General features: G+C 39.6%; 11 protein-coding genes and 1 non-coding gene across 23 annotated transcripts in view; 6 read left to right on the forward strand and 6 right to left on the reverse strand.

Annotated features, from left to right (window-relative positions):
- Positions 1-860: 860 nt before the first annotated feature.
- Positions 861-12,104, reverse strand: LOC146686176 (ubiquitin carboxyl-terminal hydrolase 37-like). The gene is made up of 20 exons (XM_085441192.1): positions 12,053-12,104; positions 11,649-11,766; positions 7,819-7,887; positions 7,542-7,719; positions 7,361-7,445; positions 5,734-5,814; positions 5,480-5,535; positions 5,109-5,181; positions 4,915-4,998; positions 4,357-4,412; positions 4,056-4,112; positions 3,824-3,955; positions 3,609-3,732; positions 3,372-3,523; positions 3,167-3,266; positions 2,950-3,026; positions 2,662-2,770; positions 2,099-2,156; positions 1,772-1,929; positions 861-1,685 (listed from the first exon to the last, which is right to left on the reverse strand). Exons 5-20 carry the CDS (start codon positions 7,394-7,396, stop codon positions 1,680-1,682), a joined length of 1,359 nt encoding a protein of 452 aa, XP_085297318.1. The 5' UTR covers positions 7,397-7,445; positions 7,542-7,719; positions 7,819-7,887; positions 11,649-11,766; positions 12,053-12,104; the 3' UTR covers positions 861-1,679.
- A 3-nt stretch (positions 12,105-12,107) lies between these two features.
- Positions 12,108-18,837, forward strand: LOC146686177 (MFS-type transporter SLC18B1-like). Its single transcript, XM_085441193.1, has 14 exons — positions 12,108-12,170; positions 12,372-12,523; positions 13,060-13,155; positions 13,259-13,332; positions 14,291-14,438; positions 14,607-14,763; positions 14,886-15,022; positions 15,115-15,216; positions 15,304-15,395; positions 16,491-16,586; positions 16,704-16,778; positions 16,861-16,954; positions 17,025-17,074; positions 18,124-18,837. Exons 1-14 carry the CDS (start codon positions 12,140-12,142, stop codon positions 18,170-18,172), a joined length of 1,353 nt encoding a protein of 450 aa, XP_085297319.1. The 5' UTR covers positions 12,108-12,139; the 3' UTR covers positions 18,173-18,837.
- A 1,756-nt stretch (positions 18,838-20,593) lies between these two features.
- On the reverse strand, positions 20,594-30,189 carry ahi1 (Abelson helper integration site 1). 3 transcript variants are annotated; one of them, XM_085441770.1, is made up of 27 exons: positions 30,054-30,189; positions 29,657-29,735; positions 28,774-28,892; positions 27,924-28,504; positions 27,746-27,834; positions 27,459-27,645; positions 27,041-27,233; positions 26,862-26,957; positions 26,583-26,768; positions 26,333-26,485; positions 26,070-26,202; positions 25,751-25,874; positions 25,259-25,488; positions 24,566-24,675; positions 24,361-24,479; positions 24,101-24,231; positions 23,857-23,997; positions 23,566-23,759; positions 23,435-23,480; positions 23,297-23,349; positions 22,705-22,822; positions 22,343-22,401; positions 22,160-22,225; positions 21,913-22,075; positions 21,760-21,830; positions 21,104-21,192; positions 20,594-20,990 (listed from the first exon to the last, which is right to left on the reverse strand). In XM_085441770.1, the coding sequence occupies exons 2-27, from the start codon at positions 29,664-29,666 to the stop codon at positions 20,807-20,809; spliced, it is 3,645 nt and encodes a 1,214-aa protein (XP_085297896.1). In that variant the 5' UTR covers positions 29,667-29,735; positions 30,054-30,189; the 3' UTR covers positions 20,594-20,806. The 3 variants fall into 3 exon arrangements, with proteins under 3 accessions (XP_085297896.1, XP_085297897.1, XP_085297899.1); XM_085441771.1 differs by lacking the exon at positions 30,054-30,189 and adding an exon at positions 29,931-30,041; XM_085441773.1 differs by lacking the exons at positions 20,594-20,990; positions 21,104-21,192; positions 21,760-21,830 and having other exon boundaries at positions 21,962-22,050.
- A 699-nt stretch (positions 30,190-30,888) lies between these two features.
- On the forward strand, positions 30,889-36,521 carry LOC146686179 (uncharacterized). Its single transcript, XM_085441665.1, has 13 exons — positions 30,889-31,078; positions 31,291-31,410; positions 32,051-32,170; positions 32,326-32,445; positions 32,723-32,842; positions 34,572-34,780; positions 34,866-34,911; positions 34,992-35,125; positions 35,337-35,468; positions 35,575-35,689; positions 35,785-35,919; positions 36,004-36,129; positions 36,234-36,521. The coding sequence occupies exons 1-13, from the start codon at positions 30,889-30,891 to the stop codon at positions 36,377-36,379; spliced, it is 1,713 nt and encodes a 570-aa protein (XP_085297791.1). The 3' UTR covers positions 36,380-36,521.
- Positions 36,522-36,563: 42 nt separating this feature from the next.
- On the reverse strand, positions 36,564-43,174 carry map7a (microtubule-associated protein 7a). Of its 3 annotated transcripts, XM_085441662.1 has the most exons (16): positions 42,949-43,174; positions 42,418-42,681; positions 41,688-41,783; positions 41,507-41,578; positions 41,225-41,388; positions 41,018-41,117; positions 40,715-40,831; positions 40,345-40,496; positions 40,109-40,242; positions 39,788-40,026; positions 39,525-39,702; positions 39,281-39,449; positions 39,080-39,184; positions 38,234-38,284; positions 37,857-38,085; positions 36,564-37,442 (listed from the first exon to the last, which is right to left on the reverse strand). In XM_085441662.1, exons 2-16 carry the CDS (start codon positions 42,542-42,544, stop codon positions 37,432-37,434), a joined length of 1,944 nt encoding a protein of 647 aa, XP_085297788.1. In that variant the 5' UTR covers positions 42,545-42,681; positions 42,949-43,174; the 3' UTR covers positions 36,564-37,431. The 3 variants fall into 3 exon arrangements, with proteins under 3 accessions (XP_085297788.1, XP_085297789.1, XP_085297787.1); XM_085441663.1 differs by lacking the exon at positions 42,949-43,174 and having other exon boundaries at positions 40,345-40,472; positions 42,418-42,919; XM_085441661.1 differs by lacking the exon at positions 42,949-43,174 and having other exon boundaries at positions 42,418-42,918.
- A 5,849-nt stretch (positions 43,175-49,023) lies between these two features.
- LOC146686181 (otoferlin-like) lies at positions 49,024-66,633 on the forward strand. Its single transcript, XM_085441680.1, has 41 exons — positions 49,024-49,069; positions 49,601-49,727; positions 50,108-50,162; positions 50,251-50,382; positions 50,477-50,539; positions 50,647-50,731; positions 50,821-50,980; positions 51,057-51,243; positions 51,362-51,548; positions 51,682-51,905; positions 52,206-52,314; positions 52,547-52,724; positions 52,865-52,985; positions 53,071-53,171; positions 53,256-53,346; positions 53,437-53,553; positions 53,665-53,817; positions 53,930-54,119; positions 54,831-54,955; positions 55,061-55,195; positions 56,086-56,247; positions 56,338-56,457; positions 56,554-56,715; positions 56,848-57,010; positions 57,098-57,171; positions 57,250-57,276; positions 57,393-57,524; positions 58,825-58,897; positions 59,490-59,608; positions 59,706-59,843; positions 59,955-60,086; positions 60,371-60,498; positions 60,610-60,780; positions 61,622-61,782; positions 62,098-62,240; positions 62,358-62,446; positions 62,595-62,693; positions 62,800-63,041; positions 63,208-63,386; positions 63,631-63,731; positions 66,089-66,633. Exons 1-41 carry the CDS (start codon positions 49,024-49,026, stop codon positions 66,267-66,269), a joined length of 5,382 nt encoding a protein of 1,793 aa, XP_085297806.1. The 3' UTR covers positions 66,270-66,633.
- Positions 66,634-68,845: 2,212 nt separating this feature from the next.
- On the reverse strand, positions 68,846-68,918 carry trnaa-agc (transfer RNA alanine (anticodon AGC)). The gene has a single exon. It is a non-coding gene; the product is annotated as a tRNA-Ala (tRNA).
- Positions 68,919-70,013: 1,095 nt separating this feature from the next.
- LOC146686183 (serine/threonine-protein kinase PAK 2-like) lies at positions 70,014-87,436 on the reverse strand. 5 transcript variants are annotated; one of them, XM_085441166.1, is made up of 15 exons: positions 87,104-87,436; positions 78,667-78,854; positions 78,435-78,538; positions 76,786-76,933; positions 76,674-76,690; positions 76,464-76,574; positions 76,163-76,283; positions 75,995-76,058; positions 75,820-75,868; positions 73,873-73,985; positions 73,661-73,778; positions 73,470-73,569; positions 73,159-73,355; positions 72,025-72,162; positions 70,014-71,867 (listed from the first exon to the last, which is right to left on the reverse strand). In XM_085441166.1, exons 2-15 carry the CDS (start codon positions 78,836-78,838, stop codon positions 71,781-71,783), a joined length of 1,539 nt encoding a protein of 512 aa, XP_085297292.1. In that variant the 5' UTR covers positions 78,839-78,854; positions 87,104-87,436; the 3' UTR covers positions 70,014-71,780. The 5 variants fall into 5 exon arrangements, with proteins under 5 accessions (XP_085297292.1, XP_085297288.1, XP_085297291.1 ...); XM_085441162.1 differs by having other exon boundaries at positions 78,435-78,541; XM_085441165.1 differs by lacking the exon at positions 87,104-87,436 and adding an exon at positions 83,722-83,822 and having other exon boundaries at positions 78,435-78,541.
- A 968-nt stretch (positions 87,437-88,404) lies between these two features.
- Positions 88,405-99,459, forward strand: hltf (helicase-like transcription factor). Of its 2 annotated transcripts, XM_085440892.1 has the most exons (25): positions 88,405-88,523; positions 88,823-89,025; positions 89,157-89,323; positions 89,707-89,849; positions 89,944-90,029; positions 90,239-90,310; positions 90,546-90,737; positions 90,840-90,914; positions 91,008-91,068; positions 91,140-91,194; positions 91,933-92,000; positions 92,106-92,153; positions 92,575-92,685; positions 92,808-92,899; positions 93,014-93,157; positions 93,323-93,455; positions 93,988-94,123; positions 94,701-94,880; positions 95,052-95,167; positions 95,521-95,705; positions 95,822-95,944; positions 96,395-96,507; positions 97,585-97,765; positions 98,644-98,724; positions 98,879-99,459. In XM_085440892.1, exons 2-25 carry the CDS (start codon positions 88,825-88,827, stop codon positions 99,020-99,022), a joined length of 2,907 nt encoding a protein of 968 aa, XP_085297018.1. In that variant the 5' UTR covers positions 88,405-88,523; positions 88,823-88,824; the 3' UTR covers positions 99,023-99,459. The 2 variants fall into 2 exon arrangements, with proteins under 2 accessions (XP_085297018.1, XP_085297019.1); XM_085440893.1 differs by lacking the exons at positions 88,405-88,523; positions 88,823-89,025 and having other exon boundaries at positions 89,277-89,323; positions 89,480-89,849.
- A 376-nt stretch (positions 99,460-99,835) lies between these two features.
- On the reverse strand, positions 99,836-110,738 carry gyg1a (glycogenin 1a). The gene is made up of 7 exons (XM_085440894.1): positions 110,049-110,738; positions 107,166-107,301; positions 106,908-107,082; positions 106,590-106,752; positions 105,244-105,370; positions 103,348-103,582; positions 99,836-102,069 (listed from the first exon to the last, which is right to left on the reverse strand). Exons 1-7 carry the CDS (start codon positions 110,188-110,190, stop codon positions 101,899-101,901), a joined length of 1,149 nt encoding a protein of 382 aa, XP_085297020.1. The 5' UTR covers positions 110,191-110,738; the 3' UTR covers positions 99,836-101,898.
- A 7,241-nt stretch (positions 110,739-117,979) lies between these two features.
- Positions 117,980-126,135, forward strand: pls1 (plastin 1 (I isoform)). Of its 2 annotated transcripts, none has more exons than XM_085441827.1 (16): positions 117,980-118,087; positions 118,394-118,484; positions 119,223-119,383; positions 119,469-119,598; positions 120,490-120,622; positions 121,053-121,134; positions 121,865-122,030; positions 122,512-122,654; positions 122,731-122,826; positions 122,997-123,192; positions 124,206-124,284; positions 124,703-124,817; positions 124,914-125,047; positions 125,180-125,303; positions 125,381-125,514; positions 125,609-126,135. In XM_085441827.1, the coding sequence occupies exons 2-16, from the start codon at positions 118,415-118,417 to the stop codon at positions 125,745-125,747; spliced, it is 1,902 nt and encodes a 633-aa protein (XP_085297953.1). In that variant the 5' UTR covers positions 117,980-118,087; positions 118,394-118,414; the 3' UTR covers positions 125,748-126,135. The 2 variants fall into 2 exon arrangements, with proteins under 2 accessions (XP_085297953.1, XP_085297952.1); XM_085441826.1 differs by having other exon boundaries at positions 118,016-118,076.
- Positions 126,136-127,077: 942 nt separating this feature from the next.
- Positions 127,078-136,978, forward strand: part of atr (ATR checkpoint kinase) — a 17,495-nt gene continuing 7,594 nt past the window's right edge. The window contains exons 1-27 of one of the 2 annotated variants that reach the window (XM_085441242.1): positions 127,078-127,264; positions 127,415-127,506; positions 128,522-128,674; positions 128,799-129,706; positions 129,804-129,946; positions 130,057-130,233; positions 130,438-130,604; positions 130,774-130,926; positions 131,013-131,211; positions 131,325-131,581; positions 131,677-131,873; positions 132,029-132,129; positions 132,389-132,560; positions 132,773-132,928; positions 133,022-133,216; positions 133,328-133,423; positions 133,590-133,679; positions 133,919-134,014; positions 134,119-134,249; positions 134,391-134,534; positions 134,931-135,024; positions 135,137-135,262; positions 135,660-135,866; positions 136,003-136,116; positions 136,226-136,341; positions 136,558-136,678; positions 136,764-136,901. In XM_085441242.1, the coding sequence (XP_085297368.1) occupies positions 127,212-127,264; positions 127,415-127,506; positions 128,522-128,674; positions 128,799-129,706; positions 129,804-129,946; positions 130,057-130,233; positions 130,438-130,604; positions 130,774-130,926; positions 131,013-131,211; positions 131,325-131,581; positions 131,677-131,873; positions 132,029-132,129; positions 132,389-132,560; positions 132,773-132,928; positions 133,022-133,216; positions 133,328-133,423; positions 133,590-133,679; positions 133,919-134,014; positions 134,119-134,249; positions 134,391-134,534; positions 134,931-135,024; positions 135,137-135,262; positions 135,660-135,866; positions 136,003-136,116; positions 136,226-136,341; positions 136,558-136,678; positions 136,764-136,901 (4,596 nt within the window). In that variant the 5' untranslated portion in view covers positions 127,078-127,211. The remainder of the gene's footprint in view (positions 127,265-127,414; positions 127,507-128,521; positions 128,675-128,798; positions 129,707-129,803; positions 129,947-130,056; positions 130,234-130,437; positions 130,605-130,773; positions 130,927-131,012; positions 131,212-131,324; positions 131,582-131,676; positions 131,874-132,028; positions 132,130-132,388; positions 132,561-132,772; positions 132,929-133,021; positions 133,217-133,327; positions 133,424-133,589; positions 133,680-133,918; positions 134,015-134,118; positions 134,250-134,390; positions 134,535-134,930; positions 135,025-135,136; positions 135,263-135,659; positions 135,867-136,002; positions 136,117-136,225; positions 136,342-136,557; positions 136,679-136,763; positions 136,902-136,978) is intronic. The other variant, XM_085441243.1, reaches the window with a different exon arrangement.

Below are 136,978 nucleotides of genomic sequence, written 5' to 3' on the forward strand. Positions count from 1 at the left end.
TAAAACTCTGGAGCGAATAATTGCCTGATTTTACTGGCCAGGAAACTGTTTAAGACTTAGAGCTTTTTATTGTCATTGTGCAGTTTCTTGCACAGTGAAATTGGGTAAGTGGAGAGCATAGAGCCGCTGTATCTGTGCGCACCACCATCTTGCATTTTTTGCATGTTTGGATATGCGCCGATGGTGTGCGTCCAGTGGTGTCAGCTGGTGAACCAGCTGGTCATTCAAAAAGCACCTTTATGCCCCTCACCATTAATGGAGGTCCCATTTGAGCGCTTTGGCATGGACCTCATTTTATCGATGAGAAAAAGAAAGTCTTTAGTTCAGCTGTTGTTAACTGATCTTGACTTTGTTAATTAAACATTGCAAACCTACCTTCAGTGTGTCCTGTACATGAGGCCATTTAGTACACCACAGCACGGTGAGTTTTTTTGAGCTGATGAAGTTCAGCCAAAACAGGAAACTTGCAGCAGGAGACAGTAACTTGTTAAAATGTTATAAAAGGTACAATTAAAGATTTTCACTCTACAGGGTTGTCAATGATCCAAGGATAAATGTCTAATTTGGTCAACATTTTATAAGCCATTTCTGGAGAGACTGCAGTGGAAATGTTGTCACTTTTGGACTTTGCTACCTGCAGCTAAACATTTGCAGCTAAATCATTTATTTAAAAGCAGAAGCTGCAACTGATCGAGGGAATATTTGTCTGAAAACTTAAACTGAACTCCAAGGGTACCATTGCTCCAGCTTACCATCTTTACCTGAGTGAATCAGTTTGTTGAACAATCTAAATGATTCAGAAACTTCTGTGACATCAACTTAACTAAGGCTCATTACAAATTTCACAAAACACTGCTGAATACTTTTAATATTTTTTTATTAGTTATTTTTGTTTTTGTTGTTATTTTGATTTTAATCAAACAAAATAAAATAAAGAATTAAATCATTTCTTTGTTTTTTTTAATTTTATTTATTTTACAAATAAATTAATAATAACAACAAATTAGTGCTGTCAGCGTAAACGTCATTGGGTAAAATGATGTTAACACTGACAGCACTAATTTGTTGTTTCCAGAGAGCAAGCCAAACACTGGTCCAGAAAAGGACGATCTCTAGTAGTGCTGCACTACTAGTAGATTTTGTTTTAACCTCCTAGGACCTGGTGTCCACATATGTAGACATAACATTTTGGGTTGTCTAGACCAAAATACAAAATTTTGCTCTTCAAAAACCTGATATCCACTTATGAGGGAGGACATTACACTGCCACTGTTCAATCGAAATTTAAAATGAATGTCCTCATATGTGGATCTCATTCTTTTGAGAAACAAAAAAAAGATAGTCCGAATTTGATGTCTTTGTTTTTACATTCATCAGGTCCCAATCAACCCAAATGGCACAGAGAAATTAAAAATGCATGCCATGAAAGTTCAGGTCTTAGGAGGTTAAAAATGTCCCTGCTGATGAGACCAGTGAATGTGGGGCGACGGTGGCAAGAAAAAACTCCCTCCTGGAGGAAGAAATCTTGGGAGGACCAGGCTCTCTGGGAGGACCCTTCCTCCTGAGGGCAATACTTACCTATACTTGTCCTCCAGTGTGCGATGGTGGGCTGGGACGACTGCTTTTCCTTCTCAGCATGATGATGACCTTAACTTCCTTCCTTCCTTCCATTTCCTGTTTCAGAACTGAGAACGAAGACAAAACTGGTTAACAAGGTAACAGGACATTTAAAAATTCTCTCACTTCAGGATGAGATGCTGTGTCTTCTTACGTTTCTCTTGTAAAACAGGATGTAGGCCGATTGCTGCTGTTCCTCACAAACTGCAGATCCAGTTGTGTGGAGCACCTGTGCGTCATTATAGGTGAGCCAGCGATCTGATGTAGAGTGCTGACTCTCCTCAGGATGGACAGAACTACAGATGTAGTGTCCTGAAATCACATTAAGACAAATGAATCCAACTTCTGGAAGTCAACTGATTCAAGCAAACAGTGATTTTGACTTAGTGCTTCTTAGAACATCAAAAGCTTTTGTGTGTGAGTCCTTCACTGAAAAGTAGCAAGTTTTCATTTTCTGTTTGTCACAAGTCTGTTGTTTTACCTGACTCTGTGCCTCCATAATGACTGATGCTGCTGACAAGACTATAACAGCCACCACCCTGAGAAGGAACAAATTCAAAGAGTGTTAGTTTCATAAAGTCTCACATCAGTGCCATAATTAAGCTGATTTGCTGAGGCTACGTCCACACTCGTTTTCTCTCCACTTTGACCTCCCGTCCACACTGAGACGGCGTTTTCCTCAAGGAAAACGCAGACTTTCTAAAACGATGACGCATTTTAGTCATGTGATGCAGTCATGTGAGCAATTAAACAAAGATAAACTGAGTGCATTATACAGCAGTTGTTTTGATTGCTCTCAACTTTGACAGCCCTAAAAAAGATTAATATCAGTTTGTACATGCTCCGGATAGCTTTTCTTCAAATTCTGTAATTCTCACTCACTTTTGCGCATGCGCAGGACTGGAACGTAAGCGTTTTCGGCCGTTTCAATGCAGACGCACAATTATTTGAAAATGACTGAAAACGCTAGTGTGGACACGGAGTTTTCAAATCTATCCGGGCTAGTGTGGACGTAGCCTGAGACGTTCTGCAGTCTGTTTTTACCTGATTGGATGACACCACCAAGTCCCTCTGCAGCCTGACGGGGTCATCCACCTTCTTAATGTTGTAGGTTTGTGTAAAGCCAAACCTCTTCAGATGCAAGATCAGGACTCTGGCAGAAAAGAAAAAAAAAACACAAACAAGGTAGAAAATAAGAAGAATGAGTGTCAAACACAAACAGAAGATGGGAGAAAACGACTGCTCAAATATTGTCTCGAAAAACTCTGATATTTGATGCGCCACAGTTTGGAAACCTGGTCAGTCGATCAATTCTGATGTGACCTTACTCACCTTGGCAGTGTATCAAAAGACGACTTCAGTTCTGAGGCCGTCCCTCCACAATCACAGCGAAATTCTATTTCTTGTTCCTGAACAACAGCACAGAGAAAACAGGCTTTATGGTAGAAAGAAATCTCAACATATGCACACACACATACACACAAACACTAACAAAAAAGGTGTGTTAAGATCGCTGACACTACAACTCTATTGGAATTTGTGATCTTACCTTCAAGTATGTCTCTAACATGTTTATAATAGACCTCTCTGGAACAAGGTCAAGAGACAAGCTGGTGAATTCCTCTTGCTGTGTTGATTGGTGACCGCAGCTACACATTTCAGGAGTAACGTAGTTAAAGTAAAGATCAGGTACGTGGAAAAGAGGTATATGAAAATATTGCAACCAGCTCTGCGTTTCTGAAAGACAGGCTTACCTCTTGCATGTCCTCATGTTTTCCATTTTAAAAATGTGATGCTCTTCTACTGGGCAGGTATAACTTTGGCCCAGGAGAGCTGCGTTCCTCTCCAGGTGAGGTGTGAGCCTTTTGACCTCATTGAGGAACAATGTTAGGAATTCATGAGCGTCCTGAAAGAAAAGCAGAGAGATTTAAAACAGTACATCAAAATCAGAAGGTAAAGCAAAAAACGAAATGTCCAAATAGCTGACGCACTTTCTGTGCACTGCCGGTGTATTCAGGAGCTTGACTGCTGAATGCCTTCTTAAAAGCTCTTAGGTGGTGAGCTTTAAGGCCATAATCTGTTGACTCGTGACAGTCCCTGACATCAATAAGCCTTCTGTAGAAAGGAAGGGTAAACAGACATTTCTGCTGTTAGATCTCTTTGTTCTTCAGGTTTTTGAAGAAAGTAGAAGGTTGACGTAGCACACCTTAAGAGCTGAGCTTCTGGATCTGTGCTCCACAAAACCCCCTGACGCCTGATGTCTCTTATGAACTCCTCAATGTTGAGGAGGCTCTGCAGGCAGGAGTTCATGTAGCAGGTGTTTCCGATGTTTGGAAACCTGACACACACGCGCAACGTTTACAGTATCAGTGTAAAATAATTCATTTTCTCCATTTTGACAAAGTGAGCTTTGGTCTTTGTGCACCACGTGTACTCACCCGAAGCGGTCTATAGTCCCAGTTTGACTTTTTATTTTTTTCCCACCACGTGCTACACTGCTCCAAAAAGGTAAAAACACAAACACAAAATTAGGAAAGATGTCAAGATTCTGAGCAGTGTATGTGCATGTATGCATGAGCTTTGAAGTTGAAACATTTTGGAGGACGTCCAAAAGTAGTAAAAAAGATGTAAATACACAAGGTGGAAGAAAAATGCCAATAAAAGGGAAATAAAACAGCTCCAACTAAACCACTGCTATAAATATCTCCAGCAGCATTAAAGAGTGGCGCATTTCTTTACCTCTGATGAGACGTAGAAGGAATTTCCTTCTCTGCCACATTTTGTTTGTGTAATTTCTGTTTAGAAACAAGAAAAGCAACATCAGTAATGGCATAAAACAAACATACCAAGGGAGTCTCTCCATGAAAAGTGTCCAGTTAGAAAATTTGGTATTATTTCATATTATTTATCACTTTAGTGAGCTGTCAGCTCATGAAGCAGATATATAGGAATATCTTTAAATAAAATAAAAACAATTTATTCATGCTTTAAATTGAGTTTTAAAGTTTGTCCTATGAAATACAAAATCCTTCATTTGGTTCTGATCAAAATCCAGTTTTTACAGAAATCATCCATGAAGCTTCATTAAAAGATTCAAAAATGCTTATTTACCATAAAAAATATTTAGAGAAACATCCTGCAAGTCTCTTCAAACTTACCTTTCTGTGAAAAAAAAAAACGTTTAAACATCTTTGAACTTAATTTGAGGACATAGATGTGCTAAATTGCTCTTAATTCTTCGCATTTAACTGTGATGAGTAAATGCTTGATGACAGTGACTCTTTCCATAAAACATACCTTCCAGAATTTAAAAAGAAACCAGCGACACTTTTTTTGTGTCTTCACAGTGTTGCTCTCTGCCTCTGCATCGCTGTCAGTTTGCTGCAGAGGACGAACAAACATAAGTTTATTAAAAACAGTAAAGTCACTTTAAATTAACAAGTGCAATTTAAAGAGAATGTGCATTTCATATGTTTTGTGTAAAAGCAAACCGAGGAACAGCAGAGGTGTCTCCATTTTCTCTTCTTCTTTTGACCATTTTCAGCAACACAAGCATCCGGGATGCTGATGAGGACAAAAGTGTAAATGTTATTTTTCAAAGTGGAAATTTTTAACAAGGAGTACATGCTGAGATTGCAGATAAAAATTAATAACTGTAATGGAACAAAATCATGTATTTTGTACATTTACACTCTACATTTTCAAACGCTAATCTCTGAATCAATATAAATTATAGACAAGACTAGAAGTAGTAAAAAAGATGTAAATACAAAAACACCAATAAAAGGGAAATAAAACAGCTCCAACTAAACCACTGCTATAAATATCTCCAGCAGCATTAAAGAGTGGCGCATTTCTTTACCTCTGATGAGACGTAGAAGGAATTTCCTTCTCTGCCACGTTTTGTTTGTGCGATTTCTGTTTAGAAACAAGAAAACCAACATCAGTAATGGCATAAAACAAAGTATATGGTAAGAAAATACAATATCCTTCATTTGGATTCAAAATTCAGTTTTTACAGAAATCATCCAAGAAGCTTCCTTAAAAGTTTCAAAAATGCTTATTTACCATAAGAAAATATTCAGAGAAATGTGCTGAGAGTCTCTTCAAACTTACCTTTCTGTGAAAAAGAAGTTTAAACATCTTTGGACTTGATGAGATCAGAGCGAAAATCTCCTCAGCTTTGCAAAAGTTCAACTGAAAACAAGCAGTCAAAGGTTGTATATTTATAAACTTTCAGCATAGAACGTTCATACCCTGAACAGCAAACATCAGCATTATGATGTATGGGACTAATTTGCATATTTTGGAATGTATGCTCATTTGAACTGTATGGCACTCGTCTCCAAGCAACTGCTACAAAATACAGGTCAAGTCAAGTGGCTTTTATTGTCATTTTAACCACGTGCAGAGGTACTGTACAGAGTGAAATGAGACAGCGTTCCTCCGAGACCCTGGTGCTATATATGACATATACGGACAAACCCAGGACTACATAAAGTGCAGTGTGCATAAATTGCAAAAATAAACAAGACAAAACAGAGCAAAACTAGACAGAACAGGACGATACAGACACAAGACAATGGAAATGTAAAAAATGCTGCAAAAGTAACTTGGTGTCTGTATGTATGTGTATGAGTGTGAGATACTGCAGATAAGTGCTTGGTAGTGGTGTGTGTGAAGGTGTGCGTGTGCCAGTGCAGTCACGAGTGTTCAGGGGTCTGATGGCTTGTGGGAAGAAACTTTTCCGTAGTTTGGTAGTGAGGGCCCGGATGTTCTGGGACCTCTTTCCAGAAGGCAGCAGGGTGAAGAGTGTGTTTGAAGGCTGTGTGGGGTCCTCCAGCAAGCGGGTGTTATAAGGAGGGGAGAGGGACTCCAATGATCTTCTCAGCTGCTCTCACAATCCGTTGTAGGGTACTGCGATCTAATACGCTGCAGTTACCATACCAGACAGTGATGCAGCTACTTAGGATGCTCTTGTTAGTCCCACTGTAAAAGGTGGTGAGAATGGATGGTGGGAGATGGGCTTTCCTCAGCTTCTGCTTGAAGTAGAGACGCTGCTGGGCCTTCTTGGTTATGGAGCTGGTGTTGAGGGAGCAGGAGAGGTTCTCCGCCAGGTGGACACCAAGAAATCTGGTGCTCTTGACGACCTCCACAGAGGATCCATTCATGTTAAGTGGGCAGTGATCCCACTGTGCTCTGCTGAAGTCAACAATCTCTTTTGTTTTGTCCACGTTCAGAGACAGGTTGTTGACTCTACACCTCTACAGATGGCCCGCAGTGCAACCCTTCAGCTTCCTAGGAGATTCACCTATATACAAATTTAAAGACCTAGGAGACTTACTTCTCGTCACGGAGTTGTAGCATTCACAAGATTTTCAGAAAACTTGAACTCAAGGTCAAGGTCACTGATATTCAAACTGACCCCAGAACTTTAGTAGATGCACCAATGGTATCAATTCAAAATCCTACGCTTCTCGTTCTTGAATTACTGTCTTGACCAAGCTGAGTATACAATTATGAACCAATCATTTTCCATTTTTATTTCACTATCTGTAACTAAGACAAATAAACAGTATTTGGGACACAAGTCACTATTAAAGTGGTTAGTGAGACTCCACATCTGATAACAGTATAACACACTGCTTATTTATGTAAAATTGTCATCAATAAATGTGTTCAAAACAGAAGCTACACTGGCTTTAAAAGTTTTTGTTAACTCTGACTACCTGTCTGCTCTTACCAGTTTCTTTTGCTCTCTGCTGTCTTCATCCTCCATGCAACTCTACAGCTATTGTTAGGGATGACATGATGAAACTGAAGGGTGTCTGGGAACCGAAAAAAGAAAAAAAGAGAGAGACTGGATTAGGCTGCAGCTGGCGTGCCATTCTCTCACTTCAGGATGAGATGCTGTGTCTTCTTACGTTAATCTTGTAAAACAGGATGTAGGCTGAGTGCTGCTTTTCCTCACAAGCTGCAGATCCAGTTGTGTGCAGCACCTGTGCGTCATTATAGGTGAGCCAAGGATCTGATGTAGAGTGTGGACTCTCCTCGGGATGGACAGAATTACAGATGCAGCAGCTGTTTCCGATGTATGGAAACCTAACACACAAACAAAAGTTTACAGTATCAGTGTAAAATAATTCATTTTGTCCAGGTTGAGAAGGTGAACTTTGGTCCTTGTGCACCACGTGTACTCACCTGAAGCCGTCTGTAGTCTGAATTTTATTTTCCATTATTTATCCACCGCCCAAATGTTTCACTACGCTACTGCAAAAAGACAAACAAACACACAATTAGACACTGAGCACTGGATGTGCATGTATGCATGAGCTTTGAAGTTTAAACTTTTTTTTATCATCAACAATTTTTATTTATTTCATTTTAAACTTCAATAACAGAGCTTAAGGATAACTACATAAATAAATAGTTTAAAAACAAACAAACAAAAACAAAACAACAACAAAAAACTAAACAAAACAAAGGGAAGTTATCCTATTCTTTCTTCGCACACCAATTCCCACACCACCACTCTGTCATTACTGCTCTGTTCTTCAAGTTACAGAAAGCCAGCTTGTAAAGGGGGACCAAATACAATCATATTGATGCAATTTGTCTAATAAACCATAAGTCACTTTTTCGTAAGACGCCAACTTAGCCATTGTCTTTAGCCACTCTTCATAGGGAGGGGGGGGTTCTTTTTCCGCCAATGTCTTAGCAGGACCCATTTGGCCGTAGTAAGAGCCAAAATAATCCATCTTTTTGTATAACTGGAAAAATCTACATCAGAAAGTTCTGTGGTTATACCAAGTATGGACAGTTTTGGTGAGATACCAAATCTCCTTTTTAAAACACTGAAAATTACCTCCATTATATTTTCCCACCAATCCCGAAGTGCCGAACAGCTCCATAAGATATGTAAAATCAAAGCATTTTGACCATCACATCTCCAACATTCGTCCGTAGAGGCCAGGTTCCATTTATACAATTGTTGCGGTGTTCGATGCCACCTATGGATTATCTTAAGTTGAATAAATCTACTGCCTGTTTCTTTATACATAGTATTAATATTTTGAAAACATGAATCCCATTCAACTGAAGATATGTCCAATGCCATGTCCTGGGCCCAGTAGCCCTTAACTTTAAGGAGAGGGTCAGCTGACCGTTCTTGCAATAAGTGATAAATTTTAGAGGTAATGCCTTTACCCAAGGGTGATCTTGAGAGCAGGACTTCCACAGGGCTGCTCACAGGACAACTCAAGGGGGTTCCCAGCCACTTTGATAACGAACTATGTATTTGGACATATCTCCAGAATTGATTACGCTGCAACTTATATAACTCTACAATTTTATCAAAGCTTAAAAAACATTTAGTCCCACAGTCAAATAAATCTGATACATTAAGGATGCCTGCTTTACGCCACTGTAACCAGTCAACCGATGTCCCTCCAATTAAAATTCTTTTATTACTCCATAAGGTTGCCGAAGGTGATTTAATAAAGTCCCAGCGACCTGCCCTATGTAATTTAAACCACAATGTCTTTGCAATTATAGGATGGGTAGTTTTATGACTGGTATCAAACAGCTCCCTCCAAGGAGAAATACCGCCATTAACTTCCGTCTCTATATGGGACCAGATGGGTTTAACTGGTGCAGTAGGTAACCAAGCTCTAAGTTGTTTCGCGTTCATCACCCAATAATACCATTGGAAATTAGGCAATGAAAAACCTCCTTGTTTTGCACTCGCTTGAAGTTTCTTAATACTTAAACGATGCGGTGAGCTATCCCCAAATACGTCAAACCATTCACGGACCACCGAAATTCCCACTGTTTAAATAAAGTATGGGGGCAGTGTCCTGACATAGGCATTGCCTCTGATTTATCCCAGTTGACGCGATACCCTGAAAGCAGCGTAAAGCTTTCTATACATTCTAATAGGGCTGGAATTGACTTCCCAGGCTGGGTCATAAGTAACAACATATCATCTGCATATAATAGAGGCTTATGTTGACTATTACCCATCGAAATTTCAAATATATTTACATTATTTCTCAGTTTTTGTGCCAAAGGCTCTATAGCAATTACAAAAAGACCGGGGCTAAGGGGACAACCCTGTCTTGTGGATCTCTGTAAAAGGAATAGGTCTGATATGAGCCCATTCGTCAATACTCGCGTTGAAGGCGAATCATATAATATCTTTATCCACCTAATAAAATTGTCACCAAAACCAAACTTTTATAATGTCTTAAACAGATAATCCCACTCAACACAATCAAAAGCTTTTGCAGCATCCAGCGATAGGGCCACTGTTGGATATACTGAATCATATACATAATTTTGCAAATTAACCAACCGCCTAATATTATCTGAACCATAGCGGTTTGGAACAAAACCAGATTGGTCTGCATGAATTATTTTCACCATTACTACTTTTAATCGACCCGCTAAGACCTTTGCCAAGATTTTTTGGTCAGAATTCAGCAAAGATATGGCGCGGTAACCACTTGGGTCTAAAGGGTCTTTCCCAGTTTTAAGAATAAATGTTATAAGTCCAGAGTGCATTGACTGAGGTAATGAGCCTACTTTGAACGCCTCATTATAAACATCGAGCAACAGGGGACTTAACATATCCTCAAATGCTCTATAGAAATCCAATGGTAACCCATCTAATCCTGGAGCTTTATTAAGTGGCATACTGTTAATTGCACGGGTAATCTCCTCCACTGTAATTGGAGCATCTATAATCTGCTGGTCAGTAGTAGAAAGCTGTGGCAGGTTTAAATCAGTAAAGAATGCTTCGAATTTCTGTTCATCTAAACTCCCTTGTGTAGAATAAAGATTATTGTAAAAGGCCCTGAATCCATCATTTATATGTCTAAAAGAAGTTAAAATAACCCCATCTGATTGTCGTATGCCTGGGATATGGTTCATACTGTCTTTCTGTTTAAGAGGGTATGCTAATAAACAGAGATGGGCAGTAACGCGTTACTTGTAAAGCGTTACTGTAATCCAATTACTTTTCAAGTGACGAGTAAAGTAAGGCATTACCATTGCAAAAACGGTAATTAGATTACCGTTACTTCCCGCAGGAACGCTGCGTTACTACATTACTAAAACCGTGATTTTTTGCGAGAATGTCTCATGACAGTGACGTAAGCAAGTGCGACGTTCGTGACAACAGCTGTGTGCAGATCAACAATGGATGGACTGCAGGAGAGAGTATGAGCGTGTAGCGTTTAAAGCTTGGAAGTACTGACCTTACTTTAAGTTTGATTCCATAAAAAGTGACAAAAACATTAGTGTCCACTGTGCGTGGGAAGAAAACTTCTTTTTACAGCGAAAAAACCCCCTAAACTTCCAAGCAAGCACCGAGTGCGCTACAACGTAACGGGAAATTCACAGAGAAACTCGCGGATTCTTCCACTGACCGCTGCGGCACACCTGCACCAGGGTAAACCTACGCCTACGCCACTCCTGCTTTACAGGTGAAAATAGAGCAAAAGGACCGCTAGTCTTTGACTTTATTTATTTTCTGCTGTGTTTTACTTGCATTTATTTGAAAGACTGAGTGTAAACACACAAAAAATATATATTTTATGTGCTGGAATGTGCAGAAAATAGGTTTAAATAGGTTTAAAACAAATTTCTTCCAGTCAGAGAATGTTGCATATAATTACATTTTTGCTTGATGCATAAAGTTAAAAGATTAAAACTAATAAAACAAGTTTTAAAAAGAGACTTTTCCATTTGATTACATTTTGTATGATGGATTGTAGAAAAAGTAGAATTGGGCTGAAAGATCTATCGCTTTATCACCTATTCAGGTTGTAAATCGTGTTTTTAAAAAGTAACTAAGTAATTATAAGTAATCAGCAAAGTAACGGGATTACTTTTTGGGGGAAGTAATCAGTAATTAGTTACTGATTACTTTTTTCAAGTAACTTGACCAACACTGTCAGTTACACAGCTCCATTGAAGCCATTCACTGGTTAAATACAAATAACTGTGATTAACTGAAAAAAGCCACTTACGGGGCTGAGTGCTCAGAGAAGCCTGTGGGATAAGCTGCTCAGCCAGAGCACCAGTGAGCTTCAGTCGGGAGAGTGGTGACAGGAGAGATGGAGGTGGGAGTGAGGCATTTAATCCTGTCTGTAAAATAAATATAACAACACTTAAGTAACTTGCATAATAATTCAAAATGGCAATAATTTAATAGATTATTGAATTATTTGCTCATGCTAAAGTCAACATAGAAAGACTACATATTTCTACATATATCTGGTTTACTTTAATCTGCCAGACTGCGGAGGGCAGTAATGGGATGGGACTAACTTAGTTATTACTTAGAAGAAGAAGAGGGTTAGTCTGGAAGTGTTGGGTAGTCCATGCTCATGATTGTTTTCACCTAGCGGAGGAGGCTGTCAAAAATATTTACTTGTCAGGATTTATCCTCTGCTCTTTCAGTTGTTCTGTCACCGTCTGTATTTCTCAGCCACTGGATACAGACCCCTGAATATTGAAAATGGATCAACATGCCGATCCTCCGACGAGAGGTTTGTGACCTTTGTACCCTGTGGAAATTAAATTACTGTGTAAAATAAACTGAGAAGTGTTGGCAGATACTCAGCTCAACATAGCTGACCTTTTGACTTTTTTCCATATCTCTGTCAAAAGTTTAACCGCAAACTTTATATCTTTCAACTCAGCGTGGCCTAATCTCATTATTCATGTTTCTCTTCCCGTTTTCTCTTCAGATAACAACACAGATAACAACACCACAGCTGAATCAACAGATCCTCCTCACAGGTTCACAAGAAAAGAGATTCTCACCTTAATATCAGTGGCATCTGTCAACTTTGGCTCTATGATTTGCTACTCAATATTGGGCCCATTTTTTCCCACCGAGGTAAGCTCAAGGAAGCCAGCATCATAGGGTACAAATCACATGTTACAGCACAAGAGGTTAAAGGTTCAAGATAATAAAAACTTTAAAAAACTTAGCTTATGAATGCAGCTTTTGACTGAAGAAATAAAACACGTTCTCTCATACATGCAAGTCATATATCTGCAAACAAATCTTTTCTAGCCAGAGGAAACTGGGAACAAGCATCTCCTTCTACTAAAATGTATTTGTGCTCCCATGTAGTTGTACAGTTCACAGGTTAGACTATTGTTCACCTTAAGAACTCAGTAATGTCTTCTGAAGGGAATGAATGAGTAGTCATGCGCTACCAACAGACATCCTCCCTGAAGGCCAGTGAAGACTGGCTCTTTTGTAATCAGCCGTTCAACTTAAGGTCTGTCATGAGCTAGAAATGCAAATGTTGGAAAAGAGTGGCACAACAAGCTGGCTAGTTAAAAAGACATTATATTATCCTTGCTGTTTTTGTTGTTGTTATATAGATCCCCTAACTTTATCTGTTGTCCTGTTTTAATATTTAGGCAGTGAAGAAAGGAGCCAGTCAGACTGTAGTTGGTCTCATATTTGGGTGTTATGCTGTCTCCAATTTAATTAGTTCATTGATATTGGGAAAATATGTAAGTATACACTTTAACTTCATGCCATATGCATGGCAATTTGGAGCACAGGTGTAACCAAAGAGTCTGTAACAGTGCAACTGACCCATTCTTTGTGTATCAGATTGTCCAGATTGGTGCAAAGTTCATGCTTATTGCAGGACTTTTTGTATCATCGTGCTGCACTATTATATTTGGGTAAGTGATCTGTGTTTCGTGTTAACTATGATAATGATAAAATTGGAAAAAATCCAGAATCTCATTGTGACAAAAGGACCCAACAACTCCAAGGATCATGCTGACGTTCTGTCACTTTATTTGTTTTACACACACCTTTTCAGTGTGCTTTTGGAGTTCGCTTTTCAGCATGACTCAGCGAGTTGCTGCTGCTGCTTCTGCTCTCCGACTCTCCACACAGCGTGCTGCTTAAATAGGGGAGGCATGATTAAACAGTGGTTACCAGCTGTCAGCCATCCTCCCCTGGCACTGCCTCCTGAACCTGCTGCTCTATCCCTCTTCAGTAGCCGAAAAACAAACAGCACCCCCGCCACACTCCCACAAATTTCCTGAAAATACCAAACTAACAATGAATTTATTCATGTAAAAAATAATGTTTTGTGCTAAATAAACAAAATTAAAACAGCTGTGTAGCAGGCAGATTGTGGAAACAAATACAAAACTTGGGAAGTAAGGCGTAAACTCAAAATATAGCTTTAATGTTGCCCACTCATAAGGACACAAAAGGTTCAAGATAAACCATGACAGAAAATATAACAAAGTTCATGGGGAAAGATGATACGACAACACAGAAAGAATAAGACAAGAAAGACAAGACTGGAGGAACAGAATCAAAAGGAGATGAATGAACTTGGAGAACTGAAGGTATATAAAAAAGGAACTTATATGAAGCGTCAGGACATAAACAGGACACATAAAAACAAAGAAATCACAATGTGAATAGAAAGCTAGATTCCATGAATACAGAACCCTAATCCAAACATAACCCATAATACAAAACGAGAAAGAACCCCTCTGGGGCCAAGGCCCAGAGACCATGGCACAATCACCTTTGTTTCAGATCACACGCAGTTCCTCTGAGCTTCTTTATTTCATCTGCATTTCCTTTAATCTTGGCTGGCTCTTGTCTTCTTTGCAGATTTCTTGATCGGGCTCCTGCAGGACCTATATTCATCAGTCTGTGCTTTGTTGTGAGGTCGCTTGATGCTGTCGGCTTTGGCGCTGCTACAATGTCTGCTTTCGCCATCACAGCACAAATATTCCCAAACAATGTGGCAACTGTTTTGGTGAGGGTGGACAAACTTGTCAGACTGGCATGCTGTTTAGACATTAGAATCACGAGAAAACAGAAACTATAGGTTTAAGTTGTTATGTATCTCTCACAAAACAACTGGCTCTTGGCTATGATGTAAGAAATTCCCACAGTATAGTAATCTGGGTCACTACTGTTTTAGGGTATTTTGGAGATTTTTGCAGGACTCGGCCTTATCCTGGGACCACCACTGGGAGGGTGGCTCTACCAGACTTTTGGATACAATGTCCCTTTTTTAAGTCTTGGATGCTTGCTGTTGATTATGGTTCCTTTCAACATTTACGTCCTGCCGTCCATTGGTATGTAACACTTGAGATTTAGGTGTATTGTTTGGGTTTATTATTTAAAAATTGCCATTTTGTGTTTTTTCATTTTTCTCACATTATAACTGAGCTGTAATTTTGTGCTTCCCTCCTCTCAGAGGCAGTCCCATCGAAGGATTCATTCTTTCGACTACTCACCCACGTGAAAACAATCCTGGTTTGCTACGTGGTATTCACTCTCAGTGCAGGTGTGGGCTTTTTGGATGCCACTTTGTCACTGTTTGCTATTAACAGGGTAATGATATCCTTTATGATAAAGTCAGCTTACGTTTCCTAGAGTTTTTGTGCATTCCTTGAACAACTTTTTTTCCTATCCATCATCCTTAGTTTGGTCTCTCAAATGGCTACGTGGGACTAATAATGCTTGGTTTGCCTTTAGTGTATATTCTGGCATCACCGCTGATTGGGTATTTCACAGATAAATATCCTGTATGTATCCAAGAAATCAAAATCATTAAATGTGTATAATTATCTTTTTTCTTTTCTTTTTAAATAAAATTTGATCTTGTGCACCAGGCCACTAGGATCACTTTCTTGGTGACAGGCGGCATCGCTGCTACAATTGGCTTCTGTCTTCTTGGTCCCGCCCCTTTTCTTCACATCCAGAGGTTAGTGTGGGATTCAGGTAAAACTAACACTTCTGTATTTTAAAATGATGGACATTTTAAGAAATATGTCTATCCCCCTCTGAGCCAAGAGTCATATCTAACGTCATTTTTACAATGTCTAATTCCAGGAAATAATTGCACCTGCCAGGTAACAGTCACACTGTGAATAAGTGTCTTAAACCCTTAATATTTTTCACGGGTAGCAGGGAGCGACTCCTGTGGTAGCAAAAAAGAAAGCCCATTGTGAGGAATAAACTCTACTTTAAATGTTATTATATAACACTAAATATTGTGCTAATTACTTTAGGGTCTCAATTTCCAGGTTTAAGTTTAATATTGGTTACATGTCCCAGAGTAACTGGCACCTCGACCAGACACTTTTGGCAGCCATCAACAAGCTTTAGGCATATTTCAAGTTGCATATTTGACCAATATTTTGAAGGCGTTGATTTTGGAGCACGAGCTTCTTTCTAGGTGATTTAAAGCTTGTTTCACCGCAGATGCTGGTGTTTCAGGAGTTTCTAGTTAATGGCATGTTTGAGCCTTGGTTCCTGGGCTGTTCATGAACATCCTAACCAATTTCCTCTCAACTAAAGGTGACAGTTTGGGTCTTCTTCCAGACCTTGGCAAAGTGGTGACATATTTTGATAAGAGACCTTTCCACCTTGTGTAAATCTTCAACTCTCCTTGTTAGATGTCACTGAGTTCCTTGGACTTGCCATTGTTCTGAGTATTGGTCAGTGCTTCTCACCGCTCTCCTTCTGTCACAAATCACCCCCTAAAACTCCTTTCCACCACTCCCTCCTGTCTGTACTCTCTTCTTCATTGTGCATTGCTTTGGATGGTTGAATCCAGGTATTTAAATTCATTCACCTTCACTGCCTCTGCTCTTGGCAACTTCACTATTATGTCTGTCTTCCTATCATTGACACATAGGTCGGTTACTTTGGATGGTTAAGCCCTGGTATTTAAAATCTACACCGCTGCAAGGGGAGTGGGACATGTTGCCTCGACAAGTCATATACTGAATTAATCCCTTTGCCTTAAAAAGCCAAACTTCTGTATCCTTTTTTTTTTTTTTTTTTTTACATTTAGTCAGCTGTGGTTGCTGGTCGTCATGCTTGGTCTAATTGGGCTTTCTCTGGCAATAAGTGTAATCCCCATATTCCCTGAGCTCATTTCATGTGCACAGTGAGTTGCTTCACATAATGCTCAACATTCATGAACTACAGTTTGTTTTTTGTGGGGTTTTTTTCATAAATATGGCTGGATGAAACAAATATTCTACAATTTAGTTTTTCCTCATAGTGAAATAGGATTTGAAGAGGGGCTAAGTACACTTGGAATGGTGTCTGGGTTATATGAAGCAGTGTGGTGCACTGGGTGAGTCCCTAATTTATCTCTTTTCTGGCATTTAGCTTTTTAGTGCCGTGATTTTTGCTCTAATTTTGTGCTCGTTTTTAAGGACGTTTTATGGCCCCATTGTGGGAGGAATTATTGTTCAACAGCTCTGCTTTGAATGGGCTGCTGTAGTTCAAGGAGCGTTGGCATTTTTGGGTGTAAGTATCAGTGGCTGCAGCGTTTAGATATTTTATGTCAATACAATGTTAATGATCACTCTGTCCTCAGGCATTTCTCATCTTCATGTATTCTCTCTGTCAACGGACAAAACGACAAAGGTAGGCCTAAACTTTAAATGAACATAAGTTCTTTCATAGTATTCATTTCGTTTCTCACTATGGGAACGCCTTCTATGTGACCTCATCAGAAGCTGAAATGCCATTACGTTAGCTCTTACAGGCTTTTTAAGTGACGCTCATGTCAGGAGGGGCTAGGGCCTCCCCATATAATAGACTGACATAGTGTCAGATGTCATTCAAAAACTCTTCTCACTTCTTACAGAAGTCTGTCGATAACTGTGCTGTTGGGTTTAAGCTAAACTCTCCACTGTCCTTGCAGCAGATTTTCTGTCCAGGGGCAACCCACTGAACGCAGACTAGAGGCTTCAACCCTCCGCTATACTTTCCCACCAGTGGCCCTCCTGACAGCCCTGTGCTGGGAAGAGAAACATTGACTGGCTGAGATTTTTTTAGCTGCTTTCCAGCCCATCTTGACCTCATCTTCATCCCAAAGGTTATCAGTACATGTTCCCCAATAGTATTGCCTGACTTTTACCAGCTGGCCTCCATGCACATTCCACTAGGGGCCTGGCTACCTTATAGGCTCTAAGGGAGTTTTATCCAGGAGGTGTGTGCAACTCCATGCTGGGCCTCATCTCACACATTTGTTAGGTTTTATAAGCTAGATGTGACAGCGCCTAACCTAGCGCATTCAGTCCTCAGTACAGGTTCTTTGTTCACCAAACAAATGCTTTGAAAAAGAACTTAAGGTTATGTATATAACCCTGGTTCTCCAAGTAGCATGAGTGTCTCACCAGACCATTCTCTCTATAAAAAATGAAAAGGTGGGCTTGTTTTGAATGACATGTGACACTATTTCAGCCTATTATATATGGAGGCCATGGCCCCTCCTGACATAGGCAGGTGGCATTTGAGCTTCTGATGAGGTTCTACAGGAGGCGTTCCCATAGTGGGACACTCATTTGTGCTACTCAGAGGTTATACATGTATAACCTCAAGATCTGTGATTTATTCTAAATAGATTTCTTTTTTTAATGTCTGCAACAACAGCAAAAATTGTACCTCTTTTTTTAACTTTTACATTTCAGGGTCCAAGAAAACAACCAACAAGCAGATGAAAGAACCCCTCTCCTATGATCCTGTGTTCCAGCTCCAAGTTACACAACTTTTTAAACATCTTATCAGTCATTATTTGTTATCAAGCTGATATTGTTTTAATGTTGTGTCTTTTAGTTATTTTTATCTGGTCCTAGGGCATGTGCTATAGTGGGAATTCCCTGAGAGGTATTTTAAGAAAAAAGCTAGATACATTCATGGAGTGGGTCCAGCTGCATTCCCAACGGGTTCCCAGATATATTTGAGCATTTATTTGGGGAGCAACATGCACATTAAAATTTAAACAATAAGTTAGGATCCCATGCAGGTATCCACAAACACCTGCCAAAGTACTTTAAACTGCCTTGTAATAGTTTCTCCAACACTGCCATGATGACTCACACAATAACACCAGCCACCCACAGTTTGGTTAGTAAGAATGAGTTTTTATGGCCAATGGCTTAAAAGTAAAGCAGTGCAAGTTATACAGGTCAATATGAACCTTTCATACTGTGCTAATTCTTCAAACAGGGAATTTATTGCAGATTTCACTGCAGTTAGAAATGTTGAATGTTTTACCTTCTTTTCTGCCTGCATTATAGATTTATTTAACACTGATATTGAGGTTTTTTCACTAATTTTTTGTACATTAGCATTCAAATGTGACAATGTAAGGGACTGCAAAGACTGCTTATTATAAAGATGGAAATAAAACTATAAAGGAATTTGTTTATGTTGTGAAGAAATATATATATATATATATATATATATATATATATATATATTTTAGGGGTGCAACGATACACAAAATTCACGGTTCGGTTCGGTTCGATACTTTGGTGTCACGGTTCGATATTTTTTCGATACAAAAAAAATGTTCATGCCTTCTTAATTTGTCATTTATTAAAATTATAAATATATATTTTAACTCAAAAGTACAATTTTTAAATTTAACCCTAACCCTTGTACGTGTTTTTTATTTTGACAGCGAATGCGCACCTGCGGACCACTTATGTGCAGCCCTGGTTATTTAGCTCGTCATATTGCAGCCACAGAAATTCTTTTGTCCATGAAACCATAAAGCTGCACTTTCTTTTTGCCTTATAGTCTGATTTGTCATAACTTCTCCGTTTTGTGGTAAGCTTTTCTTTGGCTGTCACTTCTTCACCCTGACCTGTCTTATTTGGCTCAGCAGAACTGAAATGCTTTTACACACTCACTCACATAAGCTCAGCGATTCTCTGCGCGATCAACCTCTCACATGTTTAAGCTGCGGGAGATTTCACTTGTCATGTTTGCATAGTAAGCTAACGATTAATAAGACGATGTCAGAGGAATTGGTGCACAAATTATCATCACTCACAGATCAGTGCTGTCGCTCTCTATACACAGTTCGCACGATTGCAAAGTGAAAGCAAAAAAACAAGCGCAAATTCAAACGCGATTTCAATATGTCACATATTGACAGTGGCTCACCGATGCCAATGACATAATTACCCAGCTACATTTCCGAAAGAATGCAAAAGCATTGACATATATTTTTCTTCCTACAATAGCCCGACTGGAAAAATCGCTAGCTCCGGGACGTCGGGCTAGCGATATTGCAAGCCCTGTATCTGATTGAGGAATCACTCATCTTTGGAAAAGAGAGTTTATTACAGAGAAATGTCTCTTTCCAAAATAAAAGCTATACTATCCGCTTCTTCTGGGCTATATTCTCAGCAGCATAAGGAGAATCATGTGCTAACAGCTGTCTAAATGACTCGGCTAAAGTTAGTAGCATGCTTGTTGTTTTTGTCTTTGCACTAGGATGATGTCGGCGTAAATGTGCAGTCATATTCGTTGTGTTCCCACTAGTGCTTTCAGGTTAATCTCGTTGAAATGACCTTAACGCCGCAACACGGCAAATCTCCGTTAACGAGCTACCGCCGATCGCCCCGTGCATGGGGCTAGACGGCCAACACATTAACGAGCTAACTGTGCTAACACACTAGTTCCCACCCATGTAATTGAGCATTGTGTGGCACATCCAACATACTGTTTTACTTTAGTCCATGACTCGCTTACCTTCAGGGTCATACGCCACATGAAAACCAAAATAATTCCAAACACCACATCTGAATGAGGGTGGGGGAGGTGCCCTGCGCTCTTCCTTCTGACGATGCTGTCTGTGTTGAGCGCTCAGTGGATCTGCGCTCGACAGTGCAGCCTAGGCGGAGTAGTCGAAAGCAGATTCACTGAGCGCTCAACACAGACAGCATCGTCAGAAGGAAAGTTGATAAAATAAATTACAAATGTTGTATTGTTCGATACATATGCGTACCGAACCGAAAGCACTGTATCGAACGGTTCAATATCGTTGCACCCCTTATATATATATATATATATATATATACACATCACATATTACATACGTTTACACAGTATTATCTGTTTTCTTACATGGATAAGTTATTCAAAATATTCAATGTACAAAAAATATGTTTATCAGCATTATACAATTACAATATTTTTATAAACATATTTAACAAATTTAATCTGTATTAGGTGCAATATAAACTGTGACTTTTCAAAACTAAAAAAATATTTACAAACAAAAAAAAGTGAAAAATAGATCACAGCTGAAATAAAAATCAGAATAAAGCAGACATACGGTTGCTGTTTGTTTCCATGAGTTTATGGATCAGGCTCAAAGGCACTGTTTGTATTGTCTGTTGGCCTCTTTGGCAGAGGTCGCCCTGCTGATCTGCCTATCCTCCTGGTGCTACTGGTCGACGCTGATGCGTCTGCATCTGAAAACGTGGCTTGAGAGGAAGCTGCAGGGACTCGTGGCTTTTTCACCTTCTTTTTTCTTCTACTTCTATGTGGGAAACGTATTTCACAATCAGCACTTAATATCTCTCCACCACAATACAGCTTCATCAGCCTGTGTAGTTAGGAGTAGTTCGGAGTGAAGCAAAGAGAGCCACTTACCTAGTAACTGCCATCTCAGGTTCTGTGTCGGAAAGCGTCGGCTCGGAAAGAAACCTAAGTTCTCCAGAAGAACTAATGGCAGCAGACACCTTGGAGATACGAGTATAAAGAAAAAAGTGATGGTCCATGGGAACAGGAAAATCACGCATATATCAAACCAGACCACATTTGTGAATTTATGAAATGAAAAGCAATCAAAGTGACACTTGCCCACTGTAGGCTTTAAAATGACTCACGGTTTGTCATAGTTTCGCCAAAATAGCTGCTTACAGCAGAACATGGAAGTTGTAGCTACAGCTAGATTTGCATCAGAAGACTGAAAAATACAGAAACTGATATTTTGTTCCAAATCTCTTATTTTCATGCACAAAAGGTGGAATGACAAAGACCACTGCTGTTCAAAATATTGTTGTAGCTGTAGTATGTAAAAGGAGAACCAGGAACCACAGAGCAATATATTGATATTTTTCAGTCTTCTCTTCTTTTTTGTAACTGACATGAAATCAAGCTGACAATTTTTTTGACAAAAGGCCTACAGTGGGTATAAAAAGATTAATTAATGAGATGTGAACTCCACCCCCACTTCACCTTTTAGCCAAAATACATTAATGAACACGTCCCAGTCAGACGCCACTCTGATTTTTTTGTTCTCTTACCCTAGTAGGTGTTGACCTCTCATCAGGCTCTTTAGACAAAGGCATGTGAGTCCCCTCTTCATTGTAATCCCCTACAACAATAACATGTTTTTATCATTTTTATAAACAATTTTTTAAAAGCATATCTACCACAAGAAAAGATAATCCACCTACTCTGATCTGCTACGTAAGAAGCAAGAAAATATCCCTGCTGCCCATTTTCAAGGCGTCCAAACCACCAGTTCTCGTTGTCTTTGTACAGTACTTGGATGACATCACCACGGCGAATGGTCAATTCATCAGAGCGATTTGCTTTGTAATCATAAAGAGAAACAACCTATGAATGGAACAGAAAGGTAGGACAGTTGAATAAGTGTGAAATAAGGCTGTGGCTGAGCTTTAAATTACACTGGATACTTACTACTTGCTGAACAGGTGCAGAATCAGTTTCCACGTGGATCCCTGAAGAAACGTGGTCAAGAAGAGTCTGACAAGGAAAAAAGGAAATAATTTCATTCTTATAGCAACAAGCAGGCAGACACCACTGCAGTCCTTGCCTATCTCAGCAGCATTAAGATTAATTGGAAACATTACAAAATCTTACCGTCTGTAGTCTAAAAGACGAAGCACCTTTTAGAAAATGACCAACAGGATTGAACCCACCTAAAAGTATAAGAAAAAACATCAAGAATTGAAACTGCAGTAATATTTTATGTATTACCACGATAAATATTGTACATTACTGCAGTAACTGCAATTTGCAGTAGTCACTTCAAGAGATGGGTAACAATTGCCAGCAGTCCATCTGTGTTTCTGTTCATAGCATACATGCTGCACAGTGCTGAAAAGACTTGGCCCAAGTTGTACGTAGCACAGTTATAATCTTCATAATCATTTGAATTCAGTTACACAGCTCCACTGGTTAAATACAAATAACTGTGTGATTAACTGAAAAAAGCCACTTACGGGGCTGAGTGCTCAGAGAAGCCTGTGGGATAAGCTGCTCTGCCAGAGCACCAGTGAGCTTCAGTCTGGAGTGTGGTGACAGGAGAGATGGAGGTGGGAGTGAGGCATTTAATCCTGTCTGTAAATAAAAGAAATAAATAAATACATAACAGCATTAAGGTGCAATAAATCAATTAATGCAATTTTCTGTTTTGTATTATAATAAAAGTAAAATTCACATTTGTGTATTTCATGTAAACCCTCTAATACAATTCTCACTGTCAGGAACACAGATTTAAAATCAAGGTTAAATAGAAATCCATACATTTCTTTGAAATATGAAAACATAAATTAACACAGAGCGGGATTGGCATATTACACAAAGGGGAAAAATGGCTGAGTTTACAATTAAAGTATATAAACCCGGTTCTATGCTGTTTCCCTTGTCAACACATTGAGGGCAACTGAGCAATAAAGCGATTGGAGGCAGATTACAGAAAACAAAATCAATATTGACAGAAAAGACTCATAAAGCTTGTTCACCATCTGTGACCTCAGCAATGCTTCAGTATATAAAGGTGTGTATTTTGATATAGTACTGATAAAAACTCACTGTGCCGACATCTGATGTGAAGCTCCGGCCTGTGTGAGTACTGCTTAATTTATCTGCAAACCAGAAAAATAGGTTAAAATACCAAATCTAATATAGCTAATTATATAAAGTCCTTCTCATCTAAACTGCTTAGAGTACCTTGCTCATAAATGAATCCAGTAGCAGAAGATCTTTGACGTGGTTCCTGAAAAAAATATGTAAAAGAATTTCAGTTAATTTAACTGCACACTTATTTCACTCTACATTTAAAAATTAACATGAGCATTTACCAGAACTGAGTCCAGTTGTTCCTTCACACACTGCATTTTCAGTGCAAGTCTTGTTGCTTGGGCAAACTGATCCATGGCTGCAGAAATAGATGTGTCCTGCAAAGCTAGAGGGTCAGGTGTGTTTAAAACAGTTTTGATATCTTCAGAAGCTGATCTGCTTGCTGCTTTCATACTGTGCACCTCCATCTGGGAAACTAGAAAAAATAAGAGAAAAATAAGGCAGATATGAAGCCGTGCAAGTCTGTACAATACTACTGACTAACTTCTTCTTTTGTCAAACAAAACACAAACCTTTGCGGTCATACAGGTACACGTGGACGGGCTGGCTCTGACCGAAGGCACAGAAAGCTACCATGTTCTCGTAGGGGTGAAATGACACGCCGTGGAGAGCCGTGGGGTAACAAAGCTCTGAATATACTGCAACTTGATCACCTGGGAAAAGAAACGGCTGGAGCAACTATGCAGAATACTGTCAAAAACATTAAGAACCGACTAGTGTCTTTGTTACGGGAAAAAATAAAAATTTCATGCTCACCTGTATCAGTATTCCAGACATACGCCATCCCATCCTCACTGCCAGAAAAGATGAAGTTCCCACATGGTGTAAAAGTACTGTAAATCCTCTCTCTGTAGTTAATGGCTCCAGTGTATTTCTTTACAGCCAGACTTAAAGAGGGAAAGCCAAACACATATTCAAACACACATACAATAATATAATAATCACTCCTCATTTATATGCAGAGTATAATACAATACTTTAATATTTGTCTTTGCTTTATTATAATTTCGTCTTACATTCTCAAATCCATCATCCTCAGCACACTGTCTTTGGCATGTATGAGCAGGCACCGCCCATTCGGATGGAGCTGCAGCATGTTGATGGGGATACCACTGAGATCACTCTCATCAATTTTCTGCCAAAAGAAAACATGGGATTTTAAAATGACCATAAACTAACATTAGCTAAATAAAGTGCAGTGAATAGTATCAATTCTTGTACCCTCTCTATACACCAGTGGCGACATGGCTGCTGCTGTTGCCTGCTGTCATTTACTGAGGTTTTCCACACAATGATGAGGCCCATGTTGTCTCCAGAAAACATTCGTTGACCTATTTACAATGAAAACAACATCAGATATGGCATAAGATATACAAGAGAACAAGCCTCACATTCATTATAAAAGACCAAACACAACACCCCTTCACAGAAAGGCACACATGTTCCTCATAGACACAAAACCAGAATTAGTTGGCTGGCTTTGAGTTTTTCTTTGCTTTAAAAAGAGCAGCTTTCCTTCTCTCTGAACTGGGCCTTGAAGTAAATGACAGTGACCGTAAACAGTCTAAGACAAATTTAAATCTCAGTTACTCTCTCTAATAATGGAAAAAAATAGTCCAAGGCAAGTCAAAGCAAATCAGTCAGTCTGGCATAAAGGTTATACTGGCAGGAATGTTTGGGGAAAAATTGGAGCCAGTGGATTTATAAAAACAGAGCTATACATAAAGTTCACATTAACCACCATTTTATTTACAGCTATTAATAACAAGATTCATTAAAACATATACAAGAGACATCATTCTTTAAGAGACTACATTTACTCTTATCTTGTTCCAAGTTTTCCTAACTCACAGTAGCTGACAACACAAACACACACACATCGGGGACATGTTTCCATAACAGGGCTTACAGTACCTTCGGAGTCAAAGCAAACTGTGTTAATGAAACTGCCGTGACCCTCAAACTCCTGCAGCAGCTGGCCATTCACATCACCGACATCAACTCTCCACACTCGTATCAGGCAGTCGTAGCCCCCAGTTACCACCAGGTTCTGGGCTGTAGGATGGTACCGAGCACTGTACACAAACGATGGATGAGGGAGCACCTTCTGGGCTGTTACTTGAAGCCTCTCTACATTCCACTCCCTGAGGGAAACAATGTAAAAATACAAAAACTATTTTATATAAAGAAAATGCGTTTGCTAGTTTTTAAATCAGAACATTACCAGTATTGTTGAGGCCGTTTCTCAAAAAAGCAATATATTACACACACTACAACTTAGGTAACTTTATTTAGAGCTAAAATATAATAGATTATACAAAAACTGAGTCACTACAAGAAACAGTGAAACCTCATTCACTTCTAATCACTTTTATTTAATCTTACATTGTACAATGACAAAGTTACCTGACAGTTCCATCAGAGGAGGCAGACAAAAGGCTGCAGTCATCTCTGGACCAGCAGAGATCATACACTATTTTGAGGTGACCATTGAAGGCAGCCAAAACCTTGCCAGAGGGAATCTCATACACTGAAATAAAAACAGCATTTTATTTTATTTATTTATTTTTTTACCTGATTTTTTAAAAATATATATGCACAGACAAGGAAGAATCCAGATGTCATCAAAGAGGTGTTTGTGGCATACAAACAGCAAAGAAATTACCTGGTTGGAGTCAACAAAGCATTAGAAGGGGGACTTTTACACCGATGAGATGTGACCTACCTACAACAGGGAACGCATCTTTGTCAGCACAAGCAGCAGCCAGTATGGTTCCAGCGTGAGAAAAGAGTACTGTGAAACAGCCCATCTGACCACCACGAAATGCCAGCATTGGCTTGTTAGGAATTCGACAGATCTGCAACAGTAAAATTCTCTTTAGTTCTTTGACTGCCACTCTTTGCTACTTACCCATGTTCAGGCTAAAAATATGAACATGTATATTTGTATGTAATATTGATAGGAGCAGTTTAAACCCTTCTACAAACCTGACCAGGCAGCCTGCTCCATCTCAAGGTTAGAGGTTTGCTGTCTAGAGGTTGTGTCAGACTTCTCTTGGTGATCTCATTCTGCAGTTCACTATAGGAGGTGCTGCCTCTCTCCTCCTGCAGTGCCATCATAGACCGAATACTAGGGTCCACCTGAAGAACATAACCAGCTCAGCTACAACATACTCCATCCATGTACATATGAAGATTTATTAACCTTCCAACAACTAGACAGTAGCAGCTAACTTACATGCTCAGGGAGTTTAATGCCTTTTACTGTAACATAGAGGGTAGATGCATATTTGGTTCTTGGGTACTTTCTCCACCATTCAACCACCTCAACTGTTTTAGGTTGGCTCTTTGCCCGATGTGGAGGGCAAAAGAGCTGGAGACGAAGTTTACTGTCAATATTCAAGACACCATTTGTGCCAACAAGCTGAAAAATGGAGGGGCATACATATTAACAGGGGAGATTAAAATACAACCAGACTGATCTTTTCTTTCTAAATGATCAGATTAAACACATTACCTTCAGAAATGCCCAGGCAATCTTTCGGAAACCTCGATCATGCTTGTCAACATCAATGTTGGCTCTTGCTTCTTCCATAGTCACAAAATCAAGGATCTTTGCAAAACATTTCAATAAAGGAAATTACTGTCACAAATGTTAAAATATGGTTTATTAACTGTTATTGAAATAACTCTTACTTCAAAGAACAGTATGACTTTGGGGCCTTCGTCATGTTGTTGAACAAAGTAGCCAAAACGTTCATTGAAGATGATCTGCTCCTGCCACTCAGGGACGACTGATTTGTTCTTCTTGAAGTCATAAGGCTGGGTCATGATGGGGAGAACATGGTCAACGTTTTCCTGCTCATAAAATGAGGATACGGGGCGATGACTACAAAAAAGAAAAACAAATTTGAACTGAAGGCAAAATGTGTTATAATTCAAAGGTTTTGGCACAGTTAAGTGGCTTATAAATACAAATATCTATAGATCGTGCCTAAATTTAACTGAAAAACAAGTAACCATGGTCCAATTATTTTAAGGTAAAAATTTCTAAATAAAAAATGTGCCCAGAAATTGAAACACACCACTAAACTTAATAGCAGAAATGTCTCACCAGTCTTCTTTCTTCACATATTGCCCTGTGGCTTCATCAACAACGTGGATCTTCACCATGGGGTGTGAAATCATCAAGTCGGTCTTGAGGCGGTCTGTTCTGTGAATGTACACTCCAAGAACAAGGTTGTCATCAAAAACTGGTTTCTGAGGTGCTTCTGACTCCGCTTCACTCTGGTCTTTGACAACTACAAGGGGAGAAAACAAAATATGAAATGCATCACCATCAACACCTTTCTTCACCTTTAACTGGAACTTGGTGAATCCTGAGAATTATCGTGCAATCACCATGTTTTTTCTTCCTCTTTTTCTTCTTTCCCTTGGATTCTGTTTCATTTTCCACATCAGCATCCAGGTCTGTATCTTCATCTTGATCCCTGGAGGCAAAAAAAGAAGTAGAAAGAAATCAAACACTGTTGCTTTATCACTAAATATAACTCCATAGTACACTAATAGTTATACACACCCTGCATCTGAATCTGTGACTACAGATTTCATCTTTTTCTTTTTCTTCTTCCCCACATCATTACTAAGCGTAACACTTTGTGAGACAGCACTCTCATCTTCTCCTTTGACCCTTGTCCTCCTTGAAGTCCTCTGGTCCTCCTTTACTATCTTTTGCTGGTATTCATGCAATAGGTTATCTTCTGTGTCCTCCTCCTGGCTTGCTTCTTTAACCTCTGTATCACCTTTGCTTTTTCCCTTTTTATTTTTCTGCTTTGGGGCCTTTCCACCTACAGAATCATTTGGATCCAATGGAATTTCAGACTTTGATGCATTTGCATCCTCTTGGATGTGACTTCCGATGTCCTCGGGCATAGGAGGAGAGGGAAGGTCCCTCTTACTTTTTCTTTTAGATTTTGATGTTTTAATCCCCTCTTGGTTTCTATTGTTGTTAAAATTAACCTTCTCTGAAATTTCTCTCTCCCTTCTTTTATTCTTTGTGTAGCGAGGGCTGCCCTCTTCTGGGTCATATGTGTTCTGGAGGATGGTCTCATTGTCTTCTGTGTCCTTCTCAAGGTTGATATTTTTTTTTAGATTCTGAAGCTAAAGAGGAAAAGGTAAAGAGGTGTCAGTACTTACAGTCTTTTTATTTTGTTATTTATTAAAACTTCCGCAATTAAAATATGTCCGACATGTTGTCTGTTTTGGAAGAAGGGCATCATGACAGCCTTGTTTACATAAAATGCAGAATCCACAAGGATTCGGAACTATTCAGAAATAGTTTTAAGACATGTCCTGCAAGTTCTATATGTTTTTGCCAACATATAGAGCATCTGATGTAAAATTATCAATAGAACACAAGAATGACATACCACAATAGTCTCCGGAGTTTCAGTGCTTTTCTTTTTCAACTTTTTCTTCTCAGATTCTGTGTACTTCTTGAAGACTTCATTAAATCTTTCCCGGGTTTTTGCCCGGTCTTCACTCTCACCTATAAAAGGGAACATTTTAAATAGATTACGTGACAATGCAGATTAGACTTTATAACATAAATAAGATTAACTACACGTTGTTGATAACACTTCTGTAGATTGATCAAATCTTTTTGCAAAACTTGTAACTGCATTTTTACGCTACTGCATCACACCAAGTAAGAGAAGTAAGAGTAGCAATGCAACAGACAGGGGGCAAGTGAGGTGAAGAAGAGAGTGCAGGCATGGTGGAGTGGGTGGAGATAAATATGAGAGGAAAGAAGGACACCAACAACATTTTGCAACATTTTAGTGAGACCTAATATGATGTATGGTTTGGAGATGGTGGCACCAAGAAAAAGACAGGAATCTGGGCTGGAGCTGGTGATGGAGTTGAAAATGTTAACAATGTTAAGGGAGTGACCAGAATGGACAGGATTAAAAATGAGTACATCATAGGGACAGCTCAAGTTTAAGAGTTTGGAAACGCTACCGAAGTTAACGAAACAAGACCGAGGGGGTTTGGGCATGTCCAGAGGAGGGGACAGCGGATAGATTGGAAATATGTTAAACATAAAGCTACCAAACAGGAGGAAAAGAGAAAGACTACAGAAAAGATCCGGGAATGTAGTGAAGGAGGAAATGCAGAGGGATAAGGAGAGATGCAGGCAGATGATGTACTGTGGTGACCCCAAATGGGAGCAGCCGATACAAAACGACATTGCTACTTTAATTTAAAGAACCTTCCACCATTGGAGTGAGGAGGGAACAGCAGGAAACGTACCTGCTGGCATTCTCAGACAGCGTGATGTTTCTCTTTCCGAGCGCAAAATGAGAATAATCCAGGACTTAAGACTCTCATTCTAAAAGAAATGCATGACAACGACGTTAAAGTTGCACAACAAAACCTCTACTGGGTTAGCTAGGTTTTGCTAGCCAAGCGTTTAATTATATAGTTTAGCACTCTAGTAAAATAAACCCGTATTAAGTCTCCCATGGTGTTTTTATTTGCTGAAGTCAGAGTATAGGAAAAAGTACAGTTTGTGTGAACCACTAACCTTAGCCACTTTAGCAGCTAGCTTGCTAAATGCTTCTGATAGCTCACTGACTTTACAGGGTTACTACATTTGGTAAGATAATATTTAGGAGCTTCAACGAACAGTCTGAGTATTAAAACAAACCTCGCCCCACAGAAGCAGTCCGTAAAAGTATGTATAAGAAGCAGAAGAGTTGGCCGAGGGTCAGCGCATGTATCTACTCTGCAGTGATTGTCCTGTCCTCCATCTTTAACAACAACGCTTCGACGGTTTCCAAGTCAACAAATCTGAAAAAGAGAGGCGGAGCCGGTCAAACGTAATCTGACGTACATACAAAAACAATAACCAATCAAGCTGAAGACAGAATTTCATAACAGAAATACATTTTCATGTTTTTTCTGTTATGATTAACTTCATTTTCTTCTTATTTTATGTCTACCTCTAAAAGCCTGATGTTTATCTGTCCATAATGTTAAAAATAGAAAAATAAGGTATTGCATTAATACAATTGCCACAAAAGAAGTATCCTATTAATTTATTCAAGTAATGTAATATTTTTACCCGTGTTGCACTTTTTTTGTAAGCTGATATATACTTTACGCAGTTCACATGGAATATCATACAATTCTACATCACAGTCACAAAGGCTTGCACACAAAGACAGAATACAATAAATTTGTAGCCTAGAACAAAAGAAACGCAAACGAAAATACGACCAACTTAATATGAAGGCTGCACAATTCCACAAACTTGCACAGCCACGAAACGCCTAAAATATTTAGATATTAATATTTATTAAGTGTCACAATAAGTTTTACTTTTAAAGTTGTGTCGAGATGCAAAAAAAAAAAAAGCTAGAAGAGCAAGATACTTTCCATAGTCTAAATTTACCTTGCAGTCACGTGACACAGCAGTAGGCGTGTCTACGTGCAGGTTGTGTAAAATAGACAGGTGTGGGGACCTTGTGCAAGATGCAGTCATGGCTTCAGGGTTTTGTAACACCTGCTCGCAGTTGTTGAAGGAATTTGCGGATCACTTGAGGAGCGCTTGGAGAGAGCTGGAGATCAAGATAAAGGAAGCTTTCAGAGAGATTGGACGGTGCAATTGCTTTAGGATTTCATCCGAGAGAAGGACGGCTTTTGATTTGCCTTCCTTACGCCTCAACTGTGGTAGGAAAATTGCAGCCATGCGTATTTTTTTATGGAAATCGCAGTGGAAGAACAAAAACCGAGGCAGTGTGTTATTTGGAAAATTGAAAAGCATCAAAGTAAACGTTTAGACAGCAACTTCTTTAAACTTTCATACTGCATGTGCTATTACTCTTCAAAGTTGTACACAAGTTTATATGATCAATTCAATTAATCTCTTTCCCCCCTCCCAGACAACGAAACTCAACTTCTCAGCCAGGAAAGTCTGCAAACACTGAACAAACTTGCAACCTCAGAAAACACTGATCTACAAATGACTTCAGCCATGTATTATCTACACCTCAGTCATCATCGTGAGTATAAAGATTTCACGTTTTTGTTTCATCTGACAGTATTCCTGATCGCATTGGCTTGCAGATGATCAGCTGTTGTTTGCACTTCAGGTTTCTTCATAGGCCTCTATCAGTTACTGCAGAGATATTTTCTCTAACGGGTGTGACCAGCATGCAAATTTCCAACTGTATTTTTTCCCCAAGGTTGGCAGATAAAACGCCCACTTATGGACCCATGTGTTACAAAGAAGGAAGAATAAGAGGATTTTACTGTGGAATTCACAGTATGCTTTATTATAATCTGCCAACCAAGAGCCCTATCGTGCATATTAGGCTGAGGCTTCTTCTTTCAATACAGCATAGACAGTGTTCTGTAGTATGTAAATGGGTGACCAGGTGTTTTGTGTATAGGTGGCAGTTGACAGATTGCTGTGTTTAGATGCTTGAGATTATAGCACAACTCATGAGGGATATATCTTTTGAATTCATAATCAGCTACAAGTATGTAATTCAAATTTGTAACATTTAGCTTCTCCCAGTAAGACTGACTGACATACAACTACTATAAACTGGTCTCAACTCGAACATTGTTCATTCTGACAGCAAAAAATATGACTTAAGTTTCAAAATGTGTTATTTTTCCCTTGTTTGTGTGTTACAGTGAACTGTCCATTACCAGATGCCTTCATGGAGCCCATCGTGGCTCTACTTTTATCATCTGATCTCGATGTTCAAAAGACTGTCTCTCTCGCCCTTGTAAATCTGTTACTAAAGAATAATGGTAAGAGATAATAATAGTAAGATATTTACATTATTATAATTTTTTTTTAATTAATCCAGAATTTTAGTGATTTTGATAGTATGATTCTAAAAACTCGTGTTCTTTTGGATCAAATGGCTTATTTATCATTTGCCATTCATAAAATTTGATTTCAGTGTGTAAAGAATTGGTGATAGAAATGGGGATGCTGGTGCCCATAATTGAGTTGTTCCGGTCAGGTGATCCCACTGCTCAGTGTCACTCCTGTGCCTGTGTTGCCATGTTGGCCTCCTCAGGTTTGTACAGACCTTAATTTTTAAAGTATTTTTCGACACGGTTTAGAAAGTACAAACACTTAATTTTAAAAACTTATTATGTATTGCAAAATAAATAGCAGGACTTTCAGGATGGCAAGAGAACTGAAGCCTTATGAGAAAAGTAGTTATTTTGTTCCATATGCTTCTTGAAATGACCTCTCCTCTGTCTTGCTGAAATTCTGCTAATTTGTTTTGGGCCACTAGCACTCCAAAATTGTCCCTGCATGCATGGTTGCTATTTCATCTTTCTTTCCAGAGTCAAATCGAGATTCTTTGATGGTTGATGGAATCATACCACTCTTGGCTTTAGCAAAATCTTTTGATCCAAAGGTCCAACGGAATGCAACTTGGGCTCTATTACACCTCACGCAGTCAGGTGGGACCATTTCATTTGAATGTCACTGTGCACTTACAGTTGTGTTTAGAAGTTTAGATACACTCATCATTGGCATCAATGCCATTGTAATTTAGGGATTACTTTGAACTGTTCTTTTTCTAGGAATGATTGTGCAGTATACATGTTTATTGAGTTTAAAAAAAACAAAACAAGGAGTCTGTGCACAGTTTTGAATTTATTTGGGGTTTTGTCTAATCGACCCAGGGTCAAAAGTATAGATACAGGCTCAGATATACACACATCCTTACATTAGTGGAGGTATTAATGTTTTGTTAGATGCCCTTTAGTAAGTTGCACCTCAACCAGATATTTTTAGTAACCATCAACAAGCTTCTGCAATAATTCTGGATGGATATTTTACCAATTCTGCCAAGAGAGGTAGTTGAGTTTTTATTTGTTTGATTTCTTGTGGGGTTTGTTTGTTTGTTCGTTTTTGTTTTTAAATAGGGTTGAGGTTTGGGAAACCCACTCCAGAACCTTAATCTTAGCCTCCTTCATCCTTTCCAAAAACCAGTTTTGATGTGTGTCTTTGAGATCATTGTCCCTTTGGAAGACCCAACTGACTCCAAGTTTCAATCATCAAGTTGTTAATTTTAGGTGAATTTGAAGGTAGTCCTCCCTTCTTTATTATTCCACCCACTTTGTGCCATGTACCAGTACCACTGGAAGCAAAACAGCCCCAGAGTATGGTGATACCACCACCACCATGCTTGACAGTTGAGTTGATAGCCTCACCTTTATTGCTCTAAGCACACCTCTTGTCTTTGTGGTATTCTCTTTCTTGGTCAGCACCCCCTCAGCCCAACTGATGTAAAACTTGCTTCACATGAACAGTGATGCTGACGTTCCTGCGGTTTTCAGGCAGGCTTGAGCCTTGGTGGTTCCTGGGTTGCTGAACCAATTTCTTCTCATCTGAGGGTGATAGTTTAGGTCTTTTTGTTTTCCAGAGATGGGCAAAGTGGTGACAAATCCTAATAACTTGTACTTATGTACAGTTGTTTGAAGTAATGCTCTATAAACCCGCAGTTGACTCCAAGAGACCTTCCTAACTTGTGCAACAGTTCTCATTGTTTGTTCTTCACTGAGTTCCCAGGAGTTTCCATTGTTCTGAGTATTGGTCAGTCCAACATATGCTCTCAAACAAATGCTCCTTATGCAGGCAAAAAGAAACTGAGTTGTAGTCAATCATGATCACTAACAAGGAGTTAATTTGCCATGGCCTTAGGCCTAGAAGCTTGTTGATGGCTACTAAAACCATCTGGTCGATGTGTAACTTAGTAAGGGAAGATGTTTACCCATTACCAGGAAAGCAGCAGGACCAGACCTAAGCATTTCACTGCATATCGTACTGTGTATGACTGTGTACGTGACAAATAAAATTTGAATTTGATTTATTGGGGGTGTAATTATATATTTGAGACTTTATCTATACACTTTTTTTTTTCTTGGTGTGGATTAGAGAACTGCACCCAATTTGTGTGTTTTTTATTTATTTATTTATTTTTTTATATAAATCATTAAAGACGTATGCTGTACAGTCTTTCCACCCTGGAAAAGAACAGTTTAAAGAATTAAAAAGCCAAAATTCCCGTGACATCCATGCCGATGACGAGTGTATGTAAATTTTTAAGCACAACTGTATTTTCCAGAAACTTCTCAATTTCTTCCAGTGTTACATTTCCTTTTATTTTATGTTTTTACTCTTCAGATTGGTCAACAAGGCTGTTATGCCAAGCAGGAGCGATTCCTGTTTTGCTTCTTCTCCTACAGTCCTCAGATTCAGAGGTTCAGTTTTATAGCTGCACTGCTCTTTGCAACATTTCTGCTATCCACGAGCATCACCCAAGATTGCTCAGAATTGGGGGTCACTATTTATCAAGGTCTCTTTTGACTCTTATGTCTTCACCTGTGAAAAAGGTAACTCTGAACATGAGTTATTTTAACTTAGTTTAAAGAAAATATATTTTTAAAGAGGGGGAAAAAAAACCAACTTCCTTTTCAGAATTCAGCCCAAGCGTGCCGGTGCCTGCAGACTCTTTCAAAGAATGGTAATAAAAATGGTATAAAAAGTAAATTCAAAAAAGGTATCATACCTCTGGCAGATGGTGTTTATTACTTTTATGTGTAGTTCTCATTCAGGACCAGCTGATGGAGCTTGACTGCGTGTTGCCTCTGAAGGCGCTGTTAAAAACCTCTACTTCAGTGTGGATTGAATCGGCACTAACGCTACTGTCTACACTGTCGGCACACCCGTCAAACACCGTATGTTAGCCTAAATAAATAATTAACAATAAAGCTGGGAGCAGTCCTGGTTTTATTATACAACTGCTTAGTGGTTGAGTATGGTTTTATTTTTGCATTGTGCCAATATTTATTGAAATTTTACTTTAGTGGCATTCAGTGTCACCTAAAGTAATTGCACAGTTTTTATTTAAATTCTAATATTGACAGTAGTTTTGTAATTTGATTCCAGGACATCCTGGTAAGTGAAGGACTATTGGAGGAAATTGGTCAGGTGCTTCATCATCCCAGATCAAACTCTGTTATAGTCACATACAGCTGCAAGATAATCACCAATCTGTGCACTTCCCACGTTGGTGAGCAGGTACTTGCAGACTACAATTCTTTTTTTCTTTTTGTTTTCCTACCTCTGCTTTATTGATTTGTCCAAGACTGATAAAGTTATCCTAAATCCAACCATTGTAATCTAGGCTGTGATGGAAAGTCTGTGCTTACCAGGACTCCTCTGTGCGCTTGTGTCTAACACCCTGTCAGATGAGACATTGCTTCATGTGACATCATGCTTGCATCACCTGATGGCCTGTGGTGAGAGATCTTGACTTGAAATAATGACTTATTTATTTTGAATGTTTGCGGTGGAAAACTTTTTAATAATCTATTACAATTACTCACTGTTTCAGATGTACTCCGGACAAAATTGTCAGCAACCATAACATCAGAAAAAGTTTCAGGCTTAGTGAAGCTGTCAGAGCAAATCAGAAATTCCCAGCTGGCGTACAACTCTGCAGCTATCATAAGCGAATTAGAAATGACTGGTAATGCAATGTGGCAAGAGAAAAGAATACCTTCCTTTTGTGTTTTTACGCTGGATGTATTAAATGTTTCTGTTTTCATTACAGAAGAGATGATCCGTTTGTTGAAGCCACATTACACTTCCATATCCAAGTACCTGTTGGGATTCCTCAAAAAGAAAGATGTTAAATTCCAGCAGCTTGGCGTAGTTACCATATTTAACCTCAAGAAAGGTTTGCATTAATTGCACATTTATTTAAGAACTGAAAATACTGCATAAAATTTAAACAGTCTGTCATTGTAAGAGTTCAGAGTTTCTTCCTGTCTTCCTCTGCAGATGGAGACTTTTCATCTCTGTTGACTAACAGTGAGCTAAAGGTTCAGCTATTGAAGGTGCATGCACAGACAGAGGAAACTAGACAGCTGCTTCAAATGATTCAGCCCCTTTCTCCATCTCCTGTCAACTCTGGACTTTCTCAGTGAAGTTACAAAGAGACGCGCACAGACTTTGCATGAACATAACCACGTTGCATGTAAAAGCTACATTTTTATATAATGTGTTGTTTTTTTGTTTTGTTTTTTTGTTTTTTAGCCTGGGGTTTTAAAATGCTTGGTAGTTTTTATTTTTACAGTTTATGTTTTCAACTGGAAAAACAAGGCGAAGACGTGGCATAGTATTAACTTTAATCAAATATGGCATATAATAGGCTAACGTGATAGTCATAAGCAGTACTTGAACTATAAGATCAAATATTGTGGCTCAGATACATCTGGTTTTGTTTTATGCTTTTATATTAATAAACTCTTAAACTCTATGCATCAGACATTGCTTGTAAAGTGATTATGCAATATCAAACAAAGCAGTCAGTGCAAAAAAAAAAAAAAAATACACTGTGCATTGTATCCTCTAAATTGGCACAAATACACACACACACACAACAAAAATGAAGCACAGTCTTTGGAAACTATATTCCATAGCAGCTTTGAATTACATGATTGCTATACTTTACAAAATCCAAGGTTAAGGTACAGTGGGAATGCAGGAAGTCATCTTTTGCTAAGACATTAAACTCTTGTATTCTCTGAGCAAACTGCCACTTTTGCTATTCTAACTCCACAGTGACAAAACCGAGGAAGAAAAAGTGCAAGGGTGGCAAGAAATATCAGGAATAAGCAAAAAGCATACGGCATATTGTGACTGTTTAGAGTTCCTATTCCTAATATTTCAACAGAGGCAACACTCTCCTTAACTGATACACTACGTTTGCCAGCACAGTCTACATCTACTGCTTTTTGGATAGTTATTAGATCAGAAAACTGCTGTACTGAAAAAGCTCATATGCAATTCGCTTTATGCTTGTGCCACTGGTTACACACAGAAAAGTGACCAAATGCTGACATCCTCATCGGGAGGCAAGGTTATAATTTTACATGCTCTTTCAAAGTGCCGAAGGGGAGCAAAATAGCTGTGCAGCAGTAATTCTTGTGTATTCACCGGTCTCCAACAAAGGCTTTGAAAGTCATCCTGCAGGCATTCAGATGACCTCTAAAAAAAAGCAAAGGAAGACGACGAATGATAGATATTAAATCAAAAACAGCAAATATAACATTTTGAAAGCAGCATTATGAGCATAGAACTGTTCACCATCAACCTGAATACGTTTTTTTCAAAGCTTGCATAACTTTCCCCCATTTATAACTGAGTTTTTATGAGTTGGTTGCTGCGGGCCTGCCTGCACAAATCACTGTGGATCATCAATCACGAGTGAGTGAGCCTGCCTGTGTGGGTAGTACAGCCAATTGGGAATTAATATGGCAAATTATAACATGTAAATGAGTAACTGGTAACTTAAGGTGGGTGATTCTACAAACACACTCGCTGATTATTAGACTGATGGTTGGTTTCGCTTTCCCACCCTGAGGACAAGTGTTTTTAAATACTATGCTGGTTGTTTCTCACCTGCACGTTGGTGGGTCTGGATTTCCTCCAGGCCAGTGAGAGTTCTAAGAGACCTGCGTTCTTTGAAGGCCACAACAGGTAGCATATCCTCCTGACTGTTCAGGCCCAGCTGTGTGGTTTTATTTCCCACTGGCGCCTTGGCTGTATCTTCTATCGTTCCATTGTGCACAGGCTGCGTGTTTTCCTTTGGTTGGGCATCATTTGACATAATCCTCACTGGAACAGATTTCTGTGATAAAAGACATTAATCATTTTAGTTAAGGACAAGTTGTGTGGCTTTTAAAAGTTAAACAGATTGTTTAATAGCTGATGCAGAATGTGCGTCATGACAGACCTGAGGCAGTAGACTTTTTAAAAAACGAAACACTTAATCTCACCGTATCTGGAGAATCAGTCCTTCTGGTTCTCCGCATGATCTCCTCAAGTCGCTGCAAAAGAAAACAACATTCACTAAAATACTTTCACTCAGAGAATGCATTCAGTGTCTTTCATAAAACAGATTTTTCGGCACATCTTGTTTCCATAATAAATTTAAAAATGCTTACAAGTTAAAGGTAAAATAGTAAAACATTCACTTTTAAAAATACTGTTTGTAATATATTTTTTTGACAACCGTGGCAATGGCTAAAAGCTAAAATGAGGCAACTTTTATTGCAGAGTCTCCTGATGTTCCAAGGAACAAGGGTACCGATTTTCAGCCTCGTCCCTTGTGTACAGAAATGTCTCTGGGCTCTGTAAAACTCTGAAAGATATTAGTGATCACAGTGGATGAAATCTCCAAATTATTTAGAATTAAAAAGGTTCTTCTTAAATGGCTGAAATATTTTGTCCATGCAGTCTTACACAGAGTGATGAACCCCAGTGCAGCTTTATTTCTCAAAGTTTCTTGCTCTTTTTATACTCATTGATTTTTCTTCTTAACTTTATAAGTTGTCAGATTTTGGTATTTCGTTTTTTTTTGGGGGGGGGGGGGGGGGGGGTAGCAGTATACAACAGTGCCATTTTCAACATGTTGCAGGAATCAAGTTCAAACAATGAATGGAAACAATAAAATCTCAGTTTTTTAAGTCTTTTAAATATTTTCAGTTGCACAGTGTCCATTTTTATCATTGTAACTTCTTTTGCTAAGTGGGGTGTATTATTATTTTTTGATTAATTCAGTTAATGTGTGGCCCGAGCTGTATACAGAAATGACGGCCGTACTTTAAAATCCTAGTTGTCACCTTTTTCCTTGCTTGGCGCTCTGCCTCCTCTTTCTGTGCGAGCATTTCCCGCTCTTGTTTCAACTGCTCTGCTCGTGCTTGCTCTTTGGCTAGTTCCTCCTCTCTCTGCACAGACGGGTAAAAAACATTAAGTAAGAACGTGAATAGAAAACCTATCTACGAATATAATGCATGATAACAACAAACTTTTCTGTTTCCCACCTGTTTCTGCAAGAGGGCAGCTTCCCTCATAGCCTGAGCTCTCTCTTCCTCAGCTCGTCTCTGCTCTTCTTGCTCCCTTCTCCTCTTCTCCTCTATGAGACGCTGAGCCTCAGCCTGCTGTCGTGCCCGCTCCTCTGCCCTCCTGCGCTCAAGTTCTTCATGGCTCTGCCTGGATGTTATTTCTAATGTTCTTAAAAGCTTGCTAATGAATATTGTTACCATATACTTGGATGTGCTTTTTTACCTTTCAGCCTCCTCCCTCTGTAAGCGCTCCTGCTCCTCTTTCTCCCGCTGTAGTCGGGCCTCTCGCCTCTTTTCAGCCAGGAGACGTGAGGCTTCCTCTGGGTCAGTAGTTCCAGCTGAGGGGCGGGACATGACTTCAGGAGTCTGTGGAGCTGGACAAGGAGGCATTTTGGAGAGACCTAAAGAGAAATAATTTACACTTCACTATAAATATCCCAGAAACACATTGACACACTTTGTGCTAGATACATTTTTCTAGCTTACCTCCATCTCCTGCTGTTCTCTTTGATGTCACTTTGTCTTTGTCAGGCAAGTTTGAACTTGGAGTCTCCTGTGGATTTTTACCCCTCAGTTTCTCTTGCTGAGATTCAACTGATTTCCTGACAGGCCTGGAGTTAGCAGGAGAGAGGGCAGAGTTGCAAGCAGCAGCATCTTCCTCAGGGAGTGATGGGAGCTCAGGCTGGAGCAGGGTTGGCTGTTTGATGACTGATCTTTGTGAGGTCCTTTAAGAAAAATTAAAAGGGAGCATTTTGTTCACATTACTGCCGCTCTGTCTCTGATGCACAGTTGTGGCACTTTACCTACCGTTCTGATGATGGAGAGGATGTTCTGCTCGGCATCAGAGCTGATTTTACACAGACGCTGATGGTATTTGATTGAACGTTAGAGAGAGTACTTGAGGTCCTCTTAACAATGTTTTGCTGCTTTGCTGCTTTTATCTAGATCAAAAGAAAATGTTATTTCCAATTCAAAACTGACTGAAAAAAGAGACAGCTGGCTGATCGTAAAGATTTCTAATGAAAAGAAACAGCTAGCTGTACCTGTGCCACACTGATGCTTCTGTGCTGGCTGTTGCGAGAACCAGAGGAAGCAGATGGCCTGTTGTGGACTGAACCAGAGTGATGCCGGGGTTTGTGAGTGGTGGTGGTATTCATGGAGTGGAATGAAACTGCACGGCGACAAACATGGACAACTGAGCCAGTGTTTTGCGCCATAATTATGGCAAATTGGAGAGCAATGCAGAAACGGTGGGAACAGTGAAAAGGGTGGAAATATGAAGTAGTGTATCAGCAGAGAGAAAAACAGCAGCGTTAGAGACCAGAGGGCCCTGAGATATTAGTTGTTGTAGCAACAGAAGTTCCTTAATGTTAAATTAAAATAAGTACATTCTTCTGTTATGGGGGAGAGTACCTTGTTCTCCTGACTGACAACCAGCACTCTTGCTCCTGGCCAGATAAGAGCATGTGGGGGTAAGGAGACGACTGACCAGGTTCTTCTCCCATGTGGTCAGTGGCAAGCGATGTGGAACTAGTGTATTAATCAGTGTAAAGTTTTAAATGCAGCAAAAACAGAAGATAGGGTTTGCCAAGAATTGTTGTGTTAAGATATCGTACAGAGACAACAGATACTGCAAGCAGGTTGTTATGAGTTTAGTAAGATTATGTTAGAAAAAAAGAAAGGAGAGAGAAATGAAAGCACATTCGCCTAGCTTACCATTTTTAGTGAGTTTCCTTCCTCTTGCATTTTGACTGAGGCTCTGCTGGGCCTTTTGGCTCTTCTCGAGTGTCCTACGCACTGCAGATTCATATCGTTCCTTAATTCAGAAACACCTTTGAGTTAATTTTACTGAATTTAGCCTGAACAGTGAACTCATCAGCATTGCTGGAAATAAAATACTCGATATCCACCATCAAAACTCACTCTCTCCTCTTTGAGCCTCTGCTTCCGCTTCTCTTCCACAGCAGCACGCCTCCTCTCCTCTTTGAGCCTCTGCTCCAGGAGTTTCTTCTTGCGCTCCTGCAGTTGTTGTTCATAGTAAAGCCTAGCCCGCTGCTCCCGCTCTAACCTGCTCAGTTCCCGAGAGGCTAAGAATGAACAAAGCAGTACAACATGGATTTTTGTTTATGTAAATATTATTAGAAATTGAGGTAAGTGTACTTGCAAGGACATGTGAATATTACCATCATGTAGGGGCCCACATACCAAGTAGCTTCTGGTGCTCTTGTCTTCTTTCTCGTGCGGCTTTCAGCCTCTCGTCAACATTTTGTCCATTACCTGCCAGGATGCAAGGATACGATATAATAGCAATTTTACTTACAGAAGTAAAAAAACATGGCCTGACATCCTAAAAATATGACAGCGGGGTGAGTGTGCTCTCAAAAACCTGCAGCAGCCCGAGGAGTAACTGTGTTGCAGATGTTGACAGAACAGGTTGCTTTCTTCACTGTCGCTGAAATCGGTTTGTGATAAGAGCCATTTTCTGTCAGAGAGAGGAAAAAAAACTTATTCTGTAGAATATTCCTTCATCAAGGCTTTATTTTTTGTAATAAAACTCATACTCATTACACAGATACTTGGAATTGTCTCCGTCTGTAAACAGACACAAGTTTATAAAACTAAATTGTTTGAGGTGGCCCTTGGACACAAACTCAAATCAAATCAGCTTTTAAGAAGCTGTCCCAAACAGTGGTGGTTCAGGACTGTTTGGCCCCAGGGTCAGCTCCACATGAAAGAGCCTTTATAAATTGCCTACATATAAAAGGCTAGCACCTGATCAGTCCTCATGAGTGCAGCTGAATCAAACACTGTAAAAGGTTAAGATAGAGTGGCACACGTAAGACTGAAGAGTAATTAGTTTAAACAAGGTGTTTCTTTAGGGCTGTACCGTGTACTGGTGTTGTTAGTTTATTTTGTAATATGTACAAACAGATGCCTTGTTATTTAGTTCACGGTAGTCATGTGCAAAGATTTCTTAAGAGAGATGCATAATCTATACGATCAACTAATAATCGATATGGTGCAATGATCCTATGGTTCTAATCTACAATCTCTGATTCAATGAAAAGGCAGGTTTGATAAGATAATCATAGAAAGCGCAGAAAAAGGCTACCAACCTTCTGTTTTTTCATATCTGTTTCTCTTCCTTTGGCTTTCGATGGTACGTGTAGAAAGAGGTCCCTGCGATGGAGGGATGACACACTGTTTCTTCTGCACAGCCATGCTATGTACTGAACCTGGCATACCAATGCTCTCCCTTAAAAACCCCCTTCCTTTCTCTCCTCCTCCTCCTCTTTTGAATTTCTATTTCAAGATGCCTCTGGGTCCTCGGTTAAGTGTGCTGTGCATGGAACTGCCTCCTGCATCAGCTGCTTGTCCATCTGTGCCTCACAAATAAACAGGGAGAGAAGCAAGAATACAAAGCCTTTAGTTATACCCGTGTCCAATGGATTGGAAAATATTAAGGCAGGGTTGTTCACATTGAAAATTTCCTCCAGTCTCGTTCAGGATTACGAAAGTCTGAAGAGATTCTGAGCCTCTGTGAGTCTCATCTATAAAAAGGCTACTCCCCCTTTAAAGATCTCACCCTTGTGAGCTGCTCTGCTTTACTTTCACATAATATAGCTGTGTCACTTTAATTCCCCCACCTCACTGCCTGTTTGCTGGATGGAAGCAGGCAAAGGGATGCAGCATTTCCTGGAGGCCGTAAAAATTGAAGCAAACCTCAGAGCTTGCCATCATGCATAATTACCATTGCATCACGGCTGCAATATCCAATGACATATATTGCCTGGACATTAACAGGCAATATAGTGATGCAGTTAGTGTTCATAACAGATGAGACGAAAATTGCCTTTTTCCCTATGATTCATCCTTGGCGAATGAAATAGTCTGGCCACTAGATGGCGGGCTTTCTTTAAAGAAACAGATTCAGCTATAGCCACCCAGATTTGACACGTGACATTTTTACATGTGACATTTTTACTTAATGGTTTGTTGTTGTTAATTTATGTGCTTTACCACTTGGATTTGTAAACAGTGCATTATAACTTAGCTGACCAGCAGTCCCTGTGCTACACTTATTTTTAACCTTAACCTGTCACCTCAATTTTTCTTACAAGTTTAAAAGATAGCAATGCCATTCAATAAATTTTCAATCTACTTAGAAATCGACTGAAAACAGAAAGTGTGTATATCTCACATGGATATTTAATTTAAGGCTACAACATGATTTAAATGCAAAGTTTGATACCAGAGTGTTGTTTTCTAATATTCTTTGTAAAACTGTTATTTATGACAAAGCTAATCACAAATGTATGAAAGCTTAGTGGCATAAAAATTGCTTACACGTTTTTATGCATTTAATCTTTGATTATTTTGCAAAGTTTATATGCTGATATGTAACTTTTTTAAAGTATTATTACAAAACAATAAATGAGTACAATCAAATGAATGCATTCATTTTACATTACAGCCTTGTGTTCAATAATCAATATTAGCTGAGAACAGGTTGTTTAACCTGCTCATTTCTTCCTTCCTAGTTGCCATCATAACATAAAACACCATTAAAGATGGAAATCATCTGCCAGCTTAAGCAAGAGATAATTCTCCATCCATGGTTAGCTACAAAAACACTAAGCTAGCATGCCTATTAGCTTACTTTCTTCATGAAGCTAAACTATCAGCTGAACTTTTTCTAAAACGTATAAAACGTTTAGCTTTTTATTAGCAAATATCTACTGATAAATAGTTAGTTTTGAGAGAAAAGAAAACATTTTATAGGCATCTTACATACAACTGTTAGCATTAGATTTAGCTAAAATAAAGTCTATACTGTCTCTGAGTAAACTTAGAATGACCCAATCAGGAACCAGAAAAGAACTGTGCTGGTGCAGTTTGAGTTGAACTGTTAATACTACTACTACTACTACTACTACTACTACTAATAATAATAATAATAATAATAATAATAATAATAATAATGATATTGATAATAATAATAACTAGACAATGAAACTGTTTTTCACTAGGGTAAACTAATCCATATCTGTAGGAAATAATTACTAATAACACTAACAAGGCTGGCAATGTTGTGTTATGTGCATAATTACATGCAACTCCACTCTTTTAGCTAGAAGGAACGACTGCTACTAACAGCTGCAATGAAAACAACTTTACAGCTTCTCAAAATGTATTTTTCTTTTCAAGCCCTACATACTTTATGGTGAATGTGTCCCCGTCTGGCAGCTTAAACATATAAACTTTCTTTTGTGCTCACTATAGAGACACAAATGAGTCCAAATTATATGTTATCTTGTATAACATATCTTGATTTGGATCAGAAAACCTTGCCTTTTGACTCTCACTCCAAAGGCTTTTAAAAAAAAAAGTCAGGTATGTTTAACAGTCCTTCTAAATTCGGTCTCCTCTGCACTGTGAGCAGTATTTTGGGTATCAGCTGACTGTTAAGAGTAGTGAAAGGATATTTGTTCCTTGTCTTTAGTTCCCTTCCAGGTATGGTCCTCTTTTTTTCAGCTGTGTAGTGAGCCAAACACAGTACAGCCAACTGCAGTGACAGTTCTTCGGCCACCAGGTGGTGTTTCCATTCCTTTCTTGGGGATTAAAGAGAGAAACATGGTAAGATGCAAAAATGTATAGACTCTCCAAGCACTGTCCATGATGTGCTCACACAATTTGACAACACAAACGCTCTCACATGATTTTTGTTTGCCCATTATATGATAATAGGGTGTTTTATTATATATAGTACACATTTCTATCCACAGACATTAAAAATAATCACTCAGATTCTGAGTATTTCTTTAGTTTCTGAGGTCATATAGGGTCAAATACACCCAGGCCCTACGTGCTGACTAGTTAGCACAATGCCAACTCAACACCACCATCAACAATGCCCTGTGGCTGTGTTTCACTGGTCAAGCTTGCCAGAGTCGTCATCCAAACAGTCTGAAATGTGCCCCAACGATATAGTACACCACAGTCAGCTGGTGTCCCCACAGAGTCAGTGGAGCATGAATAAGATGTTGATAACCAATCTACAACCAACAGCCAAAAGAGGTCTTTGGACACTGGACCTACATGGGATAAGGTTGCATGATTGGTATCAATTCATTCTGTGACTCATCTGTGACTCATCCTAGACGACATTGTCAAAGGTGTCACTTTCTCATGCATATTCATAAGTGTTACCTAAATATTCATCCATAATATAGATAATGCTTTCTTTTATTGCACAGATATTGTGTTTTGAAACTCTTATGTTGTATAAAGAAGTCCACTTCAATCTGATTTTATTCAAGGTGCTTAATATTGCAAGGTCAAAACCCTACAAAATTAGCGAGAAATGCCCAACAATCAGATGATCCCCTATGAGAAAGCAATTGTGACAGTGGGAAGGAAGAACTCCCTTATAACAGGAAGAGACACCCAGCAGCACCTGGATTAGCCCTCTGCTCTAACAAGCAAGAAGGTAAGAGGAAAAAGAAGAGAAAAAAAGAAGAGCACAGAGACACTAGAACAAAACAAAAACTATGGGAAATTATTAAGTCATGTTAATTTTTGTTCTTTGTCAAAACAGAAACACCAGCGATGGCAGACTGGTTTGGTCCCTAGAGTCATCTTCTGTGCTTAAAGTTGAATTTGATGACAACATCCATCAGAGAATGAGGTTAGTATATGAGACAGCAGGGGCAACCAGTAACTTTGCACTATTGGTGACACGGTTAGCTCTCCTGGAGGAACTAGGACATCTCCTCAACCCCTCTTAGCTGGTATTGAATCATGTAATTAACAGCAGAATCCCTCAACAGACACCAGTGACACCACAGGCTGGTGTCACTGAGCTGACACTTCCCACTGCGCAGGTGGGAAAAGAATATATCTGTTACGGATCTAGGTAAAAACAAGGAAGCTACTGCACAAAGTTAAAAACAGTGTTTTGTTTGAAATGCATTTACCCAAAATAGTTTCATACATGCATCACTTAAAATAGTCTTTGCATCATTTAATTAAGAGTGTTATCCATAGGCATTTTTCCCTATATGATAACAAAGATACTGTGTTTGTGTTATTTCCTGCAAGCAAATCTATTTCTTTTATTGTGAACAGCGATACTGCCTCTTAATGAGGTTGCCACATGCAACACTGACTGGGCCATCTAAATAATTTAGGGACTTGTTTCATCGGATACTAGGAACTTTAGACTTTGACGTATAGCTTACAGACTGGCTGTATGTGTAATTGATGAGATGATGAGTTGTACTTCAGCATGCAAGAGAAGTTGCATTGAATAGAAGTTGCTAAAGCATATCTCAGCTCGGCAAAATAATGCAACACAATCAAGGCTTTTGGCAAATACTTCTACTCCCCCTGTTAAAAACACATGCTGGTTCCTTAATCTTTCAAGTAAATAGCCCTAATGGTAAATGGCCTGTATTTATATAGCGCTTTACTAGTCCCTAAGGACCCCAAAGCGCTTTACATATCCAGTCATCCACCCATTCACGCACATTCACACACACTGGTGATGGCAAGCTACATTGTAGCCACAGCCACCCTGGGGCGCACTGACAGAGGCGAGGCTGCCGGACACTGGCGCCACCGGGCCCTCTGACCACCACCAGTAGGCAATGGGTGAAGTGTCTTGCCCAAGGACACAACGACCGAGACTGTCCAAGCCGGGGCTCAAACTGGCAACCTTCCGATTACAAGGCGAACTCCCAACTCTTGAGCCACGATCGCCCCAACAACAGAAATAACAACAGTGACTCAAAATTCAGGTCATCTTTGAAATTGCTCAAACTTAAATGGATTTGAAACGCAAGGCATTGCAAATATGGTTTGACATCATTTTGCAATTTCACGATGATGATAAAAGAAAATGCATGTGTGCCCCAGGACCAAATTGGGCGCAGCACCTTATTAATGATTAAAGGGCAGCATTCTTTCGGCTAGGATGGGCTGACATTTTGGTTACTTCCATGAAATCCTATCACTCGTTACACAGCAATATACTGATTACCCAAAGTTCACACAGTTTAAAGCACTTCCAGTAGATTTTTTTATACAACCCTAACTTATGGTAACACTATGAAAATCTTAGAATTGTCTTTATCTTCACATTGTAGCAAACTTGATTATTATTTAGTGCAACATACTTTCTAAATTGTACTTAAAACATACTTTCCAGTAGTGGTATTGAAGCTTTGCAGGCTATGTTAGGAAGATTCACTACAATAGAATGATCATGAACTATCTCGTTCATTTGAAATATTTTAGATATATTTATATATATGTTTAAAAAAAGAAGCTTAATACATATATCCTTTGTAGCAGACAGAGCTTGTGTGGATTGGCAGACAGTGACGTCTCTCAGCGGTCCCTAGTTATAGTTACCAGTCTCGGGTTCAACACTCATGCACTATTCATTGGTGTATCACATCACTCCTGCCCAACTTTAGACTTAGACAAACCAAATTCTTTTCTGCGCAACTTTACTTTGTAGCCTTATTCTTTGTGCTGCGCAAATGTCTAAAATGTTTACGTAGTGTTTCTGCCATTTCCAGAGGGAAAAAAAGAGGAAAAAATAACAGCCTGCTTAGAGGAAGGACACAGGGGAATCATTCCTTCTGTATGGTATGTATGATCAGATTATTTGAAGTCCTTAGCAACACCAAGTTAAGTGAAAGATCAGCTGTACTGTGCAAATAACTTTGGCAATTAGGCCTCAGTGTTTTTGCAATATACTTGAAAGACTGTTTCTTTGATGAGGAACCCTTTCGTGGCTTGGTAGATTAGATTCAGTTGAGTTAAAAAAAAGTTATGTTTCAGAGCTGCAAAAATATTCATTCTTTTAGTTATTCTAAATTTTCTAAGTGTGCATCTCATAAGAGTGCTTAAGTTGGTATTGGTTTGAGCAGTTTGAAGCATTGATGCTTGTTTTATACATTCAACAGAAAGTGTTGTAATATATTGCTTTGTTTTTGGATATTAGTGAAAACTGAAAATATAAAAAAGCAAAATTCAAAACAGCTAGAAAAGGTGACACATGCTAGTTAATTGACACCACAGAAATCCAATTTTCCGTATATTTTTTTAAATCTCGGATAAATGAGGGGAAAATTGAATTTTCCATTGTCCAAGCTGTTAATCATGTCCTTACGTTTTCGTTTATCCTGACACCTGCCCCACAGTGTGCCACTTCCAAAATTAATTATTTTAAGTGTATTATTTTTCACAATGCATGTGAAATGTATCCCCTCCAATTCATGTATTAAGGTCAGCCAATCTAAATAATTGAAAAGGCCCTTTTAAAGGGTAATCCGGGGTGTGGTAGTATGGTGACACCCTTCTTCTTACACACCTTCTGTGCTGTGTTCTGTCCTTACACTTGCTTTTTGTTTGCTGTTTGTTTTAGCATTTAATTTAAACAGTCCTAATAATTTAGCCTCTATCTGCAGCACAGGCCAATAGTAAAGTGCCATGGTTTATTCTGCTGTGGTTTTGCAGGTGTGTTACTGAAGAATGGGTTTGGTTGCTGTTTCTGGCAACAGAACATGCACAGAAAATATACAAAAAACAAAAAAACAAAAAACGCACAGACCATTAGTTCACTCATATTGATAAAAAGAAAAGTACAAAATTGTTATGAAATTTTTATTGTTTTATTTTTTTCACAGAGCACTCGATGATTGTCGTGAACCATGAAGCGCAGTAAGAACCGTGGACAAAAGGAGGACAGAAATGGAGGTATTGGCCATCATGGATGATTAGGTCAAAATAACTCAAAACCCAGCAACCACTCAAAATGTATTAGTATCCTGAATATAAAATACAAAATATCAGCTTTTATATGCCAATCTTGTTAACATTTCAATAGCCTAATAGCTATTTGGATATTAGATAATTAATCCTGCACTGTTGCTTCTAATTGGTAGATGTATCATATCAAAAGGTCAGCAGGATGGGTTTCAAATTATGTTCTATGGTTTCATCTCTCTGTGTCCTCTTGGTGAAAACAACTAGTATAATGTCGCTACTATTAATGGTGTAAGGAATTGGTATCAATCTGGGAAGGGTAGTATTTTGGCTTTATTTCCTGAAGTAAATACTGGACTGCCACTGTCACAGCAGTCAGGCTACCTGCTGTATTCTCTTTTGTCTCTGCTGGGAGAGGCTGAAGGTATTTTGGGGTCTTCTCTTGTAATGACATTCTTGGAATTAACGCTGCTACTAAAATAACACGTTTTCCTCACTCTGTGTCTTTTATTTGATCTACAGATGAGCCAGCAATTTTGGAGACAGAGGACCTGGATCGCCAGGGCATGTTCATGGGAGGAGGCGTGGACCCTGACACCATCTCACTGGCCTCAGTCACAGCTGTCACCACCAACGTGTCTAATAAGAGGCAAGAGTTCTGTAGTGCATGAACAGCAACAGAGATACACACCCTGGATCTCTGTTCAAACTGTTCAAACTGCTGCCAACCTGCAAAACCATTCAGAACAATAAAAATGAGAACGAGTGGACTGAGGAACAGTTTATCCTAGCATTTGCTTCCACTACTGAAGTTTCCACCTCACTACACACTTGACTATAAACACTTTACGCTAGCTAAGTTGTGTACAATGCCGCTGTGTTTATTTTTTATCTTTAGTTACTTACCTATTTGTATTAATTCTAATTATTTATTATTTTTATTTTAATTATACATTGTATAATGACAATGAAGATCATTTATTTGCGTCTGTCTCACTCTACATTAACCACGTTCACATTGCGATGCAGGTCAAAGCCAGACATCAAGATGGAGCCCAGCTCTGGAAGACCAGTAGACTATCAGGCAAGGGAAAGTTGTTATTGAGTGTTTTTATATTTAATGTAGTGCTTCTTAAACAATAGCAGACAAACATTTGATTATTTAATTCCAGGTCAGTGTGACAGTGATTGAAGCCAGACAGCTGGTGGGCTTGAACATGGATCCAATGGTTTGCGTGGAAATCGGAGAAGATAAAAAGTACACCTCAATGAAGGAATCAACCAACTGCCCATATTACAACGAAGTGAGTCTGTCATTACATCATGTATAATACTTTATTAAAGTTTATTAAAAGGGCAACTGTGCATCATTGTCATTAAAACTCTTTTAATCTCCAGTATTTTGTGTTCGACTTCCACGTCCCTCCAGATGTTATGTTTGACAAAATCCTGAAAGTGTCTGTGAGTCGTCCCGTTCCTTATAGTTAAACGTAAAAGTCACTGATAGCAGTTCCTTTTCACAAGCGCACTAAACCCTGTGTTGTTTACTTCCCTAAACCAAACTATAGGTAGTGCACTCCAAAAATCTTCTGCGTAGTGGGACCCTGGTTGGAAGTTTTAAAATGGATGTAGGCACAATCTACTCCCAGCCTGGTAAAGAATGAATCGAGATCAGCTTTTTAAAAATATCACTACGTTAATGATACAAATGCATTAATAAATATGTCTCCCTTGACTTGTAGATCATCAGTTTTACCACAAATGGGCTCTCTTGTCTGACCCTGATGACATCACAGCTGGCTGTAAGGGCTACGTTAAATGTGATATTGCAGTTGTGGCTAAAGGGGACACTATAAAAACTCCACACAAGGCAAATGAATCTGAAGAAGATGACATAGATGGGTAAATAAAACACAGATGTATTCTTTTTTTTAACATTTGAAACTAGTGAAGAAAATATATTAACTCTCTATTTCAGGAATCTCTTATTACCTGAGGGGGTGCCTGCAGAGAGGCAATGGGCTCGTTATTACTTGAAGATCTACAGAGCTGAGGGGCTCCCCAGAATGAACACCAGCATCATGGCGAATGTGAAAAAGGCCTTCATAGGAGAAAATAAGGACCTGGTTGATCCTTATGTCCAAGTACAGTTTGCTGGGCAGAAGGTGAGTGCTAACAAAGCTGCCATGCGTTCGTTCCCCTATGTAGCATTTTTTTTCTCATCCAGCTCAAAATCTAAATCTCACTGACATAACATAAGTTTACAATGTGTGATTGCTACAGGGGAAAACATCAGTTCAGAAGAGCTGCTATGAGCCTATCTGGAACGAGCAAATTGTTTTCACTGAGATGTTTCCACCACTCTGCAAACGTATAAAGATCCAGCTCCGAGATTCGGATAAAGTGAATGATGTTGCGATAGGAACGCACTTCTTAGACCTGCGCAAGATTTCTAACGATGGGGACAAAGGTGATGCAACTTTAAATGTTTGAAGAAATATCTTCTCCACAAATTAACTGCAGAAGATTTTCTTTTGACATGTCAGTTAGTTTTGCTCTTGCAAATTATTAGATTAAAATCCCCTTTTCTCTTTGTTTTTCAGGCTTCCTTCCGACTCTTGGGCCTGCTTGGGTGAACATGTATGGCTCCACTCGTACCTACACCCTGATGGACGAATACCAGGAGTTAAATGATGGACTTGGAGAGGGCGTGTCCTTCAGAGCCCGTCTGCTCATCAGCCTTGGCATGGAGCTCCTGGACACCTCCTCCCCTGAAATTACCAGCTCCACGGACGTGCAGATGGAGGGAATACCCAACATCTCAGAGGTGAATGCCTGACTGGATGGGCAGTCATGCAGATGGAGCCAACTGTTTCTCCTACTGATGGGTTATGTGCCTGCAATTACTGTGAATTATTAATAGTACCTGGTGTATTATTAATAGCTGTTTGCATCAATGTGGCTAAACTCAGTGGTATCCCTCATAATATGGGATAAATTGATTGTTGTCAATATGTAATGAATTACAGTGCTTTAACCTTTTTTTTTGTTTTACATTGATGCCACCTTTATATAAGTCTTTATTCTTAAACAGATGATTATACTTGTCCATTTTTTGATTTCACAGACCGCCACTGGAAAGGTTGAGGAATTTTTCCTCTTCAGTTCCTTCCTGGAGGCCACAATGGTTGATAGAAAGATTGGTGATAAGCCCATACACTTTGAGGTCACCATAGGTACTTTCCATCACCTCGTTGTCAGTTTTAGTGTTTAGCAGACTTTCTTTTGAGAAATTAGCATGCCTAATGACCTTTATTAAATATCTTTACACTGTTTTATCCTTTACTATATTAGAATAATAGCTGTGTTGCTGTAGTTTTTAAAAAATATAGAATCATATATATACTATTATTGTAGTAAGTACCGCATCTTTTATGGTTTAACTGTTAACATCATGGTTGTTGCCAGGTTATTATGGAAATGAGAACGATGGAGTTGTCAAACCAAAAACAAAGGGGAAGAAGGGTAATGGAGATGAAGAGGAAACTGAACTGATCAACAATTCCAGTGAAGAGGAGATGGACGACGATGGAGACCTGCAGTCAGTGGCAACAACCCCACCCATGAAACCTGTCATCACAGACCGGTCAGAGCAATAATATCACATACAATACAAAAGTTTTTAGTTCTTGCTTTGATTTAAAAGATTGTAAAAACAGTTTAGAAGTATTGATTTAGGTATTTTAAAAAACAACATGTTAGATACGCTCTAATTTTAATCCACAGAAATTATTTCCATCTGCCATATTTTGAGAGGAAGCCGTGCATTTACATCAAGAGCTGGTGGCAAGACCAGAGAAGGAGGCTGTATAATGCCAACATCATTGACAACATTGCTGATAAACTGGCAAGTCATGCATTAACTTAAAGCTAAGTTTGTCTAAGTCAACGCCAACATAATTTAAATCATTATCGTTATGTTGCTTTCATAGGAGGATGGGCTGAATGATGTGCAAGAGATCATTAAAACAGAGAAGGCCTATCCCGAGCGCAGGCTTAGAGGTGTTCTTGAGGAACTCAGCCAAGGATGCAGGTCCGTGGTTACAAACCTAAGCTGCACATGAAGTGTTTTTAATGATTGTAAACATTTGCACTCACCAAACCTTAACTCTTTCAGTCAGTTTCTTTCATTGGCAAACAAGGACCAGAGTCAGTCGGGCAGAACCAAACTTGACAAGGAGAGACTGAAGCTGTGCTTGTCGGAAGTGGTACGTAAACTCAAAAGAGTAATCTTTATTGTTCCCACCTATTGATTATATTTGTACTGTGCTAACTGCTGAACCTCTTCCTCCTTTTAGGAGGCCATTGGTCAGCAAGCTAAGACCATGAGGTCACAGGTGAAAAAAAGCACAGTGAGAGATAAGCTGAAGCTGGCTCAGAACTTCCTGTCGAAGCTGCGCTTTCTGGCTGAGGAAGTGAGATCTATGTCTATGTCTTTATTTACAAATAATCTTTTTTGGTGCATTTGTATGTTCTATAGTGGTTATTCAGTAACATATTTAAATGAGGACTCATTCTTATTGCAGCCTCAACACAGCGTTCCAGATGTTTTCATATGGATGATAAGCAATGGAAAGCGTATTGCTTATGCACGTGTCCCCTCTAAGGACATCCTTTATTCCAGCATATACGAGGAGAAGGGAAAAGACTGTGGGAAAGTCAAAACAATCTTTCTCAGGGCGAGTACCTAATCTATTCTGATACAAACTCCCAGTCTATAATGAAACTTTTCCTTATCTGTATTCTGTGTTCTTCAGCAGCTAAAGTGTTTTGTATTTTCCTCTTGTAAAGATTCCTGGTAAAAAGGGCTTTGGACCAGCTGGGTGGACAGTGCAATCCAAGATAGAGATTTATCTGTGGCTGGGTCTGAGCAGGCAGCGCAAAGACTACCTGAGTGGCTTACCTAATGGATTTGAGGAAAATAAGTTGTCCAGAGGACCCGGCTTGCCAGCCTCACCACCCATCAGCCTCACCTACATGAGTAAGGCCATTTTGCAGCTCACCTTACACCAGCTTTTCTCATAACAAATATCTACCATTCACACTGTGGCTAAAGGGACAAATTATACCCATTCACAGCTGTGTAAATTTATTCTTCAACTTTACTAGATTAGCTTTGTGAGAATCTCAGTTCAAAATTATCCTTTACCATATAGTTATATTTACTCTTTTTATGGCCTTCCTCGCTTTAAGCCAGCTTTCTTCTGATTGGCTGCAGGTGGGTGGACATGCTATGCTCACAAAATAGACTCTGTTTAGATTGTCATAGTCACTATGCTGTCACCCACTGGATAGTGAGGTCTTGTCATGAAGCCTTAGAGAGATTTGTATCTTGGTGTAAAACTGGTCTTTATGAGTGAGAGGTGGCTGTGACTGACATTAATCACCCATTCAATAGAAACTCATCAATCACAAAGTTTTCATTTCTTTAAGGTGGCCTTTATTGTCTTTCTGAACCTTAATAGTAACGAACAATCACACATAATTTCCAAACCATAACAGCACCTCCTGCTGGTCATTAGAGGGATTTGCTACTTGGCTTCTTTTTTTACACCTGGAAGCTGCAACCTGTCTTTTATATGGAGTGCATGGCAAAAAAAGAAAAAGTATATCTCTAAATCTAACGTAGGCAAGAATTACATATACTGTTATATACTTCTATAGTCACTTATGAGACTTTACTTCTCTGTAGTGAAACAAATCTTCCAGCTGAGGGTCCACATGTACCAGGCTCGCAGCCTGTTCGCCGCTGACAGCACAGGTCTGTCCGATCCATTTGCAAGAGTTTTCTTCTCATCGCAAAGCCAAGTCACTGAGGTGGGCAAGATCAAAAGTTGTTTTAATGAGATCACCTGTTAGCATGAAATTTTATGTACTTGAAAACCTGTCCTCGATCACTTTAAACGTTTTGTCTTCTTGCAGGTGCTGGCTGAGACCCTCTGCCCCACGTGGGACCAGCTGTTGGTTTTTGAGAATGTGGAGTTGTTTGGGGAGGCCAGTGAACTGAGAGATGACCCTCCTATTATTGTCATTGAGCTCTATGATCAAGACACAGTGGTAAGGGTTATTTTGATATACAGAGGCCTCTCTGTTTATAATAATGTGGGCAAAACCTCGACAGCAGTCTTACCATGATCCTTCATCTTTATATGTTGAAATGTATGACTAACCTAGTCACGAGAGACTAAAAGTAGCATGCGGTATACCCGCAATATTTTTATTTTTATGATTAAATTTTTTTTGCATAAATGGTTGTGGGTTGATTTCATTGAGTTTGTCTTTGTCTCCATAGCAACCTGACATGAATTATATCTGAAGGAATTTGTTTGCTGACTGACTATTTTATATTATCTCCTGACAAAAACACCATTGTTTTGGATGACCCTTTGGATAAGTAGAGTGTGGATTGGCTTGATGTACTGTAGCAGCACTGTCATGTGTGCAGAGTAGATTCCTTTGAAAGGCATGCAAGAGGAATAAGGACCTGATGGACCCTCGTGATTAACTTATCCCTGTTGCATTCCTTTAAGTAAAACTTGTGCTTTTGTATGTGACCAACAGGATTTTTGACTTTTTTATAACCACTAACTGCAAGAAAGATTAAGTTGCTTTTGTTCTTTTTTTTCTTTTTTTTTAGAAACAATGATTAGATATTCACTCATTTTCTGAATGTGCATAAATGCATATCTGTTTTGCAGTTCACTGGTTATTTTAGGGATCTTTCATTGTTTACTTTGTCTTTTATCTTCAGTCCTTTTTATCTAGTGTGAAACATGTGCACCTTGAGCCATGTTTCTTCCTGCTAATGGGACTACTTACTTCACAATCAGCTCTCTAATTGCTTTTTTAAATGCACTCATTGTAATATAAACACTAATACGGTAAGCCAAGAAGAGCATTTTTTAAAATAATCAGATTTTTCACTGCGTCTGGTCCTTTGCTTTCAGGGTAAAGCTGACTTCATGGGCAGAACCTTTGCTAAGCCTGTGGTCAAAATGGCTGATGAGCACTACGGTCCCCCACGTTTTCCTCCCCAACTGGAGTACTATCAGATCTACCGTGGAAACTGCACTGCTGGAGAAATGCTGGCAGCCTTTGAACTGCTGCAGGTTAGCTTTCCAAAGTACAGACAACATCAACCCGTGAGCTTATGCTTCCATCACTTCATTTGCTTCATAGTTCTTTATATCGTCCTTTAGATTGGCCCCAATGGAAAAGCTGACCTACCTCCCATAGATGGTCCTACAGATATAGACCGTGGCCCAATCCTCCCAGTACCACTGGGGATCAGACCAGTGCTCAGCAAGTACAGGATTGAAGTAAAGACTTCAGAATAGCTTTGACTGTTAACTGACGGACATTCACTGAAAGAAAGTAAAACATCTGTAATGTCAGCTAACCTTTCTTTTCTTTAGGTTTTGTTCTGGGGCTTGAGGGACCTGAAGAGGGTGAATCTCGCCCAGGTGGACCGGCCTCGTGTGGACATTGAATGTGCTGGAAAGGGAGTTCAGTCTGCCCTCATCTCCAACTACAGGAAAAACCCCAACTTCAGCACTCTTGTCAAGTGGTTTGAAGTGGTACCGTACTGGCACTATTGATATATTTTTCCGTTATGCATTTGCGTTCAAACATAGAACTGAAGCTTGGGTTGACTCATGTCAGCCACCACACCTGCTCTGCAAGAACTCACTCTGGATTTTGTGTGTCAGGACTTGCCTGAAAATGAGTTGCTTCACCCGCCGCTGAACATCCGAGTAGTGGACTGTAGAGCTTTTGGCCGCTACACTTTGGTTGGCTCTCATGCTGTCACCACTCTGCGGAAGTTCATCTACAGGGGAGCTGACAAGCAAGCCAACAACTGGTCCACTACAGGTATCAAATAACAGAAAAGTAGAATATATGTTTGCGCCACACAGTATTGTCTGACAGTTTGTGATGATGATTTTTTTTTTCTTTCAGAGGAAATTATTGTTGTCAGCATGGATTCTGAGCCTTCTTTTAAGAAAGTGGAAACTGTTGTCAAACTTGACTGTGTAAGTGTAACTTTTGAAAATTTGAAAATTATAGAGATAAAAAATACAAAGTAAACACAATCTGGTGTTCCTTTGTAGGGCTCTGATGCTGTGGTCAAAGTTGAGGTAAGTAGAGATCTGTACTTGCTTGATTTATAAATCAAACTGCATTATTTTATTTCACGGTGAATCAAGATGTCTCAAAGCCTTAATCAAAAGATCTGTGTTACTTTTATACAAAGGATGATGACAAGGATGGCAAAGGGAAGAAAAAGAAGAGGAAGAAGGGTGATGAGATGGAGGAGGAGGAACTTGACGAGAGCATGCTGGACTGGTGGTCCAAATATTTCGCTTCCATTGAAACTTTGACAGAGGTAACAAGCCTTCTTTTGACTGATTATATAATGTTAACAATGTTGCAAAGTATGATGATGCAGTACTACACGAAAGTTTTGAGTTGTGTCTCATTTCTTTATGTTTTGCTTACTGCCTGTCTTTTAAATTTTTTTTAAAGTGTTCTTGAGCAATAGTGCTCCAGGATTTCTGTGGGACTTTCAGAGTTTTTCTTTGGATATTGGCTGCTTTTTCACTTATTTAGAGTCCAGTTCTTCTATGTGACCATTTTCCGAGAAACTGCTTTTTCTTTATTTGGTATCAATGACCTATATAACATAAAAAGACCTAGGGTGGAACGAGGGATGAACAAGTGTTTTGAACGAAAAAGGCGTTTCCCAAAGAGTTATTAGCCAAAAACTTTGCATATATCGCCATTATGTGCAATGTGTCCTTTAAAAAATTAAAGAAACTGGTAAAAGTGGAGGACAAAATCAAAAGCAGCAGGCCTAAAGACTATCGTCATATCATTAAGAAGTAGGAAAAAAGGCCAGCAAGAAATCACACAGAATCTGCGAGATGCATCTCCTTAGGTCTATCTATCTACTGCTCATTCAAGCCTCATCAGAAATGCTCTCGGTGGAAGGATGGCTGTCAAGAAGCCATTCTTAAGGAAGAGAAACAGGGAGAAAAGGCTGCGGTGTGCCAAATAACACAAGACCTGAGCTGAAAATCAGTAATAATATGTCTAATAGGGTTATGAATTCTAATTTGAAGCTTTTGGATCAAATCATTGTCAGTATGGATCAAGGAGATCGGGAGAGAGGTACAACACTGAGACACTATCAGTCATGGACTGGCCTTCCCGGACCTCAACATTACTGATGCATTGTGGGATAATCTTTGCAAAGAATGGAACAAAAGGCAGTCAACATCCAGAGAAGAGCTTTGAATGTCCTTCATAAATCCAGGAGAACTATTCCTGAAAATGATTTAAAGAAATAACAAGAAATCTTGCCTAAGAGAGCTTTGGCTGTGTTGAAGAACAAAGGTGATCGTATCAAATATTAACTTTCAAGCTCATTCAATCTTTACAAACAGTTCTTTCTTTATATACAACATTTCTGTATTTGTTTTCATGTTTCAGTAAATCATTGCAACTATTTTCAAATTTCCTTTCAAAATAAAGGGCAGCTAAAGACTTTTGCACAGTGCTGTAGATTGAATTTTTCTTCAAGACATTTTTTTAGACTTAATGGATCTTAACCTTGATACTATAGCTGATAAGTAGGAGGTTTTGTTTGGTCTAGACAGTTAAGAAATAGAGCTTTACTCTTTCAGTCACTCAAGGCTCAAGAGGCAGCTCTCTCAGACTCAGAGGACAAAGATGACATGGACATTGCAGATGGTGGAGGTAAAAAAAAAAAAAAAAAAAAGAAACCTTAAATTTCTTCTTTTTGTCATCAGTTTTAAAATCCACTAATTGCATCTCCATATGTTTTTGTGTTTGCTGAATATTGTTTTTATGTGCTTTAATAAAAATCTGTGATGTTCATAGTTTGACACGTGTGCCTAAGTTTAAAATTCATCCTTTATTAGCTCACTAACTCTGTTGTTTTGTTCTACAGTGCAGTAGTGAACCTCATAGCCTTCATAGCCCAAGAATGCCTCCATGTAGATGCTGACATGAATCCAAATTTCCATTCGTAGGACAATTTCTTGTTTTCTTCTCCCGTACATGCATATTTGTCATATGCTAGCCATGAAAGTTGTCAATAACAAGACAGTGACTAAAAACACAAAGATGATGGAGCATGGCACACAATAAAGAATTAGCCAATACCTACAGCGTCACAATACCAAGCATTCTCACTGAACTCTATACTTCAGGAGTTCAATGGCATGCTTGCTTTGTACCGTAATGGCAACTTTCATGTGGAATTCATGTCTCGAGCGCTCTGCTCCTTCTCCCTGTCCCTGTGTCCTCACCACTAACCTGTACTCAGATATCAAACCTGATGACTCTCCTGTGAAAGGCACAAAGAAGGGAAAAGGAAAGAAAGATAAGAAGAAACCGGCAGTCGACCCTTATGAGAAGAAAAAGCCAAAGCTGGATGAGCTGAAGGTATACAGTTGTGACTGCGACATACAGACACGGTCTTAGAAAACAAGTCATTCCAAACCTAATTTATGTGTTTATATATACACTTATCTGTGTTCAGGTGTATCCTAAAGAACTGGAAGGCGACTTTGGTAACTTTGAGGACTGGCTGCACAGTTTTAACCTGTACAGGGGAAAAGCAGGTGATGATGATGATCAGAATGTGACAGATGAAGATAGGATTGTTGGAAAATTCAAAGTAAGGAATTGTCTCTTCTTTTTCATTGATGATGAAAGTCAAAGCTCTTTAAATAATTCTTTCATATTTTCCTCTGAATGCCCTTTCATTTGTATCGCTGTGTCAATTCAGGGTTCGCTGTGCATGTACAAAGTGTCGGATGATATGCCAAGAGACATGAACTTTGATTCCAACATGGGAATGTTTAATAACATTCCTAGCAATGATCCCATTAACGTCCTTGTTCGGATCTATGTCATCAGGGTAAGCTATGTGCTCTGCTGTGAATATTTATTTCAATATCCTGGGAAGAGGTCCTTTAGCTCCTTTGAGTGCTCATAGTCAGGTTCATACCAAGGGTGCTAGCTTGTGGATGGTTCTGAGCTCTGCATACGTTAGCTTTAGCCACTTTGCCTTTGAGAGTTTCTTTCAAATACCCACCCACATTTGGAAATGTTTAAGGCTGACTGGCTGGTTACCGGTCATAGCCGAGAATGCTAGACTTACTTATTATTATCATACTCAAATTTATCCATTTTTTTTCGTAGGCAACTGATCTGCATCCAGCAGACATAAACGGTAAAGCCGACCCCTACATTGCAATAAAACTGGGAAAAACAGAGATAAAAGACAAAGAGAACTACATCTCAAAACAGCTGAACCCACTGTTTGGCAAGTAAGTAATTTTAGAGCATGGCCTTATCTATACGATCTTACAAGTTTTTATTTTTTGTGAATATACTGAATTTTAATTAAAACCTTAAAACTAAAATCTGTCTCTTATTAGATCTTTTGATGTGGAGGCCACATTCCCAATGGATTCCACATTAACTGTGTCAATTTATGACTGGGACTTGGTGGGAACTGATGATCTCATTGGAGAAACCAAAATTGACCTCGAGAACCGTTTCTACAGCAAACACAGAGCCACGTGTGGTATCACACGCGCCTACGCAATGTAAGGATCACACAATCTGTTTGACTCAAGTAGCATTAGCCAACATGAAAGCAAAAACAAAAAAAAACAGTACTTTAATTTGTTCATTTTCAATAGATGCACTGCTCTTCACCACAAACTTTACTACAAATTCAATCAAATGAAAGCGTTCAGCTAGCTAACATTATAGCTCACAGCCACCATTAATAGTTAACCTGTTGCTAGTCTGTCTCCATAGATGTCAAGAAAAACCTAGTTCCTGTTGTACTTAAAACTGCTTATGATAAAGTTTGGAGCAAAGACATCATGATTTCTCGAGAAGCCCAACTGGGTAACAAGGCAATTAAATTCATCTCCAGAACTGGGCAACTTACATCAAATCAGTCTGGATCAGGGGTGTCACAAGCCAAGGCTCGGGGCCCAGAATTGGCCTGGCAAAGGGTCCTAATCTGGGCCACTGGATGGGTTTGTAAAATGTGAAGGAGGCATACATTTTGTACTTTTACTTTCATACGTTTTACAGCTTTTTCTGCTGATAAAGACATCCACATGGCCAGTTGTACTTTACCAAAGTAGTTAAGTCACGGTTAATTAACATAAAAGTGGGCTGTGGCCCATGATGTAAAATGAGTTTGACGTCCTGGTCTAGATGAATTTGATTTGTGTTAAAGTCTTCCTTTAATATTAAACCCAACATATCTGTGTGTGTGTGTGTGTGTGTGTGTGTGTGTGTGTGTGTGTGTGTGTGTGTGTGTGTGTGTGTGTGTGTGTGTGTAGGTTTTTTACAGTTTTAAAATGTCACCATTTACTTTCATTTGATTCTAGTTTTAAAAATGTTGTTTTTTTTAACCCTTTTTTGTAGCCATGGTTACAATGTGTGGCGTGACCCGATGAAACCCACCCACATCCTGGCTAAGCTGTGTAAGGATGGCAAACTGGACGGGCCTCACTATGGTCCTGCAGGAAGAGTGAAGGTGGAGAATCGTGTCTTCATGGCGCCAACAGAGATAGAGGATGAAAATGGTATTCAATGACCTTCTGTTTCTTCCACTTCATTTTCTCAGTAACTTACTAAAGAAAGGCAATATTGCTGTAGTGGGACATACTCTCTCCAATACTTGTTGTGTGCTTGTTTTCATGCTGGTACTACTGACAAACTGGTCTGATAAATGCCAAAAAAGTTGATTCTGTTCATCAACTTTTTGGCATTTACTTACCTTGATGATTGAGCACGCATCAAGTCTGATAAATGCTTAAACAGTTTAAAGGGAAAGCTTAATTTCATTTGCTAGCATTCGCTTTAAAAAATACATATATTTTTGTGATGATGTTTGTCAGGTCTGAAGAAGCAGACAGATGAACACCTTGCCCTTACTGTGCTGAACCACTGGGAAGAAATTCCACGAGCTGGCTGCAAGCTCGTCCCAGAACACGTGGAGACCAGACCGCTGCTCCACCCTGATAAACCAGGAATTGAGCAAGTGTGTAAACTTATTTAAATATAAAAACTTTTGATGAAAAAGGCTTGTATGTTGGAATTATCTTCTACAGATTATTTGCATATTGAAAAAAAAATCTCATCCTGTACATTTTTTTAGGGAAGAATTGAGATGTGGGTGGATATGTTCCCTAAAGATATGACAGCACCTGGTCCTGCACTTGACATTTCACCAAGGAAACCAAAGAAGTATGATTTCAACAGTCATCTTGCAGCTTTAACACACACAGTATAAAGTTCAAAACCATCTTAATGTATTTGAATAAATTATGCAGTTTAATTTGAGGTTTTTACCAATCACTATTGATCATTGATTAGTGTTTTTGCGTTTGTACAGGTTTGAACTGAGGGTCATAATTTGGAACACAGATGAAGTCGTTCTGGAGGATGATGACATCTTCACTGGCGAGAAATCTAGTGATATATTTGTGCGAGGGTAATAATGTATCTTTTGTTTTTTGTTTACTTGTTTATGAGCAGAAATCAGTCAAATCAGATTCCCGATACGGAAACATTTACAAACCCTCCCCCTTTTCTCACAGTTGGTTAAAAGGGCAGCAGGAGGACAAACAGGACACTGATGTTCATTATCACTCCATCACTGGGGAGGGGAATTTCAACTGGCGCTTCATCTACCCGTTTGATTACCTCATGGCAGAGGAGAAGATCGTCATCTCAAAAAAAGAGTCCATGTTTGCTTGGGATGAGACTGAGTACAAGATCCCTGCTCGTCTTAACCTGCAAGTGTGGGATGCCGACCATTTCTCAGCAGATGATTTCCTGGGTATTGTCAAAAATCATTAAGCTAAAAAACATCGCTACTCATAAGAGATTGTTTGTGAAACACCACTAACACAGCAGGCAACATTGTAAATTTAGGCGTAATGACATTAAGATGGCTTAACCTTCGTACTTATTCGACATTTACTGTAGAAAAAATGTCTTCATAGGTGCAATTGAGCTGGACTTGAACCGTTTCCCACGTGGCGCCAAGACTCCCAAGCAGTGTACCATTGAAATGGTGACAAATGAAGGAGAGATGCCCATGGTCTCCATCTTCAAACAGAAGAGGATCAAAGGCTGGTGGCCCTTTGTGGCCAGGAATGAAGATGATGAGTTTGAGCTTACGGTCAGTCACACCAAAGCACCACCTGAAATTATGGTTCTAAATAGGGAATGACTCATTTTTGTAATGCTAATGCAAGCAGTAAAGCACACTGTTTCGTAACATATCTCCAGGATTAAATGTGTAGTTAAACCTTTGTATGCACTGGTTCATACTGGTCTCACCCACGTTATAAAATGAGTTTGACATCTTTGCTTTAGGTAATAGCGTGAATCCACATCACTCATACTGTTTTTTGTCTTTACAGGGAAAAGTGGAAGCAGAGCTGCACCTTCTGACAGGAGAGGAGGCAGAGAAAAGTCCAGTTGGTGAAGGACGAAATGAACCAGAACCACTGGAGAAACCCAAGTATGAAGGATGTTTTCCTATCATCCATTCTTTTGATCTAATTTTTTCAGCGGCATGGTCCAGTATATTCTTTTGGCTTCTACATAAACCCCTCCTATAAACAGAAGCAGTCACATACTAAATGTTGTGTCCATGTACACATACCTTACATGCACAGATACATGCAGGTTTAAAGGTTGACAGTCCGAACAAACATCATTCAACAGGTAAGCGGAAAAAAAGAAAAACAGAGAACATAATAGATATAGTGGTAAATTGAATTGTTAAATCAATTGTTGTAAAAAAAACAACAACAAAAAAACCCACCTGTTACACAGTCATTAAAAAAAACATAAAAAACAATATTAAACTTGCATAAAAAGCATTAAGAAATTTCATGAACTGAGGAAAGACAGTTGAAGGAATTTGCTTCAGTCAAACGCTGGACTTAGACCTAGGATCTTCTTTCTGTACATGGTAAGTTGCTGTTTCTTATCCTTATTTCTAACTAGAATTATTTTTCCCCATCCTGCTTTCTGCTTTATTGTTGTTTCAGGGAGTCCACTAACTTTCAAAGCATTAATTTAGTTTGTAGTAGAAAAACAGTAAAATGCTCCAAAGTCCTTAAAATCTGTAATACTGAACGTGCACATTTCTGTCCTTCTAGCCATCCTGACACCAGCCTTCTGTGGTTCCTCACTCACTAATGAGACCATTAAACAATTGTTCTGCACACAGTACAAGTGGCTGGTCATCAGGATTGTCACTGCTCTCCTGCTGCTGGCTGTGCTCACTCTTTTTCTCTACAGCATGCCCGGTTACATGGTGAAGAAAATGCTGGGAGCTTAAGATGTTCTGCACATGGTTCCAGCAGACTAATCTTAGAACTTCTGACTCACTCTCTCCTCCAAACTTCCTGTGCACTTTTTCTATTGAGCCAGCACTTTTAAACTAAATAAAAGCAATGAAGCAATACATTAAAATGTACAAAGTTATACCAAGAAAACAACATGCACTAAGAAAAGGATTCAGAAAACCATGTTCTTTAAGAAATCTACCAAATTAACTTTCACACACCCACGCTACAGTACTGTTTGGCCTGTTCATGCTGTTCATAAATCAATATCTTAATAATAGTGAAAAAAGTTGGTTGCCAGGTGGTTGCTAAGCATGTAAAATGCAATTTTTATGGATTTAAATGAGATGTTATTGTCATGAAAATAAAAGGATAGATTGGAGTTGCAGGCTTAATACACGTAAGTTTAGCTCATTGCTAGGTTAACAGGCAATGTGATGCGTCATACAGTAATATCTGGTGTAGATAAAAATCTGCAGGGGCACTTATGTAACAAATTTGGTTACTCGGCTCCTGATGATGTGTTTGTGGACAAAGAAAAACACACACACACGGATTTCTTTCAATATAGAGTTTTATTCCTAAAGTAGAGTTTTAATAAAAATGCTTTACAATGGAAAAGAAAAAAGAAGTATAGTCACTGGAAGAACGATAATCAAAAGCACCACCTCAACAGATGAAACAAGTTCATTTCTTCTGAGATATAAGAACTAAGCCTTGTGATGGATTGGCAGCCTGTTCAGAGTGTGGCAGCTGAAATTGGTTTCAGCAACGCTCACAACCTTAAACTGGACAAGCAAAGGAAAATGGATGAGTGGATCCATGGATAAGTACTAAACATATAATGCACCTGAAAAAATAAAACAGAGAGGTCAGCAGTCACTTCAGAAAAGCAGAAGCTCATTTCTGAAATAAAAACCCCCCACCTAATACCTTTAGCAGTTGCTTAAGTATATTTTACTATGGTAAAAGTGGAAAGAAAAAGGCTGCTAAATACAATATGTTGAAAAGGTAGAAGAATTATTTTCTAGTGTTTCTATTGGTGGCTCAGGAGGTAGAGCAAGATGTTGACTAAGTAGAAGGTTGGTGGTTTATTCCCTGGTTGAATCTGTATGCCAATATATACTTGTGATACTGAAGCCCAAGTTACTCCTGATTCATTCATTGGAGTGTGAATTGCAGATGGCCCCTCCTCCCTGAGTCTGGTTCCTGTAAAAGAGAGTTCGTTAACAAACACCTGAATGCTCCAGACCAGCAAACTACCAAAATAATGCTTTTATAGAGGTGCTCACATTTGCTGATGATCAATTAGCCAAGTGCATTTTGACTAGCATCACCTGGCTGCTACTTAACTCTTAATTCCTATGGAATCAGTTATGGTGTTAAACAGGTAACCAGTAACATTTGCTTGTTATATCATGTGGGTATTTCCATCATGCAAGTAATCGATTATTTTGCATATATGTGGGCCACAATGGCTTTGGCTTCTTTAACGTCTTTTTACATCTCTGTACTCCACCAGCCGTCCAGATGTTGCCCTCCTCTGGTTCCTCATCCCCTTCAAAGCTGCGAAACACCTGATTTGTGACCAGTACAGGTGGCTTACCATCAAGATTGTCACTGCTCTTCTCCTGCTGGCCATCTTTGCTCTTTTCATATACAACATGCCTGGATACATGGTGAAGAAGATGCTGGGAGCTTAAGAGAAACAGCTGAGGTTTTTACCTTGTATTCTGTTGTGAATGGTTTCAGCTTTACAATATCATAAACTAACCACCGCATTGTTAAACAGGCGCTATCACAGTAACACTACTGATAATACTTATTACTTGAGTGTGTCTAATATTGTGTATTAATGTGTACAAATCATATTAGAGGGTTTTTTTGTTGTTGTTGCAGTTTTTCTTGTTTGTTGAAATAGTGTTTTCTGTATTTTTAGTGCTTGTTTTTAAAATAACTGAACATTAGTCACCTTCATATGTTGTACTGGTTTAAAAGTGAGTATATTGTGTTTGAATTCAGTTTTTTGCTTTGCATCTGTGTATGATATTTTAAATTTGTGAATAAACTGAGATCTGGACAATCCATTTATCAGAGGGTTATGTCATCTCTATATGAATGCCTTCTTTGTTTAGTGCTCAATAGAAAACAAAAAAGAGTGCAGTGTTGTTTTGTCATCAGTGAGTATGAGGTTCAAATATGTTGGTTTTTTCTCATTTATATTTTTAATGTAGTACAAGCCAATTGGTGACAACCTCTAGATGTTTGGAAAGAAAATTGGTTTGTCAGTTATTTGATGTTATTTGTCTAACGCAGTGTTTATAACTCTGTACTCCACCAGCCGTCCAGATGTTGCCCTCCTCTGGTTCCTCATCCCTCTCAAAGCTGTGAAACGCCTGGTTTGTGACCAGTACAGGTGGCTGACTATCAAGATTGTCACTGTTCTCCTGCTGCTTGCCATCATGGCTCTTTTCCTGTACAACATGCCAGGATACATGGTGAAGAAGATGCTGGGAGTTTAAAAATAAACAAATAAACACGGTACTGAGTCTGTAATCCAGTGTTTTTGTATTTGGACTCTCTGGATTCTCCTTTATTTAATATTCAAAGATTTAGTGTATACACCTGGTTTTGCTTTTAGTTGTTTTTCTGGTTTGTGTACTATTTGTAGTTTCTAGTCTTGGCCTTGTCTTCATTTTGTTTGGTGTTCTCTTTCTGTCTCCCCAGTCAGTCTTGTTTCCATGTCTGTTTCTCTGTGGTTATCGTACTTCCTGTTTTATTTTGAAAATATTTCACCTTGTGTTCAGTGTGCTCAGTTCCACTTCCCCTGTCATGTTAGTCTGTATTAGTTCCAGTGTGTTTCCTCCTGTTTCCCATCCTCTCATTATCCTGTGTGTATTTAAGTCGTCTGTCTTCATCTGCTTGTTTTTGCGTTGTTCTCTCTCTCCCTGTGTCTTTTCTTGTGTGCTGTTTCCCTTGTAATCTAGTTGTTATCTCTTAATTTCTTAGTTCCCAATTCCTAGTAGTTCCCCTTTTGCTATTGGGTCCTACCTCCACCTGTCACACAGTAATACAATGACATTTGACATATTATAAAGTTTTGATTACAAGCATATATACTATATATCATCCCCTTTTGCAAAAATTATTCTCATACCATATAATCTAATCCATTACTGTGGTGTGGTGGTGTAAAATATCATTGTTTCACAATGACGGTTATATTTGCTGAAATGATTACCATTAGTTTTAGTGTTGTGATTGTTGCTTCTCCAAGGCAAGACTGTCACATTTGTTCTGATTTATTGTAATATGAAAAGCTTGTTAAAGTGTGCAGTAATTTGTGTAGTTACGAAACAACAATAAACATTATTATCATCATCTGTCAGCACTTCTTTCCCTGGAGGATTAACTCACCCTTTCAAGAAAACCCTCGAAGTTTCAGCATTTTCTTTCACTGCATATACTGACCTGCATGTGCATGATCCTTTCCAGTCTATAACATTTTAAAATCTAAAATCTTTATTGTAAAACACTTTAAAAGAGTTTAAAATCTCGCCACAATAGTGTTCCATAGCATGCAATGCGTGTCCAAGGAACTCTAAAATTATCAGTTGAGAGAGGATTCTGTATTATAAAGCTTCTGGCCTGTTTGCATCCATCCTGTAATGTGTGTAAATGCTCATATTTATTAATGGTTTCAATTCTTTCTGCCTTCTATTTCTATTCTTTTACCATATTTAGGGCAAATTTTTAGATCCAGGTCTTTATTTCCATTTTTCTTTCAGAATAAGAATCAGCACTTTATTCACATTTCATTTAACAGAACAGACAATCAATACCAAATTAATACCAACAATAACAAAATCACACAGATAATAAAAATACATAAAGCATATTTGTATTTCTTTGTATATAATCTAATTAATTAAACTACTTTGGCCATGTTGGTCCTCCATTTGACGTGTTCGCTCCTTATAATAAAAAAAATACACAAACCTACCTGAACACGTGGCTCTAAATACACGCTCATTTTAAACTAAATGAATATAGACAGAGGAGAGATCAATCGTTTATGAGTCTATGCTGCCATCTTCTGGTTTTCTGTGGAATTAACAGTAACAGTGCTATACACGTGCGACTGCTCCGCGGAATTCGCTGATCATTTGACACAGTTTGTTAAGAGGTCATCGGTTGCTTATAGTTAATGTATGAATGAAAATGAAAGAACAAATATTCAATAACAAAATAAAAAATAAAAAATAAAAAAAAAAAACATTGGAGGATGCGGGCATCGATCCCGCTACCTCTCGCATGCTAAGCGAGCGCTCTACCATTTGAGCTAATCCCCCTGGCTATACGAAACCTCACGTCACTTTCTTTTATCATTGCATCCACAGCCTCGTCTGCTTCCTGTTTTGAATCATCGGGTGTTTAACTCTTTATACAACACGTGAACGTTAGTAAACACCATAAGATAACTTCTGCAGAACTTCCTCACTACTCTTGTTATTATCTTACTTAAGTTTTCTGCATACCATCCTTTTTGGTCGTTTTTTCGTAGTCAAGACAAAAAATGCTAACAGTCACTTCAACTTTAGTTACATCTATGATTAATATTAACCGAGACACAAATCCTTAAGGCTCACCTTTATTATAATTTCTGCCGAAATTACACACGTTTTTACCGCATCAAGGATATGTTACAAGCAACGTTTCATTGTTTCCAGTCGTTGTCTAAACTTGAACTATGAAAAATGAGGTAGTAGAAGCCAATCGCAGCTGTTATTCCAATCACGCTAAAACAAACACTTTTTTCCCATTTTATTTCTAAATGATGCCTAACACAGGTCTGAGCATCTCAGGGTTCTCAATACATGATATGATTTTGAGGTAATATTTTATAATACGGCCATAATTTCTAATACTACAAGAAATTATATTTTCTAATACTATTATAAATTATATTTTCTAAATGAATACTTATATAGCAATTATATTTACCTACACATACTAAGTTAACTACACTAGAATAAGAGGGTAACAAATCAGGCTTTTACAGGAGATTTTCAAAACGACATTGTTGGTCAGAAACAAAGAAATCATTGTAATGTAAGTAAATTTAACTATTTTGTAATGAATGAAAGAAGAAGTAGTGCATACATAATTTGAAGTGCTCCTTAAATTTCAAAGGGAAGGAGACTCAAATTACACGCTAAGTACTGCGTAACTTTTTTTTGTAATCGTTGCAGAAAAACTATATTTCCCCATCTGACACTGTAAGCACACTTTAGTTTTGGGCGTGTGAGCTAAATTATGAAGTGGCTTAACCTTGTTTAACATCCAGTCATTTTACAGGAAAGGAGACATGCCTTACACTACTTTTCAAAATTACGTTTGAACAGTTTTTGTGAGAAAAAAAAAAAGACTTCATCATCGAGCTTACATAAGCCTGCAATTATTGATGGTATTTATTTTTTCTTGCAAGTTGGTAAGGGAGAACAGTTCTCATCACATGTATTTTGGTAAAATAAAAGGATAATAGAACATCCATCATGCAACATCAACATAATGAGTATTAAATAAGGATGTAAAAAGGCAAGATTAATCCACTCTATAATACGGCCCCACCATGAAAAGTACGATGGGGAATCGCTGTTTGTCAAATTGCACACTGCCTAAACTTAATTATTTAACAATTTCTTTGTTTCTTGTAAAATTCTGACTGATTGCCCTCATATTCCAGCCTACCAAGCTATCTGGATCCAACTATAAGTATTTTTAGGTAAATAGAATTATATTGTAATTTCAAATAAAAAACACTAAAATTCCTTTTAATTACAGGTGAAAGACACCTTTAAATCGTGGGCCGTATTATATAGTGTTACTAATTTCTGAGCTCATAATTGCACAGTTCAGGAAACCAATGATGAGTTGATAAACAAGAAAAAAATTCTGGAAAAAACCCCCCTGAAATGCTCTTCTGTTATGTTAGTTACAAATATAAAACAATGTACATACTAAAAGCTGTTCACAATACAAGACACTACACAAATATACAAAATGTAAAAATAAAAAAAATCCTCCAGTTTAACGCTGTCAAACAACTGCATACAGCATTTCTGTTGCACTACTACCAACAATAAGGCATCAATTAGAAAAGACAAAGAGAAACAAAGAAAAAATGACGACAAAGCTTTCTGAGAAAAAGTGTGGCTGAACTGATAAGCTAAAAAGTATTGGTGATGCAGTAAACAGTGTTCAGATCCATAATCTGTAGGAGATCCTGCAGATGTGTTTTCATGGCAAAGCTGTATGCGTAATTTTGTTTTTTGGTGCCTGCAATACCCCCAACTACCAACAGAGGGCCGAAACATGAAGTGTGGACATTATTCATCTTCCAATTTAAGATAATTAAAAAAAGCAGACTGCAAACAAAAATATATAACAAAGATCCGACTTTACTGGAATGGGAATATTTTCATTCAGATACAGTACACTGGCCTTGTTTTTCACTCCATAAAGACTGCATTGTCCCATCCTCGGCCACAGTTTTAGCACACCATGATTTTTAAATGTCACATTTAAAAGTTTTGGATCCAGTTAGTCACAACGCACATGTGCAACCACAGCAGAAATAACCACAGAAACCAGCTGCATGGTCACATGGTAGAATGATAAACAAAACCATGTTGTGCTCCTGTCATAACACTGAGATCTAAAGAGAAGAAAATAATTTAAACGTGAAGCTCCTGGCATTTATTTTTCCATTTTAATTAGGATATGTCACTTTACTGACACAGTGTTCACAAATAAAAAGATCAATGTAAAGATAGCAATTTTATTAATTAAGCGTAAGGTTCACCTCTGTTCTGTTCTGGGCTTTTTAGTGGAACAAGTCGTAAACCAAGATTCTTTACGAATATGGCCCTCGGTGTCTAAATTAACAATGATAATGCATCGGTTATGCACAGATAACCAGTTTCAACATCACATACATACAAACACAAAACAAATGGATAACATATTATGGCTATATGCAGCTTTAGAACAAGGCACAAAGGTAAGATAAATATCTGTGTGGAAACACCGGGAAGAGTGGAGCAGCATTTTATGCCCTTTTGGAAAAAAATCATTAACACTAACACACTGCAGATAGTCGTCATATGTGGACCAGCAGGAGATGCTGGCTTGGAGTCTTTGCAGGCCAGGATTTAGCGATTGCTCCTGATGGCTTCCTTGGCTGCCAGGATGAGCGGGGTGAGGCTGGATAGAGGCTTCGCCACCTTCAGGAATGGATGCTGAATGGAAAAAAGTGGATATGTGAAATTTTATAAGTTAGGGGGTGAACTTAGATAACGGTGTACATAATTCACTGAGATGCATAAGAAAAAAAAAATCTAGATTCAACATTTAAAGACATCTTGAATTTGGGTCGGATGAATAGGTCTTTTCTACCTGCAGCAGCTGTCTGCCTGACCCTCGTTTCTCCACGTCCATCTCCAGACAAAGGTTAAGGAAAGATCTGAACACAGGAGACAGCTTCTCTGGGTTCTGTAGCTCAGGGGTCCCATTGGTGGCGATTAAATACAATGCCTAAAACCAGGATAATGGCAAAGTAAGAAATGTAGGGCAAAATATTTTTAAGCACTAGTCTTTAAACACAAATGTAATTTCTTATAAATTGGATTGGGACAGTCAAAACACCAGATTTTTACCTTCACGGTTATTGTGATAAATTTCACATTATTGAGGTTTTTTTAAAGCAATAATGCTATCAGTTCAGTTATTTCCTATCTTTGCTTACTGTGTGTAATCTTTTGTGGAAAATCAGTAAAAACTGCCATAACTGCACAGAGCTGGATTGGATAGAAGCCAGACTCCAGTCATTACAGCCCTGCTATGAGCTCTGTAAGCCTTTCATATTTGACCAAAACTGCAACAATAACATGCTTGCGCTGACACATGCTTAGTGATAAGAAGGTGTAATGTTCCCCATGTTCATCATCTTACTTTAGGAAAGATTTTCCCATAAATTACTGTGCAAACAAAGAGAATCATCAACCTCAAGGTGGTGCTATAGGAAAAGTCAGAATTCTTCATTAAGGAATTGTTTTAAAAAAAAATGTTCCTGTCCATCTAGTAGATGCTGTCATATTTTTAGGTTTAAGTGAAGTGAAAAAGCGAACATCTATCCAAAAATAGAGGATCGCAAATGTCATCAGGGTTCAGCGTCTCAGCCACGAGGTTATAATGTAATGGTTTTCCATTCGGTAGTTGCTGAGGTATTTTAGCCTGGATCAACACGGTTGACGTACTGACCAGCAGAATGTGCACATTTCCATCCACAGAGCTGTGACACATGTTCTATTTCCAGCATCTTAAATGTCAGGATTTTCTCCTTTTTCTGCATTATTTCATTCTGAAAAAAATAGACTAACATTTCCTTTTTTATGATTTTCAAGATAAAACTTTAACAAAAAACTTGCAGCTTAAATCTCAGGTTCACATATTGAACCTGTAGTGGAGGTATTAGTGTAGGTAACTGTACAAACATCACAACAGGTATTGCTGCTCCTAACACACACTCACCCTGAGAGGATTTTCATTTAGGTATGGAGGCTCTCCCTCCACCATCTCTATGGCCATAATCCCCAGAGACCAAATATCCACTTTGGGTCCATAGGCTTTCCGGGTTACTACCTCTGGAGCCATCCAGTAGGGTGTACCCACCATGGTGCTGCGCTTGCTCTGCTCTGGGGTAATCTGAGCACAGAAACCGAAGTCAGCTGCAAAGAGAGAGAAAAATAAATTGAGATTAGAAGAAAAAGCAGTGTGTTGTTCTGGTCGAAGTATATTATCAATCCGTGGATGTGTACACATCTGCGTGCGTTCTCACTCACTGAGTTTGACTGATCCGTCCATCCCAAGGAGAACGTTGTCACTCTTGATGTCCCTGTGGATGACCTGGTTTGCATGGAGAAACTCCAGGGCCTGAAGGACCTGAACGTATGTAGGTAGGAAGATTATAATCCACCAAAATTGCAATAGACAAACTGTTTTCATTAGCTCGGCTGTCTGAGAAAGATCCTACCTCTCTGCAGACAGCAGCAATTTGAGCTTCATCCATACAGGTCTCTGTCACAACATCGGTTAGCGACCCGCCGGCCAGGTATTCCATTACCACGAAAAGCTCGTCTCCAACAAGGAAACTATAAACACGCACAGACGGTCGGATTTACAGAGCGGTCCACTCACAGCTGGTGTTGTGAGGTGTATTGTATGTTTTTCTGTGCAGCATGTTACCTGTCTACGAAGTTGACAATGTTGGGGTTCTTCAGCTCCTTCATGACCAGGATCTCATTGATAATTAGCTCCTTCTTTGGCTGCTTCTGCAAGTTGATTTGTTTGATGGCAACCTGCAGAAGACAAGATATTGTACATTTGCTTCAAAACACACACAAAACCTATCTGAGCAATCACAAGGTGCAACTAATTTTTTCCTGAATTTGGACAGTCAAATCTAGGAGATGTAAAATTGTAAAAACAAAAGAAAAAATAAACTGCTTTGTCAGCCATAACTGCAATATGAAAAATGTATATTCTTCTGATAAGGACTAAATGCTGGGGTTTGAAGTCTTGGCACAGACCCGGTAGTGTACTTGTAATATTAAAACACAGATTAAACAAATTTCATTAGCGATGGCTCATTTTTATCAAATCTCTCAGCTAGCAATGAGTGCGACAGCCAGCACGCCCAAGACTCGGCAGCATAAACCGCTGTAGGCAAGGACAAGATTAAAAGTATGATAAGCTTTCTGGTTTCCAGCTGTAGTCTGAGATTGATTGATTAATCACAAGATTCACAAGTTGCAAATGTTATTTGCAACTTTTTACATCAGAAATCTCTATAAGCTAATTCAGCAGAATGCCAGAATCATGAAATTCGATATCGAAATTAAACAAACTAAGTTTAATACAGTCAGTGAAGTACCACGTGTGGCTTTTGTGATAAGGCATATCAAAGTGTGTGCTGTGAAAAAAAGCATTTTTTTCCACTGTGATCTCCTAATATCTTCTTGGGGAAAAACCTACAGGGTGACGGAAACAAAACAGCAATATTGCAACATAGTTTAGTGCTTCTAACATATTAAAACTAGTGCTGTCAAAATTATCGCGTTAATTGTTAAGATCAACGCGAAATGTTTAATGCATTAAAAAAATTTAACGCTGATTTTGTTTTTTTATTAATTTCCTGTAATCTAAGACCTTTAAATTCATGAGCACCTCTGGAGGAGGGGGCAACAGTGTGCTATGCTGGCGTTTGGCCTGACAGAAATGATTAGAAGAAGAAGAAGAAGTGACACCATGCTACTATCTAGCTAACACTAGCTAACACACGCAAGCATGGACGAGGGCGGACTTTTGGGTGGAAAGTTTCTCTTTAAGAAGTTGCCTGATGGCTTGTTGGACAAAACGAGAGTAAGATGCACAATTTGCAACGCTGAATTCAAGTACCACAGAAGCAGTTCATCACTAGCGTATCACCTGAGAGCAAAACACCCAACTGAATCCACCTCTACGGGACCTCGCCAGTCTACGCTTCAGGAATATGGTGCTTGTGGACGAATAACAAAAAATGTGAGAGAAAAGGTAACCAATTCCTTAGTTGTTTGGATAGCTAAAAACTGCCGACCAGTTAGCATAGTAGAAGATGATGGACTGAGAGAAGTCATTCGTGCTGCATCAGGAGATGAGTGTTACAATCTGCCCTCGAGAGGAACCATTGTGTCGAGACTGCACACTTTGTATGGGGACCAGAGGGCTCAGCAGTCCAGCAAGCTTGTGCAAGTAAGGAATGTCGCTCTCACCGGAGACCACTGGACTTCGGTGAACAACGATAATTACTTAAAATATAAAGAATAAAAAAATGTAATTGGAGCCAGGCTATTAATAAAGTAATTGAGATTAATCGCAATTAATAACAGAAAATTGTGAGATTAGTTAGTTAATTTTTTTTAATCTATTGACAGCACTAATTAAAACCACTGAAACTAAAGTGAGTATGTGCTGCGATTGTGTTTCTCTCACCTCAAGTAACTTCATGAACTAAAAAAACCCCACCAGAATGTGTTTCATAATATATTAATAACTTGTAAATAAATAATTAAATAAATAAATCCCAATCCAACTTCATTCTGAAAACTGAGGTAAATGTGAGGTAGACATTTTGGTAGTGGCTCCAACACTTACCTCTTGCCCTGTGGCAACATCGATGGCTGTGTAAACTGTGCCAGACGCTCTAGAAGTGAAAATTTCAACAATTACTGTACATAATTTATTCTACTAAACTTGTCATTTTGAACCAGCAACTTGCTACACATTCTCACATTTTTCAGTATACACAGTGGCCAGAATTAAAACTCACCCCTGACCGATCTTGTCATAGCGAGTGTATTTCTTCTTAGGATCTCCAATGCTCACAATCGTTCCTGAGAATCAGGAAAAAATAAATAAAGTGAATAGTGCTTCACCAGAGCCAAAAATACTGTTGGGCTGTGATTCATGATTTTTAGTGTGTGGGTGCTTTGCATACTTAGTTTTTCCATGATTTCATCATCAGTCATCTTTCTTGGCGTATTGTTCTGCTTGTCAGCTGCCTTAGAGGTGGCATTTCCAACTGGAGCTGGGATTGGTTCAACTGTCTTCGTGTACATCTGACACACACACAAAAAAATAAATAAATAAATAAAACAAACAAAAAAAACCCCATGAGTCCTGAATAAATACTAAACTTCGACTGAACCTGCTAGCAATTTTGACTATTAAATTCTTACAATATATTTATTTTAATTTACTGTCTAATTTTAGTTGTGAAAACAAAACATCAAACTCACTGATTTCGTGTGTTCTGGCCGTGGTGCCACGATTGGTGGCGGCGAATCAGCTTCATCGTCGTCGTCGTCATCCTTGCCTGATGGGGAGGTTGCAGTACCCTGCTTGCCTGGCTGCAACAATAAACGCATAAATAGCACTTTAGTCTGAATTTGCTGATGCAAATAAAGGCAGTGAATAAAAGTAGGAAAAAAATGAATGGAGCTACTCACCGACTGTGATCCTTTGTCTGAAAGAGACAAAATAATTCAAAGTTTAAGAACAGAAAAGTGAGCCTGCACCAAACCGTGCTTTTATTTATCTGCTGAGAAAAAGAAAACTAACCCGCGCCAGAAAAACTGAGGTATTTCTGTTTTCCACTGGTGGAGTCGAAGAACTTGAGAACATCAAGGACGGCCTGAGGATTTTGTTTCTGTTCTGATTTACTGATGTTGGAAGTTTGAAGGAGACGGGCCCACTGCTCTGGCATGCCCTGCACAAAAAGACCCACAGATACAATTTTTTACAGTGAAGAGTATTTCATGCAGCTGGACATCCATTCTTTTTTAGCCAGTAGTTCCTTTCTCTCACTCTTACTTCCTTTAGCTTATGTCAATAATCTCTTTTTGAATAAAACAAGAACAAAAAAAAAAAAAGTCACCCGTCTTCTGACTTCCAGTTTTCAAGGGTTAAAGAATATAATACTTATGCTGACTCCACACAGAGGAGGGCATGAAATATTGCACGCCTGACCAAGAAATCTTACAGCAGCACAACAGGAAATTCCTGGGACTTTCCATGGCTCGTCACAGTGGAATCACTGGATCAACTTCTCTGGAAGCTCAGCTCCAGCTCTAGTTACACATGAGTGCACCAACCACCAAAAAACATCTAGAACATTTCTGAGTGAAGCTCCATGTGCAGGGGTCTTACAGTCACAAATGCATGCTACAAATTCGTCTTCTTTTTTTTAAAAATCTCAGACAGCTGCAGCGATCTCATCTTGTCCCAGCAAGCACTGCAGCTGACAATCTCACAAGTTATCTTATTTACAGCAAGTATTTCCTAAGTGGAGATTTACATGGTAAACAAAGCTAGTCCAAATAAACCAGATCTTACAGAGATTAACAGTAATAACTTTTGCATACCACACTGAACTAACTGACAAATCTGAAGTTAGATTGCTGACATACCTAACCTATAATGGACTGCAAGTAAAAGATGTAATGCGATAATTGCATCTTTTACACAGCGACAGTAACTTTTAACTGCTTGCCTAGTATAAATCAGAAATCACTCCAATTATTAGATACTGAACCTGTAATTAACATGCTATAATAGGATTAATGCCTAAAATGTTTACATTAACAAAATGAATCAGGTAATTTAGTTTCTGCTCATACTACTGACTCTGAATCCACATAAGCACATATTAATAAACCAACTATGTTTAGAAATTATTTACTATTAAAATTTGCCTGTTCAACCTGCTCACGTCAAAATGCCTCTCGATGGAAAATCATAAACTGATAAACAATTAGACCAAATAAATATATGATGTGGCACTGAGGAATGTAAAAAGATGACAGCATGCAGAGATCTCAGCTGTCTAATTAAGGGCTTTTTGCAGTGCTGGTGAAACTGGCACTGCAAAACCCGTCTCGCTTTGTTAGCCCTGTGACTGACTGCTAAGTGCCAACGATGGACGGATGGATGAAAAAAAAATTGACAACACAAACGTGTTTATTTTATTTTCATCTCATCATTTAACATTTTATCAATGAATAAGAAAAGTCATATTTTAATCAAGCCTGATGTTTACTCAAACATAAAAGAAGCATTCCCAGACTCTTCCTTAAAGATATGATTACAGTTCATTAATTTAACACTCGATGTACTCTGAAGACAACTTAAGCCAAGGTATCAGTGAGATCAGTGCATGAATTAAAATCTCATTTTGCAAGTGAACACTGGTCATTGTTTAAGGTACTTACCGTGAATTCTCCAGTAACAGCATCAAAACCCACATGGATGGTGTGTTCAAAGTCTGATGGGGAGGAGATTTCAGGTCTGTCCTTATCCCGGTCCTTTTTCTTGCCTGCTGCAGACAAAGGTCAGAGGTCAAAGTTACATTCTTCCATGGCCACTCGTGTGGTCTTTTATTGTGGTACTGTGCAGTATATTAAATGTCTGGGTTTACTTATGTGTGTGTGCTCCACGTCTCACCTTTCTCTCCAAAGATGGAGATGATCTTGTTTCTAGGCTTCTTCTCCTCTGGTGCAGACGGAAGTGGCCGAGAGTTGTGATTGGTCGATTGGGCGTCTTTGACTCCTCCTTGGCTGCTCATCCTGACAGGGGGGGCGGGGGGCTTATCCTCACACACTCCGCTGTCACACATCTACACTCACCTCGACCTGCAGAATCAGGGTCCACAAATTTAACAGACATCCAGAAAAATCCACAAATTTCACAAACATCCAAAAAGCGCAGTGCACACTAAAACTGCGGTCCTCTTCTTCCTGTTTTTTCACATGTCGCAATACTTCTATTGCACGTTAGGCCAAGCTGTTAGAGAGAAATGGTTGCTGCTTCGAATAAAGCTTAGCATACGCCACACACAGAAAAAGAAGTAGCCAAACAATACATTTAGAAAGAAAAAAAAAAACTCACACAGACATAACTAATCCATCCATGCTGCAATGTGAGAATCGGCTCTGACTGTTGGAGCGAAGGGAACCAGCCAAATGTGAACAGGAAGCAACGCTGAACGGCAAAGTGACGTGCTGAGTCGGTTACAAATGAATGAGGAAGGAAAGCAGACAGAAAGAGAATAAGAGTGCGCAAATGAGTGTGACGCCAAATGGTATGACAAGTGTATAACAGGGGAAAAGACCAGCCCTAAAAAAGGGCCTGATCAGGGTAGTAGGGCCTAAAAACAGTGTTCAGACTGAACTTTAGAAGTTTGTTATTCCTTTCCTTATTTAGTTATATACTAGTCAAAAAAATAAATACATTTTATGTCATGAAATGTGTTTTCAACCTTTGTTTTGGTATGTCATTATAATCTCATAGAGAACCCAAACATATTCTGTTAGTTTGTTGTTTCAGTCAATTGGGTTTTTACTTTTTACCAAACACAAATGAACTCACTTGTGCAATTCAGAACTGGGTCAGTTTAGCACTTTATGTTGTCTTCAGTGCCACTGTGACTGACTCACATTAAAATCTGGTATTGGCATGTCGGCATGCTCAGACCGTTGCTGGTGGAATTCTGACTGGACAAAGCTACTGGGACGAGGTCTTCTAACCTATACTTCTGCCATTCATTCTGGATGACAAGCACATCCAGACACTTCCTGGCTAGCATTTAGTCCTGATATACCTCCTACTGAACACGCCTGAGATATGGCATGATGATATGTTCATTAGGGGCAGCCACGGCCCACGCCCACTGAACAGCTGCAGGTTGCATTCATCCAGTAATGGAGAGAAATTTGAGGAGTCCATGCACAGATAAAAGACAGTTTGGATCACATTCAGAAGAGGCTATACCATATATTTTCCATCATCAATATTTGAATAATATAGTGTCTATTTATAAAATCCATTTAAAACACAAACATGTTTCTTTTACATGTTGGATGGTCAAATTAACGACTGCCAAAGTCTCAAATGTTCAAGTACCTCCAGTGAGGCAAAAGCTCAGGATTCAGACTGTTCTAAGCACACCGTTTCAGACAGTTTCTGTACTCTTAGATCTGCATGATGTCAATGAAAGCACATGTCCTTATATGGTCATCTCAGACACACAAGTTGTCAGCACAGAAACCTTCTATTTGCAAGAAGCAGCCAATCAGAATAACGTTTAATGCTTCAGACAGAAGATGACCAAGGCTGTATATAATATAGATTAGCATTATTTTTAACTGTGAGTGATGCACTCAGAAAGTTATGCTGTTGAAGAATTCAAGAATATTAGTATTATAGAAAATGGGAGTAAGCAGAGGTACTGTACTTGTTAGGGCTGTTACGCTATGACAAAATATATCGGATGACGATATGGAAACATCCGTCGTTTCAAATTATACATTATCGTTTGCTTTGTTGTGTTGCAAAATACACTGTTTATGGCAATATTTTTTCACCAGGGCACAGAGAATACCAGCATAACCAGTGAAGAGGAGGCAGAACCAAGTAGCTCCAAACAGAAGGAACAGTGAAAACAAATCAAGGCCCTTATTCCTAAACGAGGGGCTACCTCTGTAGCATTGACATGGTTTGGTTATGAAAAGTCTGACACAAACCAGAAAACTCTACTATGCAAATTATGCCGCAAACCAGTCCCCACCAGACTCAAACATGACAAACCTCTTCTACCAGCTACGCAAGAATTACGTGAAAGACTATGGAGAGAGTTTACAGATGAGAAACAAAAAAGAGCCATCAGGTGCTCAAAATAAACCTTAGACTCAAATGTTAGAACAGGCTTTTCCTCGCAGCAGTTTCATGCATCGGTCAAAACACTCGACTCCGGGTACACGACGCCCAGCTGAAAACACTTCACACAAGTTGAGTTGCACGAGATGCACAGAATTTGGTCATATCGCACAGCCCTAGTACTTGTTTATACATCCATGTTTCAGTTTTCAGGGAACCTCAGAAAAAAATTAACTTTTCTTACACCACCACATCTGAAATGCACTGTTATTAGATACTTTTAAGATCAATATTTTGCATAAAAGACCATCTCTTTAGAAATAGTGTGCAATAACAAACAAACAGGGACTAGAAATTGATGTAAGAAACTTTGTTTTGCTTCTTTATTGGCATGTACAGCATGATCATTAATCATTAAGCATCTCTTAATCTGTTGCATGAATAAAGTCCCAAACTATATAAAGCAACAACCAATGTCCGTATTTAACATGTGGCAAGTGCAAATTGCAGCTGTATTTTCTGTCCACCCCCCAAGTACATCTGACACATTGGTGCATTCATGCGTGTACCTAAATAGTCTTTTCACTCACCCACACATGCACAGACACATGTATATCATGAGGAGGCACTCCTAACCATCTAACCATAAAGAAGTGGCAAAAAACTAGCCAATCCAAGGCACAGTAGTAGCCGGCGAGAAAAATGTTTGCTTGGAGAATCACAAAAGGTCATTTCAAACGCTGGCTACAAGAGTAAAAAGTTTCTTAGTCATCTCTGAATTGTATTAACAACATAAAATTGTCTTATATATTAAGATATTTATCGTAGGGCCAATCTTCTTATGCTCAAAATAGTCAATTATTTTGGTCCCAATTTAAACACTACCACTTCTTACTTCCCCATAGGTACACATACTTGGGTTTATCCTAATATGGTGAAAACTGAGATTGCAGACAGACACGCGCAAACACAGAAACCCTGAACCTCAAAAGCACCTTTTAGGCTCTTGCAAAGCAAGAAGTTCGATCGGCTCTGAGCTGCTGCTTGCATTCTTGATGACATCACAGACAGGAAATAGGAAGCAAACAGAGGTTTCCTCACTTCCTGCGTCTGACCGCAGATGACACAGCTCGTACTAAAACAATATAACAAACGTGGCTCAGCTAGGTATACCTATGACCTCTTCTTTACACAGAAACCCTCCCCCTTGCCATAGAAGCTCTGCAGACTTGACTCGGTTGTAAAGTAAAATCAAAACACAGAAACTAAATCACTGGATTTCAACACTGATCCATTTCCATGATACATTAATCAGAGCCTTTGTGGGTATAAAATTAGTTCTATGTAACAGCCAAGCCCTCAGGCCCCAACATGGATACAGGCTAACATTTAACTGTCAAGGCTAAATACTTCCCTTTCTGCATAATGTCTGAATCACTGTACTGTAGGTGAGAGGCTTTCTCCTCTTCAGAGTGACTCAATGGATGGCTGTGTGTTAACTCTAGTTGGTTTTCACACTTTAGGTCAAGCTTTCTATTGTGGCAAGAGTAACATCAGCAACAAAGTCCACAAAAGTCCACCCACTCAAAATGAGGCACCCCCCTTATGCTCTTTAAGCCCTGAAATCTCTTTAAGCTGTGAGCACTAACCTGTTTTGTGCTTCTTCTGCCCCTCAGAGAAGACCAGGTAAACAATAAAAACTGCTGTACTCCTAGTGGATCTGTGCACCTCTTTCTCTGGTGCTCATTTATCTACTTAGCTCTCGCCCTTTTCCTTATACCCCTCTCTCTATCTTTTCACCCTCACAGGGCAGGTCTTAGCAGGCTGCCTCATTCCTCAGTTATCCTAAAGTGGACAAGTGTATTCTTGCCCAAGCGGGAAAAACTAGACTCCATCCATCATTGATATCCAATTCCACAGAAAATGTGTGTGTGTGTGTGTGTGTGTGTGTGTGTGTGTGTTGGGATGAATTTTGGGAGCAGGCTGTTCAGGCTGAGACACGTTGTCTCTCTGTAGGAATTCCATAGCCTGCAGGGCTGCAGCAGGAGCTGGGTGTGTTGCCCTGTTCATCACAAACACACAAGCCTTGTGCATACCTCACACACACACATTCCCTGCCCTAAAACACACCCTCCTTCTGCCAATAGACGCTTCAATAGAGAATTTGATCGTGTTTCATGTAGCTTTGGGGTAAAACATAATAGGGTGGAGGTAAAATATCAATATGTCAGTATCACACTGCTTCCTCTTGCGGTACAATAATAAAACACAATGGTTAGGAAGGACAGCCACTATAAACCCAACAATCTGACGTACTAGAGTTACTGCTCATTCGTGGTGGAACTTCTCAAATGAAAAAGAAAGTGAAAAAGTGAAAAGAAGTTCTAGTACAAAAAACTCACAAGGGGAAAGATATCAGCGGAAAACAAATCAGCATACTAATAATCTGACATCTTTTCTTCCTGCCTAGCAGCTCCATTTTCAGCATTCCTTTATCCAGTATATCGCCTACCTTTGCACATGTATAAACCCTCTCACCCTTCCCTCTTTAACTTAATCTTCAAACCATTAAACCTGAGCTATACCTCTGATGCACTCATTTCTAATCCTGTCCATACCGGTCCCTCCCAGGAAAATTAGCATCTTTCGGTTAATCTCACCATCTCTAAGCAATCGTATTGATCGCATCATAGCAGGCCGCGCTACCATCTTGTAAATCAACCCTTTCACTCTTGCTTCTTTCCTTCTGTCATAAATCACTCTCAATTCTTGTCTCAACCTGCGCTTTCTTCTTCACTGTCCATTGCTTTGCATGGTTAAACCCAGGCATTTAAACTCACCCACCTTCACTACCTCTTCTGCTTGACCTCAACTGTCAACGTGTCCATCACCATCGCAAACAAGAAAGGGCTCAGTGCAGATCCCACCTCGACCTTAAACCCATCTGTCACTCCTCACCACTGTCTCGCTGTTCTCCTACATGTCCTGCACCACCCTCGCAAACTTCTCTGCCACTTCCTGATATAGTAATACAGTTCCTCTCTTGGCACCTTACCATATGCTTTCTCTAGCTCTATAAAGCGCAACCCCTGACCTTTTCTATACATTTCTATCAACACTTTCAAAGTAAACATTGAAGTTACAATCACAGAATGGCTGTATTACAATACCAACACTATTGTGGGCAACATGCAGTGACATTGTGGTGAGTCTCACTCCTAGCATAAACTGTGTTTGCATTTAGCTTTAAGCCTTTCAGCATAGCTTCAGGTAGCTGCTATTAGCATTTGCATTGTGCAGACTACTGAAACACACGGTGCACTTGTGTGTTTTTTACATGGCGGCATTGAGTACTGTAGAAATAATAATTTTAGACAACAGCCCAGGATCTAATGGTATTGAGCTTGCAATGATGTGAAACTGAAACAAAGAGAAAACTTTCACATTTAAGAAGCTAGACCCAATTGTTTTGCTTTTATGCTTTAAAAAAAAAAAAACAAAATTATTAAAACTAGTCAGGTTTTCTTTCACCCAATCACCTAAGTTTTTAATTGAGCAGTTATTTCAGCTCTATTGAAATATGTTGCCTTTAAAATCCCGCCAAGCCAGCAACATGCCTGTGCCTATACCATTTCTATTCCTCATTCCCCACTCTCTCACTACATCAGGGTACTTTCTATTCTCTGTGGTTGGCTGTGATCAAGGGAAGCCTACTTCCTCATCCTGGAACTCCCTGAGCCACAAAGGGTCACAGGATCACTCTAGCCAACCAGAGAGCGGAGAACGCGGCCAGCAAGATGTTTACAGGAAGTGGACAACAAGTCTTTTGTATTCAGCTTCTATAAAAGGAAATTCTGTGGAGTACTTCCTGGAAGGAGTGATAATGAGTGATGGAAGGAGTGATGAAGCCATGCACACACACACAGCTTTCTTCCATCTTCCTTTCATTCAGTGACATAAATATGCAGAAACATACAGTTAGATGAGAAATCACACATTTATGTGCACCACACAGACAGACACACACACACACACACACACACACTGCATTTACGTTCTTCCTCTTCCCATTTACGTTCCTTCCCTGACCGTAAGTCTGATAGTAAATGAAGCATATACCCACATATGCCCAGCTGCACACCCACAATGAACACCTTATCCTGTTTTTCCAAACAGCTACTTCACCCCCGTGTCAACAGTTTAATGGCTCAAAATAATCAACCTGCAAGCAATCTGAGGGCTTTAGGCTTTGTATCAGGTACAGAACTAAACTCACAAATCAAAGTCGCAATGTTTTAGCTTCCTGCTCGACTACAAAAGTCAGTGTGGATGGAGAAATGACAGGCACAGATTTACAGATGTATAACACTTTTTGGCAAGCCCGGGTCACGTGACGCCCACATTGCTCCGATTTTCCAGGATGAAAGTTGTTTTGGCAAACACCTTTTAGAAAAAGTCATGTTTAGCTCTTGTTTTAAAAAAAAATGTCTAGAACTGACTATTTATAATTATCTGATTCATTTTTATACAGTCAGAATTGATCACGTGCTGGTTTACAGTGCAATGTCTACAAGTTTGTTAGAAAACTACTAAATTCGTGATTGTTCTTTATCAATTTTAATTAGAAACAACAACAAAAATACGTTTAAATGTCACAAAAATGCACTAATTAGGTTTAAATTTGACTTAAGTGTGTGATTTCTCTGCAAGTACAGGCTGTATTCATTTAAAGTAGGGCTGCCACAAACGATTATTTTGATAGTCGACTAGTCACCGATTATTTATGCGATTAGTCGACTAATCAGATCATCATCCACTGGACATAAAACTACAGCTTATTGCACCAGCAGCATCTGCTCTTATATAACTATCATTAGCTTACAGCTTTAAGCTTTTAAGGTGCTAACTAAAAATAAAGACAAGATGATAGTTTATTCAATTTTAATGAAATTTGCAGATTGTTTCGGTAAAGTTGAATAAACTCCTTGCTATCTAAAATATAACAGGACACCGGAGTATATTCTCCAGCATCTCACACTTCTGATAATCAGCTGTCTGCTTGACGTTTATTCAGCTGTGTAAAAACTATAACTTTAATCTCAGCCAAACCGATTTACTCAGGAACAAATAAAATACTAAAAAAAAAAAAAAAAAAAAAAAAAAAAAAAAAGCCAAACAACAACATTTTTAATTTATCTAAGTGACTCATATATATTTAACCTGAGTCGCGAAAGACGGCGGTGGGTTTGAAAACAATTTGCCGGGAGTCCGGTGTTCTCACGGCGCTAGTGACCTAGCCCCCGGCTAGCTATCGAGCTAGTGGGTAACAGACGTCTCCGAAAACGTCGGAGCGCTTTTGAAAATATGTGGTGTCCTGATAAACTGAGCCGATATTTGAGGTTTACACAGCTACATTCTCGCCTGAAAATATGTTAAACGTTTATTTTGTGACCCAGAAAGAATAATAAGAGTAATATTAAAACTAACTAGCTACCGCCATTGTTGGAAACTAAGCTGGGCCGCGCTATGAATTCTGGGACACAGCTGCTTCTTCTTCTTCGGGGTTTAACGGCAGCTGGCATCCTTGTACATGCAGTGCTGCCATCTTCTGTTTCAGTCCGTTATTACACTCTTAAATCCTGCTATTATTCCTGCGTCTTTTGCGATCTTACAAAGCTTCAAACGACACGTCGACTATTAAATCAGTCGTCGACGATTTTGATAGTCGACGTAATCGTGACTAGTCGACAAATCGTGGCAGCCCTAATTTAAAGTCCATCTTACTTAAGTTAAAAATGTGATCCTACAGATGTAAACCACATTCAAGAGTGCAACTTCAACACCTCACTCTCGGTACCGTCATTACTAAAGCAGGTTTTGCTTATTTATAGACTCATTTTTGTAGAATACATTCCAGCGGTTTGTGTGAACACAGTCCCTGTAGACTGACATCACTTGGGTTAATTATTATATTGCTCTGACAATATGACAATGTGGCGAAGCCAGCCACAAACCCAATTCACACTGGTATTTTGCCTCCTGTACTTTATTACAGTTTTTTTTCAATCTCATCTAGTGATCAGTATGATCTAGTGCCTTCTCAGTAATTATGGAAGGAGATGCTATCCGGTTTGGGTGCTTCCTGTGCCAGAAAAAGATCTAACCGAAGCAAAAATGTTTAAGACAAGTGTTGCACTGACTAGTGAATGAAGAAGTCTTAACTTACCGGTTGCTCTCAACCGCAAAACTCAACCGCACTCCGGCCAAAACTACCGAAACTCCGCCCCGTGTCTGTTTGTTTTCAGTCCGTTTAAAGCCCCGATTTGACGCTGAGATTTCACGACAGTCCTCGCGGGTGCGAAAAACGAAGCCGTCTTTTATCACGCTACAGTTTGCCTTCTTTTCTCTCCCCGAGTGTTTTCAACTTGACTCCGTGCTCGGGCCGGGGAGGAACCTGACGGAGAGGAAGCGAAACAAACCGAGCAATCGGAACCACGCGGCTTCCGTAGTGTTTTTAGGGCAAAACTCAAAGGCGCGTAAACGCAGCTCCTGCGCAACATCCGTGGCAACCACACCGGAAACAACAGATCTTTAATTTTCAGAATAATACCAAAAAGGGCTGTTCTGATGATATAAACGTATTAATTTCTTTTTTTTTTAAAGGTGTTGATTAACTCATTCATAATTCTAAAACCTGGCACAATGATCAAAAACAAGAATTAGAATTTATTTTGTGGTTTTTGAAAAAAATGAACCCAAAATATACTGTCATTTGTTGTATTTTCTATGGTTAATAAAATATATTGGACTAAAATTATGATGAGATATTGAGCTGTCACATTAACAGTAAACGGATGTGTAAAGTAAAGTACTGTCTAGATCAAAGATTCAGGTTTTGATCCATCCCCCATTTTTTCATATTGTAAGAAAAAGGTGAAATGGTTTCTTTTAATTTCTTTAAAAATGCCATCAGGAATCGTTCTCCATGTTTCTTGAAGGACTTTCATGGCTCCTCTTTGGATAGTGGTAGATGATCCCACACTTTTTCAATAATGTTCTGGTCCAGGCTCTGGGGAGGCCAGCCCATGCTTTCTAGATGGTATTATTTGGTGGCTTAAAATCGGTTTGCACTTTTTTGTGTATCATAATTCTATAAATTTTGACAAGATCACCTGTACCACTGGGGACCAACACGCAGATCCTCCACTGTATTTTGCTGGTTTCGTTTCTGATTTCCTCTGTAGAAGTAGAGGGAAAAGAAAATATGTAGGCCCCAAAGCATGGTGGAACCTGTCAAGTGATGTGTATTATTTGGGTGTTTGGTTTTGGTGGTGGTAAAGCAGGATGTTGATACAGGATGAGAGGTGTCTTGAATAAGGTTATCGCTGTCTAATCGCTGTCTAATCTCTTTTTATTTTACAACTCATTTGATGACTAAACGTGAATGCTCTCATATAAAAATGTCTATTTATTGGGCGATCTTTTTAAACGAAATAATAATTTATTTTGAAAATTAGTACCGGATGTTATAGAGCAACTAAATCCGTTTTTACTTTTTGAATAAGCAGCGGATGAAAGTAGCTCAAACGTCAACAAAATACGTCAAAAACAACAAACTACCGTCTTCGCCGAGAGGAAGTTAAACAGTATGAACGATTTGTTTCATGTCGACACTCTGTAACAGTCTTTTATTTGTATGGACACACTACACATGCTAACTCTTAATAGCTTATAAGTCTGTGTGTAGGTATAGGTTGAGAAGCTAACTTTATTATATTGTTATTTATATTATAGTTTAATCCCACTGTTTACGTGCTATTTCTGCGTCTGCGTGTCTTCGAATTTAGAATGCGTATTTTCTGTCGTTACAGTCTGCAGCTTATCTTATCACATCAGTCCAGAGTACTCTGTTATCTAAACTCATGTTCTTTCATCTCTGCTGCAGTCATGCAGTTCAACCGCAGGTGGAAGTTTGGTTGGGGCAGGTTCAGTGAGGTGGACCTCTTCACAGATCGCCATGAATCCAATGCAGAGACTCTCTCACAGGCCATCAGAGCTGCAGCGTCTGAGGAGCCCGATGCAGACGGCAGCGTGCTGTTTGGTCAGCTCAAGGGAACCGTGGTCGGCCTCAGATATTACTCAGGGGTGGTGAGGATCAGTCAGGGTCTTTTTTTATTCCTCTAGTGGACAGAGGAGACAACACAGATCAGTTCTACCACACAGGTCAGAAACATGTGGAGAAACCTGAAAAGCAAAAGGTGTTTTTACTCTCTGGACAGGTGAACCAAGGGGAGATGGTCGGTTTAGTGCGGCAGCCTCAGAATCCATATGACCGCAACGCAGTGATGGTTGCCAACATTTACGGAAATCAAGTCGGACACATCAAGAAGGAGCTGGCAGCAGCAATGGCTTACATCATGGACAACAACTTAGCTAAAGTAGAAGGGTGAGCTGCTATGTGCCCGAAACTATTCTCCCTTTCAGAAAATAGGACTATCATTACTTGAACCCCTAAACAAAAGTACTCAGGTGTTGCAGACCACTAAAATCACATTATTAATCAAACCATTTACTCCTTTTTTTGTACATATATTCCTTATAGTGTACTGTTTTGGATAACAAATGTAGGATCCCTGGTTTGCTTCCAAGAGAAGAGACAAATCCCTTTGGGGTTGTGCAGGAAGGGCATCTTCCTGCAAAAATCTGCAAAACCAGACATGACATCGTCAAAGTGACATTGAGCTGAGGCGCATGTTCATTATTAGAGGATTAATGTTGGCAAATTGTAATTTCCTACATGTACTAGTACACTTCTCATTACTTTTTCAGGGTGGTATTCTCAGGGACAAAAAACACCTACACCATGCCGGTGATGCTGTCCTTCTGGGGGAAAGAAGAGAGTAAAAATTCTGTACTGGAACAAATGTCACGCCGAGGATATAAGCTGAACACAGAGGGAGGCAAACTGAAAGGTACGCCCTGCACAATCGCTGGACTTAATTTACTCAAATTTAATGTGTGTGTATGCTCGTGGTTCTTCATTTACCTGCATGCGTTGGATTTCAGGCGACAATCAGCAGTGGTATAATAGTCAAGATGCTCGGGCATTTTCATCCAAAAAAGGTGTGACCACTGCACTAACTGCCGACGAGGTAAATAAATTACATTAAACGTTTTAGTAGTACTCTGTAAGCCTTTATAGCTTATAATAAAATAATAATAATAATTATACATTTTATTTATAGGTCCGAAAACACTCAAGGACACCTTACAAGCAAATAAATAACAAACTCATGGGATGGACCAACATGTATCTGTGTTGAAAACAATGTTTTTTTACTTATATTTTTTTTCCTTTCAGCTAAAAAATGCATTTGATAACCTTTTCGAAGGGTTGATGGAGAGTAAGGATGGAGAGAAAGAAGCTGCTGTGGTAGGTACTTAATCTGTTTATCTGTTTTTATTTATTACCTGCTTTTGTCTGCAATATGTTTGTTTTTAAACTTCATAAACAACAGTTAAATGCAATGATTGAGATCCATTAATTTTTTTTATACTGGAGTTAAGGAAAGAGTTTTGTATTTCTCTCCAAGCTGTCACTACATTTTGCTTTTCTTTATATGGGAGTGCAGCTTTAGTGTTTAACATACAACCGTCTCTCTTTCCAGTCTGTGGCTACTCCCCTCCTGCTCCATCAGAAGCAGGCGCTGTCCTGGATGTGCGCTCGGGAAAACAAAGCTGCCCTGCCGCCGTTCTGGGAGAAGAGAGGCGAGCTATACTACAACACCCTCACGTGTTTCTCTGCCAAAGAGCTACCAGAGAGGGTTCGTGGAGGCATACTGGCAGATGACATGGGGCTGGTAGGTGACACACAGATAGACATATTAAACTGCACACATCACATGATCATATTCTAACAGCATCCACAGTCAGCGTATATTGCACTGTTTCCTTTCTTTTAGGGTAAAACACTGACTGTAATTGCACTGATTCTCACCAATTTTCACAAAGGAAAGCCGCTGCCTGTGGAGAAATGTGTAAGTAGGCGTGTGTTGCAGTCTTTTCAGGCAATATGCTTCATGAGTAACTTGTTTTCACCAATTACAAAATGTGTGTTTATATGTGTGCAGGTTGAGAAGGTTTCGCCCATTAAAGCTAAAACGACGTCACAAATGGCCCTAACACTGGAAGGTACTGAAAACTTTTAACACATTTTATGATTTTGTCGAAATTAAATAAAAGATGTGGTGTGTTTGCTTCAGGAAGCAGCAGTGCAGTTGGAGCTGGAGTGAGTGGCACATCAAGTGGTTCTAACCTGTGAGTGTATTATTGATGTACATTTCACTCAAATTATACAACCTCAATTCCAAAAAAGTTGGGACTCAGCGTAAAATACATGTCTCAAAAATAAACTGGGACAGTGGGACAGGGCCATGTTTACCACTGTGGAGCATCCCCTCTACAGAACTGTAAACATCCATACACCTTTCAAATTAATGATGCCTTTCCCAATGTGCACGCTTCCAATTCCACAGGCACTAAATCTTACCCAAGTCCATGCATTGATTATAGTGGGAAAATAATGTCTGTTTTAATGCAGTGCCAGCTGAGGACCCAAAGATCACAGACTTCAATAACGATTTTTAGCCTGTGCACAGAGATTTCTCCAGATTCTCTGAATTTTTTGATGATATTATGTACTGCAGATAATGAGGTATTTAAAGTCTTCACAATTTTGCATTGAGGAACACTATTTTGAAGTTGTTCCACAATTTGTAGGCAGTTTTTACAGATTGGTGACCCTCTGCCTCCCTAAGATGCTCTTTTTATGCCCAGTCATGTTACTGATGTTTTGCTAATTAACATAATTAGCTGCTAAATATTCCCCCAGCTTTCTTTTTAGTACCACTTGCTTTTCCAGAGATTTGCAAGTCATTGCATTGTGTTTTTATATACATTTTACACAGTGTCACAACCTTTTTGGAATTGGGAATCTATTTTCTGCACTATTATATTCTGTGTTAGCTCATGACCCAATTCCCCTGTGTGAATCAGTACCCAGGAGGAGGTGATCTGTGTTGATGAACCACATGCAGTGAAGGCAGCAGATAAGTCAGAGAAAAGTAAGAATTGTCATCTCCACATGTTTATTTTAAAACTTTTGTTTGTGCATTTGTGACTCACTTGCATTTTTAACCTGACTTAACCTTAACCTGACCACTTAACAGGTAAGAGCAAAGAGAAGATGAAAGCAACCAAGAGAAAACCAAGCAAAGGTATAACTGTAACCTGTAGAACTGTGTACTTGTGATGTGGCTCAGGAGGTATAGAACATCATCTGCTAATTGGAAAGTTGGTGGTTCGATCTATGGCTGCTCCAGTCTGCATGCAAAATTATCCTTGGTGTAGATACTGAACTCCAAGATACACAGATTTACAGACAGTGTATGTGAATCTGTGCAATGAGTGTGAATGTACGATAGAAAGAACTTTGGTAGAATGAATGGGCGAATGAGGCATGTTGTATAACTGTGAGTGCTCAGATAGAGTAGAAAAATGCTTTAAAAGAACCAGTCCATTTACTGGTGAGAAAGTAGATGCATGATTGCACTGAACTGATTTCTTGTTTTGCTTCTAAACACTCTTAATAATCATTTCTTGTGAGTAAAATTATTGACTTGTATGCTCTTGGTGCAGAGGGATCGGTGTTGTTTGAGGATCTGGACTTTGCTGCTGCTCTGAGTGGCTCAACATCTGGCACAGGCTCAAAGAAGAAGAAAACAGACAAGAAGTCCAGTCTCACTCAGAGTGAGTTCCAACAGTGCATTTTTATTGAGTGTTTTATGTTTCTGTTTCTGTTTAAAGAAATAGAACTTGGACAGTCATTTAATATTTGATTTGGGCTTCTCTTTATTTTTTTACATGTGCAGTTGCTGAATCCTCCATCGTTGAAAGCCCAGATGACTTAAAAGCAAGAACAACTCTCATCATCTGCCCCCTCTCTGTGCTCAGTAACTGGCTGGTAAGAAGGCACACTTTGAAAGAACTGTATTTTTGCATGCCATAATAATTGGCTACAATTAAAGTTAAGAAATGTGTAGTTTTTTTCATCATTTTCCTCTCTTCTTTTATGCAGGACCAGTTTGAGCAGCACATGGACCCTAATGTGAAGCTGAATGTGTATTTGTATTACGGTCCAGAGAGAAACAGGAGTAAAAAGTTTCTGTCCTCTCAGGATGTGGTGATCACCACGTACAATGTCCTCTCTTCTGATTTTGGGGTGAGTATATACACAAATGTGTTGCAGTGTGGACTGAAATATTCACACAAATTAAAACTGAAGATAATCCAGCCATTGGGTACATTTTTTTAAATAATTCATAAGTAACTGGACTGGATTTTTCTCCTAGGAGATCCCTAATGTACTATAATGATTTCCTTTCAGAATAAGAGTCCCCTCCATGGGATCAGCTGGCTGAGGGTTGTGCTAGATGAGGGACACATCATAAGAAACCCAAATGCACAGATGAGTAAAGCTGTACTTGACCTGAAAGCTCAGAGACGCTGGATTCTTTCAGGTATCCCATGTCTAAATACACACACAGATTTCAATAGATGACAGCGATGGTATTGCAGGGTTTCTACCGGTCATTTAAAAGTCTGAAATGAAACTCAAGGAGATACAAGTTTTAAAATATTTAATATTTTCTGTAAATTTGTTATAGGTATAACATTTGAAGATGAACTGTTTCAGACTCATAAAAATATAAACTTTGTTAAACCAGTTTTTAAAGTGTCTACTTGCATTTATTTGTAATGCATTTATTTTAATGTGTATTTTTGTAGACTGGCACAGTAGACAGCTCTAAACTAATACCATAATTGTGACTATTCTGTGCTGTTTCATTAGCGTCTTCATCTACAGAATGAAAATAACAGAAATTATGGTAATTTCTGTTACATCACAGAATGATATTGGTTTGATAGATCTTAATACCACAACTGTAAATACCCAAATAAACAAATCCTCGACGACATCACAGTACGCCATTATGTTTTTTGAATATGTAGTAAACAGGCACACTCATTCCTCTTCCTCCTTCTCTTCAGGTACTCCCATCCAGAACAGTGTGAGGGATCTGTGGATGCTGGTGGCCTTCTTGGGTCTGAAGCCCTTTGATACGAGAGAGTGGTGGAACAGAGTGATCCAGAGACCCGTTACGCAAGGAGACAGGGCCGGCCTGCAGTGAGTGCTCAGAGAGCCTTTAACTTCTAGAATGCAGCACCGCATCAATCCTGCAGAGGGTGCCATTCACTTAAGAGTAGCAATAATCTTTCTGTTTAAAGCCTATTTGCTTTGCTTGCGTCTCCTTACTTTAATTTTAATATTGTTTGTGTTCCCTACTCCTTGCTCATTGTTGCATTTCTTGACTTTTAAAGTTTTTCTTTGTCTAAAAAAAAGCTTAAAGCTCCAGGGTCTAATCTCTTGTACAGAGAGCCTCGTATCCAAGTTTTTAATCAGAATCACTTTGCCAGAATCACTTTCACGTTACTGTGAAAGATCCACGACAGACCTGACCACTCGTTCATGCTTTTCAGCATACTTTTACTATAGCTCTGCAGCTCACTGCTGGACATATACCAACAACAGTCACTCAGCACAGACTTTAAGCCGGCCTGGCGTGATTGCGGTTGCCATGCAGGTGCGCCCGCCTCCCCTGCAGTGGCACCACAGATCATGCCCCGCATTTTATGTGAGGGTATGATAAAGTTGTTTTTTGTTTTTTACAGTATTAGTCTGTGATACTTGCTACTGTGTGCAGACACCTTCAGACACTAGTGAAGTGCATCACCCTGAGACGGACCAAGAACAGTGAGGTGAACGGGCGGCCTCTGGTGTCACTGCCTGAGAAGAAAGTCTACGTGGAGCAGGTAGAGCTCAGCCAACCAGAAAGGGAGGAGTACGAGCTGGCACGCACTGAAGGAAAAAACACCATTGGCAGGTACGTGTGGAGCGTGTCAGTGTACTTGCGCAAGCATGCTTGAGAGTGACGAGTGTTTTTGCTAAGACAGAAAGTACCTGTGTGAGATTATTTGACGGGACATGTGACTGTTGATTCATCCATTCATGTCAAATGTTATAATAAAATACGATTTTACGTTCATTTTTGCAGATATGTAGCTGAAGGTACAGTCTTGAGGAATTATGCTGATGTGCTTGCCATTCTCATGAGGCTCCGACAGCACTGCTGCCACCCTGACCTGCTGGCAAAGATGTCCTCAGATTTAGGTAAAATCTGAAATTTGTGAATTAACGAGATCAAAACTTTTGAAAACACCCGATGATCAACCTTATCAATGAGGAAACTCATTAGTGGGGATTTTGTTGTTTTTTGCTTGATAATTAGGATGTTTTTTACTTTGTTCTGCTGCTATCTTGAGCTCTAACGTGTTGAGTTAAAATATAAAGATACTTTAGGCAAACAGTTGACTTTGCTGGTAAAACCTTTTTCTTAACACTACCTGTTCTGAGATAATCAGTCAAACAAGTACTTGTGTAATACAAACATTAGAAATGTTTCTCCTTTTTCCAATTACTTCGTTTGCTTATTTCTTTCCCTCCTCATCACTTTCTGGCTTTAGGTGCTGCAGCAACACCGGCAGAGCTGCGGGAGCGTCTCATAGAAAAGCTGCGGTTGGTGCTGGCCAGCGGCTCTGATGAGGAGTGCTCCGTGTGTCTGGACTCGGTCCGTCTGCCCGTCATTACACACTGCGCCCACGTATACTGCCGGCCATGCATCGCACAGGTCATCAGCACTTCGGGACAGGTATATGTGCATCAGGCATTTGTAAATTAGCTGTCATTCTACATAAAACAAATACATATTCAGTTTAATTTAAATTCATATTCCTCTCTTTGCTGATGCTCCATATGTTGGCACAGGAGGTGGCGCACTGTCCTCTGTGTCGAGGTGAAATCAAGACCAGTGAACTGGTGGAGTTTCCACAAGAGGAAATGGAAGAAGAGAATATTACAAAGCCTGAGAGGTGGAGGACAAGCTCAAAGGTACTCACTTTAAGTAGGAGAAAATAACAAACGCACTCAGTAGACCCTAAAACAGGAGCCATCCCTTAAGCTTAATTTTCAACACATGGTAAAGCTTCAGCTAGTCTTCGCTTGCTTTTGGTACTGGGTACTTTTATATCAAACAGAACATGAACACAAACACTGGAATATAACCAAGGTTAAGGTTTTTCTGATTCTCAGCATGTGGCTGTTCATCACACCTTGTGTCATTAAGCCCATGGTGCACACATGGAAACTCAAGTGACTGCTAATCTCTAAGCAATCAGTGGTCTGATATTTTGTATATAATAGAGCAGATTAGTTCTCTTTCACAACTTTAGCTGAGGTGGTGCCAAAAACTTAAAGCAAGCAGGTAGCTCCACGGTTTTGATTTGGCAGGGGTGGAAAATGGGTTTGTTCTGTGCCGTGTGAAAATCTGTGTGTTTGCAGGTGCAAGCGCTCATGGGAAATCTGCTCAGGTTGCGATCTAAAGACAGCAGCATAAAGTGTTTGGTCGTCTCTCAGTTTACACGCTTCCTCACCATCCTGGAGACTCCACTCAGGTAAACAACACTAAGATCATAGATTCAGGATTTGCAGTGATTGCTGTGGCTTTGATGGAGGACGGCAAGACAATAATGACGTAAGCAGTATGAGTGACAGATGGGATTAAGTTGGAGAGGGGCTTACATCAGGGATCAGCACTGAGCGCCATCTTGTTTGTTTGGTGATGAGCAGGTTGACAGATGAGATCAGGCGGGAGTATCCGTGGACTATGATGTTTGGACATTGTGATCTTAAGTGAGAGCAGGTAGCTGGTGGATTGAAAGTCAATGGAAGCAAAAAAGAATACATGTTCGTATTCTCGTATTAGAGGGAGGCTGGAGGAATGGTGAAGATGCAAGGAGCAGAGGTAGTAAAGATGGATGAGTTTAAATACCTGGGATCAACCCTCCACATCAACGCACTGCACATAAGAGAGTGTAAGAGTGAAAACAGTAGTGAGACATGCTTTAATGTATGGTTTGGTGACATTGGTACTAACAAAAAGCAGTAGGCTGAGCTAAAAAATGCCAAGATTTATATTGGCAGTGACCATAATGAACAAGAAATGGTTATATGAGAGCAGTTTGGAGACAAAGTTAGAGAAGTACAGTTCAGGTACTTTGGACATGTAGCTTAGTGGAGGGTTAGTGGATAAATTAAACAAAGGATGATGGATATGGAAGCAGGAAGAAAAAAGGAAGACCTGCAGAGGACATGCAGAGAGTTGGTGTGACAGAAGAGGATGCTGGGGTAGGATGAAAATGAGGCGGATGATCTGCTGTGGCGACCCCTAAAGGGAGCAGCCGAAACAAAAAGGAGTAGGAGCAGCTGTGGCTTTGATGACCAGGGAAAAAATACAGTGCAATAAATAAAATTTATGAAGGAAGCTCTAAATGTGTCTTCTATTTCAGTAAAATTCAGCTAATCATTTCAGTTACTTTTACTATTATTAATGATTGCTTTAAAGCCTATTGATTTATCTGCTACAAGACAGAAACTAGCACTGAAAACATACAGACTGTGGTGTAAATGTAATTGATTGTATTAAATATTTTATTTGATTGGTCATCATGGAAGTGTTTCCTCCTCACCAGAGAGCATGGCTTCAGTTTTGTGCGTTTGGACGGCACCATGACCCAGAAGAAAAGGACTCAAGTCATCCAGGAGTTTCAGAGCTCAGCGGCCGACAGCCCCACCATCATGCTCCTGTCACTCAAAGCCGGAGGAGTGGGGCTTAACTTGACCGCTGCCTCTCACGTTTTTCTCATGGACCCCGTAAGTACAAAGCCTGGTGGAAGCAGACATTCAACCACATAGGTTGGTGGCCAAAGACTAAGTTATGTAACAAATTGATAACATCTAGGAATCATGTTATCAAAGATTGAGATTTTCTTTGGTGTATGTAGTGGAGGTAGACTGACTGGAATAGGCGAGGAACAGGTCTCTGAACATTAATTAAAGTTTGTTAATCTTTTTTTAATCATTAAAAAAAATGAAAGGAAAAAAGAAAACAACACAAATACCATACATGGCTGTGTGACTAGGTCAGGACTTGGGCTCTTATCTCATAACTAAACTGATAGAACTGGTATGCATCAGGATCTGGCTTGCTTTACCACCTAAGGATAATGTTGAGGTAATGCTCACCGGTCATTACTTGTGCAGATGCCAACACTGTGCCACAATCATGTATATTCACACCGGATGGATGCTTGACTCACTGAAGTTTATTAATGATCAGTTCTGCTGCTTAAAATAATCATTAGTTAACTGAAATAAAGTGATGGTAGATTTTCTGCAGAACATCTGATCTTTTTCAGCTGTTGCAGCGGGGAATCCCTGTGGCTGCATTGATGTTTCACAGACTGACCTACTTGCACATTTGTACCTCCAGCCTAGCCCAGCAAGCTGCATTGGTTGCACCGATGTAGCTAGCAATGTCATGGGGGTTGCATCACAAGTCAAAATGGCATCAGAGTGCACCACTACTCAGCATTCATTACATCCCGTTAGATGTTTGTGCACAAGGATGACAAAGACGATCTCTAAGGATCTCGAATCTCGAAATCTATCTTGTCATAGAAGGTTTTCAGGAATAAATATTGCATATTTTCAGTTACCGTGAACTCTCTCTCTCTGTGTTTGTGTCTTAGGCATGGAACCCAGCTACTGAAGAGCAGTGCATTGACCGCTGCCACCGTTTAGGCCAGAAAAGGAAAGTTGTAGTCACTAAGGTCAGTAATTTGGCTCTCACTATTTATAGTATTGGAAAGACATATTTTGCTTTTTTCTGATTAGTGATTTTTATTTTTTTTTTAAATTTAAAAAAAGATGCTAGATTACTAGAGAACTAATCATGTGACCATGTTTGTGTTTTTTTTGCTGCAGTTCATTGTGAAGGATTCAGTGGAGGAGAATATGGTGAAGATCCAGAGGAAGAAACAGGACCTGATGGAGAAGGCATTCGGATCCACCAACACTGACAGGAAGACATCTCGCATCGATGACATCGTAGCTCTGATGGAGCTGTAGACGTCTGGTACTGGACTTGAACTGAAGCGTTAACACGAGTTACAAACAATGATTTGCATTTGAACCGTAACCATCAGTTATTGTGTATTCGTTCGCCATGGTCAGGCATAGTTTCTGTTGATGATAAATGTGCTCAACGGTTTTTAAGTCACCATTTTGATACAAAGATGCAGGACGTACCACTTGGCAAGCATTCATATTATTCAGCTGTGATGTTTAGCAACTGCTACTCTTGATTTACATGTTTTAACAAGCCAATACTGTGCTGATTACTGGAAGCGGCTGATAAAGAGATTAAGGTTAATAATTAAAGGAGGTGAAGGTTGGACAAACCTAACTACCTTGTAACAGTTAACTTTTCAGTTTTCCCCATGCAAAACTGAACAGTTGTGAGAGTGTTTTTTTTTATGACTCTAAAATTAAAGAAATGCACATGACTGATGTAGTACATCTGTATCTGCTATATATAACTAAATACAACAGCTTCCAGATGTTAAATGAAAACTTAAATGAAGAAAAAAGGATCTGTGACACATCTGTTGTCACACCACGTAAAAGAAAAGTAGAACAAATGATGGCAGCATGTTCAGTAAACGTCTGAACCATCTAACCAACCTCTAAAATGGATTAGTTTCCAAAATAAAATGCAGCTTTAAATAGTTTCCAAATCTCTTAGTCAATATAAAACCAGACATTTTGGCTGTTTACACTTGATTCTCCACAGCCTTGACATTTGACAGAAATCAAATAGCACAGTTGCAGCACGACATCCAATAACAAGTACAGTAAAAATTAAACAACACAAGAGGTGGATTAAAGGTGGGGTTTTTTTGTTTTTTTTATTTGAGCTTTCAGAGGGATGTACAGCTAACAGCTGGGAAACAGGACAGATGTGCACTAACTCACAACCTAGAAAGCTACATATGGACTTCTCCCATAACCTTGCCAGCTTGTTTTAGGAGTGTTTTACAGCTGTGGGTAACAGTTTTGAGGGGCACTCGGCAGGATTGAAGCAAAGAGGGTATTGGCAACAGCAAGGGATGGAGTCAACGTTCAATCTGTTGTGCCACTAGCAGCAGTTACAGTAAGTGAGGTTTTGTAAACAGTGAACAGCAATAAGGCAGCTGGTTACACTACAGAAAGGAAGTAAAGAAGTTAAACCCAGTTAATGGCACAGACGCACTGATGCAAGTTTGACAGGGACGTACATGCAGGAGACGGATGGACGGTAACAGATGTCTGACGAGTGCGCTGTGGTTCAATCCCACGAAAACACAAGACAAACCTGACTGTTAACAAGATGTGGGTGGAAGCACCTCATTACTGATCCATGTTTTAACTCTGTGCCATGCAAATACAACACAACACGTCTTGCTCTAATACGATACCAGACAACACAAAGCTGAAGTCACAGGGAGCTGGTGAGTGTCAGAGGCACAGACAGGAACGCTCATCTGTGCACTCCAGTGAGGTGAACTGTCATGTAAAGCGGGATTTTAATAACTGTCTGCATATCTGCTTTAAAGTGGTTTAGACAGAGGTTTATTGCCAGTAGGATAGATGGAAAAATCCTGAAGCGACTGCATTTCTGCTGAGCTGCTCAGATTTTCCAAAGATCAGGAAGACTCGGAACTGTGAGTCCGTTTTCAACAGGTGCACTTAAAAGGAACAGACATTTTAGGAAGTAGCTACAGCTTTTTTCTTTCTTGTCAAGAGTTTGGTGAGAGGATTTGCTCCACACAGCTGGATAACCTCGCTTAGCATGAAGACTCGAACTGCAGAAACAGCCAGAGCACAACTGACCAACCAGCACCTGGAGGTCCATCGATTGCAGTTCATTTTCTCATCATAAAATTCATCTGTGAACGCTAAAGAAAAAATAAAAATCAGCGTTTATGTATATATGTGGCTCAAGGTGCTTGGCCAAGAAAATTGATACGTTACAGGTTATAAAACAGAACCGTTGTTTCTTTACACTTCTGCTTTTGTAGGGAGTTTCCAATCAATCGCTAGTCTTTGTTAACTTTGGACACAGACTAGCAGCTTCCACTCAATATTTTTGACCTCGATACATCACTTGGCGATTGGGTCACATAACCTTGGGCAGGGAAATAGGATGGAAAAGAAAGTTAAAATTTAATTTAATTTTTTTTTAAATTTCAGTTGTAAAAAGCATCTCCAAAGATATTTTATACAAATTAATACATGTTCAGTCTCTACCCAGACTTTTAAAATGTTTGCATGGGGTGAAGCTGATGTCCACAACCTCTGTCTTTCATTGCTAATGTAAGGGATTAGTGAAAATACTGGATTAAGCTTTGTTTTTTTCAACATAACAAATACTCCATTATACTACTATACTGTAATACTCCAGATAGACAATACACATCTCTAGGATTCTTTAAAATATCTCTCTCTACATATTTTTTGTACCGTTAGCAATGCAACTAAATTACATCTCAGAATATACACAGCACTTAATAACGGGATAATAACGACTATTTGCAGTCTCTGTGCTAAGGGAGTTAGTTGGTCAGCTGCTGCTATAGCTTCACACTTACTATAAAACCATGTGAATCTTCTCCCCTAACTCTCAGCAAGAAAGTAATTTATCCTAAAATGTCCAATTTTTCCTTTAAGAGGAAAAAAAAAGTGGAAGGTGGAGTGCATGGGAATTTTGTTTTAGTCACACTTAACCCTCTGCACACTAACAGGATGCAGAGGTGGAGACCGAAATTTGCTCAGAAGCATTCATCCAGTCACCTGCCAATCAAGCCCCTGTGATTCACTGAGTGGTGGTTTACACTCCCACCTTCCACCCCCACCCAACCTCACAGAGCTTCAACTAGTGTCCGTCACGCTCCCTCGGTCGCCCACTACTTTAGGAAAGAGTTAAGTTTTTCCTCGATGTTGGCAAACGAGTCGTCACCCATGTAGTCGATCTGGCCCGCTTCCCAACGCTGCTTCCGCTCCGACGATGAAATCTTCTGAGGCACAGAAGGAGGAGAGGACACCGACTCCTCTCTTACATCCTCGTGAAGCTTACCCTGCATGACATGGAGAGTGAATGAATGAATCATCAAGTGAAACTAGAGCAATACTTTATAAGGACTGCTTTCCTCAAGCCCGGCCATGCTCCGCTGGAATTACCGCACAGAGGAATTTGCTCTTTTCTGGCCTTGAGACACGTTTGGTACGTGCAGGCATTTCTTAAGGACAGTAAAAATATAAACGAGACATTTTGCAGGAGATAAGAGTAGCACTATTTTCTGAGATAATTTATCATAACACTATAAAAATAAACAGTTCTAGATGCTGGATGTGCACTTAATAAACTGCATCAGGTGGAAGAATCAGGTAGAATTTATAACTTAAACAAATATTTTAATACCAGAAGTTGTTTCCTGATTCACAACAGTCTCAAATCAGTTTATTCCCCTTAATTTAGTTTTTTTGTTTGTTTTTTTTACACATCATAATCCTTTCAGACTATCATACTCATAGATATACAATTATGAGTATGAAGAGAAAAATCTTCAAATATCAAACTTTAAACATGCACTTTTTTAGTGAGATTTCTTGATACTGTCATTAATGCAGCTGGATCAAAAATTATGTCGAATTTCTATTCATCATTTAAAGTCTTCTATAAAAATGCCAAATAAAACAGATCCGAGTCCAGATCTAAAGAACTACACCACTATAGTCTTAAAAAGTTAGTCATAGCAAATGGAAAATTACGTTTCTCCTCCTGCTTGTCTGTATAAACATGTAAGTGTGACACAACATGGCACAGTTTCAGGCTGTTGGGCAAAGCCACAGGCTTTTGGCAGCGCTCCTTTGTGACAGAGCTATTTCACTACAGTGCTGTGACTTACAGACTGCACGACAACTTCCTGCTATTCTGTGTTAAACAGTTGAAGGTCCCAGCACGGCTCACTGATGACAGTAAGCTATTCATGCAGTTGTGGCACTGCTGAGAGGAATGACACTAGCGACAGACATCGTCTGGTGCTGAGGAATGTGGAACCAATCAGCTCTTATTTACTATCACTATTATGACTAAACCTAGCATTTTAAATGCAGCTTTACAAGAAATTGAAACAATTTAAAGATTTGGTAATTGCTCAACATGACGGAATTTCACACTTAAAAGATATGTACAATATAAAGAAGAGTTGCTATGCAATTAGAAGTTTTGAAACAGTCAGGAAATGCTGATTATGCAACATGCTACAACACCTAAAATCACATACATTCATAGTCATTAATGTTTCATCACATTCCCACCAGCCACACCCGAGACCCACAAACCGTTAACATACCTCATCGCTCTGCTCTATAAAGCCGCTGAGGAAGGGAGTGTCTCCGTAGGCCTTCTGCAGTAAAGGCAGCACAGATTTGGTGTACACCTGCCACCACATCAGCAGATAGTCAGGGTGCAGCACGCAGGGGTCAAGTGAGGACTGACCTTTGACCTCGCCACTCTGAGCATCGTAGGAGTAGTTCCACGGTTTCACTTTGCCCAGGAAGTGCACCACCTTCGCACCTTGGCCGTACCTGTGCAAACAAACAGAAGACCATGAGAGGGGGAAAGGAGAGCGAGAGAAACATGCAGTGAGAGGGCTCTAAACACTTCATCCATCCATCCATTCTCTTCCACTTATTCTTGGGAGTGCTGGAGACTATCCCAGTTGGGATGGAGTGTTGTGAGAGATCAGTCTAACACAGAGAGACAGACAACCGTTGACACTCACATTCACACCTATGTCCAAATTAGAATGTTGCACCAAATTTGCAACACACAAACTACAGTTTACAGCATGAGATTATTTCCTGTCAATTCTGGAAATGACCAGAATGCACAAGATTACAGATGAGTACATCAGAGGAACAGCTCGAAATTAGAGAGGCATGTGCAGATGAGGGATAGTGGCTATACTGGACAAAGGATGATGGATATGGAGCTGCAATGCAGGAGGTAAAGAGGAAAATCTAAAAAGGAGTTAATGGATATAGTGAAGGAGGACATGCAGAGAATTGGTGTGGGAGAAGAGGATGCTAGGGATAAGATGTGGTGAACATAGAAACTGTGGCTTTGCTGACAAAGAAGGGGGACAAGAAGAAGACATTTATTTTGAAGGGCTGAATTAAAATTATCACTGTACTTTTGTCCAGAGAATTTGTGAACTCCAGTAGGATTTTTTAAAAGTGGGAATGATCCAGTTTAGTCATACTGCAAACCAGTTTGAGACAACCTCCATTTCTTTCTCTTTCTTTCTTTCTTTCTTTCTTTCTTTCTTTCTTTCTTTCTTTCTTTCTTTCTTTCTTTCTTTCTTTCTTTCTTTCTTTCTTTCTTACTATTTGGACATGAACACAGCTTTGCTTCTGTGTATTGCTTCAACAGTGGTTTTGAAATGAAGCAATGAAGAAGTGACTTAAGGGTGCTCTTAATTCACTTTTCTTAAATTCAAGAGAAAAAAGTCCCTAATTATTTTCACAAGTTTAAAAGTCATTAAGCAACAGACTGACAGTTAGCTGTTCATGTAAACTCTCAACAGGGACCTAAAAAGTGAAAAAACATTATTGTAATCAGACCTCCTGATAGTGGAAACTCTAGAAGAGGAGAAAAAAATTGACTTGGATGAAAACAGGAGAAATATCAAGCAATGAGAGATTCAAACCAGCATGATGGAGTTATGTCGTGTTAGGACATCTATGGCTGCTAATAGAACTAGATGTTTATTGATGATGTGACTGCTGATCAAAGAATGACCAATGGATTCTAAAGTGTGTACTTAAAAAGCTGCATGACACACATCCTGCAACGGTTTCTTGCCACATTCCTATAAAACTCTACTAAACAGCAATTACATTTGTAAATCCAAAGATATGAATCATGACGACACACTACATCCACCGATCTCCTCCAAAAGGACACATACGGTTCCGATTTAAATAAAACGGCATATATAGCTGCTCTAGTTCCTCTTATTCGAGCCAGGTTTTGGTAAAACTAGCGATCTGTTTCAGTGGCTTCTTGTAATTTAACCCCCAACCACTGACACACACACAAACACAAGACCTTTGAACTGACCTTGATGAAGTTTTATGTCACCTTAACCACATAATGAGTGCATTGAGTATTTCCTCACATGTTCACATCTACTAGTTTCTGCAGTTTTCAAAGAGAAACTGTGCGCATGTGCTTGCATACTAACTGTTTGAAAGCCGGTAGGTAGGAGTAGATGGCAATGCTGCTGAGGTTGTAGATAAAGGGGAGGTGTTTGGAAATATCTGCCGTCGCCCAGGTGTTAAAGTAACTGTTGAGAACTCCCTGATCCCCACCTGAAGACAAAGACAAGCAGACAAGCATTATCAAATACACTTCACGATATAACGCTTTTAATTTAGTGTCTTTCTAATAAAGGATAAAGATGTTATTCAGTTTCTGGCATTTTCACCTCATCTGACCGCTCTTCTCTCACTGCTGTAATACACACACACACACACACACACACACACACACACACACACACACACACACACACACTATGGTAGATACAAGAATACCCACCACCATTGCATTCTGTACATTCCCACAGGCTGTGTCCTATCTGACATGTAAAAATAGAAGCTGAAAGGGTGTGCTGACAACGCTGTGGGAAGATACAATGAGTAACAACATATGGCAAAAGCTTTTTTAGATTTCTATGATTTAGCTATTTACTGAGTCACAGAATCAATTCTGATCATAGAAGTAGCTTTGATCTTTCGTCCACTTGATTTCTTTTTGTTTTTAATTGATTTGGGAATTGCTTTGGTTGCTACCTTAGCTAAATCATTGATTTTGATATGGGACTTCCTGAAACGACATAGTAAAATAAAAGTAAAAAGGTTAACAAAAATCTCTTCGAACTTAAACTATGCTGAAAACACTTATTCTGGTGCCATTTTCCATCACGTTCATACACTGTCCAAATAGTGGACAGTGTACGCAAACAGTTTATTCAGATACTCAAACTTGTTTATTCAAAGAAACCCTCTGCAACGAGTCATTCTGCAGACAGATAAGTCTGAGTTCCTATTACTTTCGAGAGGTGAGAGTGTTTAGTGTTCACACTAAATACCACCAGCCATTCCCACAAAAGGCTGCCTACAAGGCCACTAAGGAGACATTTGGAAACCACTTTTCACTGAAAAATAAATATTTTTCTCCATCATGGTGCCAGGAACAGTGATCTCAACCATATAAGTTGTTAACAGCTACTCGATATATTGCAGCAGTGATTTATACAGATATTCATGATTCCCAGAGATTTACTTCAGGAATGGCTTCCTTTTGCTTGATGAGCATATAACTACAGCAATGAGGAAATAGCTCTCGTCACCTTTACTGTTGTTATAATTTGCAGATGAGCAGGTTAAATAATGGAAATTGTAAACTTTTTATCTGCAGTTTAGCTGTTAGAGTTTAAGCACGATAAGACAAGAAGGACCACAGCTGGCCCTTACTTTTCACTGTAGACGATATTATGTTTGGATGTATTTACACAGATTCACTTGCCATCAAAGCTGCCATTTTCACCACAGAATGTGATGAGCTTCTCGTGGGTCTCATTGGATGGTCTGAAGACAAATACCCCAGAGTTGAAACAATCTGGCCAACCAGGATCTGGAGCAGCAGATAACTCCTCTCTCTCAAAGAGTTCATCTATGTTGGACAGCACCTGAATGCATAAATATAGATGTATTAAGAATCATTTATAAAAACGGGAGAGGTTCGACAAGGAAAGTATTTTAGATGTCCACTGTGTCTTTACATCGCTACAAAAAAGAGCCAGTGCTGTGTGGTTTTTGTGCTGTTAACAGATCTCTTTCTCACCAGTGTGTCAGCGTCCATGAACACACACTTGCTGTACTGCGTGAGCGTCCAGCAGTGCAGTTTGGTGAACGTCACCCCCAGGTCCGGACGCTTCATCAAGGCCAGATGAGCTGAATCGCCTGAATCCATCACGTCCACCATATGCACCTCATCAAAAATGGAGCGCAGCACATCTCTATAGAGCAGACGGTATGATTTACATCAGCATGTATGTCACCTCTTATCCTCCGGTAATGGCTAAACAGCTGATGCTGTTACCTGCAAGGTTCTGCAACATGTGGCCCCACGAGAGCGACCAGCTTCCTGGTTGTGTTGTGGCTTCGTAACGACTGGCCGAGGACCATCGCTCCCTTTGCATAGCTGTCATTTGTGGCCAGTGTCACAAAAGCTTGGTCTGTTTGCGGAAACACACACATTCACACACTGAGCCAGAAGAATAATGCATCATAACATTACTGCCATAACTTCATGTGTCTTTCAGTCACAGGCTAAAAACCTTTATACATTCCGACAACTTTAAATATGAATGTCTTCAATACCATCTTTCTGCAAAAAGACAGGAAAAAGTGCATTTTATTATGTCAACAGCAGGTCCCACAGGTCTTTTCATTCAACTCTGTATTAAATTAAGTAAGAGGTGAATTATCCTTGAAGACTGCATTTGATTTCGTTTTATTTTCTTTAGTTTCTTAAGATTCTGTTTTCTTTTTTAGTGAAGGCCTTAAAAAGCTGCCCTTTTCACCACAACATTTACATAAATGTATATAAAAAGTATTACTGCTAATAGAAGCAGTATTACTAATTTTGAGTAAAACCAACTAAACCCGTGGCCCCGCTTCCACTTTTCCTCTAAAGCAGACATCAATTGAAGCCTCATGATCCCCTTCTGCAATTACGGTAATCTCCTGCATCAATACAATTCATTTTATCGAATTTTATTCATCCTAAAACCAGTTATGCAAAGGTCAGCGTATGATGAGTCCCTAGAGCATAAATTAGCAACCACAGGGGGCAAGCAATGTTGAGTGAAAGCAGGCCTGGAGCCAGCTGAGAGCATTTATCAAGCTGAACGTATGAGCTGTCGGGGGGCTTCTGGGAAACCTGACCCACGTGGCTGTGTTGTACAGTTGCTAAGATCTTATTCAAGGAATTCTAAGCGGACTGTTTCAGCGTACAAGAAAGACTTCTCTCACCTACAGGGCAGTACAGGAAGCATGTGTTGCATTCTCACAGGGTTAAACGTGGCTACATGAAGCCTCGTGACCTCTAGGTATGATGTGAAGAATGGTGATTACCCAGTTCAAAATGTGAAGTCTGCTCAAAAGCCTCCTTTGTTTACGAAAATCACATTTGTCTTTATTTGATATAAACTAATCAGAACTGTTGCAATCAATGTGCAATGATTATATTAGATGAAAACAAGTATGGCTTTCTTTTAAAGAACACGTGATCCCAAACCTTTGTGTTGCAGTTGCTTGTTTCATGAGTAACCTGTACTGGAAGCAGACAATTGCATACATATGTAACTGTTAGTGTTACAGTGTTGTACACACATTATAATAGTAATTATATAACTATATGGTCCATATTAAATCGTTAGCCACATTAAGACTTTCACAGTAACACACAGAGAGACACTAAAGATGTTTTAGTGTACTGACAGGAAGGGGGAGGGGACAACTTCAAGCCTACATACAGCAGCGCACGTCCACATTGAGAGTTTACTGAACAAAAACAGGAAGTTAACAATGTATTTCTAAAAAAATAAAAGCACACGTAAGACGCTGAGGGATAAAGTCTAGAGAAAATTGTTACCTGTTTGAGTAGAGGGGAGGGCAAGCCACAAAACAATCAAAAACAGACTGAAAAGGTTTACACGGCTTCTAAACAAGTATTACATTTTGCTGTGCACACTGATTTTTACTGAAAAAGAAAAAAATATATCTAAAAATGCAAAAAGCAGATTTGCAGATCAAAACTTGTTCAGTTTTCTGGCTATAGACTAATCACTGCATGGATACAGCCTCATGCTTCTCTACAAGTAGTTGTACAAACTTTTGGTGAAAAATAAAATACCAAAACCACTCACATTTGTGTACTGTAAATATGCCACCAGCTGGCTTTCAGTCTTGGTCCTAGGCTCATCCAACTCACTACAGTTTGTATGATGAAATCATGACTGTGGGTGAGGTAACACAGGGAATTCCCACATGCCCACCCTGTGAAATCCAGATGTACTTATCAGCTATGGGCATACTAATTAACACTAATAAACATCCATGTAAGACTAAAAATGTTAGCTGATAGGGAGCAACTACAGTAGTAATTGTATTTAAGGCTATATTTTGGTCTAAGCACCTCACGTCTCAGTATTCAATATCCTTATATTTATGCTGCTTGTATATATAAAGTAGCATAACTTTGAAGACCGATTGTTTTTAAATGACTTTAAAATTACAGTAAAGCAATAATGAAAAAACTGCAGGTGTCTCATCTTTTTAAGAATCCTTTTCATGCCTTACTGAGGCATATGTACAAATTTATGTGGCGTTTGAATGAGTCAATAAATTCAACAGTAAGAGCTTTGACTGTTATAACACGTGGTGACACAAGGTACACCTCCCGCTTTTCTAAACATTGTAACAAGTGTCTGCATATTTTGTGATAGTTTCGTCTGCTTGAAGTTTTTGGGTTGTTTTTTTTTTTTATATGGACTAATGTTGCCTGAAATAAAGGTGAATTAAAAAAACAACAACAACAACAACGGTTTGTTAGATCCGTAGTTGTTTGTACGTTTGTACCTTTTTAATCGCTTAAAACTACTCCGATTTTGAAGCTTGTGACCGGATGTGCTGCTTTTCACCATCGCCAGCTTTACTTTGGTCCAAACCTCTGCAGAAACTCATCAAAGCAACTCTATGACTACACAACCATTTAAACCACTAAATCGCAACTTCTGTGCACCACATGAGCGTGGGAGCGGGTGCTGCAGCCACTCTAAAGCCCCAGAGTTTGACAAGTACGCGTTGATATTTCGGAGGATGCATGCAGTTCGTGCAGCTCAGCTCCGGACCGGTCCGATGCGGTGCGACCGGGTTCCGATGTCAGTGTAACGTCTGAGAGAGTCGGCCAGTCCCTTACCCGACATGGTGTGCTTAGGAGGGTCCACCCAAGGGTCGGGGGTCGTGATGGGGAAGACGAAGGGCTTGCACTGCGAAGGGCAGAAGCGCAGCAGCTGGGAGCAGTCTAACACAGGAATTAAGCCCCACATTTTCCGGGTCATGTGACCACTGACAGCCGACACGGCCCCCTACGTTTGTCTCTTTCCGTAAAACTTTATTTGTGATGGTCTTCATCACAGACAAAAGCCATCTTTTAAAAAAATTTTTAATCAGTTAGGTAATTAAGGATGGGTAAAAGCACAGCGCCATTAGTATAAAAATAGATTACAAATTAACAGATTAATAAAGACTAGATTAGTGTGTACTTAACAGTATTCTGTTGTTTAGGTCATTATAAGGGTCATATTTTATTTATTTTTTGTAAAAAATAAAAAATGTATGAACTATTAATATAATAATAATTAAACGGAAATGCGTTATTAGCTAAAGTACGAATACAGCACGCTGATTTTTCCCGATGTTGAGTTACGTTTTTTCATATGTTTAAAATAAAAATGAAATTAGAGAATTCATTTAAAAAAAATCAAATTAAATGGGGCAAACTATATAAAGTTTACAGTCTGACATTAATATGCAAAGGTGAAAGTGTAAGTCCCAAACATCATAAGTATTCCCATACGTCATCCTAAAGGAAAATTTAGCGTCCGTTGTCATGGAAACGATGACGCTGCAGTCCTTCGGGTGATGTCCATGGAAGAGCACCACTTTCACTTTGACATAATGACACCATTATACTCCCCTGCTGAGGTTATAAATGGGAACTGGCTTTAGTCGAAGGGCAGAGTTATTTCTGCCGAAATTCTCAGAGACAAAACTTCTGCTGAAATCAGGAAGTAACAGAGTTTTTTTTTTGTTTGTTTGTTTGTTTGTTTGTTTGTTTGTTTGTTTTAGGTATTTTGTTCTGCAGCCTAAAACGTAGATGGCTGTGAATTTAAGCATGCATTAATTTTACGAATTTTGTGGGAAATTATGTATTTTGTGTGTTATAAGAGTATTCACCTATATATGCATTATAATATGCAATAATTATACCACTACACATTTCTTTTGTTGCTTTTAAATAAGTATATAAATATGTTCTCCACTTCAGTAATGCAGACAGACATTTGTTTTGCTGGAATTCTACCCTTGAGTATGACATGCTTAAGACTACACTCAAATGAGCAACATTTCATTACATTTCATACCTTAATAGAGTAACATTCATTAAGTTTATATATATATATATATATATATATATACATACTCCAATGTTGTCAGGGCTAATCATGCCTGATTGAACAAATTGACTCTTAAGTACATTTTGGTGATAATAGTTTCCAACACACAGCTTTTACAGGAAAGAATATCTGCAGTAATCTTACCTTTGCAGGAAAATGATCTGGTGATTTATATAATTCAAGGACACAGGGTAGTAACACAACCTAATTTAGGCTAAACTTTAATTTTCCTTACAGTCCTGACTACAATCCAGATTTTGTTCGAGGCCTAATAAGCCTTAGAGTGTCAGAAATGACCTTCGCTATATTTGTCCATCTTTCCAACAAAAACAGGGAGATCCTTTGTACTTCAGCTGCTAAGTAGTTGAGTGTCAGATGTCAGATCATTAAGACTGAAGCAGCACTGCCTCACCATGGTAACACATCCTCATTACAATGGAACAAAGCATGAAAGGCTCAAACGCACACCTTTAATGGCGCTACTACTGTAAAATGAACAAAGTAAAGTTTCTGTCTGTTTTGATGCAATACATGTCTGCAATACATTCAATAAACATAAGTAACTGTCTCTTCTTTGTACTGGCGTTTGGGTGTTTTTCTAAATTTCCTTTATTCTTGAGTGCTTGAAAAAAAGACAGCTGGACAGATTTTTGGCTGATGAAGACCGTCCACCTCCCTTTCACCTTCTAAGAGGCTTCTTCATTTCTAAAAACAGCTGATGCAGAGTCTCAGGCATTAGTGCAGTTGGCCCTTTAGAGGTGGTCCTGAGGGTTGTTGACCCACAACTAAGCACATGAGCTGTAACATGAGCCAAAGCCTTAAAACAAGTGTGGGTCAGTGACCCCCAGGACATTATCCTAGTCAGGTACAAAATGCATTCGAATGAAACTGATAGGAGGCTTAAAATATTGTTCTAAGCATGAAATATGCTGTGTGTTTCACTTGATTCTGTTTTCATGCTGGGCTTCAGTTCAAGCACCAGTAGCAGTGAACAGACCATTTAGAAAATATCCACTTAAATAACTATTTCAAGCTTTGATCAGTATGTGTTTTGCCCCACTTTAATTAAAAAACTGTTTCTGTGTACAAGAGACAATTATGGGGAGAATGGTTGCTCTAATATGTCATATAATAGTCACACAAGTCAGTAAGCTGTCTCATTAGTGATACTTTCACAGCAACACATAAAAGTTAGTTACATTAACTATTATGAGCTAATAGTCCAAACATGTAAGAGTGCAGAATGTTGACTGCCAATGCACTAATTACTGAAGGGACATTTTCAAAATTTGGCCAAAGGGACTGAACTTGTTTGATATACACATTAACATGTGATAGATTGGCAACTATTTAAAAGAAAATGATGACAAATGATTAGACTAAGTCTACAAAAAGTGAGATTTGAATCTTTTAGTATTCTGATGAGCAAAAAATCTGGATTTTTATTGGATGTTGTCATGCCTGCATTCTGTGTAACAAATGAAAGTTTGATGATCTTTAAGAATTTGGGGCCTTAAAATCAAGTAATAATACACACGTAGCTCTTAATATCATTAGCAAAACAATAACAGCTGCTAAAGTAAAAGCAGCCTATAAGCCGCATGCTCAAATAATGCAAATAATTTGAATTTTAAATGTACCCTGTATTATAACTCCAAGCTATTTGAGTCTCTCTGTGTACTTTTGTATATCTGTGTGGCTTTTACTTGGTTCACCTTTTTGTGTATGTGCTTTTAGATAAAGTGAATAATGCAGGAGGCCCTTGAGAAAGTCTTTGATGGCTGGTACACTTTTACACTACCAACTAAACCAATACAGCAGCTCATACGTCAGCAGCTGACAGAGGAGTGCTTACCTGAGAGTAACCGGAGAGCACATCAGAGTCACCGAGTGAAAACAGGCCGATTAAGTGTCAGAGGAAGAAAAGACTCAAAGGGGAAACAGAATGATGGACTCCTTGGTCTGTGTGGATGCAGGGAGTAAATACTGTATCTTAGTGATCAGAGATAAAAATGCATTTAGTTCATCTTAGTCAAGAAGGGAAGATTTGTACAAACTTGTCTTTGTTCTGCCTGATTATGACACCGTATAAGTCTTTTTGACTGATACGATGGGAGAAATGGTAGAAGAACAAGCTCAGAGGTAAACAAAGAGAAAAGGAGAGAAGGAAAGTTTTTTTTAAAAAAAGGTTGCAAGGACAGAACGAAAAGGGTTAATAAAAAAAACAGAGGGTGAAAAAAAGTGGTGTGGAAAGGAGAACACGGAAGAAAGGAGTACAGAACTGACCCTCAGCAAGCTGATTTTCAACTCTGGCTTTGCTCAGGATCTTAAGCCCTTCAGCCTGCATGGGACTGGGAGTAAGCTCATTATTTTTGGTCTTTTCTCACATTATAATTACAATATGCGACAACATTCTCAAGTAGTAGTCTCAAGTGAATTTTACTGTTAAAGAAGTGCAATTATCTCCAACACTAGGCTCATTTGAAATGTGAAGCGAGGAACATGTTTTTAAAAATTTGCAAGTGACTGAAAACTTTTGTAAAGCTAAAAAAGCACCTAGTTGAACATGATCATTAAGACTGTTCGAGTCTCACTGTTTGAGAATCTTAAAACGGTTCCCTGTATAAGTTGTGGACGTCACTGCAAGGGATCCGAATCCTTTGTCAGTGAAAACAGTTCGGGGCTAAATCAAAAGTGATCCAGAATCAGTGCAGACTTCACTGAGCTGGGTCGTTTGACCTCTGACTAAATATTGGTGCTTCTTGAGGTTAAAGACACGATTAATCCTGAATGATATTTGGAGCAACATTTGCTGTTATCCAGTTATCTTGGTCAGACAATCATTTTCTCACCCAGTGAGAGTCAGGGTGCTAAACTGGCCTACATGTATAGTCCAGACTGATAAACCAGTGGAAATATGGGGTAAGCTCAGAAAAACAGAAAAAACTGAGCCCAGCTGAAATCATGAAGCAAGTAACAGTGGGAAGATTTGGCTTTCAGAACGCTTACAGTGTTGGTAGCACGATAAACACCTGTCCCAACTTTTTTGAAATGTCCTTTGACAAGACAATTAATTTTCTCAGTTTTAATGTAATGTATTTTGCAAATTATTTCATTCTTTTTTATATGTCATTTTTACACAGTGTCTCGGGATGAAAAAACATTGACTGGACTATAGCAGGTTAAATTTCACAAATTCTGCAGCAATTTATTAATATATAAAAAAGAAAGCAGAGATCTAAAAAGATATAGATAACGATAAAGGTGGAATAAAGTTGGAATGAGGAGGAGGTAGCAGTGTTGTTGTGACGTGGACCATTTTAATCTAGGTGATGCAGTTGGCTCCGTGCCTCAGGTTACAAGGCATTGTGTGGCAATGAAGCAAGCTGTGCGAGCCTCATGTTTTAAACATGTCTAACTTAAATGCTAAATGTGATCCTGCCTCCTTAAAAAACAGCTGCAAATGCAAAATATAGTCAACATTAGGCACACATGTTTCACATTCTTTTCTTTTTAAACATGTGTTACAATTCAGTTCATTGTGTGGCTTCATGCTTGGTGGCTTTGTAAAATAGCCTTTGGTAATAAATATGCTGATTTGTGCAGCTGTTTCAATGTGACTAAATTTAATGTTTATCTCCTCCTTGAATCGCTACCTTATTGTGGTAGAGGGGTTTGTGTGTCCCAGGGATCCCAGGGGCTATGTTGTCTGGGGGCTTTTGCCCCCTGGTAGGGTCTCCCATGGCAAATTGGTCCTGGGTGAGGGACCAGACAAAGAGCGATTCAGAAGACCCTAATGAAAAGAACATCGAGGGAACAGTTTACCTTGCCCGGGATAGGGTTACCGGGGCCCCGCCCTGGAGCCAGGCCCGGGGAGGGTGCCCGAGGGCGAGCGTCTGGTGGCCGGGCCTTAGTCCATGGGGCCCGGCCAGGCACAGCCCGAAGAGGAGACATGGGCCCATCCTCCCGCAGGAAGCGCCATAGGGGTCGGGTGCATTGTGTGCCGGGTGGCGGCCAGGAGCGGAGGCCCTGGCGGAATGACCCCCGGCTGCCAAGACTGGCAATAGGGACATGGAATGTCACCTCTCTGGTGGGGAAGGAGCCTGAGTTAGTGCATGAGGTTGAGAGAAACCGGCTAGATATAGTCGGGCTCACCTCTACGCATGGCTTGGGCTCTGGAACCAGTCTCCTGGAGAGGGGTTGGACTCTGTCTCAGTCTGGAGTTGCCCCTGGTGAGAGGCGGTGGTGGGTATTCTATTATCCCCTCGGCTTGCTGCCGGTACGTTGGGGTTTTTCCCGGCGCCTTAGGGTCGGGGAACGGGTCCTGACTGTCATCTGCGCTTATGCGCCGAGTGGCAGTTCGGTGCTGGAAGGTGCTCCACCTGGAGACTCTGTTGTCCTGCTGGGAGACCTCAATGCTCACGTGGGTAACGACAGCGAGACCTGGAGACGTGATTGGGAGGAACGGCCTCTCTGATCTGAACCCGAGTGGTGTTTTGTTATTGGACTTCTGTGCTAATCACAGTTTGGCCATAACGAACACCTTGTTCAAACATAAGAGTGTCCATAAATGCACGTGGCACCAGGACGCTCTAGGCCATAGGTCGATGATCGATTTTGTAATCGTATCACCAGACCTGCGACCATATGTTCTGGACACTCGGGTAAAGAGAGGGGCTGAGCTGTCAACTGATCACCACCTGGTGGTGAGTTGGATCAGGTGGCGGGGGAGGACGCTGGACAGACCTGATGCACCTAAACGCGTAGTGAGGGTGTGCTGGGAACGTCTAGCAGAGGCCCCAGTCCGCGAGATCTTCAACGCACACCTCCGGCAGAGCTTCAACAGCATTCCGAGGGAGACTGGGGACATTGAGTCCGAATGGACCATGTTCAGCGTCTCCATTGCCGAAGCTGCTGCATTGAGCTGTGGCCGCAAGGTGGTTGGTGCCTGCCGTGGTGGTAATCCCCGAACCAAATGGTGGACACCAGAGGTGAAGGGAGACACTAGGCTGAAGAAGGAGTCCTATCGGGCTTGGTTAGCCTGTGGGACTCCGGAGGCAGCCAACAGGTATCGACAGGCCAAGCGGAATGCGGCTCGGGCAGTGGCTGAAGCAAAAACTCGGGTGTGGGAGGAGTTTGGAGAGACCATGGAAAAAGACTTTCGGACTGCCTCGAAGAGATTCTGGCAAACCGTCAGGCGTCTCAGGCGGGGAAAGCGGTGCTCTACCTGCACTGTGTATAGTGCTGGCGGAGCGCTGCTGACTTCGACTGAGAAAATTGTCAGGCGGTGGAAGGAATACTTCGAGGACCTCCTTAGTCCCACTGACACATCTTCCGAGGAGGAAGCAGAGTCTGGGGATGAGGGGAATGTCCCGCCAATTTCCGGGGGCGAGGTCACTGAGGCAGTTAAACAATTCCTTGGTGGCAGAGCCCCTGGTGTTGATGAGGTCCACCCCGAGTTCCTGAAGGCTGATGAGAGTGATGTTGGGCTCTTCTGGTTGACACGCCTCTGCAATGTTGCGTGGAGATCAGGGGCAGTACCCGTGGACTGGCAGACCGGGGTGGTGGTCCCCATCTTTAAAAAGGGGACGCTGAGGTGGTTCGGGCATCTGACAAGGATGCCCCCTGGGCGCCTCCTGGGTGAGGTGTTCCAGGCATGTCCTACCGGGAGGAGGCCCCGGGGCAGACCCAGGACACGCTGGAGAGATTATATCTCTCGGCTGGCCTGGGAACGCCTTGGTGTTCCCCCGGATAGGCTGGGGGAGGTGGCTGGGGAGAGGGAGGTCTGGGCCTCTTTGCTTAGGCTGCTGCCCCCACGACCCGGCCTTGGATAAAGCGGATGAAGATGGATGGATGGATAACTAAAAATTATATACTATCCTACAACTAATGGCTGCTTATTAACCAAAGCATTAAAAAGTTAAATGTTTATTTTTAGTGATGTGAGCCACAATGGTAGCAGTCATAGTTTAGGCATAGCTGCTAAAAAAAAGGCCAGCCAGCAATGTGTGAAAGATAAAATAAAACAGAGCTTCCAAGTTATTAAAAGTACTTGATATCACTCTAATCTGATCAATAAACTGAAGATGAAAAGTCCAAAGTATAAAAGCAACAAGTCATGGTTTTGCAAGGTGTGCGCCACATTATCTCTGTACTAGGATGAGCTGAAATGCTGGGCAACTGTGCCTGCATAAAGCCAAGCTAACTGTTTGCCCATGCGTCCTTTCTTCGTGCTTCATGCTACATTAAAAGTCTTGTGAATTGAGACTGGTATTCAATTTTATTCAGGTAATTTAAGCATGCTTATCTATCACTAAGCAAACGTCAGCTCTAACAGAGAAGTCAGGGTAAAAAAAAAAAGTAATATTTCTATTGTCAAACTGCAGGCTGTGCATTTGGAAAACATTTATTTATATATGCATGTGTTTACCTTTTTTTCAGCTTCCACTACTCTGGGATGCACTGTAAGACAGGTGTCCGTTGACTGCAAATCAATGGCCCAGAAGGGGCAAACATTTGAGCTTCCACGACAGAGAATAACAGGATGAGGTGTTAAATGTTAACTGTCAGAAGACGCTTGTCTCAGGGTCCAGGCAGGCCAAAGGTCCATCGTGTGCCTCCACCTACTGACTCCTCCTAAAAGACATAATCAGCTCTCCGGTGACTCTACGATCCAGCTTCCTCTCTGTTCCGGTTTGAAACCTTGCAGAGCTCTGGAAGACTAGAGAGGCTTACTGCTCGAGACTCGACTGAGAGGGGAAACACAGGTAATGTGAAGGTAATTGTCCTTGACTTGTCTCACTTTGCCTTTTTAGTCCCTTAAGCAAAGACTCGGAGATTAATGAGGAATCTTTAACGTATTTTGGATGCTGATATAGTTATAGTTTGGACAAAGAGAGATGTTAGTTCAAATGAAACCTACTTTTTTTAAAATTTAGATTTAAAGTGTATAGTAATTATATGTCTTTGCAGTAATAAAGTGTTACAACTCTCGTGTTAAGTTGTCAGGTTGATCAGACTTTGTGTCCGTTGCTGAAAACTGCCCTTGTTGTGTGTGTTTTGGGGTGGTGGGTGTGTATTTCAGGTGCACAAAGCTGCAGCTACTATGGACAGTCACATTATACAGATTTCCCGAGATGACTTGGAAGATCTAAAAGAAGCCTTCAACAAAATCGGTCAGTTTCGCACAGAGCCACGAACATGCATACACAAACACACAAACACAACACACACGCAAACTCTAACATGACCCTATAAAGGTACTGACAGTAATTCTGAACAAAGTAAGAGTTTTACTGCCATCATAAAATAAAAGACTCTTATGTAAGCCAGTTTTACTGCTTGTGTTGTACTTGTGTTTCACGTGTAATAAACGGTGCCAAATTTTATCAGTAACAATCACAGCTGCAGAGTTGCAAAGATCTTGATAATAATGAGTGGTGTAACAAAACAGACATTATCTTCCCATTTCTGCATGGCATAAAAATATCAAGCACAAAGGACAACAGGTCAAAGGCATCAAACAGCAATTTGGAGCAATTTAAAAATGATTTCTAACACCGTTCATCCTGGTCAAAGTTCATCTCTGACACTCATGTTTCTTGGAACCTTGAATGTCTGAACAAAACGCGAGAGAAATCCATCCAGTAGCTCCTTAGTTTTGACATCATCAGTGAAAACAACAAGCACCCATAAAGTGCCACAAATAGTTTTTGCCTCATTTTAGTAACAAACCAGAAGCCCAGGGGCCACTGACATGCAGCCCCAGTGCAATGAAGTTTGTCCACATGAAACAATAAAGTTTAGAATCTATAGAAAAGAAAGTTTACAATAATAAACTTGTAATATGAATCTTTATTCTTAATGAAGGAAATGATTTGCCGTTTTTGTATTTTCTGTGTCTCTGTGTCCAGATATTGATAACAGCGGCTATGTGAGTGAATGGGAGCTTCAGGAGCTGTTCAAAGAGGCAAGCTTCTCCCTTCCAGGCTACAAGGTGCGAGAGATCGTCGAGACCTTCATTGCTGGAGATACAAACAAAGATGGAAAGATCAGCTTTGAGGAATTTGTCTCTGTAAGTTTTGGTACAGCCTGGGAGTAAATACACAAGTTTACACACCCGATTAGACATGAAGTAATGCATCATGTTTTGCTTTCAGATCTACCAAGACCTGAAGAGTAGACAGATCAGCGAGACATTTAAAAAAATTGTGTCACGGAGGGATGGGATTCGTTCTTTTGGAGGAACATCAGGAATCTCTAGCGAGGGAACCCAGCATTCCTACGCTGGTGAGGGACAGCAAGCTCTGTGTGTGTTTGCGTGCTTGTGCGTGTCCGTGTGTGTTAGTGATGAATTTTATCGCACCGGTGAACGATTTTTGTGTGCATGATTAGCTCCAGCTTGTAAAGCAAAGATGTTACTAAAAGCAAATACCTCAAATCTTAAATGACACCAACTGCTCTTCTGAAGGATATATTATATTATATTATATTATATTATATTATATTATATTATATTATATTATATTATATTATATTATATTACTGATGAAATCTCATTTTAGGGCCGTGTGAGCAGGTCTTTAAATCCACTTATAAGATATCCTTAATTGATCCTTAATTTAAAAGAATTATATAAAACATAATATATCAGTTATTACTGGATAAAAGGGTTTATAAATGTTAGCAACTGGACCTAATTTACTAGGAATTTATTTTCAGTATACGGATTATTTAATTTTTATTTATAGCTATTCTGTATCTCAAACCCTTGGTTAGTTAGTTAGTTAAATACAGCATATCAAAACAAAAACAAAAAACTAAAGAGGAAGTCCTTGAAAAAAATTGAATTTTTGGCTGTAATGTAGATTATTAAATGAATTATAATTTAATGTAACAGCATGATAATGTTTATTTGAGGTGGCACAAAACAACTGTAGGCTTCCCTTCGATTTTCCTAGCTGTTTAATTATTATTTTTTGTCTATTAAATATCAGATAATAGTGGAAAAGACTTCCCTGAGGCCTGTAGAGAGTTAATAGTCCATCTTTGTGATTTAACCGTTCAATCTAACACCATAATTTATTATAATAAACATCATAAACAGTCTACTAACCAGCTGAGCAGCTAATTGTTTACGCTCCTACATTACTTACTGCAGAAATTTATATGTGTGTTTAGATGAGGAGAAGGTGGCTTTTGTAAATTGGATCAACAAATCTTTGGCAAAAGATCCAGACTGCCAACATCTGCTGCCCATGGACCCTGATGATGAAAGCCTCTTTACCTCTGTCCGTGATGGAATCCTCTTATGGTATTAACACAAGCTCATGCACACAGGCAACCAAGAATAAGCGCCTCTATAAACATTTTTATTTTGCACTTTTATGTTGTAGCAAAGGTTAAAAGAGAAACGGTGTAATCTTGTTTTACTATTGTTTTATAGTGTTTCAGAGTGCCTTCCTGCTCACATTTTCTCAGTGGGTTTCTCTTTATTTTACACTTGTCTGCACAAGTATTTTACACTTGTCTTTATTTTACACTTTCACAGACGAAAGATAGCAAGTGAACTATCAGATGGCAGTCATAAACAGTAAATGCTGGATATAAAAAGGGGGAACTGGGAGCACTAAAGGGTCAGGAATCAAACTTGTGACTACCCAGTGCCCAAATCTGGGTATCTTAGACTAGATTCAGAATCAATTCATTCTTTTACTTGTTTAAAAAACAAAAATCTCTTTCAGCAAGATGATCAACCATTCTCAGCCAGACACGATTGATGAAAGAGTCATCAACACTAGGAAACCCTCTACCTTTCATATGAGAGTAAGTAGCAGTTCTTAGTGAGTGGGTAAATACATATATTCATATCACCAATCCATGTTATTTGCAAAGAAAAAAATAGCTGCACAATTTCTGCCAAATTTTAGCTGAGAGCATCTGTAAAACTATATCATCAGCTTGTTAACTAAATGCGGACTCAGGTTGCCAGATTCTGTGCAGACTAAAAGAGTCTGCTGTTGTTTTTTTATAAGAGGCCAGCTTATGACCTTTGCTGCACCTAAAAAGTAAAAAGAAAGAAGAAGGTAGTAAAGGGAAATTCTCATTTAAGACACGACTACTTTAAAAGACCTGAATGTATTCGGTTAGATGTACTGTAGCTGGCACATGATAAGTCCTCTACTGAACATATGGATGTCAACTGAGATGACGATAGGTAGTAAATGTGTTATTGTGTTATTCTGAATATACTGATTCTCCCGGAATGTTGGACTTTGCAAAAAAGCCTGTAATATATTAACTTTTTACTGCATCGTCCTCTTCTTTTTCTTCTGCTGTGTTATATCTCATGAACACTTCTTCCTGGATGATATTTGTCCATCAGCAGTTCCATTTTCAGCTTCTGCTGATTTCTGCTTAGTTTCTTATTATTTGCAGGGTTCAATCTGTAGTCTTTATTTTTGCTGAGCTTTTAAAACAACAGAAACACTGCTGTATGACATGAGAGTGTTTCAGACTTTGAATTAAAAAATCTTGATGCAACGTGTGTTTGTAGGAGAATCTGGTCTTGGCCCTGAATTCAGCCTCAGCTATCGGGTGCACGGTGGTGAGCATGGATGCCCATGACTTGATGGCTGGAAAGCCCCACCTGGTTCTGGGATTGCTCTGGCAGGTTATCAAGATTGGCCTCTTCGCTGACATAGAAATCAGCAGGAACGAAGGTCAGCGCACACCTGCATGCAAACACACAACTTCACTTTTACAGCGCTCACCAATATGTGATGTAGTTCATGCAGGAGAGGTTTGAAATGTAAAGGTTTAGGCAAAACAGTGGAGCTTGTTAGGTTAAAACTGTATAACAGAGTGCCCATAACAGTGTTCATGATTATGTTTCTTTTCTCTAAGCATTCTGTAAGCATTTGGTGCTTTATTTGATTTTATTTTTTATATGTCATATTATATTATCTGTAATCATACAGCCTCTAGGTACAAAAATATGTTACAAATTTTTGATTTTTTTGTGCTTTTTTTGTAACAAATTAGTGAATTCTTTTGCGCGTCTTCTTTACTTTGACCAGCATAACCACAACTGTATTACTTTTAATTGAGAGTATCTTGCTGCTTCTAGGTAAAAATGCAGTTTTTTATTAATTTCCTCTTTCTTGCTTTAACAGTTGATTAACTGCTGTTATGTGTTTTCAGGTCTGATTGCCCTCCTAGCAGATGGAGAATCACTGGAGCACCTAATGTCTCTCTCCCCTGACGAGCTGCTGCTCCGCTGGGTCAACTATCATCTACGCAACGCTGGAACGGAAACAATCAGCAACTTCAGCGAAGACATCAAGGTACCGTGCAGAATAAATACACACACACGTGAATACAGAGTCATCAGTAACCTCATCTTGTACTCTCCCACCGAAGGACTCACGGGCCTATTTCCACCTGATGGATCAGATCACTTCCTGTGAGGAGGATGAATTCCAAATGAGGATAAAAATTGACATGAGCGGTCTCAATGTGAGCCACAAACTTTTCACATAACAATGAGAAACTAATAAATAAAGCTAAATGTAAAGATAAACATTTCTGTTTGTCATTTTAACCTGTTTTCTTCACATTCTCATATTTACATAGCGTCTATACCGTTCTTCTATGCATACATGTCTCTGTGTGTGTTTGTTGTGAAGGAGTGGGATTTGGAGAAAAGGGCGGAGCTGATGCTGCAGCAGGCAGCCAGACTGGAATGCAGGCAGTTTGTTACTCCTCATGATGTCACATCTGGAAACAGCAAACTGAACATGGCCTTTGTGGCCAACCTGTTCAACATGCACCCCGGTCTGCAGAAGCTTCTGATGAACGGAGGCGATTTAGAGCACATAGAGAGTGAGATACATCCACCACTACATCTTGGCCTTACAATTACACGACAGAGTTATAAAATGCTGAAATGTACAGTACATAGAGGCATATTAGCCATAAAATGAGCATGGAGAAAACAGACGTAATGCTATGCTAGTTATACATGCCTGTCGCGGGGTCCTCTCCTAAACTTCTCCCGAACAAATACAGGCGTAGTCGGAAAGCATTCAGTGTGGATAATTTATTTATTTTGCCGGCCTCCCAGGTGCACAAAAAGTTATTTACAAAGAAAATAGAACTGACTTAAGTCAGCACAAACAAACAAACATCTATATACAAAACACAGTCTGCATGTTACCCTCTCTGTAACAGCTCACTGGACAAAAGACTACAGGTGGGCCCTGACCGCCTTCTCTTATACCCCATAGCCCCTCCCACTAGGCGTAATAGTCATCTCTTTATTATTTCTTTTATCAAACCGTCTTTCCCCCTCAGCTTATTTCCTGCTGTAGTCCTACAATACATATATGTATATACAGACATTTATGGCCACTTCCCGGCAGCCTACAGTGTTTCACAATAACACCAAACAAACCAAAAGAATAATGCAGTTCACGTGACTCTTCAAGCGCGCGCGAACCCACTATTTAAACCCCGGAACCCCATACCATCGGCTTGCATAACCCCTTAATTCGGCGATCATAGCGAGTCTCCGCGACCGGCTTTATGGAAGGTAAGTGGGAAAATACGTTGGCCACCTTCTGCGCTGCTCAAACTATACCTCTCACCCCTTTTTGTTTATCTGCCCGGTCGCCGAAAAGCCGCGCAGCCCCGGTAATTGTAAAAACTAATGGTGGTGGTGCGTGTATGCGCCCAGATCAGCTGTCGGCGGCTCGGGACGGGGTGACTCCGTCACAATGCCATAGACCAATAATAAGCCAGAGATGATAATAGGTGCTTGAGTTTGTGGCAGACGTCCAGACTATAGATGAAGTCAACTGTATGATAACATGTATGATGTCTTCATATCATTCTAGGGGAGACCAGAGAAGAAAAAACATTTCGCAACTGGATGAACTCTCTGGGTGTTTCTCCACATGTGCACCATCTTTACCAGTATGTCATCAGTTATAAATAATCATGTTGACCATATCAGTTATTTAGGGTGAATGGAGCTGTAAATCAAGATCACGGCTTCATTTAATGAGGGTGAGAATGGATTAGCATGTGTCCTCATTTATCATTTCACTGAAGACTCCACAAGAGTAAGATATGGGCTTAGATATCCTAAATTTTAACGCTTTCCTCATGCAGACAGCATTGAAAATAATAAAATCCCTTATTTAATTATAAGTGTAATTATTACTATTTGTTAGCTTTAAAGCACAGTAAAACATGAACTCCCCCTAAGGCTGCTAAAAGTCCATATTTCAACAAAAATAGAGATGACATGCTCTAAGTGTTCTCAGAGGTGGTCTTTTTTTTCCTTCTTCTTCTATTGAAATCCATTATCTGTGTCATTGTTTTTATCCAGTGACCTGTGTGACGGCTTGGTGATTCTGCAGCTTTATGATAAGGTCAATGTGTTTGTGAACTGGAAGAAAGTCAATCGCCCTCCTTATCCTGCTCTGGGGGCCAACATGAAGAAGGTACTAGACGCTAACAAGCAGAGATGTCACAATGACAGGAAAAGCACAGCAGTGGGAAATATGAGAGATGTTTTGTTTTTTTTCCCTGTATCCCAGCTGGAAAACTGTAACTATGCTGTGGAGCTGGGCAGGGATGTCGCCCGCTTCTCCCTGGTTGGAATTGGAGGAGTAAATCTAAACGAGGGGAGTCGTGTACACACCTTAGGGCTGGTCTGGCAGCTGATGAGGAGGTATGTGCACGCAGAGCTGCAGGATGTTTTGCTTGCTGTAGTATATTGTTTGGTGAAAACAGATAGTCCATGCTTTGGCGACTGCTGCTCCTTGTATAGTTTCAGTTACCTGTACTTCTTACAATCTGCCAGGTACACAATTCAAGTTTTGTCTGATTTGGGTGATGGAGAGAGGGTGGTAGATCAAATCATCCTGGACTGGGTCAACAAGATGCTGAGTCAGAATAGAAAGGACACACAAATCACCAGCTTCAAGGTGTGTATCTTTGTTTGTGAAATGGTATGATATCAAAAGACTGTGTGCTTTAAACCCCTTTTTCCTGTTTTCTGCAGGACAAGCTGATCAGCACCAGCCTGCCAGTGATTGACCTGATTGATGTAATTGCTCCGGGGATGGTCAAGTTCCCCGTGGTGGCAAGAGGAGAAAATGGAGTGCTGAAGAAAGATGATAAAATCAACAATGCCAAGTAAGAAAAAAAACGTTTTTAAACTCCCAACCTCTTTGGATTTTTCGCTCTTTTCTAATTTCCTTACTCCTCTCTCCTTTTTTGCTGCTCTTAGGTATGCAATTTCATTGGCTCGTAAGATTGGCGCTCGTGTCTACGCTCTGCCTGATGATTTGGTGGAGGTCAACCCCAAGATGGTGATGACTGTGTTTGCCTGCCTCATGGGGCATGGTATGAAGAAAGCCAAAAACTGAAGTAGGCACAAACAACACTGAATGAAGATGGAAAAATATATTTGTATTTTACTTTTAAAAATTTTCTTTAAGTTTTAACCTTGCCGTGCGTACAAAACAAAAACAGTCTAGCATTCTCTATTATTCGTTTGCAAGAAAAGAAAGCTGTAAATCTTTTTCCATCAATAAAGATTATTTTTTTTATACGTGATTTTATGGAAGATTGTTCTTTGCTTTAATAAACTTAACCAATTCTATTTACTTCTTCTGCAATATGAGCCAGAGATCCGGCAGAAGAAAAAGCAGAATTATACACACATCTGTTCTGTCAAATACATTTTATGTCTGTAAATGTTGTGCATTGAATATTGCTATTTAATTAATAAAGAGAATCTATCAAATGTACAAAGTACCTGTGAATTTTTTCTGTATCAAAACACAAGTAAAGAGCAAATTGGATATAACATGTATATTCAGAAGTGCATGAAATATAATTGAATCAAAAGCCATTAAAAGCAAAAATCTGGCTTTTCTACATAGCTTCTAAAATGAGCATAACTAAAAACTTTAAGGTTAAAAATACTTGAAAGATGGGAGGTGACAATAAACTGACATTACTTGATATTTATTTATTTATTTATTTACTTATTACCCATTTTCAAATATGTTTCAGTCTCCCCTTTAGATAGGGGGAAGCATCTTATACATCTTAAGTGTTTTTAAAAAGCTGCATGGTGAATAAAGGGACTGAAACACTTGTGTTTCTCTTGTTCTGTTGTAGTTTCTTTACCTTACAATATAAAGTGTTTTAATGTGTCTTTTGTTGTGACTTTGTACTATATAAATGCCATTTAACTGATTTAAGGAATTCTACTGTAATTTTGAATTTAGCAACTTAATTAAGATATACATTAAATTCTAATCACAAAATACATAAAAATGCCTCATGAATAGTTAAGTAACACATTTGTAGGTAGGCATACACAGTTTCACAAATATTTACATTGTACTATTTTGTATTATACCCTCTTGTTACATATTATTTACTACTGCAATTGCACTACTCTTTTGCACAGTCTCAATTAGATTTTTTATTTCACCTTTTTTACTTCTCCTTTAAAAAACATCACTGTTGTGTATATTTTTACCCTACCTACTTTTTAAGACCTTTACTATGGGCCTGTGGTACCTTTACTATTAACATTTTTTTAACAATTTTTAAAAACATTTTCCTGCCGTAAAACACATACTTTAACGTTACTTTAGCGACCAGAGGGAGCATTTACTAGTTTGCGTTTTGTTTGAGCTTATAGGCCCTCGCTGGCTTCCGTATCAAAACAGAAACGTCATTTTGGAGCGAAAGTTTTGGAAAGACTTGACAGGCAGAAGGAGACGTGGAGATGTGTACTGGTTAAAATGATTAGACAGAGCTATATATTAATGTATTAAAGAGTTTTATCGAACAGCGACACAAAAAGTTTAAAAATGGAAGGTCTGGAAATGTCTGCGATGATACCGGCTCTTCAGGAGCTAGCTAGGTGAGTACACGGCTAAAGTTGGCTAAGAGCTAAGTAGTTAACAGTACCACTTATTTGGGCTAAAGTGAGTCCTCGTCTTTACTTATTGAAGTCGATAAAAACCTTTGCTTCGTCATGTCTCTGTGAATAACATCGTGCTGATATTTGCAGTGCGAGCGCTGCAGAGTACGGCCAGGTGGTACAGAAACCTCGACAGATTCTCTGCCAGTTCATCGACAGGATACTGACAGATGTGGATGTCGGTAAGCCGGGAATATCGACACATACTAGGGGTGGTCACCATAATAAAAGCCTCTGAAAGGACATCAATAAAAAACAAACAAACAGCTTTTTGGTGCACACTGTCAGACTTATCTGCTGAAACATTCCCTGAAGTTGTTGCTTACCATGACTACTATTCCCTCTTGTTAATATACTTCGCTGATTTCTTTTCCCTTTTTTTGTATATTTGTCAAACGTGCATGTTTTAGATCATTAGACAAATTTTTAAAATAGACAGAGATGGCCTAAGTAAATGTAACATGCAAATTATAAATTCCTGAAAAAATCCTGTTAAAAATAAATAAATAAAGATTGATGATGATAAAAATAGGGAAAAAAACCTATCTAAACCTGTGTGAAAAAGTAACTGCCCCCTAAACCTAATAACTGCTTGTGCCAACCTTAAAAGGAAGAACTGCAATCAAGTGTTGGTGATAAGTTGCAACAAGTCTTTCACATAACATCAGCCATAATGGAAGTTTTTCAAGCATGAGCGGTCTGTTTAAGGTCATGCCAAAGCATTTAAATTATATTTAAGCCTGTACTTTGACTAGGCCACTGCAGAACTTTCACTTTGATTTTTATGGGTTTTTTTTATGCATTTAAGACTTCCTGGTGGGTGTGGGATCACTGATCATTATTCGTGGTTCTTTTGTAACTTACTGGATGAGTTGTTGATACACTCTCTGAGCAATTTTGGTTGGCTGTCCACTCCTGGGAAGGTTTTCCACTGTTAAAAGCGTTCTCCATTTGTGGCTCATGGTTCTCGCTGTGGATCACTGGAGTCTCAAAGCCTTAGAAATGGTTTTGTAACCCTTTCAAGATCGATAGATGTCAATGACTTTCTCAGCAGATTCTTTAGATCTTGACATGATGTGTTGCTTTTTTAAGCTTTTTATCATTTAGTGACTTTTCAAGTTAATATTGCAAGAATATTTGACTTATCCTCTGTATGTGTACCAGCTCTTTTAACAAAGCAGTTGTCTTTTCTTCCAGTTGCTTTAGGGCTAAGTAAGAAGTCCACCTCAGAGCCAGCCTGTGTGATGCTGCTGGACTTTGTGCAGCACATAGTTAAATCTTCATCTCTGATGTTTGCCAACCCTGCCTGTCAGCCTGCTGAATACCCAGAAACAACACAGAGCTGCACTGGTAGGAAATTCTTCTCAAAATGCTGCCATAAGTGATTTCAGAAATTAGAGAAAATAAAGCTGAACATGTTTTGCCTTTTTAGTTTAGTCCTTTAATATCTTCTCATTCCTTGTCTTGATTTTAGACTTCAGTAAGTGGGTGGCGGTGCGTTTCCTTCGTGTGGCAGCAGCTCCAGGCTGTGATATCATCCATGGACGGGTCTCTGCTGTGTTGTGCTCTTTATTTCACACTCTGAGAGTCCGGGCACCATTTATCTTTAATTGCCTCATTCAGGAACTCATATTTCTGTCCCAGGAACTCAGCCATAACCTGTATGCACATATTTGCACACTTGCAGGACAGGGACATGTTTTGGACATTCACACAAAGAACCAGTGGCCTATAAACCTCAAGTGCTTCAGTTTATCCCCCCTCTGTGCCTCCTCATACCTCACCCCCTCTGCCCTTGTGCTCTCCTCACCTGCTGCCTTGGAGTCGCTGACACTCGTAACGATCAACATCATAACTGAGTCTCTGAGGGGAGTCATCTCCCGTTGTGACCTGAGTGTAGCCTGGGAAGCTGCATGCTTCATCCTGTCCAACGGGAACATCAGGCTGAGGAAAGCCTCCATGGTGATGCTGAGAACACTGGTGGAGCTCAGAGGATTTCCTGAGATGCAGGGCCACGAATTCTTTGCAGCCTACTTCCAGTTGCTGGAAACACATTCCTACTCTGCCACAGCAAACATAAATGAGAAGCAAGCTTACGAAGGAGAGCTGTTAAGCCTGACCCGCTGCGTGTTTCAGCAATCGTATGTTTCTCACTCACACTTTGAGCCCATCCACCTCTCACAGATGTTCGAGTGTGTTTGCACTCTTGCTGGAGCTGGTGTCAAGTTAGGTGTAGAAGTGACCGAGTCACTTTGCCTGCTGTTTAGCTTCTCGCTATCTGTAGCACCAGTTTATGAGAGCGCCGCGTTGCTTAGGAGGCAGCGGGTCACCGAAGTCTGCGGGACACTAGCATGCACCGTGGGGACAGCAAATCAAGCTGAAGTACAACTCTGTTCTTTGTGTTTCCTTTTAAATTATCCTTTTGATATCCATACAGTGTTTCCCTCTTTACAATATGTGCTATGCTTGTTGTTCGCAGTGTGCAGAAGGGTTTCTCCGAGCTGCCCTGAAGGCTGAGACAGCTTTAGTGCTGCAGGAGTGTAAAGATGGAGCAACACCTGCCAAGAAGTCTTGCAAATCTGCCACCAGTTCAGTCGGTAAAACTCCTAAAACATCCTCAAGGTGAGTGCATCAACATTTACTATTTGGCAATAACCATGAAAATCTCAAACAATTTTTTTTAAAATGTCTCATATGTCGTATTGAAGTAATGTCTGTGTCTCTATCTTAAGCAAAGTGGACATGCGTGTTCACAGTAAGGTTTGGGCTGCGTTAAACAGTCGACTGGAGGAGCTGCTGATGCTTTTGGACTCCAGTTCTGCTAAGCCTGAGACCACCCAGAGTGCGTCTGCTCTGCAGGGACTGGCCCTCATTCTCCATCAGGCAGCCCTCTGCTCCTCACCCGTTAGGTAATTCCCAAACATACACCCGTGCTCTTACACAAGCCCTCTCCTTTTTATCTTTTTTCTGCCTCTCAGAAAAACTTTTTCTCTAGTTTTTTATTTTAATAGTGTTTAATATTAGAGATTGCTTACTTTCCTGGCTCCAGTTTGACATATGTCATTCACAGTGATTAATAGCATATTATTCACCTCAACATCTCTTTGTTATAGCAGCTTGTCACCTCTCCTTTGGGTTCCCACTGAGACGCTGAGCAGGGCCCTGAAGAGCTGTCAGTCAGTGTTAGAAGGAGGATCTCAGCCTGTGTCAAATCGGAGCTACTTTCAGTCTGCTGTCCAGATCACTGTCAGGGTCCTCGACTCTATACTTTACCTGACAAGTAAGGATCTAAATACAAAAATACCAGATGTTTTTGGTTTAGTTTGTTGTCAAAATAAAAGTTTATGTATTTTCCATATTTGTTTGTGTTTAATTTGAAGATAGAAATCAAGCCAGATACACATCCTTTATTATAATCATAATCTTCTTTTTTTTTCTTTTTTTTTTAGTGAGCAGCCAGAATGATGACAGGCTCCAACAACATGTGTGTGCTCTGTTGTCTCTTCCTTGGGTGTGTGAGAACAAGTCTGTCTCAGCCTATAAGACTTCAGGCTTCCCTTCCTGGTTGCTAGCCTTGGCGCAGAGACTCGGTTTCTGCTACTGTGAGTGTTCCTGTGTGCTTCTTTTTCTTTTAATGAAAACCTAAACGACTGCTTTAAAAGTCATTTAAAGACGTCTTTCTTTCCAGCACCTGAGGTCCAGGCCGATTGCGTGTCGCTGCTGGCCTTTTTACATGGTGGTGTGTGCGAGACATGGCGCGTGTGTGTGTTTTCAAAGGCGCTGCAGAGTCAGGAGGAGGTGGTGAGAGTAGCAGCAGTCAAGGCTTTCCCTCTTCTTCTCCACCATCTGGGAAACATGCACTACAACCTCATTGGCACTACTTTGCTGTATGGAAACTCATACATTACTTAGTACTTGACCACTGATATTTTCTGTCTTTCTTTCATTGATATCATCAGTTACTTTGTTATATTTCATGGCGTATGTTTGATAATTGTAGTTCCAAGCTGGAGGACAGTTCGGAGCAGGTGAAGAAGGAACTTGCCAGGATCATTGGTCAGCTGAGCTGCCTCCAATCAGAGCTCTCCAGCCTTAGTGACATCCACACAGACTCCACTTGTCTTCCCAAAATCCTTTGCCTCTCTTGTAGTCTTGAAACAGATCATGCTGGGAAAGCAGTGCCATCCCTCAAGGCATCTGTTGTTAGACCCTTCCTACCATTGCTCAGACCACAAGCTCCAAGCACCGTGAAACAAGGTACCTTTTAACCATAAGTTTTTCACAACAGCTGATGCATTGAAATCAGTTCACAGCTGCTGTTTTCTTAAACATTTTATACATTTCACTGCCAGCTTTCCTAGAAGCTCTTCCCCACCTGTGCCAGCATGTGAATCTCACTGGTGCAGACAGCGATTCCCGAGCCGTACTCTGTACCCTGATTGGTCTAATGGAGGATTCCGATCCTGTGGTTAGAACACGCTTCAGCCAATCAGTGCGTTTCCTGCTAGCAGAGACCACTAGAAACTCTGAGCAGGGCTCTTTGAATGAGGTGAGCAATTCTGACTCCAGTTTTTCTTATATTTTTATTATTATAACCTAATTATATTTTTATCAGGGTAAAATTTCACCATATTCCCCTCAATCAATATAGTTTAATGTTGCATGTTTACTTGTTTTTTGATGTGGTGTGTGTCACCATCACAGCTCCTGGTTGCACGTCTTAAAGAGGCATTCAGCACTGCTAAACTTAACAGAGATGATGACCTGCGTAACACTCTGATCCTCACCACTGGAGAGATCGGCAGGTATATAAACAGCTTTTTTTTTATTCCACAAGCTGTATGAGTTATAGTAATTGTTTTTAATGAATAATATGTTATAAGATGGGAGATAAAATTATTGACCTTATATACAGAAATAAAATGTTGTGTTGCTAGTTGTTATTAGTTTGTATTATTTTCATATCCACTTAGATGTAGAAAACAGATGATTTCTTTTGTTAATACATTTAAAAAGACTACTTAATGAAGGAAATTTCTTCATTCCCCTTTCCTCTTCTGTCAGAGCCTCTCAGGGTAGTTTGGTGTCGTTCTCTCTGCTGCGTCTGCTCCACTGTCTCCTGTCCAAGTCGTCCCAGGTGTCTGTAGCTGCTTACACTCAAATTCGAGCCCTGGCCACCACTAAAGGCTTGAAACTGCAGACACTCTTCAGTCAGTACAAGAACCCTATCTGCCAGGTATCTAGTCTTTTGTTTAAATTGGACCAAACCCATCCTATTCACCTGCTTATTATGAGTTAGATGACTTGCTCTATAATACTGTTATTCATAGTATATATGTGGATTTAATGTTTGAAAATTGCATTGGTTTAGTTTTCATTTGGTCTGTTTTAGATACTGTTTTTTGTGGAAAATCTACAGTCCATTACTATATCTTCTTTGCCTTTTAGTTCCTGGTGGAGTCACTACATTCGCGCCATGCGTCAGCCCTGCGGAGCACACCAGATCAAGGAACCGAGTCAGCCAATCAGAGGGAGCTGGCTCTGGATATTCTTGCTCAGATCGCGCATGCTTTTGACTTTCCAGACCTCCACCGCTTCCTCACCGTATGTACAGTCATGCACACGCATCCACACACAGATAGTAAGCACTCTTTATGTGATGTACATTGGTGCTTTCTTGCATGTTTGTTTATGCAGCGGACCCTCCAGGTGTTGCTGCCTTACCTAGCAGCAAAAGCAAGCTCTACAGGCTCTGCTCTCATTCGAACTTTGGCCATTGAGTTGAAGGCAAACAGGAGAGAGATCCTGATCAACAACTTTAAGTACATCTTCAGCCATCTGGTCTGTTCTTGCACAAAGGAGGAGCTGGAGAGGGCCTTTCACTACCTACAAGTATGAACAACTTTACTTGCATTTTACAGCTGAAACATGATTTAGAGTCATGTACCTGAAGAGGTCATCTTAAAAACAAGTTTATTTTTCTTCTCCTTCATGTTCTTTCAGAGTGAGACAGAAATTGAACTGGGATCTCTGCTACGCCAAGACTTCCAGGGTCTTCATAATGAGCTGCTGCTGCGTCTTGGAGAGCACTACCAACAGGTTGACACACATATGTGGAAACAGATTTTCTAAACATTAAATCTATTTCAAAATATGTGGCTTTGAGGAAATTATTCTGCACAAGGCCTCCTCTTGAATAAAACTCACAAATGATCTAAAACACAGACTCTAGTTTCTGTTCTCATAAGTGTTTATTTCTTTGCAGGTATTCAATGGCTTGGCAATCCTGGCCTCCTTTGCATCCAGTGATGATCCGTACCAGGGACCCCGAGACATCACCACCTCAGAACTTATGGTACTTGGCATCCTCTGCATTTCATATCAGTGTTTTAGTTTCTTGTCTTTTTGACATTTGACTAGACAAAAATGCTTTATGAAACAATTTAGGCTTCAGAATCTGTGAGATATGTTTTATGTAATTAATTTAAAACAAAAATGTAATTTTTCTATGCAAAAAAAAAAAAATTAAAGAGATAATAAGCAACTAATCATCTGCTAATTATCCATTAATGAATGTCTTGTTTTTATCTTTAGGCTGACTACTTACAGCCAAAGCTGCTGGGGATTCTTGCCTTTTTCAACATGCAGCTGCTTAGCTCCAGTGCAGGAGAAAAAAACCGCAAGAAACTGGTAATTGATCCTCTAAAATACCAGAATTTTAAATCTGATTGGTTAATTGTCCAATAAAGATCTCCTTGGCTCAAAGTGAACATGTCTGCCTGTTCTTCGTGCAGGTTTTGACAAGTGTGATGGCTCTGATGCGACTGATGGGCTCCAAACACATCAGCTCTGTCAGAGTGAAGATGATGACGACATTACGCACCGGCCTGCGATACAGAGAGGACTTCCCTCTCCTCTGCTGCCAGTCAGTACTTGTATACTTGCACATAAAGTCACATATTGTGATGCATTTATCTTTATTATTCGTTGGCATTTGCTCAGACATCTGTTTCTAATTCGTTTTTTTTTTTTTTTTTTTTTATACACTCCCTTTTCCTCTGGGTAGGACATGGGATTGTTTTGTGAGGAGTGTGGAGCCTGCACACCTGGGCCCCCTACTGAGTCACGTTATTGTTGCTTTGCTCCCCTTGATTCCACTGCAGCCCAAAGAAACTGCCGCCATCATCCGCTTCCTCATCCTGGACAACAGGTAGCAAACATAAGCACAAATGTGCACATTTGATCAGCGTGCAAACACAAAGACACATCTTTCGGTTACAGTTTTAACTTCCCTCATTAGTTAAACTGGTCAAAATGGTTTTAGAGTATGCAAAAGGATTGTGAATAATGTGGGAAAAGGATCTTATTCATTCCCATCTCATCCTCTTTTCAATCAACCAGATTTTTCTTGTGCACAACTGGTCTTATTTCCTTTTTGTGCTGAATGGACACTTGTGTAGACATACACAACAATGTGTAAAAGGGTACACATGGATGAGTATGTATGTATGCGTATGTAGGTACTTGAAAGAGTGTGTTTGTATATGTACATAGGTGTGGGTGTATGTGCACTTTTAGATGCCTCACTTCTGTCATTTAATTACAGGGAAGAAGTCAGTGACTACCTCCATGAGATTTACTTTCTACCAGACCATCCAGAGCTAAAAGACATCCACACAGTAATGCAGGATTATAAAAAGGTCTGTATGAAGGGCACAACAGAAAGTAAAATGAATGTGAAACAAAGGCTGGTTGACAGTGATCATACGTACAACACATTGTTGTGTTGTATTTTATCTTTTCTTCTTCCAGCTGGCGGCCAGCAGCAGTGACTTGGCTGCCGCACTGCAGCTCTCCATGAGAGCCGTCCAGCATGAGAACGTGGACGTGAGGATCCACGCGCTGACCAGCCTCAGGGACATGATGCACAGCAACCAGGTACACACTCAATGAAGTGCTACAGTGAAGTAACAGCTCCATGTTTGCAAAGAGAACTCAGAAAAGAATGCAAAATATATATAATGAAACCATTAGACTGCATCATTCCAAAATCACCGGCTGTGTTATCTTTTTCAAACGATTTGTTGTTGTGAAAGGTGTAAGCCTGAAAGTTGGGTCATTAGCATTAAGAATTATGTACAATGGATGTGTCCATAAATTAACATACTATAATACATCTTAGCACCTAAATTGGTGTTTCAGTTCTTAATTCTAATTCTTAGTTCAGTTCTTACTACACTTCTAGCATAGCCCATGTTAAATCCTCACCGTTACCCACAAATTTACTTTAACTTAACACATCTATAAATATGTTCCTCTGTTTTCTGGAGTGCAGGAGTGGCTGCTGCGGCAGGTTTGTGCGAGTGAAGCAGTGGAGCCGGTCATCTCCAACCTGGTATCAGTGCTGCTGAAAGGCTGCCAGGATTCATCCCCAGAGGCCAGGCTCCTCTGTGGGGAGTGTCTGGGGGAGCTGGGCGCCGTGGATCCGGGACGCTTGGATCTGTCGCAAACACACACCCACGGCAACCGCAACATCTTTGTGGTAAATAACTAACATAGATTGCAAATGTAATGATAATTGTGTGTGTGTGTGTGTGTGTGTGTGTGTGTGTGTTAGTTACTGTGTGTGAAGCAAAGATAACTGAACTGTATGTTTGTTTGTTTTTTCTCTGTGGCAGAGCGGAGTGGATGATCCTAACTTTGCCTATGATTTGCTGACTGAACTGACCAGAACATTTCTGGCGTACGCTGATGATGTGAGAGCCCAGGACTCTGCTGCTTATGCAATTCAGGTACGCAACAGCTTTAATTATTTGTGTTTGTTCCTCTATTGTATTTATTTATTTTTGCGGGGTTATGTTGAAATGTTTGTTTGTATTGGTGATTTTATATCCACTGTAGGAACTGCTTTCCATATTTGAGTGTCGCGAAGGTCGAACTGACTCAGCGGGCCGACGTCTGTGGAGAAGATTCCCCGAGCAAATTCAAGAAATACTGGAGCCTCACCTCAACAGCAGGTCTAAGTTTACACCTTCGTACACACATAGTCTCGTTTGTAATGGTCTCAGAATTCAGGACTTATAACTGTCGTCTGAGGGATTTTTTTTTCCTCTTCTCTCCTCCCTTCTCCAACATTTTATCTTCTTGCCTGCAATCTTTTAGTACTCACTAAGTCCTTCCATTTTTTTAACTTCTCTTTTTGTAAATCTGTTATTTTCTACTCTTACCTGCAGATATAAGAGCAGTCAGAAGGAGGTGAACTGGTCTAAGCTGAAGAAACCTGTGTACCTCAGCAACAGAGGCAGCAAATTCTCTGACTGGTCAGCCACCTGGGCTGGATACCTCATCAGCAAGGTTAACCCATCTCTTTTTGAAGTTTTTCCCCAGCTTTATCTTGTTTTCCAAGCCAGAAGTTAAGGGAAGTTTCTTTGCTCTCCAGGTGAGACACGAGTTGGCCAGCAAAGTGTTCAGATGCTGTAGTTTCATCATCAAACACGACTACAAGGTCACAATCTACCTGCTGCCTCATATTCTGCTCTACATGCTGCTGGGCTGCACTCCTGCAGAGCAACAAGAGGTGAGGACACATCTGAACCACCACAGTAGTTCAGTTGCCTCCATCTCACCTGATCCCTACCATCCTCCTCTGTCACA

Source organism: Copadichromis virginalis, linkage group LG19, assembly GCF_057382275.1.
Source record: "Copadichromis virginalis isolate Kocher_CV1m ecotype Utaka linkage group LG19, C_Virginalis_male_GT1.1, whole genome shotgun sequence".
Taxonomy (NCBI): Eukaryota; Metazoa; Chordata; class Actinopteri; order Cichliformes; family Cichlidae; genus Copadichromis; species Copadichromis virginalis.

What these genes read in the sequence shown, in the direction of transcription:
- LOC146686183 (XM_085441162.1), bottom strand. Translation starts at nt 78,838, where the DNA reads ATGTGTGACAGCGGAGTGTGTGAGGATAAGCCCCCCGCCCCCCCTGTC. An exon ending in GGCCAGAACACACGAAATCA is followed by an intron (nt 76,284 to 76,463) that starts GTGAGTTTGATG and finishes TGTGTGTGTCAG; the next exon opens with ATGTACACGAAGACAGTTGA. An exon ending in TGAAATCATGGAAAAACTAA is followed by an intron (nt 76,059 to 76,162) that starts GTATGCAAAGCA and finishes CCTGATTCTCAG; the next exon opens with GAACGATTGTGAGCATTGGA.
- ahi1 (XM_085441770.1), bottom strand. An exon ending in AAGTCATACTGTTCTTTGAA is followed by an intron (nt 26,958 to 27,040) that starts GTAAGAGTTATT and finishes TGTTTTGCAAAG; the next exon opens with ATCCTTGATTTTGTGACTAT. An exon ending in TTCTTACGTAGCAGATCAGA is followed by an intron (nt 21,831 to 21,912) that starts GTAGGTGGATTA and finishes TTATTGTTGTAG; the next exon opens with GGGATTACAATGAAGAGGGG.
- LOC146686177 (XM_085441193.1), top strand. Translation starts at nt 12,140, where the DNA reads ATGGATCAACATGCCGATCCTCCGACGAGAG. An exon ending in TGCCGATCCTCCGACGAGAG is followed by an intron (nt 12,171 to 12,371) that starts GTTTGTGACCTT and finishes TTTTCTCTTCAG; the next exon opens with ATAACAACACAGATAACAAC. An exon ending in CACTGTTTGCTATTAACAGG is followed by an intron (nt 15,023 to 15,114) that starts GTAATGATATCC and finishes CATCATCCTTAG; the next exon opens with TTTGGTCTCTCAAATGGCTA.
- gyg1a (XM_085440894.1), bottom strand. Translation starts at nt 110,190, where the DNA reads ATGACCCGGAAAATGTGGGGCTTAATTCCTGTGTTAGACTGCTCCCAG. An exon ending in TACCTACCGGCTTTCAAACA is followed by an intron (nt 103,583 to 105,243) that starts GTTAGTATGCAA and finishes TTGTTTGCACAG; the next exon opens with GTACGGCCAAGGTGCGAAGG. An exon ending in TTATAGAGCAGAGCGATGAG is followed by an intron (nt 102,070 to 103,347) that starts GTATGTTAACGG and finishes CATGTCATGCAG; the next exon opens with GGTAAGCTTCACGAGGATGT.
- LOC146686181 (XM_085441680.1), top strand. Translation starts at nt 49,024, where the DNA reads ATGAAGCGCAGTAAGAACCGTGGACAAAAGGAGGACAGAAATGGAG. An exon ending in TTGTCAAGTGGTTTGAAGTG is followed by an intron (nt 56,716 to 56,847) that starts GTACCGTACTGG and finishes TTTGTGTGTCAG; the next exon opens with GACTTGCCTGAAAATGAGTT. An exon ending in ATCACACGCGCCTACGCAAT is followed by an intron (nt 60,781 to 61,621) that starts GTAAGGATCACA and finishes CCTTTTTTGTAG; the next exon opens with CCATGGTTACAATGTGTGGC.
- LOC146686179 (XM_085441665.1), top strand. Translation starts at nt 30,889, where the DNA reads ATGGCTTCAGGGTTTTGTAACACCTGCTCGCAGTTGTTGAAGGAATTT. An exon ending in GCAGACTCTTTCAAAGAATG is followed by an intron (nt 34,912 to 34,991) that starts GTAATAAAAATG and finishes TTTTATGTGTAG; the next exon opens with TTCTCATTCAGGACCAGCTG. An exon ending in CGGCACACCCGTCAAACACC is followed by an intron (nt 35,126 to 35,336) that starts GTATGTTAGCCT and finishes ATTTGATTCCAG; the next exon opens with GACATCCTGGTAAGTGAAGG.
- pls1 (XM_085441827.1), top strand. Translation starts at nt 118,415, where the DNA reads ATGGACAGTCACATTATACAGATTTCCCGAGATGACTTGGAAGATCTA. An exon ending in AACCCAGCATTCCTACGCTG is followed by an intron (nt 119,599 to 120,489) that starts GTGAGGGACAGC and finishes ATGTGTGTTTAG; the next exon opens with ATGAGGAGAAGGTGGCTTTT. An exon ending in CGTGATGGAATCCTCTTATG is followed by an intron (nt 120,623 to 121,052) that starts GTATTAACACAA and finishes AATCTCTTTCAG; the next exon opens with CAAGATGATCAACCATTCTC.
- hltf (XM_085440892.1), top strand. Translation starts at nt 88,825, where the DNA reads ATGCAGTTCAACCGCAGGTGGAAGTTTGGTTGGGGCAGGTTCAGTGAG. An exon ending in AGCAGATAAGTCAGAGAAAA is followed by an intron (nt 92,001 to 92,105) that starts GTAAGAATTGTC and finishes ACCACTTAACAG; the next exon opens with GTAAGAGCAAAGAGAAGATG. An exon ending in GAGACGCTGGATTCTTTCAG is followed by an intron (nt 93,456 to 93,987) that starts GTATCCCATGTC and finishes CCTTCTCTTCAG; the next exon opens with GTACTCCCATCCAGAACAGT.
- map7a (XM_085441662.1), bottom strand. Translation starts at nt 42,544, where the DNA reads ATGCCAGGTTCAGTACATAGCATGGCTGTGCAGAAGAAACAGTGTGTC. An exon ending in AGCGCCAAGCAAGGAAAAAG is followed by an intron (nt 38,285 to 39,079) that starts GTGACAACTAGG and finishes TTTCTTTTGCAG; the next exon opens with CGACTTGAGGAGATCATGCG. An exon ending in GGACTGATTCTCCAGATACG is followed by an intron (nt 38,086 to 38,233) that starts GTGAGATTAAGT and finishes CTTTTATCACAG; the next exon opens with AAATCTGTTCCAGTGAGGAT.
- LOC146686176 (XM_085441192.1), bottom strand. Translation starts at nt 7,396, where the DNA reads ATGGAGGATGAAGACAGCAGAGAGCAAAAGAAACTG. An exon ending in GACACCTCTGCTGTTCCTCG is followed by an intron (nt 4,999 to 5,108) that starts GTTTGCTTTTAC and finishes CGTCCTCTGCAG; the next exon opens with CAAACTGACAGCGATGCAGA. An exon ending in TTATGGAGGCACAGAGTCAG is followed by an intron (nt 1,930 to 2,098) that starts GTAAAACAACAG and finishes ATGTGATTTCAG; the next exon opens with GACACTACATCTGTAGTTCT.